We start from the raw sequence: 144179 nt of genomic DNA, 5'->3' as shown, positions 1-144179 counted from the left end.
CTTTACAGACAAGATGATTAAAAGAGAGCCTTCTCTGGTCACAGAGATTGACTGCAAAGATCCTGTCATGTTGTTTTTCTTTTGAAATACACTTGGTTTAAAGAAGAGATTAACATAAAAGGACATTTATCTGCATGAAAAATTATAATTGGTTGGAATTTGCCTCCATTATGATAGATTTTACCACACTACATATAATTTTTTCCTAATATTACCTTGAATTAAGATATGACTAGATGGAATTATATAAATCAGGAAATTTATTACCTTTTCAAAAGTCTGTTTCATTCTGCATATTTTAACAGATTTGAAATTTTGCATTTTTGTTCCACTTCTGACTAATATGCATAATTAGATTTCCTTCTTTAGTTTCATTTCATAGATAAATTTAGGGCTTAGTGGGATGCCTGAGTGGCTCAGTGATTGAGCATCTGTCTTGGGGTCAGGTCATAATCCAGGGATCCTGGGATCAAGTCCCATGTCGGGCTCCCTGCATGGAGCCTGCTTCTCCTTCTGCCTGTGTCTCTGCCTCTCTCTGTGTGTCTCTCATGAATGGATAAACAAAATCTTTAAAAAATAAATTTTAAAAAAATTAAAGTTTGCTTCTTTTATTTTCACTCTCTGGTAATAAAAAGTCTTCCAATGCTGAGAAATAAACATAAATAACTCAAAAATTAAGTATGTGAAGCATGTATAAATAAACCAAAAATATAAAATCTAACCAATGCCAAACCTTGAGTTCTACTTTAATATGAATTAAATCTCATTTGTGTGTGAGAGTATGTATGTGTGTATTAGGTATGAAGTTTTATTTGACTTGAAAAGTATATGATAAAAGTAAATATTAAATATTTGCCTTCATCATGCTGTACATAGAATATATGCTAATATATTAATTCTCAGGTATCTAGTCCAAAGAATATATTTGAGAAAAGGACTTCTTGAAAATGAGAAATCATTATGGTTAGTGAGTGAATTAGAATTATAACCCAGCAGCAGAGTGCAACAGCCTGATTCAAAACAAAGTTTGCCCAGGTAATCTTCAAGTAAGCCCATGAGGTAAGCTTAATTTATGAACAGAGTTCTAAGAATTGACAGAGTCTCCGAACTTCAGAGCTCAACATTAAGAGAAAGTCTGACTTTTATTAATAGCAACCAGAAAGAAAATGTTTAAATGTAGCAAATAAAATTAAAACTTAATAAATAAGATAAAATAAAATGCAGACAAATTTGGATAATATTGATAATAGTATATAATCAGACATGTGGCTATTGTTAAAATTCTTTGTTTAAAAGAGGAAAAGTGGGCAGCCCCCTTGACCCAGCGGTTTGGCACCGCCTTTGGCCCATGGTATGATCCTGGAGACCCGGGTTTAAATCCCACGTTGGGCCTCCTGCATGGAGCCTGTTTCTCCTTCTGCCTGTATCTCTGCCTCCCTCTCTCTCTGTGTCTCTCATGAATAAAATACTTAAACAAAATAAGTATAAATAAAAATTTTATCTAAAATATCTCATGAAAAAATGTTTTTCATTCCCAAAAAGCAAATCAATAACAGATTATATAAAAACATTATTTCATAAATTTTAAATTATCAGGACTTTGTAACTAAGATGTTTGTATATCCCTTTAGCTTTGCATATACACACATAGTTTCATACAAGTATATATATAGCATAATACTTTGTAATATATGTGAGAGAATATGTGAGGAATTAAAAGAATCTTGCAAGATATATTAGCATATACCTTGCAATACTCTTATATAACCTTCTACCATCATCTTAATACTAGCAAGAGAAAGTTTCCACATGGACCGAGGATTACCATTGGTTCTTTAGATTTTAATAGATAAGCCTTAAAAGATTTTTTTTAATAAATTATTTTTTATTGGTGTTCAATTTACCAACATCCTTAAAAGATTTAAAGACACTCAGAGTCCATGTAAAATTTGTGTATAATATTTTGCACCTTTCCGATGAGTAGATCAACAACTTTTGCATTTAGGACGACTAATCAAGATAGAAGAGAGTTACAACTGAGTTGTGATGGAATAGTGGGTACATGTACATGTACCATGGTGAAGCATCTGGTTTTAGGTCTCACATTTCCCACAAGGCTATGTAAATTCTCTTTAACTTTCTTAATATTTCTGAGTTTCAATTTTCTAGTCTATAAAATAAGGATAATAATAGGACACATTTCAGAAATGAATTTACCATGAAGTGAATAAAGCTTAAGTTCGGTGCCCTGGCAATGTGTTTATATGATTGGGTATAATTGAGTAAAATTTGCAAAATTGTGTATTTTTCTAATAGAGATATTCCTCAAATTGTGTAACTTCATGCCCTGCCAAAAATGGATCTTTCTGTTTTTCACCTTAGGGTTTATACTGAGTATTAAATTTGATTAATAAAAAAGATAAAGTTTTATGATTATGCCTAGAATAGGGAAAACACTTGATTAATGTTCATTATCATTATTATCAACTATCATAGACAATTTGCTTGTGTTTATTTTTCCCATTGCTACATATGATTGAATATTTCATATCTTAAATAGTATGGCTTAGGGGTGTTTAAGAAAGAGCTTACTACATTAATAGAGTTTTCCACTTGGCAAATTTAGAAAGAGAAATAGTATGAAATATATTAATTCAAATGTTAGACTTACTGATACATATCTAAGAAGGGGTAGTGTTTAGAATTTAATGAAGACCATGTTTACATTTTGGTAAAATATTTAAAATATTTATTCAGAAAAAACTGTGGTACTATGCAGAGAAAACTTGCCTAAATGAGATTTCATACACTTATCAGGTGGTTGTTGCAAGAGAGAATGAGTAAATGATTGAACTCCCCAGAATTACACTAATCATCATATCTATACAGATTCATCTAAAAGTTCAGAGACTCAGCAATGTATATGAAAATGGCTATGCCATTTTCTAAGTCACAGTTTCGAGGCATATGATACCTATTTTACATTCATAATGAAAATCGATCATATTCATATGGTATCTATTTTACTATTCATAATCGAATGTCATCATTCTTTTTGATCACACACCTAAAAGTTACAGACATAAAGCTGTCTCTATAAATTATGATTAATCATGCAAAGATTCACAATAAATATTATTGACTTGTGACTAAGCTCTACCTTTTGAATTCTCTATTTTACTTAAACAAAAGAGATAAATACATGCACTGCTTATGAATAAAATTCACCAGGAAAATATGACTTGTATTTCAAATAATGAGAGTTTGAATATTACCCTCACTGAATCATCAAGTCAATATAGGAATTCATTTCATGCTTCAAGATAAAACAAATTTAAGATAAACACATTAGAGTTGTCTCTAACAACAGCTTAAATCCTGAAACAATATTAATTTATACACAGATAAAATGGCATCTTGGATGACTTTTAATGTGAGACATATATTTTTCAATGTAATTTAAAATCCTGTTCAGAGAAGAATGCTAGCTGTTTGTCTTGCCTTTTCTGAGTCAATCATGAAATCACCTGATGAATTAGCTAGGCAATAGTAAGAATGAGGAAATTGCTTCTTTCTGCTCTGCTCAATAGATAGAAAGGTGAGTAAATTCTTTCCATGTAGTAAGTTGTGAGTAGAAGGGCTAAAATCACAATGCCATTTCCTGCTTCATGCTGTGCCCATTTAGTAAAACTGAATTGGTCATCATGTTCTTAGCACTGCTTTTCAGAGATGTCATAGGCACTGCAGAAGAGCTGTGAAGGTAGCTGGTTGATCTCTCTCCATAGGACTTCCTCCCACAGCAGAGCTGGCTATTGAAATGCCTCCTGAAGCTTTCACTGAGTAGATAAAGAGCAAATGGATTGACACAAGAATTGCAAAAGCTCAGAACCCTGGCAACTAAGGTGACAATCATGTGGCCTAGAGATGGGTCTATCTCATTATAATTGAAAGACCTATACATGTAGAGAATGTGATTTGGAAACCAACAGAAGACAAAGCAGCCCACAAAGACCAGCACAATTTTCGCCAGGCGTTTCCGTGTTTCCATCTGCAAGTACAAGGAAACAGTCCCATCAGTTAAAATGAAACTGGAACCATCCACATGTGAGACAACATGGTGCAAAAAGATTAAAACTTACCATGGCATACAAATGCAGCCAAAAATACAAAAATTATTTTCTTCAACAAAGTGATGATTTCAAGAGTTTGACAAATCCTATTTTGGTCACTTTACTCTTTCATCTAAAAATATTTGACAGCCTATACAAGACTAGATGATAAACTATTAATAAATGGCTATATCTTCATGTTAAAACTGTGACCTAAAAAATTCTCTTATTTTTAACTACTTTCTTGTTGCTTACAGTCTTACTGTGTTCACTTTAAATATAAATCTTTTCTGAAAAAAAAATAAATTAGAATAAATCTTTTCTGTTTGTATCAAATCCACTGACTTAATGAACCACATAATAAATTCAAGATTAGATTTTTTTTTTAAATCAGGGAAATTGAAATAGAGCATGACTTTTTAAATCCTTATTACACACACACAAACAAAAACACAAAACTTGAGATTTGAAGTTCTGGCTCACATAAATCAAAATCACTGATTAACTATCAAATCTGTAAGTATTTACTATGTTAGATTACCTTTAAAAATAAAAATACATTTTTTCTTTTCATAAACTTTATATATGGTATTTGCTGTTTTATAAGAAAGCCTTCAGAAATGTGATAAAGAAAATTCAAAATTTAGTCTAAGAATTATTTTTCTAACATCTAAAGTTCAAGGTTTAGCTCATATTTGTCTTATTTGCTTAAATGTTTAAATAAGGCAGCATGAGTGTGAAAACTTAGTTTATCAAAAGATACTGATAGTAAGCAGAATGATATTTTCAGAGCTAAAACTATTGATAATTAACTAGAACATGCCAAAGAAAACTGGAAACGTTTACAATTAAGACAGATCTGATGTTGGGTGGTAGTCGTGAACAGTGTTGGGGGAAGCAAATAAAAGTGCAGCAAAGAGGAGGAAAGCAAAATGTGGTACTCCAGATGTATTCTAGTGGCATGAGTTAAGTAAGATGGCAATATTTAGGAACTCAGTTGTGAAATTTATATTATGAAGCATTGTCTACCCTAGCAGGTGGAGCATGGGTGCAAGAATTTCATGGCAGTCTATACTTGGAGACTCAAATGCACAGACTGGCTGTTGGCATTGAGATTACTTCTTAGCAGATATCAAGCCCAGTTACCAAGTCAGAGTTTGTAAGTCCCAATAGAAAAATTCACAAAAACAAGCAGAACTAATGCCATTTAAAAAAACAAAAGTGGAGGTGGGAGGGTAAGAGGAACTCAGTTTTAGAAACCAAAGCAAAAAGTCAAATACCCAAACTGAGATACAGATTGGATTACAGGGCAAAGGAAAAAGTACAGTGAGCCTATGACTTGGATTTTTTTTTTTTTTTTGCTTCAATGATGCTACATATTTAGACAATTCTGGCATCCTACACAAACTGCACCCCCAGTTTCCAGACCATGTCCTACAGTCTTTCCTGATGGGCCTTGTCCCAGACTTTGTCGTCCTTATTGGGCTAATGGGAGAAAAGACAATAATTAAATAAACTTATTCTTAAAATGTGATGATTTTCTGGTTTATTATGTTGTTTTTGCACTAACATTGGCAGGTAAGGAAATGCTTTCAAAGATATTAAATTTTTACAGCCCAGGCCCAGATGGCAGGTAAGGGGAACCTCAGTAGACCTCTACAGAGATGCTCTCCCCTCCTCCTCCCAACACAATGTCCCTTCCAGTTCGGGCTAAATGCAAATCCCAGTGCCCTGTGGCTCTTTTCTAATCTTTCATGGTACTGAGAATCCAAGAAATGGAACAGAAAGTAGCAGTGACTGCATCTGACCCCCACACCCCGAACACACACACACACCTGCCAAGCCTACCTGTTTTTTAGTATGTTCATTGTATTCTCCGGGAAGATTATGTGCGCTTTTAATTAAGGTCTTTGCAATATGATAATAATAAACGCTAATAATAGCCAGTGGTATGAGGAAATAAACCAAGAAGATGAGCACTGAGTGAATCTTTGGGTGTAATTCATCCGTCTGAGGGTAGGGTATACACGCCGTGAAGTTGCCGTTTTCGGAACTATCGATGCGCTTCACTTGGGAAAACACGGCTTCGGGGACGGCCAGCAGCACGGAGAGCGCCCAGATGCCCAGCGCCTTGGCGCAGGTGCACAGCACCGCCCCGGACGTCTGCATGTCCATGGGGTTGACGATGGCTCTGTACCTGGCAAACAACACGCCCCACATTACTCTCGTAGACAAATGGAAAGGGAAAGAGAAAGAGCCAGGGAGGGAGGGAGGGAGGAAGATCCTACTTGCTGATGCTCTATTATTCCCTAGCTGGTTTGCAGTGGATGGAATACTTGGTGCCTCCGACGTCTGTGTGTCTACAAGTCACTCCACTGCTTGTTGGCACAGAAGATGGGAAGAGGCAGGGAAAGACTCTAAGCTGTCATTCTTCAAATTGCATTGATTTGCTTACCTCTTTCACAAGTTCTTTCTTTCCAAAATCCATACATGCCACAAAGCAGCATCAGTTACTGAATTTCTTGTTGGAATCATTATATTTTCAAAAAAACATAAAAAGATCACTGCTGAAATTGCAGGGAATAGACAATAACTCTAAAATATAAAATGTTTACAAAGTAATTTTACTAAGTTCTATCTTAATACTTGCCTTTAGCTTTTGAGCTTGAGTCTCCTACTTTTATTCCTAAGGACATTAGTAAAACTTACAGACTATCTAGACGGTGATTTTTGCCATGTTTCGATCATAAGAGCTGAAAGAACTGAAGATGAAATAACATTCTGTCTTCGCAGATCTAATTTATTTCATGTTGAGACTGCATGAAATCCTCTCTTCCTATATAATACCATCATACTGGTGAAAGGAAACACACTCCAGAACTTAAGGGCTTGACCAATCCAAACAGCTAAATCACTCGCACGCTTTTAGGCAATAATAATGCAAAAAAAAATTATTAGTGAACATTAAATTATTTATATTTTTCTGAAAGTATTTCTGTTATAGTATATCTAGGTTGTTAACAAGATAGAATAAAAATTGATTTTAGTCAAACAAATCTGAACCTTTGTCTCATCTCTAATACCTTTTGGAAAATCACTTAAGATCTTCATCTGAAGAAAAAAGATCTTCATCTGTAGGGTGAGGATTTATAACATTTCTCTCAAAATTCTTTGATTATACAAAAATAAAATGCCTGATTAACAGATGTGCCTGCCAATTAGCAGATACTAATTGTTATGATTCTGTACCTTTTCCTTATTTACGTTTGATTTAGTCTTGTGTTCTAAAAAAACTCAGACTATTTCAAGCACCATAACAACTGGGTAAGGTCTTCTGAGGTTCTGTAAAAATATTTCCCATCACCTATAGGAGAGGAACAGCTCCCAGCCTGAGGGAGCCTCTCCTTCTCCTTCCTGACTTGCATAAAGTGTCATTCCCAGGCCCTCAAGAAGAGAAGGTCCGTATTTTTATCTAGAGAGTCTTCCCATGTATAACAAGAAACATAAATTTTAAAGTGGAGTAGCAACAAAGGGCCTCGACACCAAATTAAATAAAGTAGCATGCATAATGCATTTATTTTACCCAGACTTTGCATATCGCAGAACACAGTAGACATGTGCTCCATCCTCATTCTGCTTAATTGCATGTTCTTAAGAAGCTAAAAGAAGAAATACAGTAACTAGAATGAGCTATTTTTTTTTGTTTCTTTAAAATTTTTATTAGATTAATACATTCAAAGAGGTGTTATTTTTGTTTTGTTTTGTTTTCTTCTTTTTCATCAGAGTGCACTAAGAGCCCATAAAGAAAAATAGAAACCCTCAATTTCATTTCAGGTCCTGCTCCTGGCTGGGACGAACCAATGTCGTGTCATTACCTCCGTATATCTAAGAAATGTATCTTTGCCACTATTTCTTGAAATAAATATTATAGACATTTGCTTTTGACATCCTGTTATGGAGGTTGAAGATTTTCTCTTATACTACCTCTATTCCTCCCATTACTAGCTTCCTGGTTTAGTATGCTATATTAAATGTTTATAAAATAGTCACTATATTGTTATTATAACTAAACAAGTATCTCACACTACAGAATTAAACAAAATATATTTTCTTTCTTACACATGTCTCTAATATACCTACATTTGCTACTTGATTATTTTCTTGTTTGTATAATTTTTCATGTTCCTGTATTTCCTTTTTTTTTCAATGTTCTTTTGCCACCTTGCCGAATAATTGGGGTCCCAGTATTTGAATCTCAATTCCTCTTTCTTAGTCTTTTACTTTATTAAGATCATCTCCACCTTTTTTTTTGTTTTATTCCTAAGATACTTTATAAGCTTTAGCTTCCACTCTTTCTTCTGATTTTTTAAACCTCTGCTATCATATTTTTGATTTCTAGAAGTTCTTTCTAGTTTTCAAGTCACTCTTTTCCATAACATCCTATTCTTATGTTATAAATATATAATGTCTTATTGTATATCTAGAACTAATTCAGGAAATTTTACTTCTCTTTCTGGTATAGTTTCAGTAATAGTTAACAATAGTAGCACAGCTTCTCTCAAGTTTCAAGGGAAAAAAATCCTTTTTCTCACAATAAAATCCAAGCGAATAACTACTTAGAAGAAGCCTATTCCCTTCACAGAGTCCAGTAACTGAAGTTTAGTACCAATATACATTATTTTCACTGTGGATCCATTTTTTCTTTTTACATGTTCAGGTGTCCCTCTCTGCTTTTTTTTTTTTTTTTTTTTTTTTACACATTAGTTGTGATGCTGTTCTTGGAATTCATGGAAATACAATTAAAGCAGATTTTAAACAAACAAAAAGAACAACTAATACCTTCAAAGAGGTTTATTTATTTGGTTTCTTTATGTTGGAATTTCTCCCCAAAAGTTAGATATCTACCACCAGCCAATTCATATTTAAGATTAAAGTTTACAAAGCTGATGGTAAATTCTTTTGTAAAGGGAGGAGATGGGAAAAGAGTAGAGAAGTTTTAGGGGGTGATGAATACTAAAAATTAAACAATTAAGTAGCCTTTCTTTGTTAGATTGTCAGAAATCTCAAAGAATATTCTGGTCTTTCCTTTGTGGATTTAAAAGGGAAGGAAACATCACTCCCCACGCCTTTATTCTACCCCATATCTAACCACATAAACATAAATTATGTTAAGGAAACTGCGAAGAGAAATGAAAGCTGTAACTTTTTCATTCTGATAAGATTGCCACAGTAAAGATAGCAACCAATCTAGAATTCTTAATTTAGGAGAAAAAACCTAGTAGGAGTGTAAGACATGGGTAGAGAAGCCTTTTCAACTGGAATGATTCTTGGTCATACCCTGCAAGAAATGGAAATAGACTTTGGATCTTCCCCTAAAGGATACAAACTTGACAGAAAGGGGAATATCAACAATTCAATAAAGCCAGAAATTGCAGTTTAAAACAAGAGATGGTGCAGCCCGGGTGGCTCAGGGGTTTAGGGCCACCTTCAGCTCAGGGCGTTGATCCTGGAGACCCGGGATCAAGTCCCATGTTGGGCTCCCGGCATGGAGCCTGCTTCTCCCTCTGCCTGTGTCTATGCCTCTCTCTCTGTGTCTCTCATAAATAAATAAAATCTTTTAAAAAAAATGAAAAAGAAAACAAGAGATCACTGAAGTGCCATTATTAGTACTTACATATCACTTATACTTGCCAAATAATAAACTTTACATTAATGTTTCCTGTACATCTTTGAAAGGATAAAAAGTCAAACAATATAGTGCAAATTAATATGGACATGCTTAATCATCCTTCTTTCAAATATTTATAAAAATGTAAGAATGATAGTCTCTCAACGTACAAACCATCTCATTAAATTTAGTAGCATAATACATATGTGTGAAAGTTATCTTTTTTTTTCTTTCAGATTGTCTCAGAAAGGTATTCCTCATTGAAAACTAGAAAATAATCAAAAGGAACTAAAAACATAATCATCATTCATGTACTAAATATCAATAAATAGATATGCTTCTTCATTAATTTCTGTTTTGAACCTTGCACTTACCATATCTGTGTATAGTCTAAATTTAAAATAGTTAATGAAATATAATCATATTACAAAATATATCATGAAAATTGGATCATTTTAGCTCACTTAAAGTCATCTCAGTATCTCAAAATCTCCATCTACACATTTCTGTAAACCTACTAGTTACATTATCCAGTTTCTTCTATCATCTCTCTCTCTCTCTCTCTCTCTCTCTCTCTCTCTCTTTTGGCTTATCATACTTTCATTTATCAGAGGCCAACAAAGAGTTTAAATGTGATCAATCTGACAAAGGAGAGAAAGGTATCATGGAAGCAAGAGAGAAAGAGAAAATTTCAAAAAAAACGTATAGACCTCTGTGTCAAATACTCCCTGAAGACAAAAATGAAAACGAAAACCTCCTTTTGCTTACTAATCTATCTAAAGTACATAACATAATGCTTGACCCATAACCATTTCTCAATGAATGTTTGTTGAACTGATAAGGAAATGTGATCTGAGCGGCCAGGAGATTACTTAGTAAAAGCAGTTTTGGTGGACTAGGATGGTCGCTGAATATTAGGTTAAGATTAGAATGAATGTCAGAGATGGATACTCAGTCTAGTCTAGTGATGCCCAAGCTGGATCCAATTTGGAATCATATAGAGCTGAAAACAGATAGAGGAGTAGGTTTTTCCTCAGATTCACTGGCACAGAGTCTCTAGGATGTAAAATGTGAGGTTCTGCATTTTACTAAGATTTTCAAATGATTCTGAATACAAACCAGGTTTAGAAACCACCTTTTAAGAAGATTGATTGTGGCGATAAGCATCTTTCTACAAGACCCCTGTGAGCTTGTCTGGTGCAAAGGACACACATTCAGCAGTGGAGAGTATCTGGAATCCAGCAAAAGTTCAGCATTAAAAATTACATGCCTGACCTATACAATATGTCACATGATTTTTCTTTAAGATCTGTTTATTTATTTTAGAGAAAGAGTGTGTGTGAGCCAGGGAAGGGGCAGAGGGTGGGGGAGAGAGAGAATCCTCAAGCCGACTCCCCACTGAGCATGGAGCCTGACACGGGGCTCTGTCCCAGGATCATGAGCTAAGCTGAATACAAGAGTCAGTCACTTAACTGTCCAAGACACCCAGGTGCTGAACATCATATTTTAAAAGTATTTATAGCTTATAGCGATAAAACTTATTGTGACTAAAATTACTAAATTTATTATTTAAAAGTATCTGTTCATGATTATAGAACAGAATGTCTATAACGATAATCTTTTAAAAATAATGTAGTAAGTGGGATGTCACTTTGGAAAGGATGAGAAATACCAAATTTGATTACAGAGGGCTCAGCAATTCCATTTGTTCTTTACTCCCCTCCACTAAATCACTTTGTTCTTAACCCATTAAAGTATATGACTTAAATGACACATGAAGGTGTCACAAGGAGAATGGCAATGACAAATCATGGTGTTGAAGGCAACAGGTTAGAACTAGCCAGTCTAAGATTAAAGGAATTAGAGAAGGCCTATAGAAGGTAGAGAGCTCATTTTCATTAATTTTTACAATAGGCTTATTTTGTTTTCCACTTCAATGCCTATTATCTAAAAAGTAACTGCAAATGTGAATAAAAATTGGCTTGAATGAAAGGGTCATTTGTTATCCTGATACATAGTTGACACAGTATAAGTAGTTACACAGCAACATACTGTTTAGAAATGTTTTCACATTGTCATTTGAGAAAATAATCCCGTGCAGTAAAATTGATTAAAGTACCCATTTTGCAGAAAAGTTCATTGAAATTAAGGAATTAAGTCATGTTGAAATGATCACAGAGCCAGCAGGCAGATGACTCAGGATTCACACAAGACTATCTTGTGACTTCAGAGTCTATATATTTTCAATTTATGGAACATTGCAGAGAATGCAGCTGAAAGTGTATTATCTATTCTACTCATTTATAGAAATTTGACTTCCTTGTCCTTTTAAAGCCAGTGGTATTTTTAAGTGAAAAGACGGGATTCCCAGGTAGCTCAGCGGTTTAGCGCCTGCCTTCACGCCCAGGGCATGATCCTGGGGACCTGGGATTGAGTCCCACGTCGGGCTCCCTACATGGAGCTTGCTTCTCCCTCTGCTGTGTCTCTGCTCTCTCTGTGCATCTCTCATGAATAAATAAATGAATTTTTTTTAAAAGACTTATGTCTGTAATCACATTTTCTCAATTATAACAATCATTTTTATGAGAGTAACTAAGCCTCAATAGTACTAGCAAGTAATATTTCATATTTTTAAAGTCATCTCTAAAAACTACATTTTCATCAAATCAATGTAAATACCTATAGTCACCTCCAGGTTATGCTCTCATAATCTAAAACTACTTCTTATGAGATGTTTAATGCTTGGCTGTCTCTTAAAATGTGATTCTCTTCCAAAAATTAATTTAAATTAAATAACAATTATTAAAATTTTCATTCTCAAAATATTCCACCCAAATTTCCACAAATAATAAAAGTAAAGGGGATTTATATTGAAAGTTTAAAAAATATTCTTAATGAAAATCTGCAGAAGAAAAAAATCAAAACCTAGTGGCAAACAGATGAATCAAGGGAAGGGTTAGGGATAAATAAATGGTTAACATTTATTCTTGTTCCCCTTGAAGATCTATGACTAACTGGAAATAGAAAATACTGCCAGAACCTCAGTAAATCAGTGACATTCGCAAAGGTAGGCTGTGAACCTAATAACAATGAATATTTTGTATCAAAATTAAAACAATAAGTTAAGAGACAGCTCATTGAGTTTGAACCTAGCAATATCAAGCTGGTTCATCACTTTGGATCCTGAATTAAAATTGAAAATAATTTTTATCATACAGAAACAAATGAGAATTCAGGAATAAAACAACAAACAATAAAAAAAGGAAATGTAATGAATATATATCTTATTGTGTAGAAAATAAACATATGAACTTTCCGAATATCAGTTGTCAGTATATTTGGGATGTGGTTGGAGTTTTCCATAGAGCTGAAAAAATTTACTGATTACATAAATATTATCTGAAACCTACATACTAATTCAAAAGTAGAAATAATAATGGAAAGTAAATGCACAAACATAGTATATAACTATTTTGTACTGAATATTGGATCAACTCCTTCCAGAAGAGAATCATCTACACCTCATATCAACATCAGTTTTTTCCAGAAATACAATAAATAAACAAGTAAGGATTAACTAAAAGATTTTAAGTTAGAACTTATTGAATGGACTATTATACAACCACAATAAAGGACGAGATCATGCCATTTGTGACAACGCAGATGGACGTAAAGGGTATCACGCTAAGTGAAATAAGTCAGATCGAGAAAAACAAATACCATGTGATTTTTTTCATGTATGAATCCTGAAACACAAAACAAACGAATAATAATAATAAAAGAGAATCAGATGTACAAATACAGAGAATGAGTTGGTGGTTACCAAAGGGAAGGGAGGTGAGGGGATAGCAAAATGGATGAAGGAGGGTGGGAGATTCAGGCTTCCAGTTATCCAATGAATATCACGAGAATAAGAGAAACAGCATAGAGATTTTAATCAATGTTATTATAATAGTGTTGCACAGTGACAGATGGTAGCTACACTTGTGGCGAGCATAGCATAATACATAGAGAAGTTGACTTACTATGTTATACACCTGAAACTAACATAACATTGTATGTCAACTATACTCAAATTTTATTTTTTTAAAAAGAACTTGTTGAGAACGAGAAAATAAAAACACAATTAAAAATTTTCAAGACCTTGGAGACTGGTCAACCCTTCTGAGGAATCAGCAACTAGAAGAACCGAAGAAATTGTTATTTTTGTTCTTGAGACACACAACAGGAACTGTACTGCTGGGACAACTAACAAGGAAAGTGTTGAATGTCAACTGTCTGACCTCCTGGCTCAGGCAGACCAGATGGACCCCTAGTTAATTGTAGTATCACAGGCAAAAGACTGACAGGTACATCTTAGAGAGTCTTTGTTTCCACCGAGAAGTGGGCCAAATAGAATCAGCATATATTATTAACTGAAAGCCTTGTCTGAGACATTGCAACATTGAGTAGAGCAATAGATAGAGCCTCAGAGACAGAACTCACCATCCAGCTGCCTTAACGATTCTAGTGTCCCTTCTCCTCTTTTGGTCTTTGCTCAATAGCCAGGTAGGAAAATAATAGGATCCTATCTATAATGCCTCAGCTCTGCAGTAGAAGACATTATTCTTTTGCAAATGAAGAAAATATTGCCTTCTGAGCATGTGTTTTGCACTATTTTATCATCTTCTCCAACTAGAACATTTGAACCAATAGATACAGGACTCACACTGACATGCGTAGTATATCCCCTCCTTATTTATAGTGTGTCCTAAAGGTTTCAAATCAAAGTGGATGAATAATCTTCAAAAACTATAAGATAATATATAAATGATGGCATTAGTGTGAATATTGTAAAAATTATACAGCACCCCCAATGTGCAAGAATCCTTCTAAAGAGAAGGAAAAAGGACATAAGCTGGAAGCATTTGAGACTAGTGAGCAAAAGATATCAGACTTATTGGAGTCAACTTTTGTTTAATCAAAAAAACATACGAATTCAAATTAAAAACAAATTAAGTGCAGGTTATAATTTATCTTGTTTTATGACTACATAAAAATAACACTGAGCCCTTCTTATGGAAAAATTGTTCACAAGCATGTGACTCACATTTGGTGATAGTATAAGCCACCTTATTGTCTTCAACTTTTATTTTTCCGCTACCTGAGTTTCCTTCCTTTCTTATTTTTGTTGTATTTTGTTTGGATCTTTATTTATAAGCTCTTTTAAATTCTTTTGGGGCAAGTTGAAAATAAAGAAGTCCTCACTCTGGTAAAATGGGTTATCTATAGGGGGAGTGGAAAGTATTCTCTTAGTGAGGTATAGCCAGCCTGAACTCTCCAGAAGAGTTTAGAAACACTCTCTTAAGTGCTAATGTCAGCACAGAGAAGCAAAGATTTCCAAACATACTATCCAGGGGTCCAGACCAAAGAAAGCATCTCCAGTTGGGGCCAGTTGGTTAATCAGTACCTGAGCTTTGATCAGGAGTTTTGGTGAAAACTCAGCAAACAGATTATGGCATTCCCTCCCATCACTGGACTGAGACTGACCAAAAAATGTTTCTGACAGCTAAGGAGTGTTAGATCCATGTCCTACATTTGATCTGTTTCAGTATTTTAGCAAATAATTGTACTGAAGAGAATATGTTTTCATTGGTATAATATCCAGATAAGGCTAATGATTCAAGGTTCATACCTAACAAAATTAGCTCAGTTATGGAATTAAATCTCATTATCCTAATTGGCAAACAAAAGCTTGAAATCATTACTATATTAGCACTTTATTCAGATTTGGTGCAAAGTTATTTTTGCATCCAATCCAGCATTGTCTATTTAATATCAGAAAAAAACATAATCCATACCTTAAATTAATATTAATTTCACTCTTATTATCTTATAGATTTTTAATATTGAGTTTATAAATGCATTTTAATTAACAGTTACATTAAAAAGAATATGAATTAACACCTAGTTTTACATTTGTAAATACATAAAATTATAAATTTTACAGTTCAGCACCAGGAATCTGAGAATTTTATTCCTGTAAAGGAAAAAAGAACCCATTCTTAAAGGTTATTTGCATTTTAATTAGGGGCTTTTAGAGGGTGAAAGGTCTTCATGAATCAAAGAAATGATATTCTAAGCCTGAAAATGAAACTACTGTAATAAATAGTGAAGGAGAGATCTATCATGCCAACCACAAAGTATGTTTATGGGACTCCACCTATTCAGTATCATAGCACACATGTGAGAGAGTGTGTGTGTGTGTGTGCGCGCGCGTAAAACTGTTAGAAACATAATACCTCAGAGAATACACAAGTGCCTGTAATTAGCTATTTAATGTGAACAAGCAAACAAGTACATTTTCAAAATCAAAAAAAAAAAAAAAAAAACAAGATAAAAATAGACAACAAATTGAGGTCAACACTCTCACCATCTCAAGCCCTGTATCTCCTCCTCCTACTCTGGTTATGACACGCCTCTGAGGCACATCTACAGTAAACACAAATGACCTTTTCTAAGAATGTATCAGTTGAAACTTCTCGAAAAAGTTTGGAAAGCCAAGGATTAATAATTTCAAGTGCCAAAAGTGTCATCCACACTACCTTTTGGTCATATTTGAACCTAACAGATACAGTACTGAACACATTGAAAAAGGTGATTTAGGTCTCAAGGCAGATTCATGAAAATCATATTTCTTATTTCAGTCTCTGCTTTCCAGTGATTCTGTCATCAATGTTCTAAAACACTGAAGTCCACATCACATTGGGATATGCTTTCTGAAAGAGAATTATCTTCTGTTTCTTTTCTACATTACTGTGATCTCTACTTCTAAATCTCTATTTTCTTAAGCAAAGAAATTTAAGCTATCTCATGAAAATAGGATATTTGGTTTAACAAATGAATTTGTTGTTTAAAAACTCTACTAACAGGGTTTTGGGGGTTTTTTGTGTGTGTATGTGTGTGTTGTTTTAGTTTTCCTATTTAGTTTTCCTATTCCTTTCCTAAAGTAGTTTTCCAACTACTACTTAATTTTGATTTCGAGATGTTTCTTTTATCTTGCAATCACATTTTATGGTTTTCTTTCCTTTTGTTGAATCTAATGAATCAACTTTTGCAACCATTTTTCCTTTTTTACTCTTGGGTTCTTTATTTCAAACTGAACTTTTAGTCTACCATTAAGTAGGAAAAATCATTAATACTTTCTTACACTTAGAAAAACAATAATGCTGCTTAATGGTGAAGAGTATGGTCTTTGAACTGAGCTCAAATGCTGACTCCATCATTGTGAGGTCATGAAAATGTTGCTTTATTTCAAGACTTAGTTTTCTTAACTTTAAAATGGTAACAATATTAATGCCTACTTACTAGTGTTGTGAGGGTAATAAATTTACACAGAAAAGGCACAATTCTAAGGGTGATTAGTCTTCTACTTGTTCCCAAATTCACAGGATATCAAAACATTGGTTAGACAGAATGTGAGGCGATCAAGTACTTATCAACACTTGATTACTGTGTTCTGGAAGAAAAATAGAAGTGTAGATAATATACAGCAAAACATTTCCAAACCATTTCAACTGAATATTGGAATGTAGTGGGTCATTTCACCACCAGTGATTCCAATTCTTCAATTTATATTTCTAAAACACACACTAATAGGCAGGAGTAGAATCTGGACCAAGTAGAAGAGGCCACCCACCTTTTTTTATCCTTATTATTACGTTGTCTGCGGTGCATTTACAAAGTACATGACACACATAACAAACTGAAAAAGTCAGTAAATACATAAGGTATAGCATGTTCTGTCAGCTTGGTCAGAGCGAACTTACCTGTGGGTCTCCCTGATAACAGAGTGAGAAAAATGGCATGAAATAAACTCAAGCCCCGGATCTTACTACTGATAAAAGCACAATGATAGTAATTTTAACTATTGTAGTGATAATTATTCATTAAATTCCATTCTAATCATTAAGTAGAATTTTTTAACTTTCTAATTAAAATGGATCCTATAAAGGAGGTCAGCTAAACTAAAAAGTCACATTTTAATCTAGGATTCAAAGAAAACTTCATAAAAGGTAATAGAAATGGTGTCATAGTAGCAAGATGAGGTGCATAATTTACCCAAAGGCACCCGTTTTTATAGGAAAGTGGTTTTAGAGAGACTATGACACAAACCAAAAAGTCAATATTAGGTTTAAAAAGGCAGAAGTTCTCAACTCGCTGGTGATTGTTGTCTTTCCGTCAATGAAGAATAACATTTCAATGTCAGAGTAATGGAAGGATATTATTGCAAATACCAGGAAATTTAGATGGACTCATTTTCCATTAATAACAACATGTAAATTGAAAAAGAGGAGAGTGAACACCTCCTTAATCACCCAAGTTCAATTGTTTATCTAAATAGCTTAAGTCCATACCCCATCCTCAAGGGAATTAGACCAGGTCTCTATGCACAGTTGCCTAATTGGACATTTTGTCCCCACTCCCACCCAGACATTCCTCCTGCTTAAATGCCTGAAAGCATGATTATAGAGAGACTGAGACCTTTGGACCAGGAGTCAGCAGACCTGGATTCTCTTCTCTGCTCTGCCAGAGGGACTTACATCCCCTGTGCCTCAATATCTTCGCCTGGAAAATGACATAGTTGAACTTAGCTGATCTGCTAAGGTAGAATAATGGACACTTCCCCACCTTTGAAATATGTGAAAAGCAGATTTGATATCAAAAATGTATTTTTACAGCATCTTAGGACACTAAAATTTGGTACCTACCTGTTGGGGGGGGGGTGTCACTTAACTTGAAGTATTAAAACAAGAATGTGCAGTCATCTATCTGAAGAGCACTTACTATTGTAGTTGTTTGACTTCAAATAAAACAGAATTTAGTTAATATGTGTAAATGGTATTTCCCTATATTTGAAAAAAAAAACTTCAAAATTAAACATTTCCCTAATATTAATTCAGACATTCTTACCTATCATGTTACTAAAATACTGAATAAGGAACTGCACTTCCAAACTTTTGGCACACAAGAAAAACCTCTACATGACAGTTGCACTGTTGTCCAATTATTCTGTAGCTTTTCTATGAAGTAAATAATAAAGATTCCCAAAGTGTGTGCAGGGGAGGAGGAAGACTAGGATATGCCATTTTATTTTTTTTTTTAAACTTTTTTTTTAAATTTTTTTTTATTTATTTATGATAGTCACAGAGAGAGAGAGAGAGAGGCAGAGACACAGGCAGAGGGAGAAGCAGGCTCCATGCACCGGGAGCCCGACGTGGGATTCGATCCCGGGTCTCCAGGATCGCGCCCTGGGCCAAAGGCAGGCGCCAAACCGCTGCGCCACCCAGGGATCCCTAGGATATGCCATTTTAAAACTCCTTTTTGTTTGTTTGTTTATTTTTTTTTTTTTAAGATTGTACTTATTTGTTCATGAGAGACACAGAGACACAGGCAGAAGGAGAAGCAGGCTCCTGGCAGGGGGCCCCATGCGGGACTCAGTCCCCAGACCTGGGATCGCCCTGAGCTGAAGGCAGACAGCTCAACTGCTGAGCCACCCTTAAAACTACTGTCAAGGGGATCCCTGGGTGGCGCAGTGGTTTGGCGCCTGCCTTTGGCCCAGGGCGCGATCCTGGAGACCCATGTCGGGCTCCCGGTGCATGGAGCCTGCTTCTCCCTCTGCCTGTGTCTCTGCCCCTCTCTCTCTCTGTGTGACTATCATAAATAAGAATTAAAAAAAAAAAAAAAACTACTATCAAACTAACGCAATGTTAATTATTTTAAAAGTAATGATTTTCTTCTTTTTTTTTTTTTTTTTTTTTCAGGCTTCACAGCTCGGTCCGTTTTAACTCCTTTCATTCCAAATCCCAGATGCACTCTCTCTCCTTCACTCCTTGCCCATCCCCAGACTTTCCAAACTCCCTTCTCCCCCCAGGAGCGCTCCTTACCCTCTTCCACCTCTTTCCCAGGCCTCATCGCCACTACCTGCGCCCTTACCTGTCGGCGCTGAGGGCAGTGAGAGTGAACACGGAAACCCCCACGGAGGTGAGCTGGATGACGGGGATCAGTTTGCAGCCCACCGCCCCGAACACCCACTCGTCAAAGAAGTAGCGCGACGCGTCCACCGGGACGCAGGTGAGCAGCAGCAGCAGGTCCCCGGCGGCCAGGTTAGAGATGAAGATGTTGGGGACGCTCCTCATGGCGCTGGTGGTGATGAAGATCTTCACCAGCATGATGTTGCCCAGCAAGCCCACGGCGATGATGAGCAGGTAGAGGGACGGGATCACGCAGCGGATCGCGAACTTGGCGCCGGTCCCGTCGGAGGCGGACAGCAAGTCGCGGCCGGACGCCCCCGGGACCCAGCCGCTCTGATTCTCGCCCGCGGCCTCCGAGAGGTTGCAAAGCGCCTTGGGGGGCATGGTCTCCTTCCCAGGACAGTCCGCTGGAGTTTCATGCGCCCAGGTGCCCTGAAGTGGAGCACACACCTGGGCTTAATCAATGTCCCTCTCACAGGGACAGGTTCCCCGCCTGGGAGGGGCTAGTGGTCACACCGCCCCGCATCCCAGAGAGGCCCGGGACTTGGTGAGGAGTCTGCCCACGCTCTGGGGCTTCATCTCTGGAAGGGGCACACTGGCGCCTGCTGGCTCCAAATAAAAAAGAAAGAAAGAAAGAAAGAAAGAAAGAAAGAAAGAAAGAAGAAGAAAGAAAGGAAAGAAAGAAAGAAAGAAAGAAAGAAAGAAAGAAAGAAAGAAAGAAAAAAGAAGAAAGAAAGGAAAGAAAGAAAGAAAGAAGAAAGAAAGAAAGAAAGAAAGAAAGAAAGAAAGAAAGAAAGAAAGAGAAAGAATTAAAGGAGGAAAGAAAGGAGAAAGGCAAAGCAGTTGCGTCTTTGTGCCAATCCTCAGTGGTTTATTTCCTTTACAGCTAGCGGAAAACAGTCCTTTAGCGAACAAAGATTTATCCCTCCGGAATTAATAAAAGTACCTGCTGGACAGTTCCCGGGGAGGCGAGGAAGTGATCCCGTAGCTGCCCAATGAAGCGCAACTGAAACCCGGGGGAACCAGCGGAGGGGCAACCAGCGGAGGGGCGGCTGGCACTTTCTGCAGTTCCTGCTGTCGCGTGTGGAATTGGAGGGGATCTGATTCCTCTCACTCTGCGCCCCTACATAGTTACAGTCTTACCCGCCTCCGAGCGGGAGGAGCCCCAGGCAGTTTGCGAACCTCAGAATTCAGGGGCTGGGCTAGTAAGGCCCTGGAACTCTGAATTTAGGAAAGAGAATGAGAGGCAAAAGGATGGAGTAAATGAATGGAATTCCCTCTTCATTCTTCCTTGACCCATTTTTTCACCCCAAATATGGAAACTCCAACAGCTGGCATATTAGTTTTAAACTTATTTTTATTGGAATATAGTACGCATAAGGTATGCAATTCTTGAATGTACAGCTTAATCTAACCAGCATTCAGAACCTACAATCTAACCACTGTCCCTTGAAATGACACTATTTATTCTGCCTTTTGTCATCTAAGATTAGTTTGCTGGTTTTGAGCATCCTATAAATGGAAACTTAAAGTATTTAATCTTGTGTCCGGTTTCTTTCATTCAGCATTATATATGTGGGACCCCTTTGTAATTTTTGTGTGTGGTATTTTTCATTGTCATATAGTATTTCAGTATAAACATACCACTGTATCTTTCCCTTCTAATGTTGATATTTTGAGTCTTGATAGTTTTAGCTAATCTGGCCAATGTCTCCATAAGTATTCTTTGCCTGTCTTCTGGTGTGCATTTGGATAAATTATATATCCAAATATATTATATATCCAGTATATTTTTTAGGTAAGAATGATTGAATATGTTCAATGTTAGCAGAAATGGACAATTTTCCAAAATAAATTCCAACTTTTTTTCTTTTGGAAACTTGCTGGACAATATCTACTAAGGCTGAACATACGAGTGCCTATGACTGAGCAATGCTAACCTTAAATATAGTCTCAATACATAAATAATGCACTATTTTTTAGTTTCAGGTGTACAATTGCTGATTCAGCAATTCTATGCATTACTCAGTGCTCATCATGGTAAGTGTACTCTTTAATCCCCATCACCTGATACACTATTTTAAATAGGGTAGTCCCAAAACCAAAATGACTTTCCAAATTAACACCATCTAAGTTTAATGTAAACTTCTCAGAAGGGCACAGTTCTGAAGTTAGTCAAATAACACCTTCATTAGGAAAAATATTAGGCTGGTTCTTGGTTCCTAAGGATAAAATTGTGTGATAAAAATAAAATTAGTCAAGAACTACCTATAATGATCAGCATAAGCTGATGAAACGTGCCAACTTATTTCTAGAATGTAAGCAATTTTTCAAGTATTTCTGACCAATAACAGCATTTAATTACCATAGGCTCATTAGACAAGATAGACATTTGCTCTATAGTCAATTTTATGTTTATTAACTTGATTATAAGTCTGTCCTTAACATATTCTTCTTGATTTCATTATTTAATTTGTTATTAGGTCACGGTTGGCTAAATAAAATAAGTTTGTATATATGTATATAATCACTTTTATATATCACATATATAGGCAATTAATAGCACATATAAGTTGAGAATGTCTCTAGGAATTTTATCTTCAAAGTTTTTTAAATTTTATCTTTTAACATCCAATCTTATTATGCAAAGTAAATTAACTATGAAATCAATCTTTTACATTATGAAATCTCCCATTTTCAAATTGCAACTATCCCATTCTAACCTATTTTATATGAAAACATATTTTAGTCTAAATGGTTGTACAAAGAGACACCTGCATGGCTTAGTTTGCCTTTGGTTTAGGTCATGATCTCAGGGTCCTGGTAAGGAGCCCATGTTGGACTCCCTGCCCAGCTGGGAGTCTGCTTCTCCCTCTCTCTGCTCATGCTCTTTCTCTCTCTTTGTATCTCTCAAATAAATAAATGAAGTCTTTAAAAAATAAAAATAAATAAATAAATTGCTGTATGAAAATCTGTATTCTCCTCTGTGTCTGATAATGCTAAGCATTTAGATGAGAAAAATGTTTAGTCTGAACACTGAATTACTAAATGTCCAATTGCCTGACATTGTAGAAATAAGACATCTAGATTACAGAATTTTTGCATTTTAAGTGGATCCATATGTATTTACTCAAAGTCTTAGGTTCATGAGATTGGAGAGCGTAATGAATCCTTTAATAATAATAGCCTTACTGATTTTTATTAAAATATTATAAACTTATTATAATTATGTATGTACTACTTAGATATACACCAAATTACGTATAAGTGTATAGCTATTGTCTCATTTGCATAAGATCAACCCATCAGAATAAACATCTGCTGAAGGGATAAATTTTTTTATTATACTCAATGCTCTATGCATTGCATTAGGTTCCTTAGAGTTATATGTTATTTAATATTTATATGTATTCTATGAGGTACATTTTTGAGTCTTAATTTTACATATGAGATGATCAAAACTCATAGAGGTAAGATAACTTGCTTAATTTCCTAAAGAGTTTAGTAAAACTGTATTTTGAAATTTATTCAACTTCAGTCTACTGTATCTCATTGTTCTAGGAGAATAAAATGTGATTTCTATATATTTGAAAGATACATTTTTAATATTGAAGTATTCAATGTTTATAAAATACATATTATACATTTTATTGCCCTAAGCTGAGCAAAATCTATTCAGAAGTATATTAAACATTCCTTGTTGTTTAAAATTCATGCAAATAAGATGCATTCACAACCAAAAAAAGAAAAAAAGAAAAAAATTGTCAATGGAAACTAAACCAATAATGATACAGATGATACAATAAATAGATAAGGATATTAAAATTGTAACTTAAAATGTAACTAAAACCTTATACCATGTGTTCAAGAAGGAAGAAGAAAATATTAGCATTAACATAGAGAAATGGTGAATATAAAAAGACATTGAATTTCTACAGAGGAAAAGCAATGTGATGGGAAACAAATACTATAGGGTTAACTGCAGAAGAGATCAGTGAGCTTGAAATATAGTAATAGCAAATTTTTAAAATATTTATTTATTTATTCATGAGAGAGGTAGAGACATAGGCAGAGAGAAAAGCAGCCTTCTTGCAGGGAGCCTGATGTGGGACTCAATCCCCAGATCCAGGATCATGCCCTGAGCCAAAGGCAGATGCTTAACTGCTGAGCCACCCAGGCATCCCTAGTAATAGAAATTATCCAAAATAGAATACTCAGAGAAAAAGCTGAAGAAAACAACAACAAAAAAAGAACAGGGTATCAATGCAATGTAGAAAACAGTCAATGGCCTAATCTTTCTGTAATTAGCTCCTTAAAGGACAGGAGAGAAAGAAAAAATTAAAGTAATGGCCCAGCATTTTTTTCAAGTTTGATGAAAGCAAATCCCAGGTAGAAGAAACATGAAGAAAATTCTACCAAGAAGGAATACTGGAAGCTTTCCCAGTAAGATCGGAAACAAGAAAGGATGTTTTTTCACTGCTTTTATTACACATTTTACTGGAAGTCCTAGCAATGCAATAGGACAAGAAAAGGACATGAAAGGTATACTGATTAAGAAGAAGGAAATAAAACTGTCATTGTTCCAAAACATGGCATGATTATTTATGTAAACTCCATAAAATTCAACAGAAAATCTCCTGCAACTAAAAAGTTATTATAAAAGGTTGCAGGACACGAGGTTAATTTACAAAAGTTAACTGGTTTTTTTTATATACCAGCAATGAATAAGTAGAATTTGAAATTAAAAACAATACCATTTACACTAACACTCCTATAATAAAATACTTGTACAAATCTGAAAAAAATATATACAAGATCTATATGAGGAAAACCATTAAACTCTGATGAAAGAAATCACATAAATAAAGGAATAAAATAAATGGAGAGATAATCCATAGTCGTGGATAGAAAGACAATATTTTTAAGATATCACTTTTTCCCAATTTGACCTACAATGCAATATTAATCAAAATCTTAAGTCTATTTGTGAATATTGACAAAGTTAATCTAAAGTTTATATGGTAAAGCAAAAGACCCAGACTACCCAACACAATATTGAAAAAGAATGAAGTCAGGGACACCTAGGTGGCTCAGCAGTTAAGCATCTGCCTTCAGCCCAGGGCATGATCCTGGAGACCCAGGATCAAGTCCCACGTCGGACTCCCTGCATGGAGCCTGCTTCTCTCTCTGCCTCTCTCTCTGTGTGTCTCTCATTAATAAATAGATAAAATCTTTTAAAAAAATGAAGTCAGAGAACTTACACTATCTGACTTCAAGATTTACTATAGAACTACAGTGATCAGGACAGTATGGTATTGGCAAAAGAATAAACAAATAAATCAATGGGACAGAACAAAGAGTGCAGAAATAGACTCACATAAATACAGTCAACTAATCTCTGAAAAGGAAGCGAAGAATACTATGGAGCAAAGATTGTCTTTCAGCAAATGGTGCTAGAAAAAGCATCCACATGCAAAATCATAATAATAATAATAATAATAATAATAATAGAGACACAGACCTTACACTCTACACAAAATTAGACATCAATATAAGTGTAAAACATAACACAATAAATCTCTTATAAAAAACATAGGAGAAAACCTAGATGACCTTGGATGGCAATGGTTTTTTAGATCCATTATTGAAAGCCCAACGCATAAAGGATTGATAAACTTGACTAAATTAAGAGATTGAAATTATATACTTCTGCTCTGCAAAAATACAGTCAAGAAAATGAGAAAACAAGCCACAAACTGGGAAAAAATATTTCTAAAACATATAGCTGATAAATGACTGTTACTCAAAAATGTAACCTTTTAATACTCAACAACAACAACAACAACAAAACCATTTAGAAAATAGGCCAAAAAATCTGGGCAGCTTACCAAAGAACATGCACAGCTGGCAAATAAGAATATGAAAAGATGCTCAACATCATTTGTCATTAGGGAATTACAAATTAAAACAATAGTGAGCTTTTCCACCTACTACCCCATCCCCCAGCATCCCCTTCTGATTGTATCCCACTTACTTCCAGCTCTGGGTTCCTGCTAGGTTAGAGTACCATTGACTCTTTCCAGCCATTGTCATGATCATCTACTGGGACCTCATCAGCCATGATGAGCTGGGTTGTGCCTGGAGATGGAGGGGAATATAGCCAGTAAGACACTGATGAGCCACTCATTGCTGAAAATGCTTTTGCTAAAGGCCCTGAGGGCAAAGGTACCCAACACACCGTCATCACTGGTGTTGATATTGTCATGAACTACCACTTGTAAGAGACCAAATTCACAAAAGAAGCCTACAAGTAGTACATCAAAGATTATATTAAATCAATCAAAGGGAAACTTAAAGAACAGTATCAAAAAGAGTAAAATTTTTTATGACAGGGGCTACAGAAAAAAATCAAGCACATGCTTGCTAATTTCAAAAACTACCAATTCTTTCTTGATAAAAACATGAATCCAGATGACATGGTTTTTATCCTGGACTACCATGAAGATGGTGTGAGCTCATATGTGGTTTATTTGAAGGCTGGTTTAGTGTGAAAGAGTATTAACGCATTTGGATGTTATTAATGTCCCACTTTGGATGTTATCACCTATTGCCATGACTGGCTGCTGCTTTTCATCCACACAGCACCAGAATTTAACAAAGGGACTGTTGTCATCTTGAACTCTTCGTTTATTTTGACCTTGATTTATTGGAGCAGAGTCATTGTTTTTAAGAAAAAAAAAAAACATGTCATGTAGTTGTCAAAAAATAAAAAGCACTTAAATTCAAAACAGCAATGAGATACCAATTCACATCTATTAGAATGGCCAAAATCCAAAATTCTGATAACATCAAATGCTAATGAGGAACAACAGTTTTAGAATGTATTAGAACAGCCTCTAATAAGGAACATCAGTAATTCTCATTTATTGCTGCTAGAAGTGCAAAATGATAAAGCCACTTTGGAATATAGTTTGAACTTTCTTACAAAACTAGATATGTTCTTTTCTTAAAATATTTTATTGGGATGCCTGGGTGGCTCAGCGGTTAAGCACCTGTGCTTTTCTAAAAAAAAAAAAAAAGAAAGAAAAGAAAAGAATATTTATTTATTCATGAGAGACACAAAGATTCCAGAATCATGCCCTGAGCCAAAGGCAGATGCTCAACCACTGAGCCACCCAGGCATCCCACTATGTTCTTATCATGAAATATATCAGTTATGTTTCTTAGTATTTATTCAAATGAATTGAAGTCTTAATGTCCACACAAAATCCTGTATATGGAAGTTTATAGCAACTTAATTCATAATTGCCAAAACTTGGAAGTAACCAAGATGTCTTTCAGTAAGTAGACATATACTTTGGTAAATACAGACAGTGGAATATTATTCAGCATTAAAAAACAAGCTACTAAGCCAGGAAAAGATGTAGAGGAAACTTAAATGCATGTTACAAAGTGAAAGAAACCAGTCTGAAAAGGCTACATATTATAGGATTCCAATGATATGATATTCTGGGAAACACAGAACTACGGAGACACTAAAAGGATTAGTAGTTGCCAGAGGTCACCTTAGGGAGGTTGCAAAGGAAAAGAGGCAGCGCACAGAGACTTTTTAGGACAGTGAAACTACTCTGTGTGATATTATAATGGCAGATGCATGCCATTATCCATTTGTCAAAAGCCATAGAAAATACAGGGCCAGGGGGGAACTCTAATGTAAATTATGGACTCTGGGTGATAATGATCTGCCAATGTAAGTTTGTTAATTATAACAAAAGTACCAGCCCATGCAGGAAGTTGATCGTGACACTGTTAAATATGAGGGGAGAGGATGTAAAGAAAAATATCTGTAGCTTTCAGTCAAATGTTTTTGTGAACCTAATGCCACTTTAAAAATTGCTCCAAAAGGGGCTCCTGGGTGGCTCAGTTGGTTGTGCATCCGGCTGTGGATGTCAGCTTAGGTTGTGATCTCACAGGCCATGATCTCGTGGATCATGAGATGGAGCCCACGTGGGGCTCCACACTCAGCTGGGAGCCTGCTTGAGACTCTGTCTCTCTTCCTCTTCCTCTATCCCTCCTCCCCTACACTCTCACTCTCTCTCCAAAATAAAGAAAATAAATATTTTAAAAAATTATTCTAAACCATAAAGTCTTTTTTTAAAAAGACAAATAGGATAAAATCATAGTTAGTTATAAGGTGCTACATTTTACCTAGATATTTATGTCTATTAGAACTCTTTGATAGAATTATCTGTTCTATATTTTAATATCAAAAGAAGTCTTATTTGGGATTGTTTTTGTTTTTTAAATAAAATCTACCTATGGCTTAAAAAAAGAATTGTTCCAAGGTATATCATAATCAAATCAGCATTCAATAAGAGATTTTGCACAAGGAAAAGGTAAGCTATGAAAACAGAGAGTTCTAAAGTTCTCTGCAAGGGAACTAAGTGAATCAGGGAGAGAGTATAAGGAAGTTCAGGCTGAAAGGCACTCTTGAAAACAATGAAACAAATGAAAGTAACCCTGACAGTAGTTCAAATCGACTTTGAAAAATCAAAGAAAGTCAGTACATTTAATTAGAAAAGACAGTATTTGCATATTTCTTCCTTTTTCTTCTTTTAGCTTATTTTAAAAAGCAATTGTATAAACCAATACATATAAAATTTACTGTTGGCCCTATAATATAATACAAATATAATAATATTTGACAATTAATGCATAAAGTAGGCAGGTGGGAACAGAACTACATAGGAGTAAGAAAGAGACACTAGACAAATCCTTAAGAACAAATAAAGAGAATCCAGAAGAACAAATGGAAAGAACCAAGAATAGTAAATAGGAAAGTTATTTTTAACAAACAATAAATATATACTTCCTCTTTCTTTCTTTTTCTCCCAGCATCTTTTAAAAGGATTAATTATATATAAAGTAAAAATTATAACAATGTATTGTTGGGCTTGTATCACACATAAATTCGTATTAATTTAGTATAAATCTGAAGTAGATTCTGATAAGATATATATGATAAGCCCTAGAAGAACCACCAAGAAAATAACACAAAACATATAGTAAAAATAAATCTAAAGAATTAAAATGTTAAACTAGGAAATATTTACTTTATACAAAAGAAGGCAATAAAAGAGGAACAGAAGAACAAAAAAGATTTGAGACATGCAAAAAACAGAGAAAATTATCACACAAAATCCAACTTTATCAATAATAACATAAAAGGTGAGTGGATTAAACAATTCAAGCAAAAAGCAGAGATCAGCAGATTGTATTAAAAAACAAGATCAAGGCCATCTGGCTAGCTCAGTTGTTAAGCACCTGTTTTGGGCTCAGGTCATGATCTCGGGGTCCTAGGATGGAGCCCCACTTTGGGCTCCCTGTCGAGTGGGGAGTCTGCTTCTCCCTCACCCTTGGCCCCTCTCCCTTCACCCCTTTCTCTTGCTTGTGCTCTCTCTCTCAAATAAATAAATAAAATCTTTAATAAAGAAAAAAAGATCTAACTCTGTAAGAGATACACACTTTAGATTCAAAGGTAAATGTAGGTTGAAAGGAAAAGAATGGAAAAACAAATACAAACAGCAGCCATGAGAGAGCTGTAGTGCTATGATAGTATCAGACAAAATAGCCTTTAAAACAAAGAGGTTAGTAGAGATAAAAGACATTTTGTAATGATAAAAGGGTCAATTCATCAAGAATATTTAACAATTCTAAACACATCTGTACATAATAACCAAATCTCAAGTTACATGAAGCCAATATTGACAGAATTTAAGGGAAAAACTGACAATTCAAGAGTAATAATCAGAGACATTAATATTTCAGTTTCAATAATGACTAGAACAACTAGACAAAGGGGCAACAAGTAACGAGACTTAACACCATAAACCAACTAGACCTAACAGACATCATTAGAACAATCTACTCAGCAACTGAAAAAGACATATTCTTCTCAAGTACATGTGAAACATTCTCCATGGAACACTTGGGTGGCTCAATGGTTGAGTGTCTGCCTTTGGCTCAGGTCATGATCCCAGGGTCCTGGGATCCAGCCCTGCATCGGGCTTCCCACAGAGAGCCTCCTTCTCCCTCTGCCTATGTCTCTTCCTCTCTGTGTCTCTCATGAATAAATAAATAAAATATTTTTAAAAAGAAAAAGAAACATCCTCCAGGATAGATCATAAGCTAGGCCATAAAACAATCTTCGATGAATGTAAAATTATTAAAATCATTAAAAACATTAAAATGTTTTTTGACCACAATGGAATAAAGTTATAAATCAATAATGAGAAATTTAGGATATTCACAAATATATGGAAATTAAACAACATATTCCTTAGTATCTAATGTGTCAAATAAGAATCCACAATGGAAATTAGAAAATATTTTAGGATTAAAATATTGATATAACAAACCAAAGTTATAAGAATGCAATCAAATCAGGTTTTTTTTTTTAATTTTTATTTATTTATGATAGTCACAGAGAGAGAGAGAGAGAGGCAGAGACACAGGCGGAGGGGGAAGCAGGCTCCATGCACCGGGAGCCTGATGTGGGATTCGATCCCGGGTCTCCAGGATCGCGCCCTGGGCCAAAGGCAGGCGCCAAACCGCTGCGCCACCCAGGGATCCCCTCAAATCAGTTTTTAGAAAGAAATTTATAGGGATCCCTGGGTGGCGCAGCGGTTTGGCGCCTGCCTTTGGCCCAGGGCGCGATCCTGGAGATCCGGGATCGAATCCCACGTTGGGCTCCAGGTGCATGGAGCCTGCTTCTCCCTCTGCCTGTGTCTCTGCCTCTCTCTCTCACTGTGTTCCTATCATAAATAAATAAAAATTAAAAAAAAAAGAAAAAAAAGAAAGAAATTTATAGCTCTAAACACCTATATTAAAAAGGAAGAAAAATCTCAATTTAATATCCTAATCTTTCATCTTAAAGCAATAAAAAAAAAAACAACTGAGTCAAGCAGATGGAAAGAAATCATAAAAATTAAATCAGACATCAATGCAATAGAAAATAGAAAAATGAGAACAAAAATCAAAAACAGTAAAACTTCATTCTTTGAAGAGATCAAAAAAACATGATAACACTTTAGCTAGACTGACCAAGAATAAGAGAGAAGACTCAAATTGCTAAAATCAAGTACGAAAGAAGGGCTTCATTATTGTGCTTTTCAGACACCATCAAGGAAGTGTCAAGATGATACACAGAACAGAATTTATAAATCATGTATCTAATAAGGTACATTTATCTAGAAGTAAAGACAACTCAATATAGAAATGTACAAAAGATCTAAATAAATCCAAATCCAATATATAAATCCAAAGAGATCTCCAAAGAAGATATAAATGGCCAATCAGCACATGAAAAGAAGCTCAATGTTAATAGCCACTGGGGAAATCCAAATCACAACACAGTAAGATACCACTTTGTATCTACCACATAGCTATAATCAAAAAGACAGACAAAAACAAATGTTGGCAAGGCTGTGGAGAAATCCAAATGCTTATACGTTGCTAGTAGAAATGAAAAATGAGACAGCCTTAGTGGAAAACAATCAGGCTGTTCCTCAAAAGGGTACAAAAAGAAGTACCATATTACCAAGCAATCTACTCCTAAGTGTTCAACAAAATCATATATTACACAAAAACTTTATGATCACAGTATTATTCATAATAATAAAAATGTGGAAACAAATGTCCCTCAACTGATAAATGGGTAAATAAAATATAATATATCCATATAATGGAGTATTGTTTGGTATTAAAAAGGAATCAAGCACTGATAAATGCCACAGGGTAGATGAGCCTTGATAATATTACCCTAAGTGCAGAAGCCAATCACAAAAGACCATATACTATATAAGTCCACTTACATGAAATGAAGTGTACAAAAGTTATGTGAAATGTCCAGAATGGGCAAATCTATAAGGACAGAAAATACTTTAGTGGTTGCCTAGGACTGAGGAGTAGAGGGAGGGGGCTGGAAGAAGATGTGGGGAAATGTTAGCAGGTATCAGTTTGTTTTGAGGGTGACAAGATATTTTCAAATTGTGGTGATGGTTACACAACTGTGAATGTATTAATACTTTAATTGTACACTGTAAATGAATGAATTATATGGTGCGAATATATATCAATAAAGGTACTAAGAGGAAGAAGACTAAAGAAGAGGAAAAAGTAGAAGAGTTGACCCTATCTTATCATGTTTAATGCTTAACCATGAATAGAAAATCTATGGACCCTGTAAATTATGGAAGTTTCTAAATTGAGTACGTAGTTCACATCAATCTTCATGACAACTTTGCTCCTATGGATGGATCAAAATAAGTCACATTCAATTAGGGAACTTGTGGGGACAGGAAATATATTAATTTTTCCTCAGATAATCCTGCTAAGAAGTTGATTGGCTGTCCCAGCAGCCTCCTCCCATTGGAAAACCATTTAAAATGATCAAAGATCTGTACCTATGCACAAAATGCTTGAATTCACTGATGCATGGCCTTTGGTTTACATCACTGGGTACAACAAAAACTGGTACCTGGGAAGAGGTCATCTCTGTGGAGAAAAGGCAATGAATACAAGAGTCATAATCTCTGATTTGCTGATAAAAATCAAAGTTAAATACTTTTCTTAAGGAGAAGAAAACAATGCTCTAGCTATATAATAATGTGATTTCTATGAGTTTCCAATAATTAACGTTACTTATAAAAAAATTAACTCAATTGTCCCTTATGTAGTAGTCTCTTAAACCTTAGTTATATAGAGGGAAGTTTTTTGAAGTAGTTTTATGCATTGCTAGTTTCAAGTAGGATTCACAAAAATGTGAAATTGATCACTTTATTCAAATTAAAACATAAAATTGGGATGATATTGGTTTTTATTGGAAGAAAATTGAACTTTGAAAAACTGAGGATACCAGGAACGTCAATGCCCATATAAGTCCACTAGAAATGTGACTTCAGAGAACACACATTAAGTACATTCTTAGTAAACTCCGCTGAATTCCCCATTTAAAATGCAACTCTTTCTTTCTTGGTGAGATACCTCTCAAATCACTTGCTCAGAAGCCACCAAGGCACTTCTTAATACATGAGCAGATGTTATTTGTGTAGCTTAATTGTTAAATTGACAAAATAAGCAAATGCTTCCATTCTTTCTAATTAAGTAACATTCCCTTATCCCAAAAAAATCATTTTTCATTTAATGCCACAGTCTATCTGGTTTTCATTCTGAATGTTTAGTAGAGCCACAAAACAAAAGAAAATTTTCACTTTGGAACACTTGGCCTAAATGTTGATCTGGTAAATAATCTGCTAGGTATCCCTCAAAGATAAATAGGATTATAATTTCCAAGGGAGTTAGTAGTTCCTAAGAATCTCTTTTGAATTCCATATTTTGTCCTTAAAGGAATAACCACTATGTGATTCACTCCCCTCCTTCTTCCAGCATATGAATGGAAGTTCATACAGGTAAATGGCCAGGCTTAGTTTTCAAGTGAAAGAAGGTCCTCTGTTTTTTTTTTTAAATATTATGAAGTAGGCAAAAAAGAATAAACATTAACTTCAGATTCAATATAAAGTAGGAACTGAATAAATCTCTAAAATCATTCTATGTGGCATTAGCACTCGGAGAAACAATGCGAGCAGATTGTCCTTACCCCCAGCAAACTTATTAATACACTACTAAATCTCTGGCTGTAGGAGTTGGCGATTCAATATTTTGTGTCTCATTAGCGCCACCTGCTGAGTACTGCTCACATTTCGTAAAATATAGTCACAAATCAACTGCTTGTAAACGCGAAAAGAACAAAATCAAAATAACAAAAGAATGACAATAGAATTATTATATCTCCAGCATTTTCTTTTCATCTGTGCTATTTGAGAATAGGTGCAATAACCAGAGCAGTGAGTCTCAGATCAGAAAAAATAATTGGCTGTGCATTTTATTTATATAAATATGATACTTAATTTTATTAATACGGGCTTTACCTTGGCAAAAGCAAATATTATTAAGCCATAGCTGCCTTACCCATGTCATGAACTTATAATACAAATTATATAAAATAATTCGTGCAAAAAATCTTTGCAAACCACAGAACATTAAACATGTGAAACATTCTATACAATTTAATCCATAATGGAATGGCATTTTCAGTTTTATTTTAATTTTTTCAAAAATTTTTAAAATGCCATAGCTGAATTTATGATCCAAGCTTGGCTACTACTTTAGATTCCATTTATTTAAGCATTTGAAAAGCTAAAATATTTCAATTCCCGGGAAAGAGATTTCCTACATTTGATGGTTTGGAACCCCTTTCTTATATCTTGTCATTTATAAAAAAAAAAAAAAGTAAAGGGATTAGTCTTATAGCTCAGTCGTATTTATTTTTCAGTTCTGAAAATGCATTGAGTCTCACACAGTAAACATGCATAAGAAGATTTTATTAACCAAAATGGAGTTGTGATTTTGCTTAGTTGTGAAGTGCATGAAGTTATCTGATACCTAAGACTGTAGTTATCAACTACATTGACTTTTGACGGCTGTTGAGTTTTATGAAACAGAATGATTTCATTTAAGAAAATTTCCTCTCACAAACTTTAGGTCTTTCACCATCTACCTATGGATCATGTCTGAAGTAATAAAATAATAATAGTAAACAAAACAATATAAAGTCGCAATTAATAAAATAAAAATGAAATAATTCCATGTATCTGATTAAATGTATTCATTACACTCATTTTTTTTTCAACTGTATACATAGTACAGGTAGGACACCAGGATTGAGGAATCAACCAATATTTATTTCGCTTATTTTCTTATCCACAGTATCCATTTATATAACAAGCAGCTTACTGAATTTGGAAGCATCTAATATGTGTAAACATTCAGGTATTTGTCATTTTTACCTGAATGTTTCCTTTTCACATGGAGGCTTCCATATTTTATAAATATAAACATAGCTGAAATACTGAAGTCACTTACACTCTCCAAATGCAAATATATGAATGTTTAACAGATACCTTCCTTTGGCACAATTCCCTCCTCCATTCACATCTTCCTGGCTATCCCTCCAGATCCCCCAGAGGTTTCTCAGCATGAAGAGCCCAATTATGAAGTAGGAAAAGTTCCACTCAAAGCCGATACACGCAGTTACAAAGTGCTCTGGAGAGGTTAAAAGACTGATATGAATTTGGTCCATGGAATATAACCTGCAGCAATATTGCCAGAGAAGACAAGAATTTGAATGAGCCTCCATTGGAAAAATAAATTACTTTGTCGCCTTGAAGGCAATCTCCATGGGTCAAGGCTAAGGCCTTTTTCTTCAGTGTTGTATGGAGAATCATCTCTATTGCTGTTTTTTTCCAGATAACTAGGTGGTTTTGACATTTTTGTGGTCAGTAATCTGATATTTTTTCACAAATTGTCTTTTTGAAAATGGAAAGTGTTCTCATTAGTTGAGTGGGAATGTTTGATCATACTAACAAATATCTTTCTCAAAATGTATCACAACTTTAAACAAGGTCAGTGTATTAATAAGACTACTACCTTCCTCATATTTATTTTGTGTCTCTGTTCTTATATTTCCATATGTATCCAGATAATGTCAACAGCAGGAGAAAATAACATCTTAGTTCAAGAAATATAATCTTGTTAATATTTATTTAAGAGATACTGATCTGATAATGATCATCAGTAAACATTTCAGGCAAAAAACCAAAAATGCATTTGTGTCTACAAATGTATTTAATTTCCATACCTGAAACTTTAATTCAAGGAGAAAAACAGACCATCTCTGAAACTAAGGATGATGGTAGCATAAAACATAATAATTATAAAGGTCATTACAATTTACTGATTAAGGTTTATATGCCAAATATCCAGCTAGACAATCTACATTCATTATCTTATATATTATTATTAGCAATAATATGAATTTCATACTATTATCACCACTTTCCAGGCAAGAAAACTAAATCTAGAGAGGTAAAATAATATATCCAAGGTCAAACAGCTAGGTAATGACAAAAAAAATTGAACTGAAATCTGGCAAGTAGCTACGTCTGCAAGGATTAAAAGGCAGTTTTTCCTAATTCACTTAGAGTCATAGTCTGCTCACCATTTTGTGTGCCTATGGCACCCTCTGTCCAAATGGAATGGGTTGGGATCCTTGGGTGGCTCAGCGGTTTGGCACCTTCCTTTGGCCCAGAGCATGATCCTGGAGTCCGGGGATCGAGTCCCACTTGGGGCTCCCTGCATGGAGCCTGTTTCTCACTAGAAATGCATCATTGTTCTTTGTTCCTATGAACACTTTATTTTTTAAATTCTTAGTTCTAATATTTTTCATGTAGGCATTAAGTTAAAACACTGAGCTCTTTCGGAATTTGACATGGGGTAATGGTTGTGAAAAATTATCCAAAGACCTTGAATTGTGATTTCACAGAAATGTTAAATCAGAGAAATAACTTTAATACCCATTCCTCTCTGTAATCTCTTAATCTTACAAAAAACACACTTACCCAAACACATATCTATATCTACACAAAAATATAACTTCAGCCTACATTTACTGTAAGAAGCTGTATATAGAATATTTGGCTCCAAGAGGGTGTGAAAAGTTATTAAAATCTTGTTTAGGGCAGCCCGGGTGGCTCAGCAGTTAGGCGCTGCCTTCAGCCTAGGGCGTGATCCTGGAGACCCCCACGTCAGGCTCCCTGCATGGAGCCTGCTTCTCCCTCTGCCTGTGTCTCTGCCTCTCTCTCTCTCTCTCTCTCTTTGTGTGTCTCATGAATAAATAAAAAAATAAAATCTTTAAAAAATGAAATCTTGTTTGGATACAGAGAACAAGGGTTTCTTTATTTAGAAGATTTTATAAAGGACTCAAGGATAAATTACTGGAACCTTATATCCACTAACAGTCTTGAAACCCTAATAGGTTGTTGATGCTCTTGAGTTCTGACAAATCAGCAATCAATGGAAGGTCTCTATAGCACATCTGTGATATCATTCAATTCCAAATTGCTCTGTCTATGAACTCCAGGGAATTTACCCCAGCAGGGTCTTGATTTTTCACAATATCTTTTTGTGTTATTTGATAACTGATGAGCAATTTTTCACTGGGTATTACGGAGACATTCTTTTATTTTCTTATCCATTTAAGTTTCTATTCATCATTCAGTATTACATATTTTTAACAGACCTCTTGGCACAAAATCATCTTTCAGCTTATTGTTACTGGAAATTTTAACTGCTGCTACCCAAATAACTCCATAATTATCTTTGTTCTTTTTTTAATCTTTGTTCTTAACATAATTACTTTTAATAAAATAATTTCTAAGATTATCATGATTAATATTACTAGAAACCTGCCACCTCACCAAAATAGGTTAAATAGTCCCATAATAGTTTTACAGATAAAAAGTGCTATTAGAAAGTTGCAGCACAAAACTCATCTTAAACTATTTGTGTCTCAATAACAAACAATAAAAAATGGGATTGGTTTCCATTCACTGGAGTGTCCAAAAACGCTTATGATGACAAGTTCACTAGATATTCATAGGATCTTTTGACACAGGTTGAAAAGTTTATACCCCTTACATATAAAGCTGGAAAAAATCCCTCCATCTTAAACTATCAGAAAATCTGTAATGGTTTTAGTTCATATGACACATAAAACTCAAATATAGTCAGTAGCATATTAATAAAGTCATCTCACATATGTTTTCATATTTTACTAGCTCCAGTACATTTCCATCCCAAGATCTATATTAACATTTTAAAGATAAATTACCACATTCCAATACTTGATAAGTAGGAATTCATAGAAAAGTGGCCATTAATTTTTTTATAAAAAGGAGCAAAGGTGGTTTATATATGAGGTGTTCAAAACAGAGAAAGGTTTTAATCAGCATTCAAAAGCTAAATTTGTCTCAAACTCATTATTATTCAAAGCAATGAATTTTCCCTGGTAACATGTCACAGAGGGAATAAGGAATGGAAAGTCTAATGAAAGCCCAGCAATTTAGCACAGGGTTTAAATTCAGTAATCTGGAGTTTGTGCACATAAGACTAAATATATGCACTAAAGTTTGATTCTATAAGCATTTCAGAAATTAAAGGAATCTATGTATTTCAAAAATACAAAATATGATTCAACATATATTAAAATTAAGCAGCAGTTAGAGTACACTACCTTATCAAACATAGAATAATTATTTATTTTTCCCAAACTAAAGCTATGACAGAAGTATTTACAATCTCTCAATATGTCCAACACTGAAAAATTATAACAAATTGATGACTTATGGATCTTATGTTGGTGAAAATTAGAGTGAAATCAGGGATAAACACCAACACAGAGTACTACTAAGCCTGAGCTTTCTGAGTTTGATTCTATAGCAAACAATTTTACAAAAACCATTTGCTGTCAGATATGTACCTCCCTACAGACACCTGGTTCACAAAAAAATTTTTTAAAAACTTGGAATGCACAAATTTAAAAATTGAGTATTTTTCAGAAAGATGAAAATAACCCTTCAACCAATAAATCTAAAAACATCTAGTTACAGTGCTGTAATGCTCACTAACTCTTTTAGCATTTAAATAATTTGAAATAGGGGAGCCAGGTGGCTCAGTGGTTTAGCGCTACTTTCAGCCCAGGGCATGATCCTGGAGACCTGGGATCGAGTCCCATATCGGGCTCCCTGCATTGAGCCTGCCTCTGCCTGTGTCTCTGCCTCTCTCTTTCTCTGTGTCTCTCATGAATAAATAAATGAAATCTTAAAAAAAAAATGATTTTAAATAACATGAAAACTTGAACACGTTGAAAGGTTATGCTAAAACACTCATATTTGTAGACCTCACCAAGTTATTACTAAGAATATTAATCATCTGTACATAACCAATCTTGATGCCAAAGTTTTTCATCTTATAATGGCAATTTGTCGTAAGTTCAGATAAAAGTCCTCCAAAATCATGTTTGTAAGATGCAGGTTGTTTCAAATGAAGAATCTATTCATTGATAAATTACCATAATATCTCTTCAGGTTTATCTAGGAATCGCTCTTGGGAGAAATTCCTATATCTAAAGATCTTTGGGGATATAATGACTATTTAAAAAGTGTCAGGGGGCCTAGAAGCTTTTGGGAAGTTGATGTGAATTTGATGACCAAGAAATAGTCCATCTTCTGGCACATCTGAAGGACAAACACCAAGGCTGCTTAAAGGTAATTTTTTTTTTTTTTTGTAAACATCAGACCAGTTGGTCTAACTACTGTCTTCCTTTCTACATTTTCTCAGTATACTTCCTTCCTCTTTAAGATCAGATGCATCAGGTGTACTCAGGAGTGCACATTCAGTTTAAAAGGATAAAACAAAAAAAAAAAATAAAAGGATAAAACACTTCCACATTCATGTGGGTGGCAGATTATTATAGTGAAGAACCCCAGGGAAGAAAGGCATAGGAAACCATCAGAGCAGTCATACAATAATCCTTGCCCTCAGTGCTCTCAATTCAGAAGCCTATGTCAGGTCTCAGAGAGCACCAGAGCAATGAGTTTTCTGCATTGAGAACACAACATCCACTCATTTGTGTGTGTTTCACACTCGTGTTCCCCAAGTGTCTTAGACTGGGTTCCATAGAGACAAATTCTGAGATGACAACATGTATGCAGGAGGTTTATTGAAGAGTGCTTTCAGGAACTGACCCCATAAGGAAATGAGGAAAGTAGGATTGAGCAGATGAAGAAGCTCCTGCAAAGTGGTTACTCCTGAAGGCTCCATCATTCCAGTAGCTGGAATGCCCTTCAGAGCTGTTCTGAAATGGAATGGGAACAGGCCTTTTAGTTCTGCATTGGCCAGTTTCTGGCCATGTGTCACTCTCTGGGAAGGAACACATGCTCAGGTGAGAAATTTCCCTGCAGCAGAGGACTCAGCTCAGTGAAGGATGTAGTTGTGCACTGCCAGCAGCCAATATTCCTAGCAGTGGGGTGATGGTATATACAAAAGGCATCATAGCCTATATGACACCAGAAAGGGAGATGTGATTCAGTCAGGCTAACCACATCTAAATAAGAAGACCTCATCAAGCTTTCTGAATCAAGCCAATTCATGAATGGCTCTGGCTGGTGCCCTAAGAACTGGTCCAGGCAGTTGCAGCCAAGTAAACCAGTCTGCTTTCATCCAAATGATAAAGAGCAAAGAATCTCCAAGAACTGTAGCATGGTGGGTACTTGAAGGCTTACAGACTCATCTTCAGTGTAACAAATGAACAACTTCTCAAAAATACCATATCAACACCACCACAATAATATTTATGTTAATTTGGTACTTACAGTGTTAGATATTATATTAAGTACGTAATCTATCTCATTTGATCCTAACAGCACCCCTGTGAGGTGAGTATTATTATTATTTTTTGTTATAGATGGGAAATTGAAACAGGAATAAAAGCAGAAATGCATCCAAAATGACACAAGTGATCATAGAACTTAAAGCATTTCACACTCTTTCATTCAAAGTAACTGTACTAAACTACCAACACAGCCTGACTTACTGCTGACCTTATACTACTTGGTACTTGGATCAAATTCTGTTGACTTTTTAGCTTTAAGTGTAAAGTAAGATCTACGCATTACAAATACTGCAAAATTGAATTATATTTATTCAGCGATCCCATGATCTTTACTCTTCAGAATATTGTTGAGAACCGTGAAACTAGTTTTAAAGACTTTTATGTTACAGTAGAAAGAGTTTGATACAAATTGGATGGGTTTTTTCCTGTTTTCTGCTGTAAACAACTAGAAAACAATCATTGTAAAATATGAGGCAGCCATTGAAAAACAAGCAGCACAGAACTGAAGGCACTGCAAAGAGAGAAATAAACCAGGCAAGCCCAGGCTGCATAAACTTATTCCCTAGAGGCAGCTCAGGTCCCTAGCTCAGAAAGTGGAAACCCTAACATCATTCAGTGGCCTCATTGAATTGAGGAATCAGAAATCAGTGCTTGAAGAGACAAAGAGGCTTAGAATTTGGACGTCAGAGTACTACACATCCAGCTAAATAAAGAGAAACCTAGAGAACAGGAGGGTCCATTTGAGGCTCTGACTGAGTACTGATCTCCTCAAGCATAGAAGAAGCTTCCCAAAGTCAGAGAAAAAACCACTCACAAGTAGTTACAAGGCAAACTGAGTTAAGAATATTTTGTGTCTCCACAGCCAGAGTAGAAAGACTTTGTAATGCAACGTGTATCCTGTAGAATACAGAAGATACATACATACTACTTTAGTTGTGAGCCTAGATTTGCCCCATTACAAGTTAATCTAAACCCATCTTAACATGCTGAAATCAAGCCTGAAAGATATCTAACTGATTCAAGTAAGCTACTTGTATGCCAGGACAAATTCTGACCCCACTGAAAGGGAATCAATAAAATAGAGCAACCAACAAAATGTCAGTAATCCAGTTTAAAATTACAAGGCATACAACAGAAACAAACAGAAACAAAAACAGAAACAAAAAACCCATAATGAAAAAATTGATCATTAAAATAGACAAACAAGGACACTAAACAGCTATTAAAATATATCCTATCTACTTTTAAAATGGCAGAGAAAAATACTAACATGATGATTTAAAAAATGGAAGATTAAAAAAAAAACGACCCGCATTCAAATTCTAGAGCCGGATTAGCTCTAGAAATATTGACAAACTTTTTTCTTAAATAGCCAGATGGTAAATATTTTAGGTTTATGGGCCATATATCTCTGTTGCAACTACGCTGACCTTGTAGAGCAAAAGCAACCACAGACAATACATAAATGAATGAGCATTGCTAAGTTGCAATAAAACCTTGTTTTATAAAAGGAGTGGCTGATCCATGGGCTATGGTTCACTAACCCTTGTCCTATAGATAAATATACAATATCACAGATGAAAAATGTCCTGTGTAGGATTAACTTCAAATGACACACTGTAGAAGAAAGTATCAGTGATATTAACATAATAACTACTCACAATGAGAAGAGAGAGGGATCAGGGACCATATCAAGCACTCTAGCATGTTATGTATTTGGAGTCCCAGAATAAGAGGGAAAAGGACAGAAAAATATTTGAAGAAATAATGGCTGATTCCCGCCCCCCCAAATTTGTTGAAAACAAATCCACAGATCCAGAGAGCTCAACAAATCCCAGCAGTTGAGGAAAATGAGGCTTAGTGTTATTAGCTAAATTTCCTGAGGCATTTTCATTACAAGCTGTGATTGAAATCTATGTTCGCTGATTTAAGAGGCCAAGTGTTTACCTATTTGGTGTACTTCCTCTCAAGTTTGATACAATGAGTCTAGTCTCCATAATAAGAGCAAAAATAGTATTTATTGAGAAATTACCTATGTGTTAGGCAGTGTGCTAGATATTACCTCACATATTCTCTCATTTAATCACAGCATCTATTGGGTAAGAATTATATTCCTCACTTTACCACTAGAAAAACTAAAACTTGTAGAGTTAACAGAGAATCTTTAAATAATAACCAGTAATGGTTTAAAAGAGAGAGAGAGAGAGACACACACACACACACAGACACACACACAAATTCAGGTTTTCTGGATTTATAGACTGTAATCTCCTATGGGGCTTGACTATATGGATGAGGCATCTGGAAAAGAAATAAGACCTATGTGTTTTACAACTAGAAACCATGCAATATAGGCATATTGGAAATATCTGAAATGTACAAATCCATTGATAAAAAAGAAAAATGAGGACTTAATTTAACTATTAGATCAAGCAATTGCTGGCAGCACACAAATTACTCACAACAAATCTCATAGCAAGTACAATAGCTCCAAGTATGGTTATAAAACTTAGAATCATAAAACCAGAGAATTGTGAAATTATTTACAGTTGTGGAATCCAGCCTATTCCTTTTGGAGAAATGGAAATGCAAGTCAGCAAGTTAAATCATTTGCCTAAAATAACATGATTGGTTATTGACCCTTTCTGCTAAGGCATCCATAGTTCCTTTCCAGAGAATATAAATTATTCATGCAGAAAGACAAACCCAATTTTGGCAGGTCAGAGATTTCAGTGAGATGCGAATTGGTTAAGGATTGTGATTTATGAACTGAAGCAGCTGTCCAGATTGCCTTATCTTAGCTGTCCTTCTGTGAAATCTACTACTGGGAGTACCTAAATTGATCTCTATTTCATCCCATTCAACAATCATTGGATATCGCATGAGGAGGAGGGTAAATTACTGTAATGAAATGCAAAATTCTGAGAATCAAAGAATGCCAGAGAGGAAACTTTTTAAAGAGATTATATCTCTGTTTGCCAGATGTAAAATAAGCCAAGATAGTTTGTGACCATACTCTGAAAGATTAAATATAAATCATGCTTTATTTTAAGTAAATTGTCAGCACAATAAATGTCAATTACATACATTTATACATATATATGTAACACATATATACATATATATACATAACTGTATATGTATATACAAACACACATGTTCTACCTTAAGCCCAATGAAGGCAGGAGCTATATTATTCTCACATATTCCCAACAATGTACATAGCAGTTGATATAGTAGGTATTTAATTGGTGGAGTGAAAAAAATGAAAGTGAATGAGCACAAACACATAGAAAATCGTAGCTCTAAAACAATACATGTGATTAGATTTGAAGCATTAATTTAGAGCAGATTGTAAATAATAATAAGGAAGAGTATTTGTGGATGTTAACCATCCTGACTAGTGCTTTTCTACACTGTTATTTCATCAATCCTGTCCTGAGTTCTGTGCAAAATTAGAGGTTTATGCCCTTTCTGGGCTAGACTACACAGGTCTTAAACGTTTTCAATCTCAGAAATTTTAGGACTCCAAGAATATCTGTTAAAAACTGTACATTAGTTCTGTAGTTTAGAACAGTATCAGAAAATGGTAATCAATAAATGTCAGCAATTTGTATATGCATTTGTATATGTGTGTGTGTGAAAACAGTAGTAGAAGTTGCAGTAGTAGTAGTAGTAGCAGCAGCAGCAGCAGCAGAAAAAGATCTAAGCCTGTCTTAACTCCTCTGCTAAAGTTAAAAGCTTCGAGCAAGTTTGAGCAAGCAAGCGGGTACTATTGCGTCAAGTTTTAAGCCATTTACTCAGGAAATTGATGGAGGCAACCTGGTCACTTCAAAAATCTTTAGAGCTGGGAGAGCAAAGATATGTTTTAGGGATTAAATTTACTCAAAAGTTCCCTGGGGTTCAATCCCATTGGTCTTGCTGAGCAGAAGTCCATGTCTTGGCATCTTAGTAGATCCTGAAAAAGAGACACTCTATCCCAAAAGGATTAAACAGAAATAGAGGATAAACATTGAAAATAGACACGCATATTTCAAAGTTACTGAAAGAGTTAATCTTAAAAGTACTTATCACAAGAAAAAAAATTTGTAACTATGTATGGTAACAAACATTATTTAGACTTATTATGGTGATCATTTTGCAATATATACAAACATCAAATCAGTATATTGTATACCTGAAACCAATATAATATGTCAATTATGCATCAACAAAAACTTTTTTAAAAATCTGTGGGATTTTCATGTTGTTAATTCTTCCCAAAAATGTTCTTAGTGGCCAACACAGATGTTCTTTATGTTGAATAAAGTAATGACTCTTCCTTGCTTAATAAGGATTATTAATTTAACATTCTGTTGTCTGTATAACAAAGAAAAATTAATAGAAAACAACAGGTGATTAGGGATTTCATTAAACGCAAGAGGAACATGCTTCCAAATACTTTAATAATCTTCGTACAACAACCCTGTGAGATAAATACTATCATCATCTTCAGTTGGAGAAACTGAGATTCAGAGATGGTAAATAATTTTCTTGAGATCTCAGATCTAACCAAGTGGTAAAACCAGAGTTCAAAGATAGGTTTTCTAATTCCAGAGCCCATGATCATAGATACCAATGTGGTCCTTCCTCCTCACATGGCTACCAAATGAGAAAGAAATTAAGCTGACTTCATTTCTATGGAGTCCTTCATATTTCTCAAGTACTCCCTTGGCATGTATTTTATTGGCTTAGTTCTCTGCTTGTCTTTTCCTCTTCACATTGAGATCCAGGAGTGTGGGGAAATAGCCAGCCTCCACAGCACCAGTAACTCCTGAGCTCTTTTCAGGAGAAAATAAGAAAATCTTGACTTATTTCCTCTTAATTCCTCATGTTTCAGGGTCCTAGCAATTGGCTTAACAATATTTTCATGTGCCTATAGCTTACCAGCTAACAACAAGCAATTCATTCACTATCTTTCACCACCTGGTTTTGCCACCTATTAATTGTAATATTGGATAACTTACTTAAACTCTCTAAGCTTCATCTGTAAAATAGACCTATACAAGAACATAGCCTAAAACAGAATTCAGGGAGATAATTTGTTTAAAATTCTTAATAGCAAATAGAAACCATTTCACAGGCTAATATATTATTATTGTGTTTTTATTTTGGAGAGTTTTTTCCCATTTGCTCTAGCTCTTCTCACATCTTTTCGCATCAGGAAAGAAAGGCAGAGTGGACAGTATACAAGCATGGCCCCAAACTTTAGTTTTCATTAATGGACTCTAGGCTTCTCTAGGAAGAATACACATATTCTTGATTCCCAAATTGCATTTTAAAACAAAGACTCTTGAATATTAGATTTCTTCATTTGATGCCCTTAGTCATGGGGGTGACTGTAAAACCATTACACGTTCTTCACCTCTTTACATCCCTGCCATTGGAATGCAGCTTCAGATCTTCCTACTCAGAGCTGGAATCCACCCAGAGTTGCCACGAGTCTTGCTTTGGCCAGTGGGACATTAGCGATTCTGAAGCAAGCAGAGGCTTGAAAAACTCTTGCACTATTGGCCTTTTCAACTATTTTCTGTTTTGGAAACTCTGCAATCCCCACCATAAGCGGAAGTCTGGGCCAGTTTCCAGAATGACAACAGATATGTGCTTTAGTCACTCTGGCCCAAGTCTGTCCACCTCCAGACATGTGAGTTAAGTCATCCTAGATAATCCATCTGATCTGTTGGATTAACAGATCAATCAATCCAATCTGATCTGTTGACTGACCACATATGCATGCAAGAACCCAGCAGAGACCATTACTCAACCCAGATTAGGAGAAATAACCACCTAAGCCATGTGGTAAATAAATGCTTGCTTTGGCCATTAAATTTGAGGGTGGCTTGCTATGAAAAAATTCTTAACTGATACAGCTATTGGTACCAAGGGTCAGGTGCTTCTCTAATAAAAACCTAAAAATATGGCATCATCTTTGGAATCAAGCAGTAGGCAGAAGGTGGAAAAGTAACAAAGAAACTAGTACCAAAGGCAGGAAAAGCAATGTGAAACTATTGGTGGAAGCTGGAAAAGCATTGAGAAAACAATTGTAGCAGGCTGGAAATATGGTAACTCATGACATAATACCAAGACAATTGGCATAAAAGTCATCTGAAATAACTTGGAAGATAAAACACGTACTAATGAAAATTTGGACTTGGCTAAGAAGCAATTCAGAAGGAATTCTAAAAGTAACAGTTTGGTACTCCTAGTCACATTTGATAAGGTATAAGAGGAGACCAATGACCTACTAAGGGGCCTAGAAATGAGTTTTCAGGGAAAATATAGAGAGATCAGGATTTGCTACATGAGAATTGTTTTGTTTTGTTTTGTTTTGTTTTCATTTCTAGTGTCCCTGGCAGGTAAAAATTCCTAGTGCAAGACATGTTAAAAAGCAAATCAACAGTATGACTATAACATCCTTTGATAAAACTCAGAATACTTAATACATGACAAATTGACCATCTCAATTAGACAAAAATTTTCTAAAAATCATTAAAAGCATTGTCTCAAATAAGCCTAATCCTAAAATAGCAGTAAATGTATATGTAGAAAGAGGTATTTCTTTAAAATAATTGTAGGTATAACTTTTATTCAAACTAAGTGCATTAAAACCAAAATATTGAAAACTAAAAATGCAATTAAGAGAGTTGTACCAGCAAACAAAACAAAACAAAACAAAACTACTAGTTTGAATCAAATGGATATTAGTCAGACTGTAAAAAAGACTTATGGTCCTCCAAATTTCTAGTAGGGAGCAGTCTGAGGAAGCTATCCTGCTTCAAATGCAATCATGTTTTAATGAAAAAGGTCAGATTTTTTCCAGCTAAGAACATAAAGGATGGAGTCACAGACTATTGACAATAATGCAGCAGGAAACCATTTCAATTAAGAAGTACAGTATAGGAGACTGGGGAGCATCTTTCAAGAAGTACTACTATGTCTTAATCAGGGGATATTCTCTGCCTTCAGAATAGGGAGAACTGGCAATATGTTCCATGCAGAATTTCAGAATTACTATGGACCAGTGACAACAGTATGCCTCCTACTCTTCCATTTTGGAAGTGGAGGTATCTGTTAGAGTCATCCTACCCCTGTATCTCTATCGTGCATTAACATTGTACGGAAGATAATGTTTCCTTTTGTTTCATTAGATTCTGGATCACAAGGAGCCATATATCAGCCACACCCAGATTTGTACATGATGCAAATCACAGAACGTTGCATTTCAACCCTAATTAGATGAGACTTTCACCATTTTGGAATGAGTGTGACGACATGTGGGAGAAATATGAATATATGTGATCAGAGGGCATATTGTGGTAGCATACAAAATTAGTCACAAATTCTTCCTATTTCTGCACCCATGTGACTGCAGAACCATCAAGCAGTTGTAGCTCTTTCTCATACCTGTGTTGGCCGTGTAACTTGCTTTGCCTAATGTAACATTAGCAGACATGAATCAAGCAGAGGACTAAATAATGCTTGCACGTTGGGGACTGCCGTCTTTTGCTGCTTCTGTTATCCTCAACTGTTAGCATGAAAAGAAGTTCGGGTTGTCATCCCAATTAATAGCCCCATCAATTGCCAAACACATGAGGCCAGAGTAACTATAGTCACTATCTTATCTGATGAGTTTACCTTATATTTGGAAGGCAAAACTGAGAATTCATCATTTACTTCTTAGCATTTTCCCCCTTGGAAGCCAGTTGTCCACAGAGATTAGCAGTTCTACTCTGCTCTTCTCATGTATAAATCTTAAAGAGGCAGGGAGGGAAAGACAAGCATGATACAGTATTAACCAGGCCTGCACTTGTGTCTACCTAAGAATCACACTTTCCCAAAGAGAAAAACCACATCCCTCATCCAACATAATCTTTATGGTAATAAGAGTATAATAAGGGTGATATTTTAGCAGCCATATGCTTTACTCCTTTGTCTTATGACTCAATTGGATCATAACCTATAAAGGGAAGAGCAGTATTATTTATTTGGTCCTTCATAGCTCCCAACAATAAAAATGATACTGTGTTTCTCCCATCTACACATGCAATTAAGGTTCAAGCCAATTTTGTTCCTCTCTGAAAAAACAAAGAAGACTTTGATGATTTTTACATGTCTGACCTTAGCATATAATGGGCTAAATAAACACATTCATAATTGTACATGATAGGAGTCAAAGCAGAATTCCTCCCATGCAAAAGATAGTTTTGGTTTTTGGATGCCCTTTCATCGGAATCCATACATAGCAAACCTGGAATTCTGTTTCTCTTTTTTTTAAGATTTTTAAAAAAAAATGATTTATTAATGAGAGATACAGAGAGAGAGAGAGAGAGAGGCAGAGACACAGGCAGAGGGAGAAGCAGGCCCCATGCAGGGAGCCCGACGTGGGACTCGATCCCGGGTCTCCAGGGTCAGGCCCTGGGCTGAAGGCCGCGCTAAACCGTTGAGCCACCCAGCACTGCCTTGGAATTCTGTTTCTGAGAAGAGGAGAATATATGCCAATTTCTTTCATCCAACAGCTCTGAGGGATCATTACATTGTCCATGTTTATTTTCCGTATTCAGTACAACACTGATTCAACATGGCCACTGCCCCTTACCCATTGGCTGCAACTGCATGTGTTATGCAATCACTTCTCTACTTGCTAAGGAGAGCAGTGAAGTTGTCTAGAGTCACAACTTTCACAGATCACAAACAAAACAAACATGAGAAAGGCAGGTGAAGAAAAAACAGATGTGATCTGCCATTAGCTATGGCAGTATGGGTAGGTGGAAGATACTCTACAGATGTATTAGTTGGAAGGCATCTCCTTGTCTGTTTTGTCCCCTGCTGATCCCAACACCCATATCAATGTCTATCTAGCACTTGATGTATTTATTGAAGGACAAAAGAAAGAAAAGGCAGGATTATTCACATGATTTTTGCCAGATCCTGAGCTCATCTTGGTTGGCAGTACACTATGTTTTTACTCAGAATGGAGATCTAACTACAGATTTTTCCATGTCCATAGTAAGCATTCAGCAAAAAGACAAATATAGCAAGATATCAGTAATATTTGATGTTGTAATAGCTATCATAATCTGTGTTACAGTTTTTTTTAAAGATCTTATTTATTCATGAGAGACACAGAGAGAGGGAGAGGCAGAGACATAGGGAGAGAGAGAAGCGGGCTCCCTGCGGGGAGCGCGATGTGGGACTCTATCCTGGGACTCCAGGTTCACGCCCTGGGTGGAAGGTGGCACTAAACCGCTGACCCACCCAGGCGTCCTTGTGTTGCAAGTTTCTTAAATGTCCCAGAAATTAGAGCTATTTTACAAAAGTAAACAAGAAATAATCAGAACTATTTCCTACGTACTTATCTTTTCAGACATACCTAAATGAATGCGGGGAAAAGATCACTGGACATTTTGGCGAAAATTCTAAGCTTAAGAATCCACTGATTTACATATAGGCAATTCTCAGGTAATTGAGAGGCATTGAGTACTCAGAGCCCTTGTTGGATTGGCTTCTTGCTTTGCTGGCACTCCTGTCTGTCTGGCTGGCTCTGCTGACAGTGTAAGTCAAGGGATTATTAGATTGACCACATGCCCTCTGCTTTTCTTTGTTTTTGTTTTGTTTTGTTTTGTTTTGGGAGAGAGATAGGAAAGTTGACTGGGGCCCCAGAGATCTATGAAAAAAAAAAAAAAGACATAAAAGGAGGATGGGAGAGAAATTTGCAGTGATAAGTGTTTTCTGCTGTAAGAGTCATGAGAGAATATGAGTTTGAGTCTGACAGAGGCGAAGTGGCAATGTGGGTCAAAAATTAACCCACAGGGATGCCAGGATAACTACTCCTGAGACATGTCTCTAAATTACATCAGAAACTTCTATGAAGGATGTGTAAGTATTATACAAACAAGCAAACAACCAACAATTGTTTGAGTCTTGTCTTGTATTTTAACCTGATTTGCATAAATGTTGATGAATAAGAACCTCTACATATATGGAGAATAATATAAATATCAACCATATACTTCAAAATATTCTGAATTTAAAACTTATAAGTAAAATAATTCAGGAAGTACTTTTAGCTGTTAGTGTCTTAAAGTAGCTCACTCTCAATTCGATATGTAAGAAGTGGAAAATAAGCTGTAATGACAATTAAATAAACATAATTTGGTTGTTAAGACAGTGTGCATACCAATGAGTTTAATATTAGATCTGTTATCTAATTTTCTAAAAGAGCTCTTAGATATTCTAAGATTCTCTTGATTTTATTGCAAAAGGATTACAGGGGTAGGGAAAGTCATTGAATGCAGAGCTTTTTAAATATTTCCAAAATTATACATGTGATTAGCAACATGTCCCTATTTGTTGCATTTCATATTTTTGGAATGGAAAGGAGTGAGCAATCTATGATGAAGAATTTGCATTGGACTTGATGAGGTCTAAAGTTATATCTTGCCTCAAAAATTCATGAATCTTAAATATTTTTAAATGTGATAATGAAAACATCCTTTAAAATGTACATATTTAATGTTTGTTTTCAAAACATCTTTTTCTCCTAAAACCATTAACAGGTGAAGCCTCCAACCGTGATCGGTCAATTCCACACCCTTTTCTTTGGATCAGTAAGAATGTTCTTCCTTGGGGTATTAGGCTTTGCAGTCTATGGGAATGAGGCTTTGCACTTCAGTTGTGATCCAGACAAAAGAGAAATAAATCTCTTTTGTTACAATCAGTTCAGGCCAATCACTCCACAAGTAAGTTTTTCTGTGTGCACGTAAACCTTCCTCTACACCAGATAAAAAATTGATTTTTTTAAATGTAAATAATGTCCTAAGACAATGAAGAATGCTTTAACAGGTATTATTTCTAGAAATATTACTTTTTCTCTAACTGACTGTATATTTCAGGTAAATTAATTTGAGTTGGTCAAGAGTTTCTTCCATCTCCAGAATTCTGTTATTTATTGATGTTAGAATTGTACTCTAGGCCTATAGTTAGAAAATGGAACCTGGGTAGCTACTAAATAAAATATTTCATTATTATTAGTAATTGGTACCTGATGACAGCAAAATAGGATTATCTTTTCACGATTACTGAGATGTTGAAAATTTTAAATTATCTTAGTAATTGAATATGTTCAACATGACTATCTTCATTATATTAGTTTTAGAATTGAGACTTATGAAACTTAGAATTGTTAAGTTTGCCTCTGTTGAGAGTCATTCTCTTTGGTGTGTTTTTGGTAACATGTTGATTGATTTGACTAAGATATTTCTGACATACTTTAGGTGTTCTGGGCGTTACAACTAGTGATTGTCCTGGTTCCTGGAGCTATTTTCCATCTTTATGCTGCATGTAAAAGCATCAATCAAGAATGCATTCTTCAAAAGCCTATCTACACTGTAATTTATATCCTCTCTGTTTTATTAAGAATTAGTCTAGAGGTGATAGCATTTTGGCTTCAGATTCACCTCTTTGGTTTCCAAGTTAAAGCCCTCTACCTGTGTGATGCTGGATCTCTTGGGAAAAAATTTACTATTATAAAATGCATGGTGCCAGAACACTTTGAGAAGACGATTTTTCTCATTGCAATGTATACATTTACTGTGATTACAGTGGTATTATGTGTTGCTGAAGTTTTTGAGATCATATTTAGAAGATTATGCTTTCTAATCAGGCAATGACCAAAAGGTTAATTACCTACTGTCAGGCCACAATTCTTCATCAATCATTTTTATTAGTTTCATCTTATTCAGTGAATATCTCAATTTCAAGCATAAATATCTGTTCCTAAAGCTTACCTCAGTGTGTCTGAGCTTCATGTCTAATATAAAATATTATACTAAGTTCTAAGGCAGGTATTCTTGAACAAACATTTAATTCTATTTTAATTTTGTCACATGTTAGAATATACATGCAGAACTAATGTTAACTCTTTTTTAAATAGTACTCTTATAGAGTTTTCTCACATGAAACATCTTAAATAATTACAGTGTTTTGTGGCCAGAGAAACTTTGATTATCTCTTTTACACAGAGTGGAAAATTGAATCTCAGGGAGATTAATATTTATGCTCAAAGTCATCCAACCACATTAGAACTAGATAGAAAGGCCTAACCCTTTTGGCTAAACTTTGAGGGTCTAATTCTATTTGCATTCATGTAAAATGTAACTTATTTAAGCACCAAAGTTGTAAATTAATCATTAAAAGTCATTCAATAGTTTGATCACTAACTTAAAGAAATGGAATAATTACATTTTTAATATTACACTGTTTTCTTGAAATTTTTAACATTAAATGATATGGTAATATAGCCAGCAAATAAATTAAAAATGCTATGGCAAATATTGTGAATGGTTTCCTTGTTTCTTGTTGAAAAAAAAAATCCTCTCACAGATACCCTAATAACTATAGCTTTTACGTTCAAGATTTTTGAACTGGAAAATTATATTTATATTGAATTAGACTTCCTAAAGAGCTATAAAATTATCTCAGAGAAATTTGTATCAGTTCAGCGTATTCTTTATATCTGCCTGCCTTACCAATAATCACCTTTATTTGATATCATTTAAAATTTTTATGTATGACTGCCTTGTATTGATGCCTTATTAGCAAAGAAAGTATAGTTAGTCAAATCTTGAGGATTTCAATTTTTTTCTTAGGCATTATTTAGCCCATGTTTATTATTTTTTTTTAAAGCAATTTGATTTTTTTTTAATTTTTATTTATTTATGATAGTCACAGAGAGAGAAAGAGAGGGAGGCAGAGACATAGGCAGAGGGAGAAGCAGGCTCCATGCACCGGGAGCCTGATGTGGGATTCGATCCTGGGTCTCCAGGATCACGCCCTGGGCCAAAGGCAGGTGCCAAACCGCTGCGCCACCCAGGGATCCCAAGCCCATGTTTAATACCATGTATTTCTAGATTTAGGATTTTAAGGCATTGAGATTTTTCTCCACAAAGAAAGCACAGGAGAAGAGCCAAGTTATTTGCACTTAGCAAAGAGCTGCTAAGAATTTGCTGTTATTTAACATGTACTGCATTAAGACTTCATATACAAAGATAGCCCAGATTTAGTGCCTTTATGAGATATTTAGTGAGTGGTCTAGTGGCACCCTAAAGAGCAGGGACTGTGGAAATAGCCTACCCTGAAAGAAGAAGTATTGATTCACCTTCTTTGTTTAGAATCTCTGGCCCTATGTGCTAAGAAACAGCAGCAATATTTATTCCACTTTGTTTTTATTTTTAAATTCTCTATAGATAACACACCTTTTATTGCCTACACTCAGGGTGGATTGCTTTCACCAATCCTCCCACAAACACATTTATCTTCGATCTATTTTCCTGTACCTTTGGAAGGCTGGTAATTTTTTTACTCGATGCCTGATATTGTATGTTTTACTTTGTTGGATACAAGATATTTTTGTCTCCCCATGAATATTCTTCTTTTAAATTTAATTTATTTATTTATGAGAGACATAGAAAGAGAGGCAGAGACATAGGCAGAGGGAGAAGTAGGCTCCATGCAGGGAGCCTGATGTGGGACTAGATCCCAGGACTCAGGATCACGCCCTGAGCCAAAGGCAGATGCTCAACCTCTGAGCCACCCAGGCGTCCCTTCTCATGAAGATTCTTAAACTTTATTCTGGAGCACAGCTACGTTACTTGCAAATGGTTGATCCTCTGTGCTTCCTTTTAAGTTCTCTAGATAGAACCAGTGTAGCTCTCTCTGAAGGGCTAATTTTGCCACCTTACTAAGGCAAATCTTTGCTGAGTACTCTATAAGATAACCTTTTGGTATTTTGGAAATGTTATCTTTCCACCACACTCAAAATTCTATCCTCAAGCGGGTTGACTCCTGTTAGTCCATTTAGACTGTTATTGACAAGATATCATAGATTGGATGGCTTATAAACACAGAAATTTATTTCTCACAGTTCTAGAGCTTGGAACTCTGAGACCAGGAGGCTAGCACAGTCAAGTTCTGGTGAGATCCCTCTTCCAGAGTTACAGTCTTGCCCTGGGTCCTCACATGGTGGAAAGAAGGTGAGGGAACTCTCTGGGGTTCCTTTTATCAGGCACTAATCCCATTCATGAGGGCTTTACCCTCATGACCTAATCACCTCCCAAAGATCCAATCTTCTAATATCTCATTAGATGTTAGGATTCTAAAATATGAATTTGAGGAGGGGCACAAACATTCTGTTTATTGAATTCTGATTGCTACATAAATTGCTGTGGTTACAGGAAACAGGTCTTTTGAGGTATCAAAAGAAAGAAGGGAGAGGGTAGCACAGGACATTCACCCTCTTAGGATTTTTCTCAGAAAGACTTCCTCAACCCCCTCCCTCCCCCCGCAAAGAAAAAAAAAAAAAAAACAACAGGCTCCCCCTTCATGTTACTGCCCACTCATAGGCAAACACCTATTTATTCTTATTCTGATTCATCCTCTAGTAAATTGTTAAAGTATGATTCTTTGTAAAGAGATTTTCTATCTTGCCTGTTGTGAAAAGCAACTGGTCTCAATCTTGTGAGTATCTTGGTTACTGTTTCTTTCAATGTTTTCAGTCGTTCTTTTCCTTGAAACATATTTAAAGACGTTTCACTGAGCAGGACTCAGTTGGAGACCCTTTACAGATCTCTGGAGCGCTATCGCTTTGCAATTCTCTCCTCTAGGGTAGTCTGTCCTGCAAAATCTAACCTCTTTGGCAGCTGCCCTCCCCCCGCCCCCATCTCCTCACTAGACAGGTGATGGCATTTCTAAGCCACCATAGAAACCCTACTTGCCTCTGCTTCTTTTCAGCAAATAGTACAAATTGTTATGTTTCAAGATACAGATCCAGTGAGAGAGTTGGTTTGGATAATCTTTTTAATTACTTAATGATCTACTATTTTATGATTTTGTTTGGTTGGTAACTATATCAGGATTGTTAGCACACAGTTATACACTCCTGAATAACAAATGATAAACATACATATGGCATTTATACAGTGTAAATATAAAGTATTCATAAAAAAGATTTTTCTACCAAAATGCAAATGTAGTAAAATTAATAAGACTGTCAGTATTTTATAAACAGCTCATAGATCAAACAAGGTAATTTAAACTGAAATTTTTCTGTATTTAAAAATGAATAACAGGGCAGCCCGGGTGGCTCAGTGGTTTCGCACGGCCTTCAGCCCAGAGCACCTGGGATAGAAAGCCACATCAGGCTCCCTGCATGGAACCTGCTTCTCCCTCTGCCTGTGTCTCTGCCTCTCTCTCTCTCTCTCTGTCGCTCATGAATAAATAAATAAATAAAAATTTTAAAAATAAATAAATAAATAAAAATGAATAACAGTCAGAGTACTACATACTGAAACCCATGAGATAGGACCAAGTCTGTAGTACACAGATAATTGACAGCTGAAAATATATTTATTATTAAAAAGAAATATTAAATATAATTCAAAAAGTAAAAATAAGAACTTCAAAGTAAAGCTAAAAAATACAAAAATAGTTTAATAAGGAAAAAGGCAGAAAGTACAGTAATAAATTAGAAAATATAAGAAAACAACATATAAAATATATACAAAATGGTAATGGAAAATAATAATAAAATAGATAAACATGGTGAATCAAATTAAGTATGGAGGTATACTATTAAAAGATTCTCATATGTAAAGCTGTATATTATCTCTTGAAGTAGACTGTGATAATTTAAAGATGTATACTATAACATATAAGATAACCGGTAAAACAAAACAACAAAATTTGGGCTAAAAGCCAACAAAGGAAATTAAATAAAATCATAAAATTAATTAACATTCAATTCATCCAAAAGATGGCAGAAAAGAGGAAAAGGAAACCAAAAAATGATAGGGAAAATTGAAAGGAATGACAAGGCAGTAGGCCTAAATCTAAAAATATCAATAGTAACAATAAATATAAAAAGTATTAGCACCCTAAGCAAAAGCAAAGATTGTTCAGATGCATTTTTTAAAAAACTACTAAACAACAAGAAAACCACTTTAAATATTTTTGAATATTTAAAGATTTAGTATTTAAACCTTTCAAATATTTTTACAAATAGATAATAAGATAAAATGGGAAAAGATATATCATGCAAAAGCATAAGAGAGCTGACGTGGCTATAATATGAGAAAACTCAAGTAGATTTCAGGACAAGGGAGAATGGCATGTATAAAAAAGACATTTAATAGTGATTAAAGTATAATTTCATCAGGAAGCAGAACACTTCTAAATGTTTGTCACCAGTTACAGAGCAGCAAAATACATGAAACAAAATCTGACAAGATTTGGAAGAGAAATACATTCAGTTACAATTAGAGATTTCAACACCCCTCTCTCACTAATCAGTTCACAAATCAGAAAGAACATTAGAGAGGATATGGAAGATTACCCATTACTGATAACTGACTTGCACTGATTGATATTTTCAGAACCTTTCACCTCACCCCAGCAGATCATATATATATTTTTTTCATGTACATGTGCAACATTCACCAAGAGAGACTCTTTGCTGGGTCATAAGAAAGTCTGAAGGAATGAAATCATACAGAGTATGTTAGTTGATCACAATGGAATTAAATGAGAAGTTAATAAAAATAAGATATCAGGAATATATCCAAATATTTGAGAAACTACCAATGCAATTCTATTGGCCCATAGATCAAGGAAGAAATTAGGTGGAAATTGAAAACCACTATAAACAAATGCTAATGCAAACACAGTTTCTCAAAATTTGTGGAAAGCACATATGTGGAAAGCATAAATATTCTGTTAGAAAAAAATAAGTTATAAAGTGATTTAAACCTCTCACCTTAAGAAATTATGAAAAGAATAGCTTAAATACAAATTAAACAGAAGCGAAATAGAAATAAAAGCACAAAAACCTTGAAATAGAAAACTGAATGACAATAGGGAAAACATCAATGAAACAAGAAGTGGTTCTTTGAAAAGATTTGTAAAATTGATACATTTCTCGCTTAGACAGATTGGGATAATAGAAGAAAAAATGAAAATGACCACCATCATAAATGAAAAAAAGAGACATCACAATCAAATACTTAAATGATCATAAGGAAACATCAGGAACAACATTGTGTCAATAAGTTTGATACTTACATAAAATGGACACATTCCTTGAAAGGCACATATTACTAAAAACTTAACAATTAAACAGAAATATGAATATCTTTATACTTATTAAAGAAATCACCTTTAAAATAAAAACCCTTCCCACAAAGAAAATGACAGCCCCAGATAGCTTCACTGGTGAATTCTATCCATGCCTTCCCCTAAATTGCCAAGATCAAGCCCCAACCTTGAGAATGACGTGTTATCCCTCAGTAATTGTTCAGAGCTGAAGAGAGGAGAATTTACGTCTTTCTTCATAGTAATTTCTTTATTATAAAACATTAACAAGAAGGAACAACCTCTTGTTATTAATATCTATTTTCTTTTACACTATAATTTTAATGTGCCGTTTTGCTAACGGTCTCTATTAGTTTTTTTCCTCACATCAATACTCCTCTTTTGATAGGAATACAGGGCTCGAAAAGAAGAGAGCATGTGTTGGCAGATGGACTAAAATCCAATTTTAACTATTTCACTTTACTTATTTTGCCCCTTTCTTCCTAGAATATCTGCAAATGAGAAAGAGACCTGAGAAACCCCAAGTCCTAAAAGGAAAGATCAGAAGAATAACAGGAAGATACAGCTTTCTCTAGGACTAGGAACACATGATTTTCAGACATAGGGTCATTCAACTGGAAAAATACAAAATACAAGGCTATACTGGTCTAGAGAGACATTAAAGTCAAGCATTAGTGGTTAGATTCATAGGCTCTGAAACCAAAGCACATGGATTCTAATACCAAACACTCGTATTTACTGACTGTGATCTGAAGTTACATAACTTCTAAGTGCCTCATTTTTCTTATGCGTAAAATAATGAAAATGATAATACCTTCTTCATAGGATTGTGGTAAAGATTAAATCAGTTGATGTAAAGTTCCTAGAAACATACATGTAATAGATACTCAGCAAAAGCTAGCTAGTTATTAGTGCTTTGTTGTGGCAGAGGTGAGGTAAAACGATTCCTAGCCTGTGATCAATTGCAGTTTCTGGTCAAGGCAATCTAACTTAGAGTGAAGAAGGCTTGAAACATCAGCTACAAATTGATGATTTATTAGGGCACTGGTCCTCAACCCTGGATATACCATCATATTTCCCGAAGATTTTTTAAAAGAACTAATATTTAGACTCCAACCCCGAACAATTGCATCTGGGCGCCCGGGGGTGAGACCTGTATATGAGACTAAAAACAACAACTTCTTAGGTGAACTTCAAGGACAACCACAGTTGACAGTCAAGAACAGGAAAAGAATAAACGATCAGTCATAAGGACAGAGAGATGACATTTATGGTTATCCCACTCTAGTTCCTCTACCAATCCCAACTATTCTGACTGGAAGTTTGGATAGTGAAAATAAGAGGAAAGAGAAATCATATTGTCTTTGTCCCTTCAGGCTGCTAAACAAAATACCACAGACTGGGTAGTTTATAAGCAATAGAAATTTATTTCTTACAGTTTGGAGGGCTGGGAGTTCAAAATCCGGGTTCCAGTTCAAAATCAGGTTCTAGTGAGACCCCTCTCCTAAGGTGGAGACTGCTAAGAAAGTGGCTTTCTTCTTGTATCCTCACCTGGTGAAAGGGCCCTCTGAGTCTCTGGGGTCTCTTTCATAAAGGCATTAATCCCATGTATAAAGGCCCTGCCAGGATCACTGCTCAAGGACCCCACCTCCTAATACCATCACATCGGGCATTAGGCTTCAACATATGAATTTTAAGGAGACACAAATATTCAGTCTGTAGCACATACATTCTCAAGTGGTCGTGAATGTGTTCCTGAGATTGGGGAGAATAGAGGACTCTGTTTCTTGTCAGGTGGAAAAAAAAAAAAAAAAAGCAGACCCAGAGTAAAGTAATGTACTCTGCAAGCAGAAACAGACAAAAGATGTGCAGCTGAGGTAATAATAAAAATAGAGCAGTTTCTGCAGGGGGGGGGGGGAGGACGATCTGATAATTAGAGAATAGCAGGCAGGGCAAATTTCAGAGCTTGAGATATTGTTTCCTTGGAGATGGTGTGATTTCAATGAAAACTAGTTTTAGGTTGAACCTTCAAAATTGGTCAGTGAGAAAAAAAAAGCAATAAAGATGGTTATTAGGGGCGGCTAGTAAGTGTAAACAAAGTCCTGGAAAATGGCATAATGGGACGTAAGAGGAAAAGAACTGAAGTCACTGACGGTGGAAGGAAAAGTTGATGCTTACAGTGGTATGAGTCAAATACTGGGCAAATTATTGATCATTCTCCTGAAATAAATGATCTTCAGGTTACTCATTCACTAGTGTATGCCTATCCAGTTCGAACAAAAATTCATTTTGCTTTAAGCCTAATGTGCTTAGTATTTGAAAAAATTCTGGTTATTTTATCCAGTATGTCAAGATAGAAGAATCCAATATAAAAATCTCAACACACCATCTTTCATCTTCCACAACTACCGAATTTAAAGCTTCCAAAATCAGTAAGGCTTCTAAGGATGCTATTAAGATAATCTGAGAAACTGGAAGTGATGATTTCGGAAAGATGTCAAAGGCAAAAAAAAAAAAAAAAGATGTCAAAGGCAATTCACACCTTTACTCTTCCTCCCAATCAACAAACATTTCGCTGAAAGGGAGGAAGGAAGGAGGAAAGAAGGAAGGAAGAAGAAACGGAAAAAAAAAGGCAAGAAGGGCGCTACCAAGTAAAACAAAAACTCTTTTCCCTGCCCCCCGCAGCCAGCAGAGAGCGCTGATGCCACCAGCGGCACAGCCGCAGAGCCGCTCAGCCTTCTCTGGGTTCTAACCGCCGAGAGCCAGGTACACTGACTGAGCTTGTCCCTGCCGGCAGCCCGTCGTTGACTTGCTGTCGCTTAGCAACGGGAAAGTGGGCGGGACTTGCCTTCGCGTTCTTGCGCGCGACCTACCAGACGGAAGCGGAAGTACCGGTGGCGCGCGAGTAGGAAGTGGTGATTCCTGGAATAGAGATGGCCGCGCTTGCTCCGCTGCCCCCACTCCCCCCCCAGTTTAAGAGCATACAGCATCATCTGCGGACGGCTCAGGAGCATGACAAGCGGGACCCTGTGGTGGCTTATTACTGTGAGTCTTTCCGAGTCGCCGTGCCCCTCCTTACCCTCCAGGGCCCACGCACCACCCCCTGTTTTTAAGCCAGGCCCCGCCCCTCCAGCTTTAGACCTGAGCTTTGACCTCTCGCCTGCCCCGGGAACGCTGTGGGGCCCGCCCTTTTCAGGAATCGCCCCACCTCAGCTGCTCTCCGCCCCCTCGCAAACCCCAGAGTAGCGAAACGTAGAAAGAACAGTTGGTGTTCGCCGCCTCCTAGTCTTGTGCTTAACTTCCTAAACTGGCACATGGGCTCCTGAGCTCACACAGTCTTAATTAAGGTTTTCCGTGTGTTCTCGAGAGAGGCTCCTGTCTCGACAATAACCTGGGTAATTCAGTCATTGTGTTGGGGCTGAAACGAAGGTGAGTGTCCCCAAGACAGTAAAGATGTGGACGAAAGGAAGGGAGACTAAATTGAAAACGTAGTAATAAGTGCAGATTAATTGTAGCAACATGCACGCCCATCAAAAAACTCATAAATAGTAGTTGCTACGAAACTTAGCACTTGAATTTGACCATTTTCCCACCAATGAAATTTTTTTTGTCTTCGTTGAGTGATACTCGGAGTGGAGACATTTGGTAGAAATACTGTCACTTTGGTTGATGATGAGACATAGAGTCCACAGATGATGGAGAACAGATTAGGTTGTTCAAACTTTTTCCTTTGCAAAAAGTCCAGCGATTTTATGTAAACTTTAAACTTGACTGCAAATAAACAAGTGACCAAGCATCTGTAATGTTCTGTAAAGGGTTGTTAGCATCGAGAAGTTCAATATAATGTGTCCTCCGTTGCGAATATTGTAAGGGTCACTAAAATCTGGTCTACTGTCTTCCCTACCATACTCCAGTACCCCATTCTCATTTCTCAAGTGTACAAGGCCCTTTCAAACCTCCCTGTTCTTCAGTTTCTTGGAATGTCTACTATTTTTTTCCCCACTTGTCAAACGCCTCATGATTCAAGATCGAAGTCAGATGTAACCCCTTCTTACAGGCGTAAGTTGATTATCTTTAGGCTGAACCTCGTTTTGTTCAAATCATACGGTATTATTTCCATATTTGTTTTTCCAGTTCCTCAAGTAGGGGCTATTAATCATGTATTCACCTTGTCTTTATTGAGCTTCTTCCTGTATCAAGTATTACCAGGCACGGTGGCGGCGGTTCCTGCCATCCATGGAGCTTATACACAAGTGGGGAGGAGGGGGGTGGTGGAGATTAAACAGTAAAATGAGTATATTATATGGAATATTAGAAAGTTTTGAAGAAAAAGCAGGGGAAAAGAATAGGGAGTGCTAGGAATGAGGTGTCAGGGAGTAAGGAGGGGATTACACTTTCAAGGTACTCAGGGAATGCTTCGCTGAGTTCACTGCTGAGCAAGGACTTGAAAGGCATGAAAGGCAGGCTTTGCATCATTGGAAAAGAGTATTCTCTGTAGAGGGAATAACATATGCAAAAGTCACAAGGCTGGGGCTTGAAGGAGGATCAAGGAGCCCATTGTAACTACAGTGGATAGAGCAGTAGGTCAAAGAGGTAATTTCTTACAATGAAGGAGGAACCCTTGTTCTTGTCTGAAACTAATTCCTATTCATGAGCTCAGTATTATATACCTTTGTGAATAGCGAGGGACTTTTATTTTGTGTCATCATCCTCTCCCTTTTGCTGTTTCTTTCTAAACTTGCCCCAGTTTACCTTATTTAAAAAACAGAATAAAATAAAAAGCTCTCACTGTGACATTCTCCTAAAGTTATAATCCTGTCTGCCTAACTTCAAGGTTAGCTTGAAATAGTTGTCGGTGTTGTCTTTACCTCCTTATCTCATAGAGCCTTTTCAGCTCATTGCAGCATGCTTTTCATGCCCTTTATTTCACTGAAACTGCTCTCAGCAGGGCCGTGGACAAACGTTTTCATTGCTAAATCCAAGTGGTACTTACAAAATATTTTTGCTATGAAATGTGTGCATATTAAAGAACAGTACAATATGTATATACAGTTTAAGGAATAATAAAATGAACACCAAGATACTCACCATATTTGAAGTTATTAGACTTTATAATTTTTGCCAATCTGATGAGCATGAAATTCAAGCTAAATTTGCAATTCACTGAGTCTTAATGAGGTTGAGCATCTTTTCATATGTTAATTACTATTTGTGATTTCTCCTTTGAAATACCTATTTATTGCTTTTGTCCATTTTTAAAATTTCAGTGTTTGTTTTTTCTCCAAGTTCATAGTTTTGCAAATGCCTTCTCCAAGTTCATAGTTTGACTTTTCACTCTATTTATGAAGTCCTTTGATGTTCAAAAGTTCTTAATTTAAAATATAGCCAATTTATCACTTTCATGACTTATGTTCTGATTTTCTAGGACTTGATTTGTTTTCTTGTTCAGATTTATAGATGGTGTCTTTGATAAATTCTGGAAAATTCTCTACTATTATCTCTAGAGGAATTTTCTTCTGAAGTTTTCATTAGACGGGCTGCACTTTTCTCCTTTTTTGTCTCTTAATGTTTTCATGATTTGCATCCCTTTGTCTCTCTGTGCTGCATTCTATTGTATAATTTCTTTAGGTCTGTGTTTACTTCATATATCCATTTATTGAGTTTCTAGCTTCATTTTTTATTTCTGGATGTTCTCTTTTTTTGTTGTTGTTTTTAAATCAACCTAGCCATTTCTGATAGCCTTTTGTTACTATCTTTTAAACACTCTTATTTCTTTAAACACTTTAAAAATATTTAATATTTGTTATCTCATAATTCCTGTAGCTGCTATATATGTGGGTCTGATTCTGTTATGTAGCAGAAGACTGCTCATTGTGTGACTTCTTGTGTTTTGTGCTTTACACATACCAGCCAGTGTTCTTCAAACTTTGGTATGCAAGAAATTCTACAGGAATCATCTCCCCAATTCTCAACCTCTGTATTTCTTCTCTGACAAAGCTCCTTTGATCAGGGTAGCAAAGTAGTATACTGCTTCTTTTTTCCCACATCCTGTTCACAATTGCCCTTCTACTTTAAAGAAGAAAGACATACTCTCATGTATCATGAATATTTTTATGGTGTGTTGCCCTGGAAAAGAAGGTGAAAAACCTTCCAGGGTGTCCAGAAAAAAGGGACAATTTAAATTACTGGTGAAGTGAAGTCTCTTAATTACGGTGTTAAGGAGAGCTTCCTGTCCTTCCCTGTCTTGTGTGGAAGAACATCAGAGCAAAGAATAAGCTTTTATTTGAAAATGCTGGGCATGAGAAAGGATGTCAAAAGCAACATTCTAATTTGGGGAATGAGGATAGAACATTTTATAAGGGGGAAGAGGAAGAATCGTCCTTAGATATTAGTTGCCATTATTTGATCTTTTGGGACTTTATCCAGAGGGGTGGACAGGGGAACAGTTTGGTACAGGTCATGTAGGAGAGGGTGTGAAAAGCTTTAGTTGTGGAGGCGAGGACATGGAAGGACCATAATGAAAAAGTCTCTTTCAGAGGTCTCACACTTAGAAATATATCTGTTAAGGGTAAAGCTTCATGTTAAAACCTGGCCAGTATTGCAGCGTTCTGAATTCACAAAATGTAAAACAGTTTTCATGAAATGACTTAACGTTTTCATTCTTTATTCACTATTATAAGGAATATAATTCCTGTTATAAGAGCAAAACCAAAAGAGAAATGCTGAAGTGAGTAGTGCCTTGTTTCAATCCAAGTGACATAAGGATCTGTGGTTGAGTGAAATTTTGGAATTAGAAATCAGATGAGATGAGACAAATGGGGACATGGGTTAACATATTTGTTTGAATTGGAAAATTAAGTCATAATTTTCTGAGAAAGTAAGCCTCCACTGGCTGACTGGCTTAGCATTAACAGCAGGTTTTGCCATTTATGTTATATGGTAGATGTTCTCAAACTAAATGAGCGTAATCCTCTGAGGTGGTTTTTTTCTTTTTTGTTTTTTTTCCCCCCAGAAATACATGTTTTACAACAAGTGATAAGGGAAAAACATCTTAATTGGTTTTGAGTTTTGTTTTATTTTTTTGTTTTGTTTTCTTTGCCAGAGGATGTTGAAATGAACAGTATTTCAGTTTTCCCAATCCTATCATAGTGTCTTAAAATAATCCTGTCTTAGTGTCATAAAAGAAAATGATGAATCTTTGTAAGATTTTTTTTTGTATGCTTCACAGAATTAAAAAAAATTAATGATTTTAATGATGGGGTGACAAATTCTTTTTTAGCTTTAAAACAAATTTTGAGGCTGACCTATATGAAATGTCAGCTAAGGAATTATTAAAAATAATTATTTGATAATAAGTGATTATATGCTTTTAAGCCAATAACCCAGAAAGAATTAAAAGAATTCAGTGATTTTGCTGTGATGAAACTTCCATTCTCATCTGCTGCTTTATGTGAATCAAGTTTCTCCTGTGTTAAATTTATAAAAATTAAAGTGGGAATAAAACCAATGATTAAAAAAAAAAAAACAGTGATTCTGTATGATAGTAAATCATATTGATTCCTAGGTACACAGTTTAGCTCATAATAAGGTACATTTCCAATAAATTTTACCTTTTCTTTTTATTTTTTATTTCTTCTTATTTTTTTTAAGATTTTATTTATTTATTCATGAGCAACAGAGAGAGAGAGAGAGAGAGAGAGAGAGAGAGAGAGAGGCAGACCCACAGGCAGAGGAAGAAGCAGGCTTCATGCAGGGACCCCGACGTGGGACTTGATCCCTGGTTCTCCAGGATCAGGCCCTGGGCTGAAGGTGGTGCTAAACCGCTGAGCCACCCGGGCTGCCCTACCTTTTCTTTTTAATGAGTATTGTAATATGTAATGTTGCCATTGTTTTGATCAATTACACATTACAGTAATCACATAATTTTAAAACTTAGAGGAAATCCAGAGGAAAAAATTTAATACTTAGCATCTTATCTCACAGGAAATTTTGATAAATTTAGACTTCAATTTTAATGCCTTTTTTGTTGCAGAGAAATATGATAATCAAGTTAGAACTTTTCGAGCATACAAATACATTCTTTTGTAATATAATTCTATAGGATAAGTAAATGGAAAAGGTTAAAAAAAAGTAATAAAATGAATTATCTCTGACTCTTAAAGAGCTTTATGTGATCTAAAATAGATTATGATAATCAAATTGTTATGATACGGTTGAAAGTGATACAATTTTTAGATGTCTATTTCATATACAGAAATTGCATCTTCTATACTTGCTTAACCATCTGATGAAAAGTGGTAGATACCAACTTAAAAATGGGTGAAGGGAAACATTTCTATAATCTTAGTGCAAACAGTTTTCTAAATTCCTAGAGCAAAGAATTTTTGATGAGAAAAAAAAAATCAAGATTATTATGCTGAAGTACTTGCTGACTGGTGTAAAGCTCCATTATTCATTTTTACTTCTGGAGCTATATGCTGTTCATTGCCTGGAATCTCTGACTTCCTCTGAACCTGGCTAACTTACTGATTCAGTACAAATTACACTTTTTGCAAGCTGCTTTCCATTACCTGCTAAGGGTTGTCTAGAAGCTGTTCCTGTGTGCCCCTCATCTGAGTTACATTGTGTTAGAAACACCTGTTTACCTTTTGATCTTTTGGATTCTCCCAGAGGACAGGAATTAACTGTCTTATTTTCTCTCACCACTGGATACAGAACTGACATTTATAAATATTTAATAAATGCCATCTCTATAAATGTTATTAATATTTCCCTAGAGTGTAAGCTCTGTGAGAGCAAGAAGTATGTCTTACGTTGATCTTTGAATCTCTAACTCTTAAGATAGTGCCTAAGACGTGATGGATGTGTGCAAATTTTGTCTGGTGATTGAATAAATGAACTTTATAGTAGCTATGGTAATTTATGGCTTTTAACAGGTTCTAATTACAGTAATGGAATGTAATGGAAAGAATTCCAATGTTCTGGATTTTATAACTTACTATGTTTTAGATTGCCATAGGTATGTTCTCATAGGACATACCCACTGTGTGTGCCTCCTCCATTTCAGTATTATTTCTAAAAATGATTTCTCTCTAGTCTTAGGGTGAATACTCTAGTGTTTTATCATTTTTTAAATTATTACCTTAATATTTCTGTATTCTTTTCTGTTTGGTCTTTTGTTTTCTTTTTAAATCAGAAATGTATTTGGAGTGCTATAGATAAATTACTTTTTTTTTTTTTTTTTACTATTTGTACAAGTGCTAATATGCTTATGCTTGCTTCTTTGAATTTATTAATGTAGTGCATAATAAAATAGTAAATGTTCTCTTATTTGAAACACTCCTCCATTTCCTGGTAAGAATCCTGTTTGTTTGGTTTTTTTTTTAATTAAACTTTTTATTTTGAGGTAATTCTAAATCCACATGCATTTGTCAGAAATAATGATCCTCTGCCTTTTAACCCATGTCTTAGAGTTGTAATAACTTGCAAAACTATACTATTATGTCAGTATACTGACACTGACAAAAATCCACCAATCTTACTCAGGCTTCCTCAGTCTTATGTGTATTCCTGTGTGTGTGTGTGTGTGTGTGTGTGTGTGTGTGTGTTAATTTAGTTCTAAACAGTTGGTCAGGTATAGGTTCCTATATCACCAGTCAAAATAGACAACAGTTGCCTAAGAAACCCTCCTTACTTTCTTGTAGCCACACCTCTATCTCCTCAACGCTACTGCACCCCTGTCCCCTGGTAGCCACTAACCTAGTCTCCATTTCTAAAATTATATCACTTAAAAAAATACCATGTTAATGAAATCATACATTTCATACCCTTTTGGAATTGACTTTTTTTCCACTCAGCAAGTAATAATTGCCTGGAAAGTCATCTAAGTTGATACATTGATAATGTATCAATAGTTTGTTTCTTTTTTAATGCTCAGTAGTATCCCTTGGTATGTATGTATCAGAGTGACAATTCAGCCATTGAAGGACATTTGGCTTGTGCTTTGGTCTGAATATTTGCCTTCTCCCTCCCCATTAATGTTGAAATCCTAATCCTCAAAAGTGATGAGTAGTAAAGTAGTAGGTGAGCCTTTGGGAGATGATTAAGCCATAAGGGTGGAGCCCTCATGAATGGGATTAGTACTGTTAGGAGAGTCTACACAGAGCTCCCTACCTTCATAGTGTTTATTTTATAAGAAATTGGCAAACTGATTTTAAAAGGATTGGCTGTACCATTAAACATTTCAGTCAGCAACATGAGTGATGAGTGACTCAGTTTCTCCATATTATCATTTAATATTTGGTGTTTCACTCTTTTTTATTTTATTTTATTTTTTAAAATATTTTTTTTTACTTTTGATAGTCACACAGAGAGAGAGAGAGAGGCAGAGACACAGGCAGAGGGAGAAGCAGGCTCCATGCACCGGGAGCCTGATGTGGGATTTGATCCCGGGTCTCCAGGATCGCGCCCTGGGCCAAAGGCAGGCGCTAAACCGCTGCGCCACCCAGGGATCCCACACTCTTTTTTATTTTAAAAAGTTCTAATACTTATGTTAATATCGTGGCTTTAATTTTTATTTACCTGATGGCTACTGAAATTAATATTTTTTCTTGTGCTTATTAACTGTGTATCACCTTCAGCAAAATGTCTGGTTTTGCCCCTCCCCCCTTTTGCCTTTATTTGGTTTTGAGAGTTCTTAATGTAGTTACTAGTCCTTGTTGAGATACATGTTTTCAAGTATTTTCTCCCAGTCTGTAGTTTCTCTTTTGTCTTCATAACAGGGTCTCACAAAGTTTTAATTTTGATTGTGCCCAGTTTATGGTTTTCTTTTCTTTTTTTAAAAGATTTTATTTATTTATTCATGAGAGACACAGAGAGGTAGAGGTATAGGTAGAGGGAGAAAGCAGGCTTCCTGTAGGGAGCCCAGGACCCCAGGATCACAACCTAAGTCAAAGGCAGATGCTCAACCACTGAGCCACCCAGGTGCCCCCCAGCTTTTCTTTTCTTAATATCATGCTGTTGGTGTCAGGTCTTTGTATTTTATTGTGTATTTTTCTTAACATCCTAGTCTGTTTGTTCTGTTTTTCTCTCCCAAGAAGAGTTCCTAAGTAATACTGATTCAGCCTTTTAATTTTTTTTAAGTATTATCATTGTTAGATTTTTAGTAACAAAACGATGTCATGCTACTTTACTAAATATCATTAAGATGGTCCTTGTATCTGATGTGGATTAAAACACAGTAGGTTTATCTCTTTCTTTACCTTAAGGAAAAGTAATTGAGAGGCTTCTGGGTGGCGCAGTCAGTGGGTGTCTGCCTTTAGCTTGGGTCCTGTGTCTGGGATAGAGCCCATCATTGGGCTCTCTGCTCAGAGGAGAGCCTGCTTCTCCTTCTCCCTGTGCCTGCTGCTTCCTCCCACTCCGATTGTGCTCTCTGTCAAATAGATAAAATCTTTAAAAAATAATAAAAAAGTGGGATCCCTGGGTGGTTCAGCGGTTTAGTGCCTGCCTTTGGCCCAGGGCGTGATCCTGGGGTCCCGGGATCGAGTCCTGCACCAGGCTCCCTGCATAGAGCCTGCTTCTCCCTCCACCTGTGTCTCTGCCTCTCTCTCTACGTCTGAAATAAATAAATAAATAAATAAATAAATAAATAAATAAATAAGCAGAACTTTGTGCTGTTGGTGGGAGGGGATTATTTACTTAATTTATTCAATTTGAAATATTTTTTGTTTCAACCAGTATTGATATGTTAAAGTTTTCTGGGATATTTCCCATTTCTGTCAGATTTACAAATGTGTTAGCTGGAAATTACAAATTTTTAAAGAGATTTATTGGTTTATTAGAGAGTGTGAGGGGAGGGTGTGGCAGGGGGTGGGAGAGAGAGGGAAGCAGACTCCCCACAACCCTGAGATCAGGACCTGAGCCCAAATCAATAGTTGGATACCTGAGCCACCCAGATGCCCCAAATTACAAAGTTAACCTTTTCTCGCTTCCCTCGTATCTCTCACAATCAGTCAGTCAGTAAGTTTTTAAAATTTTACTTATCTCCCCAAGTTTCTTTGGTATATCATATCCTCATCCTCTACCCAAACTACTGACAGAGCTTCCTAGTTTCTACTTCAAACAGGTAAGCTAGAAAGATCTGCTTTAAATGCTTAGTTTAAAAAGGAAAAGAAGTAAAAGAATGATAACGTTGAGTATCAACATTTAGAAGTTCTGCATGACACCAACAGTATAATTAATTTAAAAAACATTGCAAGGGAAAAAAAATTTTTCCAGTAGATGAGACAGAGGGCTGGTATAAAACACTCATACAAAACTTTCATAAAAACTAAGCTCCCCATAGATAAATGGATAAAGAACATGTATGTATGACTACTAAAGGAAGGAATGCTAATTATTAACATTGAGCTTAATTAGTAATATAAATTAAAATCACTTGTTTTGGCTGTAAAATTGTAACTCAGTGCAGATGATTATATGGTGAAATTCCCATTGACAAGGCCTTGTGAGTTGGTACAAAGTTTTGGAAAGCATTTTGGCAGAATGAATGGAATTGTAAAATATTTGTAATTCAGTAATTTTGGTTTTAGAAAGCTTGTGCTTAGGAAATAATCACAAATATATTGAGAGCTTTATGTGGAGTCCTCTGGATGATTATACATTTGTGAAAAATGCAAAACAACCAAAATACATGTCATTGTGGAAATGGTTCGTTATGGCACTTTTACTGGGTGGAAGGTAATATAATCAGTTAAGATTACAGAGCATCTCGTAACATGGGAAGAAGTTTATATGAAAAAGCAGGATATAAAATTATATATATATGTGTGTGTATATATATATATACACACACACAATATGAATTGAGGTTTTATTGTGTGTATATCTGGAGAAAGAGATTGTAACATTTAGGTTCAAGGTGAGTTTTTCTTCTGTATTTTTTGTTTATTTTCTGTTCTATAAGTGAACATGTTCCATACCATAGGTTTGTTTTTTTTCCATCCCATAAGTTTAAAAACAAAGCATTTATTAAAGACAAATTCATTTTTGAAAGCCACCTATATAGTAGCTCCATATATGAGTGCTCTTAGTGATTTGAACTTGAATCATCTTTAGCAGGTTTTTTGTTTTGTTTTGTTTTTTTATCCCTAAAGATTGATTCATTTACTTGAAGGAGAGACAGAAAGCAGAGGGAGAGGGAGACAAGCAGAGTCCCCACTGAGCAGGGAGCCCAGTGTGGGGCTCTCAATCCCTTGACCCTGAGATCATGACCTGAGCAGAAGTCAAGAGTCAGCCACTTGACTGAGCCACCCAAGATGCCCCTTTAGCAGTTCTAATCAAGGTGAATTTTAATCTGTTTCCTGAACCTTTCTCATTTTCTGTTGTCTTCAAAGCCTTCCAACATTGTATTCCCCTCTGGCTTCACAACTCTTTCGTTCTCCCAACACATTGGATTTTATCCTTAGGCACTAGCTTGAATGTCACTTTTTCAGGGAGACCTCCTAAACTTCCTAAGGTGCTTTTTTTCTGTGTTCTCTTTGTGTCTTGTGTGCCTTACATTAATTGCTTTTCATTTATCTAATTGTCCTTTCAGGGTTTAAACTTCAGGCTTGCACCCTTGTGGGTGCTTTTTAATTTATTTACTGTGCCTCCCAGTGCTAGGCCACTAAAGATATTTACATAAAAAAAGAAAACGTGCTCAAAAAATGTTTGTTAAATTGACCAGGATTTTAAGGCATCAGTGTTCTGTTCCCTAAAGGGAACTAGGGACACAGGGTTGTCACTGAATAAAGAAGACAATTAACATTCTTGTAGCTCTTCCCATTTGCTTTCTTTCAGGATATCTGATTTGAACCCCACAATAATTCCAGTTCTTCTATTAGTAAGTGATAGAACCAGGAACTGAATGGCATGCTAGATGAGAAATAGTTCTATGTAAAATTGTTGATAGCAGGTAGTAATTAGAAAACTAGTTATGGAGTGAATGAGTGAGAGTAAAGGGCCTAGTCATACTGGTGAAAAATGGAAGGAGGGCAGAAAGGCAATGCAGTAATCTGGGAGATTTCTAATAAGTGGAGAGTAGAAATGGAGGACAGGCTTGATGTTATTAACATAACTGAGCAACATGTGTTTCTTTTTTTGCTCCCCCTTTAATGAAGCCAGAAAATTTTTGAGTCTCTACTAAATGTGAACACCATATGGTAAATATTTTGATTCTTTCAGATTTGGTGTTATGGATAAAGTTAAACCCATAAATATTCCTTCCCCTGAATTTTAGTTAAGTAGTTAAGCATAGTTTCAAGTGTGATTTTTTAAAGTTTCCTCTAGGGGGTGACGGTGTATAATTAACAGACTTTCAGTGAAAGTGTGTAAGTGTGCTTTCAGAGTAATTTGTTTACAGGAAAATTAAATACACTCGTTCAGGAAGTTGTAAATACGTATGGATGTTTCAATTCTGAGATGTTACAGGAGTAAAAATTTAATTTAGTGTACTGAATAATATTGGATTTTTTAAACTGATGTGTTAAGTATGATGGATTTTAGGATTAATAATCAGTTGCCTATTTTTTCTGTTGTTAATCATGCAGGGATTGGATCTTTTAGTGCCAGTGAGACATACTACCCAAACCAGTAAAAATGAGACATTTTTTCTCCTTTTTTACTGATTTCTGAATCTGTGTGATTAATTGAAGCCCATAGTCCTGTTGTTTAAATACTTATTTTTTATTATAGGCTGACTCAGTATACTTTACTGTAGCAATGACAGGTTAATAATGAAAACACACAAAGTTGGATACCTGGTTTATCCATTAACATTCAATTTATTTACCATATGTTTGTTTTTGTAGACATGCTGCTAACATGAATTTTATTTTGTAAAAAGTGGTCATTTTAATAGTTACTCCTTTTTTTGAGTGAAGTAAATCAGTTTTTAGACTCTCAGCCTGTCCCTGAAGTTAAAGGGAGGGGTCAGTGGTGTCAAGTAATTCGGCCTTAACTGTCATTGTCTTTGTTTGGCACCCAGGCAAGTTTTAAGCATCTTTGTAAGTTTCATTTTTATGACAGTTATGTTTGATGTTCAGAGTGAAAACTAACTCTTGAGCAGTGCATTATAATTCAAAAGAGGTTTCATTGCTTAAATTCCTGTTTTCATTCAGTTTATCATTTATTTTTCTGTGGGTTCTCAAGGTTTTTTGGTTAGATTTTTTTTTTTAAATCTTAGTTACTGCTTCTCTTTGGAAGCACTTTGGATTCTATTGTGTCTCCACTAGGGGTTTATTATATTCCTCTTTGTTTTATTTTTTTAGCGATTGCTCTAGTGTTTACTAACCTTATCATAGCCTACTATCATATGATATACCGCCTCACATTCAAGGTAAGAACTTTACTTTTTTCTTTTTTCCTTCTCCAGTCCTTTGGCTAAAGTGGTTGCATGTTTTACTTATAAATATGTCATTAACCCTACACTATATTTTAATTTCTTTAGTTGTCATTTTTTAAAAGAAATTTATAAAATGAGGAAATAAAATTTTGAAATATTGTCCCACATAATTACCATTCTCAACACTTGCTACTCCTCTCCTTAGATCCAACTTTTAAATCTGGTATCATTTTCTTTCCTGTTGAAAAGTTTTATCATTTCTTATGCAGGCTTGCTGCAGGTGTATTCTTTTTGTTTCTATTGTGTGAAACAAGCTTTTATTTCATATTTATTTTTGAAGGATAGTTTTGCTGGATAAGGAATTTTAACTTTTCAGTTTGTTTTCATCAGAACTTTCTTTCTTTCTTTCTTTCCTTCCTTCCTTCTTCTTTCCTTCTTTCCTTCTTTCCTTCTTTCTTTCTTTTTTTTTTTTTTTTGTGCCACACCTCCCCACCTATCCTCTTTGCAGAATCCAGTTACGCATATGTTAGAACACTTGGTATTTTTTCCTAATTCACTGAGACTCTGGTTTTCTGTTTCTTTTTCTTTTCAATCCTTTTTACCTCTCAAGTAGTTTCTATTGCTGTGTTCTGAGTTCATTTAATCTTCTGTGATGTCTCAACTATTAATTCTGTCCAGCAGATTTTTCATTTCAGATATTTTTCATCCAGACATTCCATTTGTGTTCATTTGTGCATGTCTTGTTTCTCTCCTCATTTTATTCATAGTTTCCATTAAATACTTCATCATGATTTCCCAGTAATTTAATATCAATGTCTGCTTTTTCTGTTGTTTTGTCATTGCTCAATCTTAATTGGGCTGTTCATATTTCCTGCTTATTGCCACCTGTAGTAACTTTGGATTAGTTGCAGGACATATGAAGTTTAAGTTCTTGAATGTCTGGTTATTATGGCCTTTGAACAGATTTGATCTGGCCAACAATTAAGTTAGATGCAGTTAAGTATGATATGTTTGTGTCTTTGTTTTTAGTTTGGGGGCAAGTCTAAAGTAGTTCTAAGGACCGGATGATCCTACTACCAAAGGGTATCCCATGTGAGGTCTCTACTAAATATCTTGGGTAAGCATTTAGGATTCTCCATCCTTTTTGGAACTTGAATGCATCCCAGCTTTGAAAATGTGCTTTAGGGATGATCCAGCTCACAGTTTCTGCAGATCTTGTTTTTTTTTTTTTTTTCTTGACTTTGTGGTTTTCATCTACATATGCACATCCTAGTATTCAGTTTAGCCTCAAGTTTATCCCAGTACAGATTTCTAGGATTCTTTTCTGCGTGGCTTCACATCTTCGGAACTCTGCCCCTCCACTTAGAGCTATTTCAGTCATCTGAGCTTTAGTCTGTTTTCTCAACTCTACTAGACTGTATTCTGCTTAGGGCTCCCTCTCCCCACTCCTTAGTTTAGAATGTGTTTCCTGGAAGAATGCTGGACTGATCATTGGTGGAGTCATCTCATTTGTTTTTTCTCCAGGTGTCATGGTCTTTCCATCTGTTTCCATTTGTGAAAAAATGGTTCATATATTTTGTCTAGTTTTTTGTTGTTTATGGTGGAATGTCAAGTCTAGTTACTCCATCATGGCCAGGATTAGAATCTGGTCTCATTTTAGTAATCAAGTAGTCACTTAGTTTTTGCTCTTTGCCAGCGCAATCTTTTCGTAAGAATTCAGGAGTAGCTCACTTTTTCTTAAAGCTACTATATTATGACAGGAGCTCCAAAAATATTTTTTTAGTGAAGGAATAAGCAAAGTAAATACCTTTTATTAGTAGGTACTCGTTCGTACTTTCCTTTTTATCTTTGGCTCAGAAATGCCTTCATAAAAGCTAATACTAACCATGTATCAAGTATTGACAATATACTTATGAATAGAGTAGTATATTCTATTTATTGGCATAAAATCTTTTAAACAGTATGTAGCATAATGACTCCTAATTGAGTGCCATGTTAATTTAACCTATCAAAGCGTCACTCTTCATAATTGCTTTATGTATCATTTTTTTTTGTTTTTATCATGCATTTCGTAGTTTTATAGTTCGCATGTATAAGCAAGGATGTGTTAGAATGTTAGTGTTTAGATTTTATGGAACTTTGAATTACACATACCTTCAGGATTACTAAATGTTTATCTCCTAAATGCCTCACATTAAATTACAGTTAGGTTGGAAAGTATTTAATCCTTTTGCAAATGTACCTCATTACTCATCTTCAATAATATTTATTCATAAAAATAAACATATTTCCTTGAAATAAATCAAATATATTTTCTTATAGATGATTTTAGCTACATATTCTGTTTTAGTAGTTAATTTTCCATGTTAGACATTAATTTTTCATCATCCTGCTGCTGCTACAATGAATTAGTTGTCTTAAGCTCTATGTGAAAGTAATTCCTTTTTTCATCCTTTATGGCAAAAAGATCTTCTGGTGCACTTGCTAATTTTCACAAGTAGATTTAAGGTCTTTTTGCTTTTATTAATGTTAAAAAATGTACCACAAGATAATTTTCTGTATTTAAGAAGTAAACTGTTATTTAAGAAGTAAACTGTATGAAATATTCAAAAATGTAAAAGCCAGACCTGTTTTATCCAAATATTTCCAATTCTGAGGTGATTCTTCCCAGTTCTTCAATTAAAGGTGTTATTATGTAATAATGCCCTGGTAATTGCAAAGACTTAAGTACGTGTGCTAACCAAGAAAGAAAATGCAGGTGAAACCAATAAACTATATTATCATTACATTGTATTTCAAGTAACAACCAACCATCTGAGTTAAGGTTAACTTTTAAAGGATAGAAGCTGATATTTTAATTTTTGTTGTGAAGTAGGATAATGTCTGTGGTAATATGAATTGGGAATAATTTGATTTTTGTCTCAAAGGAGATACATATATTCTCCATTTTTATTGTAAACAACAGTAGAAATAGTTACAAGTAATAAAAACTGAGTTGTACTTTTTACAAATGAATAAATCACTTTCTCATGATGACAAGAAAACTGCTCAATTTAACTTCTGCATGTTTGCTTAATGGTTAAGTCCTGGATGGCTGCCACTAAAGCCAACGTGAACATAGGAATCAACCTCATTTTTTCTGTCTATGCCGAATAGCCAATTATTCCTAAACTTGGTTCACCAACCACATTCTACAACCTACACTTCATGGATTGTAGGATTCATATAGTATTCACTACTCTGTTAGGAAGATAGGAGAAAGACATCGTAGGAAAGTAAAACTGTTCTGTATTTCCTCACATTATCATGACATCATGTTGGCCAATAGTATGTATAAGTAGTGAATAATTAATTAACATCCATTAAATTTTCTGTGCATATTTTAGGGTGAGGTGTTATCTTAAAGAGATTGGCATGTGTTTGAAATAGTCATTTGGGAGGTTAGAAAGGCAAGAGTGAAGCTCATTTCAGGTTGATAATTATATTTATAATGGCAGTAATCTGCCATGATCTCTATATAGGCATAGAGAAAGGCATATGGGTTTGTAAATGAGTGCCTTTTGCCAAAGAAATACAGTAAAACGATTAAGGAGTAGAAGGAGATAGAACAGTAAAGTTCTAGAAGAATATCTTATAAATTCAAAGTTGGTTGCAGAGAGAAGTTAAAGGAGAAAAGACTAATTGTAATGAAATAGATGCCAGTGAACTGGACACCTGTTGTAATAAGCATAATTTCAAGTTGAAAGAAAAAGAAATTGTGTTTAGAGTTGGTGCCTTACTCCCTCATTTAAAACAAACTCTGATGTTGGCAGTACCCCAGCATGTGCCAGTTCCATGAAGTTATCAGGACCCAAGCACTTTCCAATTTCACATCTAGAAACCAGTGCATGATTACCATTTCCAAGGTTGCCTTCTGATCTAAGATGTCTTACTAGTGTTTCAGTCATACCATTTCTGTTTTAGGCAGCAGGAAGGAGAAGAGGGAAAGCGACAGTAAGATCTTTCCTCTGCTGTCATTTCCCCTTTAAGGTGACTTCCAGTATTCTCTCCCAAGAACTTCTGATAACACGGTACCAGTCTTAGTTACACGGCCACATCTGGCTTTGAGGAATATTGGGAAAATGTACTATTTTGGATAGGCACATTACAACCCCCTTAATCATTAGGACTCTCATTAGCAAAAAAGATAGGAAGAAAGAATGTGGGTAGGCAGTTAGTAGTCTCTGCCACAAGTGTTTATTATCCATGTGAACAGCCAAATTTTCAAGATGATGGAAAGACAAGGAAGGACCTTGAGGTTCTTGGTCAATTACAAGCATTAGCAAGCAAGATCAAGTAGAAGACAGGGACTTGAACTCTAGACCAGTGTGTTTAGAAGACACTGAGAAAATACTATAAGTAGCAGTAGGATGAAAACAAACAAATCATACTTGCCAGTCCTGACATAGGAAGAATGTAAGAGAATTTCTTAAAGTGACATCTAAGATTTAGTTAAGACAAAGAGGGAGAAGGAATCTGAGGAGACACAGGGTATTTTGCTGATTATAAAGCCGTAGTTCCGGGAATTATGGTAAAAGAATTGGGGTTCTGTGGAAGAGGTATGGGCTAGGGTAGGGTGAGAAAATATAGTTTATAATTGAGAGGAGCAAGGATGTAGCTAGTAGTGATTTCTAAACCTTTTGATCACCTATCTATGAGTTTTAAAAAATTAATCTCAAATATTATACAAATTACATACTGATGTGCAAATGCTATATTATAAAATAACATGTATTATTAAAGTTGTAGAAACATAGAATTTTTTAAAGATGTTATTTATTCATAAGAGACACAGAGAGAAAGGCAAAGACATAGGCAGAGGGAGAAGCAGGCTCCCTGCGGGGAGCCAAATGCAGGTCTCAGTCCCAGGACCCTGGGATCACACCTTGAGCCGAGGACAGACATTCAACCACTGAGCCATCCAGGTGCCCGAAATAGAAATTTTTAAAGAATTATTAAAAAATCATCAGTAGAAATGCTAAAGATTTTCTTTTCCACACTCTAGGCAGTTATCTTGCCAATCCCTGGGATTGGTCCTAGGTCCCAAAGGCCACAGTTTCAGTATAGCATAGGGTAGGGACTCTGTTAGGGGACATATGAGCAGCCTGGCATGGAATTGGTCCCTATTCTCAAGCAGAAGCCTTCCTCTTGAAAATAAGAACAAGAACACTTAAAACTCTTGGTAAAATTTTGGTAATACAGTAAGACATAGCAAGATTAAATTTGGAGGAAGAAAAAGCAGTTATCAGAGATACTGTCATGTGTAGAAATGGCATTTGATCTGTGATCTCAAAAAATCAAATAGCCAGTTAATATAAAAAGTAAAAATATGCAGGGGCACCTTGATGGCTCAGGCATTTAAGTGTCAGACTCTTGATTTCAGCTCAACCTCCGGGTTGTGAGACCCATGAGCCCTGTGCTAAATTCTGAGCTCAGCACAGTCTGCTTGTCTTCCCTCCCTCTGCGCCTCCATCCATTTGTGTGTGTGTGCTCTTTCTCTCCCTAAAATAAATAAATAAAATCTTTTTAAAAATGATTTTTAAGAAAGTGAAAATAGAGAACCACAAAATCATTAGCGAAAGGAAGGATCATTTATTAAGTGTATTTGAGATAGATGGCAGTCACTTGGGGAGAAGAGGAAATGCAAGTTAGAGCGTTAAGTTTGAAAGGAAAAACTAGAAAAATCATGTAAGTGAATATCAAGTCCCTTAAGAGATAAAAGAACTTTCCCAAGCTTGGAATTGACAGGAAAAAAAATAAAGGTAAATAATAGGTTTGAGTACATAAATATTTTAAGCCTCTGTGTTTTATTTTAAAACAGCATTCAGAAATTGAAAGGTGGCATGATATTTGCAGCCAATATGTTTGTTTTCCAAAGAGCTCATGTGATGTACTGTAGAAGAAGAAATGCAACAAAAACACTGGAAGAAGAAACCTGAACAGCTCTCAAAGAGGAAGTGTTTGGGAGTTCTGGACACAGTTTTAAGAAGACAAGGAGCTAAGATAGGCAGAGTTCTAGAATAGCTCAAAAGAGATGTGACTGGTTTAAAAGGAGGTGTTTAACCATGCTTTAAGAGGTGTGGGGGAGGGGAGAGATGATGAAAACCTTAGAAACGAATGGGTAGAGGGAAAACCTAGCCATGTTGCTAAAAAAAATATGACTAGTTAAGAAAGAAAAAGAAAATTTGATCGCATTTGTTATCAAAGCAATAGACCTTGAAAATAAGTGGGGTTTTTTGTTTTTCAAATTAGAATTTGGTTTGGGGTCATAGTGATACCCAGTGCTAGCTGGTATGCAGTGAAAACAAAAGTCCTGTGCTTTTTATACTGTCTGGCTCTGTGAATCTGTACAGTACTTTTGGAACTCCATTATTTACTCTTGTTAATAACTAGATGGACCAAACCCTGAAATCTGATATATGAAAATAAATACATTAATAAATAAAACATCAAACTCTATAACATGAGATAGCCCTAAAAGCCTAATCTTAAAAAAGCAGTTTCTTTAGAGAAAGCTTTTAAAATTAAAAACACAGAATAAATGAGTATTATGTGTATCTTAATACCTTTTTAAAGAAGATATAATCAAGTAGACATAATTGAATTGGAAATCCTGAGAGTAACTAACAGATACCAAGCCATTTACAAAGGTTTAGTGATTAAAACAGCAATAGGCCAGTAGACTAATGAAGCAGGATAGACAGTATACAGAATTGGGCCCTTTTATCCCATGGAAGCTTAATATATGATAATGAATGATGAAAGTGGCATTTAAATCAGTGGTGTAGAATGAGCTATTCTTTCATCCATGTATTTTTCTATTCAGAAAATGTTTATTGAAGGCCAAGCACTATCCTATATGCCAAGAGTACATCAGCAAACCAAATACAATAAAATCACCATCATGACAGAGTTTAAACTTGAATTGAGTGGAGGCAGTGGATAAATAAGTAGAAGATAATTATGTGCTAAGGAAGAGAAGTAAAGCAAGGAAGGGGGATAGTGTTCACAAGATGCCATTTGGGGGGAAAAACGTATCCCTTGTGTACACTGTGTAAAGAACTGCCACAAGGCAATTTGTTAAAAAGCAAACAACCCAATAGAAAATTTGGCAGATCTTTTTCTTTTATTTTGATAACTACTCCTGATTCGTAAAGGAGGATATAGAGATATCCAGTAAAATATGCAGTACTTTTTTAGTAGTGAAAATGAAAATCACTTAAAATCTTGAAACTGATAGGAAGTTTAATAATACTGGTTATTTTTTACTTTTTGTGGGCTTGAGGAAATGATGCTTGCATCTGTTAGAGATAGAACTGCATATTCATAATCTGTTTTGGAGGACAGTTTAAGAGTAGCTCTCAAAAATGAAAAAGATACACATACTATGACCTGAGTGTTCTGTTTCTTGGTATTTGCCTCAGGGAACTCTTGAATGTATGTACAAGAAGATCTAGTACTACAACATGATTTGTAGTAATGAACATCTGAGAACTACCTAAGTGTGCTTTCTTTAGAGTGGTGTGTCTACAGCACTGTCACAGATTTCCAGAACATATTTGGAGAATGTAAGAGAAAATAGTCAGGTAGTATATATACACACCAAAGGTAACAAGATCCACCAAACCTTTTACAACTCCTGTCAGTGGGAAAGCTATTAGGGTCATGGTGTCACAGAAGTTTTTTAGCATTAGCCTTATCTCTAATGTCTTTATTAAGTTTTTAAAAATGGTGTGTATTGTTTTGTATATATAAAAATGGCTATATTTAAAAAATGACTATATATAAAAATGTTAGCCACAGCTCAACTTATGTTTACCAGTCTTGTAGCTCCTCTCTAACTCCTATTATATATTTTATCAATATCATTTATCAAGCATTTGTTGAGTGCTTTTGTACATGTGGTGGTTTTTCTGATTGCCTTAACTTGAAATTAAATTACAGGTCTTTTTGACAGCTTAGGACCTAATCTCTTTTGTTTGTTTGTCTGTCCTTCCTTCCTTCCTTCCTTCCTTCCTTTTTTTTTTTTTTTAACATAATGCCAAAAGAGAGGGCCTTACTTGGTTTAAAAGAAAGAAAAGAAAAAAAGAAGAAAAGAAAGAAAAGAAAAGAAAAGAAAAGAAAAGAAAAGAAAAAGAAAGGAAGGAAGAAAGAAAAGAAAAGAAAGAAAGAAAGAAAGAAAGAAAGAAAGAAAGAGAAAGAAAAAGAAAGAAAGAAAGAAAGAAAGAAAGAAAGAAAGAAAGAAGAAAAATTGGCATTACCATGAATCTGTTACATTCTTTGGTTAATATTTGTGTGTTCTTTATTTTGTAAATAAAATCCATAGTAAATCAGAGTTTTATTTCTAAATTCACTTAAATTTTAAATCATTTATTAGGCAGAACATGTATTTTAAACATTTAGTAATGGAAATTGTTGAAGTCATCTCACTTTTCTTTGTAGGTCGTTTATATGCAATGCAAACTGGAATGAAGATTGATAGTAAAACTCCTGAATGTCGTAAATTTTTATCAAAGCTGATGGATCAGTTAGAAGCTGTAAGTTAAACACTGATCATTTATTTTCTGATTAATGTTTTAAGTCGCATTTTATTGCATTTTTGTATGTATGTTTTGCCATTTTAGTTCTTCCCCTTAGCAGCAATCAGTATCATTACAGCAGAGGAAAAATTAGACACAACTTTTTAAATTTACATCTTACTGCGAAAGGAGTTGTAAGCATAAGTTAAAGCTTAATAGCTGTAGCTCTTTATTTACTTAGTTATGTGACCTGAAGATATGAAGAGAATTAGAAACCTAAATATTTGACTAGTTGTGTTATTTTGTGTAGAAAGACAAAATTTTAGATATATTAAAAATCAAAACGTATGATAGTTCAGAGCTTTTATAAATGTTGAGAGTTATTCAGATCAAAACCTGATTACATTAAACAGCCATAGGCAGTAGGGTTCTAACTTATTATGGGTGTCTGGCCTTTGGACCCAGAGTCTCTGTCATTGCTACCATTAACTACCTATGGTGGATCTGGTGGGACCACTGATAGGAATCCAGCTGCCCTTGAAGCCTGTCTGTTGTTTCTATTTCTAACATGGTTTCTGTAGGTACCAGAAAAATTTGAGTACTCTTTTCTTTCTTTCTTTTTTTTTTCTTAAAGATTTTATTTATTTGTTCATGAGAAACAGAGAGAGGCAGAGGCAGAGGCAGAGACACAGGCAGAGGGAGAGGGCTCTCCATGCAGAGAGCCCGATGCAGGACTTGATCCCGGATCTTCAGGATCACCCTCTGAGCCGAAGGCAGATGCTTAACTGCTGAGCCACCGTGGAGTCCTTTAGTACCCTTTTTTGCAAGGTGGGGTAGGGGGTGAGAGGAGGAATGTGTCTCACACATATTCATATATTTATAAAATCGTATTGCTAGCAGAGATTTTATATAGAATATATCTCTTTATTAATTTCACTATATAGCAATGATAACTACATTAGCTATGGATAAGACAGAACTCAAAATAGTTATTTATAATAAGCAAAGTATAAAATCACATTTGTAAAGGGACTCAGCAGGAGTTTATTATTATTTAAATAAAATAACAGTAGAATAAGTCTATTCCATGGTGAGTCTATTACACCTTATAATGTTTAGATTACTCTGTTGGAAAACTGAGTATATTATGTTTTTGCTGCCAGATATTTCATGTTGAAGATGAGATGAAGTGACATACTCCTACTTTTTTCTAGAATTAAATGCACTCCTAGAATTGAATCTAGAATCAAAGCACTTCATAGTGTGGTCCTAGAATTGAATCTAGAATCAAAGCACTTCATAGTGTGGATATAGTAAACTAGTGTTATATGTCAATTTTTTTTTTCTGTTTAGGATAAATGTAGCCAACACATCCTTAAATTCCAACATTAAATCTCTTCAGGAACTTACATTATTCTGTTGTAATTATGAGAATATTTATTTTGCTGATTTTGTGAAAAATCCTGAAGCCTTTCTTAAATGTTTTACTTTATAACATTTTTGAGAAAAGCCATTTCTAAATGGTAGTGTGGTACTCAGATCTAATATTCCAGAGTCCTTTCATTCCAATGCAACAGTCTGTAAGCTATAGGAACTTAATTTGTTGTGTTTTAAATATTTTAAATTATCATATGTGTGGGAAAAGGATATACTAAAAATTTACAGTTGTGAATTGTGTTAACTTGAGGTGTATTTTTGTCTAAATTTTAAAAACTTCTATAATCCTAGTGAGTTTGTGATCTCATTCTGTAGAATTAATTTTTTTTATATATTATCCTCTGGGAGATACTATTTTAGGATATAATGATTTTATATTTTAAATTATGATTAGGAATTCCTAATCATAAGTTTTCCTAATTCCATTTTTAGGATATCTGCTGATATATTGGCTGTTATTTTAGAATATTTGTCTAATGCTTTATATAGGTAGTTGGATGTGTTATCATTTTATACTTGGTTACTTTGAGTTTTAAAGCTAACTTATCCTTTCAGGTTATCATGAGTGTGTTTCTTCAAAGTTTGTATACATTGGGTTTTATTCAAAAAAACCTTGGGTTGAAGCAGAGCAATTTTTGCAAGATTTCATTGATATATCTTTTCCTGAAATGATAAAATAATGTAAAATAATTAATGTAAAATAATTTTTAAAATTTAAAATGATTCTTAGGATTATTTGTACTTAAGCATACGTTTCTGAGAGTCCAAAATCTTAAGCTTTGTATATGATTTAATTTTAGCTTAAGAAACAGTTGGGTGATAATGAAGCTATTACTCAAGAAATAGTTGGTTCTGCTCATTTGGAGAATTATGCATTGAAAATGTTTTTGTATGCAGATAATGAAGATCGTGCTGGACGATTTCACAAGTAAGTAAAGTAAAAGAAAAATTAAAATTGTAAGTTTAGTTACTGTGTAACTGGAATTATCCAGTTTTCCATTGAACACTTTTAGACTTGATAAATGATTTAGATTTTTTGGTAATTCCTTGTAGAATGTCAGAATGATTTTAGGTTACAAAAGCAATACTGTCTTTTTAGAGAAAATGGCTGACAGAAGACTAGCCAGGGCAGATTTATTTTTTCAGTAATTGTACCCTAAGTAGTCATTCTTTAACATTTGGTGAAATCTGAGAGTTGATTTTAGCCAGCAACAACCTAGTGCAATACTGATATTTTAAATTATCACAACCTGCTAATTCAAATGATTTGTGATCATTATAATAATGCAGAAATGCAAAGAAATCACATAGCTTGATATAGATTGAGATAACACTGTAGTTGCTTTGTTATGTGTACACTGGTGGGGGTTAGGGCAGACAGTAGGGGCAGATGGAGAGATAGAATCTTAAGAAGACTCCATGTGCAGCACAGGGCTCCATCTCACGACCCTGAGATCATGACCTGAGCAAAAGTCAAGAGACACTTAACCGAATGAGCCCCCAAGGCACCCCTATAATTGCATTTTTTAATAAAAAGTATACTATAAAACCTTGTTATAGTATATTTATCTGTAATATGAATGTTGTTGCTTTCTCCTAATACAAATTAAAGAAGTAGCTTTATTGTGTTCTTGAAATCTGATTTTATGGAGCACCTGGGTGGCTCAGTTGGTTGAGCATCTACCTTTGCTCAGGTTGTGATTCTGCGGTCCAAGGATTGAGTCCCTCATCGACTTCCCCCATGGGGAGCCTGCTTTTCCCTCTGCCTCTCTTTCTGTGTCTCAGATGAATAAATAAATAAAATTTTTTTAATCTGATTTTGTTTAAAACATTAATTTCACTTTTGTGAACACTGGAATTTTTTTTTTCCTCATAGTTCCATGATTAATTCTGCAACTTAATGTTTTTTTATTTAACTAAATCAGCTTTCTCTTTTTTAGAAACATGATCAAGTCCTTCTATACTGCAAGTCTTTTAATAGATGTCATAACAGTGTTTGGAGAACTCACTGATGAAGTAAGTATACAGTTCTTAACATTTTGTTAACTGAGGCTCAGTATTGTTGCTATTTATGAGTTTTGTAATTGCATTGCTTACTTAGAACAGCATGCCTATCAGAAACCTAATATAAGTAAAAAGTGTATTGGCCACATTTATAAAAGTAAGATGAAGTAATTCTTAATAAGAAATTGTATTTTTTGTAGTATGTTCTTTAAATCTAGAATGAATTTCAGTTTAGCAAATACACAAGTACTGTGTTGGGCAGCCCAAGTTTAGGGTTTGATTTTATTAAGGGCTTCAATATTCCTAATCCTGTATGCTGTTAAATTTCTGCACTGTTATTTGATAAATATACTGGAGGCAGAGCCATTTTAGGACTTTTTTTCTGTTTAATTTCTAATCAGAAATATGATGATTGGTTTCATTGTAAAATACACATAGAACTTGATATTTTCTGAGGTACTTTCTATTTTATCATTTTGTTTTTCATATCCTCCAAGATAGAGTATATATTCATTTTATACATGAGCAAATGGAGGCTAAGTGACAAACTGTGAGTTTATGTGAGTTCTGTGTTGTTTTCACTGTAGCACACCTTACCATTGGCATGGAAAATGTGATTTTTGGGAGGGGAGATAGTAATCTAGAAACGGAAAAGTAAAAGAGCCACAAATGAGACTGATATAGGTGTGTTATAATAGTGATTTGAAATTTATGAAGAGTATTGCTTTCTGTGACATGTTTTTCTAAATGATGAGCAGTTCATAGTAAAGCTCCAAACAAAACAAAGTATAATCTATCTATGAGAGGTGTACATTTTCATAAAACAGTATAGCAAAACTGCAAAAAAGGCTTTATATTTAAAACAAAGTTAAGCTCTGGGCTTGATGATTATGAGCTAGATTTTTGCATTACTGCAAAGGAGATGTGCAGGACATTTGAAGATTGTGCTCAATTAAGAACAATTTTTATTGTGTGAGACTGTCCCTTTTGTTTCAAAACATCAAGCTTCCCCGGCCTTGCCCACACGGCATTTCCCAATCATTCCGCTAACCGGAAACCACCCCAGATATTTCAAAAACAGCCTCTAGGGTATGGGGCAATGCCCATCAAAAGTCAGTGTTTGTGAGTTGCCTTGAGACAGAGTAGTTAGTATAAGAGAAGACAGACCTAGATCATGAAACCTAAAGTGCTTCCAGTGGGTATGCCTCTTTTGTATTCTGAAGGCTCTATGAATCCACTCTGTTTGGCTCCCTCTCTACTCCCATTTTCTGTTATTGCTGACCTGGAGTTATTTTTCCAGTGTGCAGCACTATACTCGCTACTCGGGGATACAGAAGTGGTTTAAACATGATGATAGAGAAGTGCAGTTTAACGTTTTAGATCAGTATAGTTTTAGAAAGTACCAGGTGGGGTAAAGGAGAATAATGAGATTTCAGATTTAAAAATAAGACAGATCAGACAGATGATAGAAGACCTGGAATCTTCAGTTAGTGGGTTTTTTGAATAAAGAACTATACTGTGGTATGCTTTGTATGATAGGAATCTGTAGAATGTAGGGTTAGGAAGAACTACAAGTCATTTGACAAAAGAACTAGTTAATGATTATTGAACTTTGTACAATATCAATTTTTTTATTTGGGGAAGAATATGTTCAGACAGATTATAAAATTTGCGGTATAGGTATGGCATCCAAAAATAAGCACAGGACTCTAGGAAATAATAAATCCGCAAAACATGACAGTTCAAGTTGGATTAGACACCGTCTGGTGAGAGGATAGTTTTGAAAGAAGATGATCAAGTAAACATCCTTGTAAAAACTCATATTGAAAATGCAAGAGGAAGACATGAATACAGAAATAAGGAAGTGGAGAAACTCATGATATCAGAAGAACATTGTATGGCAGAGTGGCAGATCCATTTGCCCAGTGCTTCCAAGAGGACTCTCTTTGTCCCTCCCACTTGCCCGTATTTAGAGAAGCTGCTCCCCTGTCTCAGAAGGAAGACCAGTCCTTTGAACTTACAGATGCCAACCGGGAGGACCCCAGTTAATAGGTGTAGTAGATGTAGGAAAAAACAAATTATCCCAGAAGTCTTGGGTGAGTAATGCAGGGTTTGCTTTTTTTTTTTTTTTTTTAACCTAAAAGATACATGAATACCTGCACATGTAGCATGAGGTTCATCTGCATTTTAGGAAAAAAATTAGGTTTATATTTAGGTATCCTTAACAAAGATCAGCTTCCTTAATTATTTGAACATAGCAACAAGGGCAGGGACTCTGAATAGGGCAAATTGAGAGCTTCAGAAGGAGTGGGAGAGATTGTTTAGAGACTGAGGATGCTAAAGGATATATATATAGCAACAGAGTAAAGGGACATTTTCCCAGAATGTTGGCACTGTTTTCTTTTCCTGTCTCACCACCCAACCTGCTACCCGAGCTCTTCTGCCTTTCACTGGTACTAGACTTAAGTAGGAAATAGCATCTGTGTTGGTGGTTAAAGGATTCAGCTAGCAGAAGGGGTCTGAAATGGTACAGAGAAAAGAAGTTAGGCATTTTAAGGCCAGCCTGGAAAGGAATTCCTAGTTACTTGATGGGGTTGAGGTTATTCCATGGACCTTCATCATATAAGTCGTGCAGATTTAAATCAATAAATGTGTATCTGCGCAATTAGTGTGTAATTATATGTAGGTGCTTTTCTCTAACTTAATATGTTAGTTATAACATGCAAAGTTTGTACATCCAGCAAAGTTGTGCATATCAAAATTTAAAAACTGCATGATATGCAGGGCTGATGTTTCTTATTCAATCATTCAGTGATCTTATCCTTCTGTGACTTGAAACTGATTTCTGCCCATGAACTGAGGTTGACTAAATAACACAAAGCCAGCCAACAAGAAAAGTAAAATATGGGTGAGACTCTTCATCTGCTACTGACATAATCCCTAGGCCAACCAGCTTATCAGCTTAGTTATGAATTCTTTTAAGTTTAATGTTGTTGTTTTGTTCCATCATTTCTGTATCTAGGAATGGCATCTTCATTGTCATTACTGAGATTTAGATTTTTCAGAATGATGGTTTGAACATCAGATAATTGTAAATAAAGAAGCTCCACTGAGTGGAATAAGGAGGAATCCACCCTAGCCGTGACTTTACCAGCTTGTCACCGGTTCAGAGGAGCAGAATGGTGATCGGCCTCAATGCTCTCCTCTAAGTCTTTCTTGTTATCTTAAGAAAATCTAGGACTTGTACTTACTGTGATTGAAGTCTGATATGCCTAAAATAAGGCACAGACTCTTACAACATTTCTTATTTCAAAATAACTGTTAAAAAAATGAGCTGTTTCAGGGGCACCTAGGTGGCTCAGTCGGTTGAGTGTCTGCCTTCCGCCCAGGTCATGATCCCTGGAATTGAGCCTTGAGTCAGACTCCCTGCTCAGTGCAGAGCCTGCTTCTCCATCTGCCACTCCCCACTGCTCATGCCCATGCTTGCTCGCTCTCTCTCAAATAAATGAAATCTTAAAAAAAAAAAAAGTTGAGCTGTTTTCCCAAATATGGGTATAAATTAGTTACTCCAAGCATTTACTGGGGCACCTGAATGGCTCAGTGGTTGAGTGGCTGCCTTTGCCTCAGGTTGTGATCCCAGGATCCTGGGATTGAGTCCTGCATCAGGCTCCTCACAGGGAGCCTGCTTCTCCCTTTGCCTATGTCTCTCTGTGTCTGTGTCCTTCAGGAATAAATAAATAAAATCTTAAAAAAAAAAAAAAAAAACATTTAGCAGTTTTAACTCATTCACTCCTTTCCACTTCCACCATAGTTACATCCTGTACTGGTAAAACACTAGCAGAGACACAGATAGGAAACAAAGGTGGGAAAAGAATGAGTTAAGGATTTCAGGTAGGCAGATTTTTTTTTTTTTAATATATATTCCTGTAGGTATAGTTCAGGACTCTATAACTTATATGTTCATTTGTAAGTTAAATGCAGTGCTGACTACATAATATGCCAGAGCTTTTTAACAAATCTAAAATTTTCCTCAAAAGCAGTTGTTTTCCTTGCTTCTCAGTGCTGTTTTGAGAAACACTACAATCTGTGACAACAGAAAATGGGGAGGGGAGATGGCATTATAAATGTCTCATAATTTTTATTTTTGTGTTTTTATCTTTTTATCATCTTAGTAAAACAAGAGAATTGTGGCTTTTATATTAATGTTTTCTAAAGTTTTTAAAATACTACATTTTTTCACTATCAGCTCTGAAAATGTATTTCAGAAGAAAAGAGATCAAGGTTGTCAGAGACAAGCCCCATTCAACTCCAAACCAAGAAGTCATTTTATTTCTTTGGATGTGGCTTTTCCTCTAAAATGGGAAGCCTGGATGAGCAGGTCTCTGAGGTCCTTTGCAGCTCCACCAGTCTCGATGAGTATATGTTCCACATGTGGGAGAAGTGATGGGAAAAGGAGAACAAAAAAACAAAGATGAAAAAGCAAACAGAAAAAGAAGAGGAGAGAATCAAAAATAGTTGTTGGTTAGAAGCTGCAAAAGGAGGGGTGAAGAACTCTAGAGGAGGTTATATAAACGAAAGTAAAAAGTAGACCTACTGAAAATGTGATAGCAGAGAACAAATTCTTAGTAGGAGGAAGAGAGAAGAAAGCTAGTGTTGCAACACAGAGAGTAGGCAAGCTGAACACCTGGGGCCTTCTGTATGACATTTGTATGTGAAGATTTTGAATCTTCTAATTAAATTCTTTTAATTTAACATGCCAGTCTTTTTTTAAAAAGCCTGCTGGTTCACAAGCTACATTACTGCAATTTACCTAATTAATTTTCCTACTTGGGGCCCCTTTTCTCTACAACATATTTTCCTCTGTTACTGTTTATTGGCGGAAATAACAGGGGCTTTTCAGTTCCTGGGCATTGCGTGTCCAGGCTCCTACTTCTGGTCCTTCATACCAATCCTGTGTTCCGTTTGTCAGACCAGTCTCCTTACTGCCTGCTCACTTTCTACCATGGATAACTGTGTGTTTAGCCTGCTTGCCTAAGCCTTACATTCTCTTGGGGCCAGCTGAAGTACTCTTGCCCTTAGATGAATTCCTCCATCTCTCAACTGTTCCAACCTTAGAGTCTTAACTGTATGAATATTACACTATGATGTATTACCTTAAGTTTTATAGATTATATGTTGGAATAAATTATACTGCAAGTCCTCGCAAGAGGGGACTTTGTTTATATGTTGGAATAAATTGCAAGTCCTCGCAAGAGGGGACTTTGTCTCTCTCTACTCTTATATCTTCTTCGGCATTAGGTATAAATTTTCACCCTGAGTAAAATCTCAGAGTCAAAAACAGTGGCTGATCGGTGATATTTCAGATGTTGCTACAGTTCAGCTTTTCATTTTTCTGTCTGTAGATGGAGATAATGTTCAGACTTTTTTACAGAGAACTTCTTTCCTAAGTCTTCTAAAATGTAATTAGATCTTATTCAGTCACAGCATTTTTCTTGGTTATTTCCTGATATTTTTTCTTTTACATTCACATCACTATTTATAGTTGCACAAAAATAAAGTCTATATTTTCTTTAGTCAACAACTTTTAAAAAAAATATTTTTATCTGCCATTGTCTATTTTGTTTTGTTTTCTTAAGATTTTATTTTTTATTCATGAGAGAGAGAGAGAGAAAGAGGCAGAGGGAGAAGCAGGCTCCATGCAGGGAGCCCGACGTGGGACTCAATATCGGGTCTCCAGGATCAGGCCCTGGGCTGAAGGTGGCGCTAAACCGCTGAGCCACCCTGGCTGCCCCATTGTTCTTTTTTTTTAATTCTACTATCTTTGTTTTAACACAGTTAACTCTTTTAACTGTGCCTTGTATAGTTCCATCTCAGTTTTTTAAACTTGTTGATGTATAAACTTCTAGCTTTCTGTAGCTATATAGAAATCAATGTCCCTGTTCAGGGATAGAATCACCAGAGTATATATTAAAATTTTTTAATTTTGTATTTTAAAGCAGGGGGTGTTCAAAACATAAATACTTTGTTTTCCTACTGTGGCATCTTGTACACTCTGTTCATGGCTAATATTAATGACAGACTTTTATTGTATTTTAGATTTGTTTCACTTCTGGCATGTTGAGGAGCAGACATCATTTTGCCTTTTTGCCTTTGTAGTCTTTTGTTTAGGTTTAATACCACTAATTTAAGAAGAACATAAAAATCATAGATAAAAGATGATAATACTGTTAATCTGTTGAGTTTCTGCTAATTTGGGGGGAATCAAGTGAATATGGTATGTTTTCCTGCCCTCACAGAGCTTGTGTTCTCGTGTGGGAAGAGAAGCAAAATAACTAATTAGAAGGAAATATGGTATAGTAATGATAGAATACAGGGAAGACATTTTACTCCTGCAATTTGCCTGGCACTATGTTTGGACAATTTAGATACACCTTATTTCATCTTTTATAACTCTGAATCACAGTAAGAAAACCAAGAGTCAAAAAACAAAACAAAACAAAAACAAAAAAACACCAAGAGTCAGGAAAATATAAGTACCTTGTCCCCAGATGCTGTGCCCCAGAACTGTATTCTCAAACTCTTGTGTGATGAACGTCCAGCTTTTTTTTTCTTTGTCATTTCCATTCTGTGGCAGACTGATAGTTTTGTAGAATAAAAATAATTATTGAATTATTAGAAAAATGAAACAAAAAAGATCTGTAAAATAAAAGTGTAATTCTGGTACAAGTTTCCTAAATAACTCTCAGTTTCTGTACTGTCTTGTCACAAACTCGTAAACAGTTTGCACACTGGGATTGGGACCACATTTTTTTTTAAGATTTTATTTATTTAGTCATGAGAGAGAGAGAGGCAGAGACACAGGCAGAGGGAGAAGCAGGCTCCATGCAGGGAGCCCGATGTGGGACTCGATCCCAGGTCTCCAAGATCATGCCCTAGGCCAAAGGTAGGCACTAAACCGCTGAGCCACCCAGGGATCCCCGGGACCACATTTTGATTGGCGCTGATCTAGAGGGCTCTCTGGAAGCCTCCAGGGAGTCTTGTTTATATCCCAATCTGATTCTCCCTGTTAGAAAATAGGAGCTTAGGAACATCTCTGCAGTGATTATTTATATGAATAGCAGGTTGGGAAGGAAGTAGTCTGTTACAAGTATCCATTTGCACTGGAAGGTTCTGAATTAAGCAGTATCTTATTGCTAACCTAGAGAAACCATGGCAGAGCAGGATAAATTCATCTGATTACAAAAGCATGTGTTCAGGACATACACCATACCTCAGGTTTTCATGCTTTTACTATATATACACTGAAGATCTCTTTCTTAGTTACAATAACAGAAAAATATGAAGGTAGTATCTCTCTTACTAAAGTAAGAATTCCACGTACTTTGAATTCCTTTCTGTGTAATAATTGCCAAGAACAGTGTCTTGCCCTAACAATTAATTGTGAACGAGTGAGGTATGTTTGCATGCGGTGTTAGGATAATGTGACTAAGAATACTACAGGCATTGACCTCAAAATTCCATATGCCACTTCATAACTGTGATTTAGTAAGTTATTTGACTTATGTAAGCCTATTCACATGACTGTAAAGAAAATTATAATTACCTATTTCTTCAGGCCCTCCTAGATTTCAAATGAGAAATGTATATAAAACCTTTAGTAAATAGTAAATTCTTAAAAAACACTAGTTGTTGTTTTTACTAGTAGGTGGATAATGTTCTGATGATGTACTGTATTTACAAAAGGCATCAGCAAATACATGAAAATTTTAATGGAAACTATCTAAACTACTCAGTTATGTATTTACTTAAGATGAATCTATTCAAAAATAGGCATTATTTATATTATTACTATTAGATTTAGAGGTCCTACATATGCAGTTGGAGTCCCAAGAAAGAGAATAGAAAGAAAATATAGAAGAAAAGATTTGAGGAAATAATGACTGTAGATTTTCTAAATTGGATCCAGCAAGTTCAGAGAACCCCAAGTAAAATAAATACAAAGAAACCACACCTGAGAACATGATAAACCAGTGAAGTTCAATGATGGAAGAGAATGTGGACATAAAAAGAGCCTCTTGGCAAGCAATACATTATATACAAGATAACAGTGCATGGAAGGGTGATTGACTTCTCATTTTTTAAAAAAGATGATGACAAAAAGATAATGGAATTGATGTATTTAAAGTACTGAAAGAAAAAAAAAAAACAAAAAACTCCTTGTCAATTCAGAATTCTATATAGATCAAAGCTATCCTTCAAAAAATGAAGGTAAAATAAAAGACGTTTTTCAGGCAAATGAATTCATTGCTAGCAAATCTGTTCTAAAGAACAGCAGAAACAAAGTTTTTTAGAATGAAGGAAATGATACCATATGGCAACTTGGATTTATAGGAAGGAGTGAAGTACACCGGACATAGTATGTAGGTAGATATACTTTTTTAAAAACTATATATTTGCTTTTTTCCTTCATTTCTTTAAAAGATATATGCCTACTTCAGTAAAAATTATTGTAACTAAATATATGTGTTTGTAGACCGAAAAGAAGGCAGAAAAGGGAAGAGAAGGTAACAAAAACAGATGTGATTAATATGAAACAATTAGCAAATTTTAGGCCTAATACAATTATATCAATAGGTATTATAAATGTAAATAGACTAATGCTCTAAAAATAGAGATTTTCAGGCTAGATTAAAATAGCAAGCTATAACTTTATCCTGTTTACAAGAGATACCTTTTATGTACAGAAACACAGATGTTTTGAAGAGAGAAAAAAACTCAATGCAAATACTAAGTAAACAAAATTTCAAGTGAACGTACTAATATTAGACAAAGTAAAACCTTAAGAAAATGTGTTAGTGGAGGTAAAATGAGACATTAGCAATAAAGAATTCAATTCATCAACAACATATTATAGTTGTAGATGTGCACATAATAACAGTTTTGAGTTATATGAAACAAAAATTGATAGAAATAAAAATACAGAAAAATTCATAATCATAGTCTGAGATGTTAACACTCCTCCAGTCATAGTTAGAATAAATAGTTTAAAAACAGTAAAGTTAATAAAGACTAACCAAACATTGGCAAGAATGTGGAAAAACAAGAGCTTTCATACATTGCTTGGTGAAAATGATAAATGTTATAACCACTTTGGGAAAAGATTTGGCAGATTTTTATGAAGTTAAATATACACCTACCTTTTTACCCAGCAATTCCTCCTTGGTGTTTATCCAAGAGAAATGAATACCTATGTCCAGAAAAAAGAGTTGTTCAAGAGAGCTCATAGGACCTTTATTCATAATAGCCCAAAGCTAGAAACATCCCAGATGTCTACCGACAGAGGACTTGATAAATGAATTGTGCTGTACTGAGATCTAAAAAGCTAGTACTGATACATTCTACAACATGGTTGAATCTTTTTTTAAAATTTAAATTCTGTTTGCCAACATATAGTATAACACCCAGTGCTCATCGCATCAAGTGCCCTCCTTAGTGCCCTTCACCCCGTTACCCCATCCCCCCACCCACCTCCCCTAACATGGATGAATCTTAAAGGACTTTTTTAGAAAAGGCTGAATTTAGGACTGGATCAGGGAAGGTACTAGATGAAGCTGGGCTTTCAGCTTGTGCCAGAAAGTAAAATGTTCATATGATCATGAGGACATGTCAAAAGGATCCAGAAGCTAGTTGGAAAGGATTTTCACTTGTCCATGCCAGGGACAATTTGAACATCAAAATAAGAAAGATATTAATAGATGCAACCTCATTGAATAAAATAAAGATCAGTGGGTCTGTACTGAAACATACAGTGAAATATTTGAATGAATGAGTGAACATAATGAAAAAATAGAGAAGGCCCTTTATAATAGAATTCTGATAGATATAGAAATAATGATGAAGGTAGAAATCAGTATTGGAGTTTATAACTAATGCGTGGGAAAGTGGTTGAAGAGTTTAGTCTCTAATATCTTCCCTCAAATTGCTTATTAATTTTAAAGGGGAAATACTAAGTCTGATGGAGAAACCTGTCTGACACCACTTTAACCAAGTCATCAAACATAACCATTATTGGGATCAACCAATACCATATATGCCTTCTAATAAGATGAAATGAGAAAGATAAACATTACTTCAGTGTTAATCCTGCTAAAAAGGCATAACCTGAACCTTATCGTGAGGAAACATCAGGCGCATCCTAAAAAATAGATGTTTTACAGCTAGGCTCGTTTTTTCTTTTTTTAATGTCAAGGTCAAGAAACTAACAAAGGCTGTTCCAGATTAAAGATTAAAAGGACATGACACTAAATAATGCAAGCTTCTTAAATTCTATAAAGCCAGGCGAGAGACAGTTGCTGGGGACATTATTGGTACAATTGACAGAATTTGTTTGGACTGTGGATCAGAGAGTATTCTTGAATAAGTGTTAAGTTTCCTGATTTTAATAACCATTGTGTTTGGTATTGTCCTTGATCTTAGAAATTGCATAAAGAAAAGGTAGGGGGTACCTAACATCCAACTTACTCCTAAATGGTACAGAAAAGGAATGCCTATCTATAGACAGTTTGCATATTAATATATGCATACATATGTGTATATTAATGGGTTGATAAAAATGTAAACAGCTGGGGAATATAAGTGAAAGGAATATGGGAGAATCTTGTATTTGTAAAACTTTGTTCTAAGCTTGATAAAACTATATAAAATAAAAAGTTATTTCACAGAACTATATATGTATGTATGTGTGTGTGTATATATATATTTTATATACATATAAATGTGTGTGTATATATATGTAAATATGTGTGTATATATATTTTATACATATATATATAAATATATAACATTTTATATATTTTTAAAATGTTGAGTAAATCTCCATTAGGAAATACATGGAATTTGTTACTATACTTTAGTATTTGAGTCATGGTGGTAGTAAATTTGTTGAATATGTATTTTTTCAAGTATTTCTCACTATATTCTCTGTAGTGTTCTGGGAGTTTAATAGAGCCCTTGTTTATATACAATATTTGGGAGAATTGAGAGCCTAGGCATATAAAAGTATTATCTGTGATGTTATCACCAAGTTAGAGAGAATTCCTTTCATCTGTATTGTTAAGTGCTTTTGAAATGTTATGAAAACTATGGATTCTCTCCCATGCAATTTATGTTTTACATTTTTGCATATAATTCAGGTTTCACAGATACCCTCAAGCCTAGCCACTGATCCTTCTTTGCAAGTCTAAGTCAAACTGTGTACTCAAATGTAATATTCACATTTATTCATTAGCAAAAATGTTTTACTCCAGCTTAGTGTTTTTCATAGTATGCTTCCAAGACAACCACCTCCAGAATCATTTGGGGTATTTGATTTTATAAAACATGGATTCCAGAATCTGCTATCCTTTCCTTCATCATCAAGTATTTGTTAAGCTCTGCTATATATCAAGCCTGGTTCTAAGCATAAGTCATGCAGCAGTGAATAAAATCCCTGCCCTCGTGGGAATCATATTTCTCTGGTAGAGACAGACAGTGGACAAATTAATAAATAAAATATGTAGTATGTCAGATGACAAGTACCATGACAAAACTGAAGGTAGGGATAGGTAGGTTCATTTCCATAAAGTGGTTGGGGATGGCTTCGCTGGGAAGTAACATTTTAGCAATGCCTTGAAGAAGGTAAGGGAATGAAATGTAAAGATATTCAGAAAGAGGCAAGAGAAAATGCAAACCTTTTGAGATAGTAAAGAGGGTCTGTTCAAGTTTAAGAAGTATCAGTGAAGATAATGTAGCTGAATCTGGAGTGAGAGAAGAGATTGATAGCAGGTAAGGGTAAGGAAGGAGTTCAACCAGAATTGATGGGATTAAATGCTGTTTTTAAAATGTTTCATAAATAAGTATTTCTTCCATTCTAATGATCAAGGATGGAAGTAGAGAGACCCATTAGTTCATTTTTAAATAATCAAAGTGAGAAGTAATTCTGGCTCAGAAAAAGAATTTGCAGTAGAAGAGGTGGTGAGAAGTGGTTGGACTCTGAATATATTTTGAATGGAGAGCTCACAGACTTTAAAAGATTCGTTGGTAGATTGTAAGAGAAATAGAGGACTCAAAATGACTCCAGTGGTTTGGGCTTGAACAACTAAACAATGAAGCTGCCGTTTACTGACATACGGAGGAACAAATTTAATGGGAGAACATCAGAAGTTGGTGTTGAACTTTGATTGCTTTGAATTATGAGACGTACAAATGAAATATTGAGGTGAGTTGGAAGTTCACAAGAGAGAACTGAGCAGAAGATACGAATTGGGAGTTGGCAGCAGAAGGTGATATTTAAAGCCATTAGACTGGATGGTATCACCCAGTGAAGTGTCAGAAGAGAGGACTGGAAGTCGGAGAACTGAAGCCTGTGGCATTCCCCACCCTGTCAATAGGAAGAATCAGGAACACCCACGCAAGGCAAAATCACAAGACCTTGTTACTGGGAAAGCAAGTAAAAGGACCTTGCAAGGAGGAGCAAGTGCTCAACTTTTCATGCTGATAAAGTCAAGTCAAATGACCTCTAAGCTTTGGATTTTGCAAGAAAGAAATAATCTGCAACCTGACAGAAGCAATTATGTTTATTGGGGATAAAAACTTGACTAGGTAGGTTCAAGACAAAATCCAAGGTCAGCCCAAGTGGCTCAATGGTTTAGCGCCGCCTTGAGCCCGGGGCCTGATCATGGAGTCCCGGGATCAAGTCCCATGTCAGGCTCCCTGCATGGAGCCTGCTTCTCCCTCTGCCTGTGTCTCTGCCTCTCTCTCTCTCTCTCTCTCTCTTTCTCTCTCTCTCTGTCTCTGTCTCTCTCTGTTCCTCATGAATAAATAAATAAAATATTTTTTAAAAAAAGACAAAATCTAAGAGGAAGTATTGGAGCATTCTGTTTCAAAGTGGCTTTTTGGCATGACAATAGAAAATGGTTTGATTTTCTATAGTTTGATTTTTCTATAGATTTTTTTATAGTTTAGATTTCCTATAGTTTGTGCTAAGAATTTTTTTTATTATTATTTCCTCCCTTGATTTTTATATGCACCAAGGTTTGAGAACCCCTGGTGTAGCCTGTGGTTGGTGTTTGCTAACCAATCCTTCTTCAGTGTAACAAGTACAAACAATTTAAGGCGAATGAAAATTCTTAGCACTGCTGACTCTAGTGGCCAAAATGTGCAGTTGTCAGTGATTCTCATAAATCCAGTTACAAAACAGGAACTTAGAGGCCAGAGACAAAAGTAAAAGTTCCTTTTGTAATTCCTGTTTCCCAGAAAGGATGTCTAATCAGCCAAAAGGAGTTAAAAGATCTTAAAAATATTGACATCTTGAAAATTTCCTATTAAAATATTGTTGGATATCAAGCATCCTTTATTTTAAAGATTCAAGGCCAAAATTAAAAAGCGAATTAATTTTGATTTACAACTGCCAAAATTTTCTGTGAAGTTTTATAAGCTCCAGTTTGCAGGGGTGTCTTGAAAATAGCACGGAATAAAAAATAAACTGTTGAATTGATTTATCTGCTCAGAGGAAATTTTGTAAAATGTATTTACTAAAATGAAGCCATCTCAGGTTAGAGTCATGTTTTTAAGCTTCACATACTAATGAAGGAACCCAATGTGGTTTAAACATCTTTACACTACTTTTTATTATGAAATTAGGAATGAAGGAACCTCTTAAAGTGACCACAATACAACTTAACCCAACTTAGTCTTTAGACAGTGTTAAATTATTTCAGGCCAGGAATAATCTGTTATTCATTTTCTTTCAAAAGGGTCCTCTTTATGTATACCACATTATAACCCATATTAATATGTATTAAATATTTAAACCAGTTTTAAACCAGTTTTCCCTTAATTCATATATTCCCATCTAAGTTGCAAAGTGTAATATGCTAATTGTAGCTTATTGAGGCAGCCCTGAATTGAGTGGATAGCTTCACTGCAAAATAGTGTGACTTTGGATAAGTCATTTACTTTTGTACTGCCATTTCCTCATATTTCTAATAATGGGATTGTAGAATCATAAAGAGAGAAAGGTGAAGAAAATATTATAGACTTCAGGTAGTACAGATGCCACATTTAGTGATGGAAATTATTACCTAGCTTTCACTTTGGACTCCAAAGTTCAGACCTACCTTGTTCATCCCCAGCACTTAGCATCTGTAACTGACTTGAATAAATGATTAATTGACTTGATGGTGGTTAAGGAGGTTGATAAGGGAGTAAACATTTGAACGGAGCTTAAGACTTTTGTCAGAAGAGGAAGACTAGCATGAGAAAAGACTGCAATTGAGGACAGAATCTCATCTGCGTAGTAGGAAGTAGAGTAGATTAAAGCAGAATCCACAATGTGGGAGGCCTTGAATTCCAGGCTAAACTGTATTTAACATTGACCCAGTCTTTTAATGTCTCAGAGCCTTGGAGTAAAATGTGACCTGCCTCAATGTCAAGGTTATTGTCAGGAACAAATAAGAGAAAAATGTCTAAGTGCTTCATAACTTATAGGGTGATATAAAGATGTTGGTCAACAAGTATTAAAACAAGTTCAATACTTTCTACCTACTATATTTTTATAGCAATATTCTTTTGTATTTTAGATGTATATCCATAACAAGATGATCAGCTCTCTAAGGGCAGAAGTCAGTGTATTGACTGACTTCTCCCCTATTGACTGTCTGAAGGTCCTGATAGCCATTATTTCAGAAGCCTAAAAAATGTTGAGGTTTTATGTGTCTTAGGTTTTTCCCCAAAACAGGGAAACTTTAAATCACTGGAAATTTGAAGTAAATTGCCTTCATTAGTAAGTGGCTTTCCTAGTATTTAATGATACTGAAACATAATTCATATTTAAAATTGTATATGAATCAGCATTGATTGAACCTCTCCCCTCCTCCCAAGTTTACAGTATCTGCTAGAACAGGATGCATAAATTTATTTGGAGATGATATAGATGATTAGTAGCCAAACATAGGAAAGAAAGCAGAAGAACAGAGTGTCACAAAAACCAGAAATATATGGGATGCCTGGGTGGCTCAGCGGTTGAGCATCTGCCTTTGGCTCAGGGAGTGATCCCAGAATCCCAGGATCAAGTTCCGCATTGGGCTCCCTGCATGGAGCCTGCTTCTCTCTCTGCCTGTGTCTCTGCCTCTCTGTCTCTGTTTCTCAGGAATAAATAAATTAAATCTTTAAAAAAAATAAGAATAGAGAATATTTCACAAAGTTTGAAATGGTTCAGTGTTTTGTATGCTGCTGAGACGTTTGGGTAAGATGATGCCTCCAAGTGTCTGTTGGATTTACCAGCGTGGAGAGAGCTGTTGGTGACAGTGAGTGCATTCCTTCCTGAGTGAACTGTGGGCTGGCACATTTGGGCTCACTGCCACTAAAAGGCATGGCATATTCATATTCTCTGACCTTTTATGTGATGAAAATAACCAAACAGAAAAGAAAGAAACTTTTTTCTCTCTAGAGTGAATTAACTGGTGAAGAAGTGAAAACATTAAATGTGGATGCTTTTTTTGAAAAGCATTTTTGTGTAGTAGAATAAATTAAAATCATACCTGGAAGAAAATGGAAATCAATGTAGAAAAGTTGTTTTTAGTGGAATACAGAAGAGCTTGTTTGATATGAAAAGGGAAATTAAATATGATACAAAGTAGGTACTTTGGGGGTTACTTCTTTTAGGTTCCTATATACTTATTTGTAGTAGTATATAGATAATTTTGTGTAAAATACTCCACTAAGTATCTGCTGTATACTGTATTTGTCAGTTGGTCTTTGCAAAGGTACATTACAGTTGTTTTCAACATAGTGAAAAGTGTGTTATTTCAAACTCTAATGTGCATGCAGATCACCTGGGGATCTTGTTACAGTGCAGATTCTCTGATACATGAGGTCTGGGATGTGTTTAAAGATTATGCATTTCTACAAGCTGCCAGTAGATACCAGTACCACTGGTCTGTGAGTGTCATAAAGGTCAATTGAAATATACACTAAAAATTACTAATCTATCCAAAATTCTAACCTATTTTACTTTTATATTTAAAGAAAATCGTTGTCTTAATTTTATAGTGTACAGCATAAAGTTTAAGGCAGGAAAGAAGAGGCAACTCTAGCAGATTCTTTACTGGTATTTTCATTTCCTAAAACAACCCCATGAGGTATTATTTTCCCCTTTTTGGAATTGGGGTAACTGACATTCAGAGCTGATAAATAGCATGCTATGGGCTTGCCTAGTTAGCTGTCTAGTGTTTGTTTGTTTGTTTTAACCACTACATTACCTTAGTTTTCCTTTTGTTTTCACAAACGTGTTTTCATAAATGTGTACAGATCAGTTTTTTTCTTCTTTGTTGGAAATAGCTCAATCTACTCTTACTATCTTTTATATTTAATTTTAGAATTCCATTTAGTCTAGTTCTCCCCTATGCATAAGAATTACAAGTTTTGCTGGAAGGACACTCCCATATTTCCATTCAGACCTTTTCTGAGATAGAAAATTCTAAGAGAAAACTAGGCATATGTTTTGAGGACAGTTAGTAGAACCCAGTGGTAGTGTGGGGGGTTGCCAGATTTCTTTCAGAGATATAACATGCAGAAATGGGTTTTATCTCAGAAATATCATGTAGGTTATCATAAGTGTATATTTTATTTGATTTCTATACCACAGTGTAATATTGATAAGAAAATATTCTTTCTAGAATGTGAAACACAGAAAATATGCAAGGTGGAAGGCAACATATATCCATAATTGCTTAAAGAATGGAGAGACTCCTCAAGCAGGGCCTGTTGGAATTGAAGAAGATAATGGTATGTATTTAAGTAAAATGATTTAGTAGAAACATAATTGTTTAGAATATCATCTGAAGTTTTTGGAAGAAACTATATATTTTCATTTGTCCCATCAGGTACAAAATCCATGAAAATTAAGTGTAAAATAAATTCAGGGACAGTAAGAGATTAAGGCCAAATTGCTCTTTGTCAACAAGATGGCATGGCCATCTTCTACCTGTAATCAGATTTCATTCTTATATGGAACAGGTAATCCATTTATAATTTATAAAATATTTCAAAATAATAGAATACTATTATTTTTACATACCTATTTGAGGTGGATTTCTTTTTTGTCAGAGGGGTAGGTAGTCCATTCACATGGTTCAAAATTTATAGAGAATATAAAAAATATGAAATGAATTTCTCATTTCCACCACATCCCTGATTTGCCCAGATTCTACCAAAACCCAAATAAGTAAATACTATTTCTATAGCATTTCCTGTCCCTTTACAGATTTTTTTTTGAATTTACAAATAAATAGGAATACACATCCTACCTTTTTTTATACAATTGGTAATATGCATACTTCTGCACCTCAGTTTTGTTTTGACTTAATAAATGCATGAAAGTTTCACCATTAATTAGTTTATAAAATTATATCATGAAAAAAAGTGTCTCATCATTTCACTTCACTTTTCAGTTAATATGTAATTGAAAAGAAAATGAAAAATATTTTTCACTTGTTTTATTGATTAGACAAATAGGAAACTGACTGTTAGGAGAATAACCACTGTATTTTAAGTTAAAATTCTAGGTGATCCTTGCATTTTGTTATACAACTTTTAGGCATCTGTGAAAATGATCACTAAATGCATGAGTTTTTGTTCAGATGGTCAGATAGTATTTTAGGTTTCTAGACCAAAAGGTCTTTGTTGCAACTTCTCAGCTGCTTTTGTAGTGCAAAAGTAGCCATGGGCAATATGTAATCAAATGAGATGTCTCTGTTCCAATAAAACTTTACTTACAAAAACAGGCAGCCAACCTATTGGCTGGACTCCAGTCTAATCCATCTCTTTAGATCTGTTATTATAGTGAATTCTATTAAAAGATTGCCTAAAATTGAACCAGCTTTACGTTGTGTAATCCTCACTTGGCTCTGTTTTGTTTTTTTTTTTTTTATTGTTATATTGCTGGATTCAGTTCACTACTACTATATCATTTAGTATTTTGACATTCATAAGTAAGACTGGTCTACAGTTTTATTTTTTGATGTCAGTGTTCTCCTTCATAAGTATAATCTGAAGTGGGGTTTTTTTTATGCTTTGGGACATTTTGATTTGCCCTATAATTTTCTTTTCTTTTAAATGCTTTCTAGATTTTTTTTCGTGAAAGCCCACCAGCCCTGGTACTGGAGATGACTTGTTGGCACTACTCTTCTATGGGAATTAATCTTCTTAGATTTTTTTTTTTTAATTTTCTCAATGCCCAGTGAATGAATGTGCTGATGAAATAAATATTTTAGTTGTTTTAGGCCATTTTGGTGATTTCTGCATATATCTGCTGTCCTATTTTCCAAATGCCAACTATATTGCATAGTGGTATATTTATATGTACGCGTTGTTCAAGTGTCCACAACAAAATGTAACAGTTGAGTGTTGCCATATATCAGTTAAGAATGAATGGGTAGCAAAGAAGCACATGAAAAGATGCTGAAATTGTTAGTCATTAGGGAAAAATAAATTAAGATTATAGCAAGATGCATCATACCACTAGAATCTAGGGCTAAAATTGAATAAGCTAATACTCTCAAGTGCTGATGAGAATGCCAGGTAGCCAGAACTCTCATACATTACTCATGGGAAAAGAAAAGGAAAACAGTTTGGCAGTTTTAAGTAAAATTAAAAATACACTTGACATAATATCTAGCAGCCCCACTTCTAGGTATTTTTTTACCCCCAGAGAAATGCAAGCATATGTCCTCACAAAGGCCTGTACATAGCTGTTATATCAGCTTTTCTTGTAATTGGCAAAAACTAGAAATAATTCACATGCCCTCAGCTGTTGATATTTGCAGCAATATGGTAGGGACCGATTTCAAAAGCATTATGCTAACTGAAAAAGCCAGGCACAGAAGGCTACATATACTATATTATTGTATTTATATAATTTTCTAGAGAAGGCATAGCTCTAGGGACAGAAACCTGGGGGGTAAGGAAGGGATTTCCTATAAAGGAACATGGGAAAGGTTTGGGGATGGCCAGAAGTAGTGGTTATACATTATATAAGTTTTATGTCAAAACTGTATACCCAAGAAGTATGAAATTTACTGTATGTAAATTATACCTCAGTAAACCTGCCTTTAAAAGACCAAAGGGGATGGGAGGAGAGAACAAGTGGGGAAGACAAGAGAACCTTTTTGTTCTATTTATTTATTATTCAGAAAACTATTTAGAATGTTACAGTGCCATTTGGTGAAAAAGGTACAATGCAGTTTTATATATGAATACTCTGTGTAAATTATTTTGCAGTTTAGCCTCTAAAGTTGCAAGCTTTTATACAGCATTTTAGGTTAACCTTTTGCTATCTATTGCTGAAACATACTTCATGATATGTCCTTATCTAATGTTTTAAGTCTTTTTCACATGGAATTCTTCTTACAGTCATTTTCTGTAATAAATACCTTGCATTCATAAAGCACCTTAAAGTAACAAATCATTTTCACATATCTCAGATCCTTGAAATCCCTTGGGAATAGGTTATGTCATTACAGTTGAACAAAGGAGGAAGTTGAGGTTCCATGTGGCTTAGTGATTGCCTAAGGATATAGAACCACAAAGGAGAACTAGAACTTGAGTCCTGGCTCTCCTACTCTTGAGTCCTGTGTGTGTTTGGGGTGTTTGTTTAATAACCAATGCATGTATTTTCTACATACTCCTTTCCTACTTTAATACTGACCATAATCAGGAATGTTTTATGTCTGTACTGTTAACAAGTGTCCACAAAAAAATATCCAGGGTCGTCAGGCTACCAAGCAAGTGTCACCACAGTGTGCCATCAACCTACTCACCAGTTTTATTTTGTTTCTGTCTCATACTGTGTTATGTGGGTAAGGCTGCCACAACAACACACCATAGACTGGGGTAGCATTTATTTTCTCAGGGATCTAGAGGGCAAAAAGTCCAAGATCTGTTCAGTGCTGGTGAGTGCCCACTTTTGGCTTTCAGACATCAGCTTTCTCTTTGTTCTCATATAATGGAGAGAGAGACAGATCTTTCCTCCTCCTTATAAGGCTACATTTTTTATTAGAATAGGACTCCACTCTTATGACTCATTTAACCTTAGTTACCTTCTGAAGATCCTATCTCCAGATACAGTCACATTGGTGATTAGGTCTTGACCATATGAATTTTAGAGGGACACAGTTCATTTCATAGTACCTATATATATATTCCCTTTATTTTAGTCATAGATGTTAAGAGCCAGAAAGTGCCTTTGTCTCTTTCTTTAATTATAAAACCATCTCCCCTTCCTAAATTGTTCATTTTTTCTACCTATCTGAATGCTGCCTATCTGTGATGTTTTCTCTTTCATCTGAATTTCTGCAGAGCTATTTTATGTATGAATATAAAATCTTATAATAAAACATATAGCACTTAATAAATAATTCATGTTAATATTTATAATTTATGGAGCACTTGGTATTATGCATTGTACTTGGTATTATGCATTATACTAAATATTTTACATATATATTACCTAATTTAGTTCTCATAACTTCTGAAGATAGCTGGGCATCCCTATTCAAGCTCTGATAACTAGTTAATGAAACTCAAGATTTGAACCCATATATTTCTAGTTCTAAAGTCTGTGCTCTTGTTCTGCATTTAAACAGATTCATTTTTTTCCTTTAACAAGTTCATCATTTGATTATAAGACTTAATACAGATTTTCTACCCCATTGAATCTTATAAGAAAATTTCTCGGCTAGTCAACATAACTATTATAATTTCACATTCTCTTGAGAACAGAGAATCAATGTTATGAGGAACAGTTCTGTGCTGTACACATGATGGTAGAGCCCTAAATTTGGAATGAACTCCCACTTCCCAGGACATACCTTTTTTCTTGGATTTTTAAAATGTAATTCTCTTTTATTCATTTTTAAAGAAACTTTTTTTTAATATCATTTGTCAGCATTAGCTGGGTACCGGGAATGAATAAAAGACACAATCCTTTACTTACAAGAACTTATATTCTCCTGGGGAGCAATAGGTTTAATAAGCAGTTATAATACATGGTAGTAAGAGATTGTTCCTGAGCTGAGCCTCAAAAGATAAGTTGAGTTCAGTCAGGTAAACGAAAAGAAAGGATGCTACAATTTCAAAGCAAAACACATCTTCAAAAGCATCAAGGAGGCAGATTTAGGACTGGTTAAGACTGGAAGGTCAGTGTATGGGGAGAGTGAATCTTTGAGAATGAATTGGAGAAAGATAATTCTGTAGATTGTGAGATGAATTCAGGGGCTACTAGTGACCTCAATTTTTTTTTAAAGATTTTATTTATTTATTCATGACAAAGAGAGATTGAGAGAGTGAGAGAGAGAGGCAGAGACACATGCAGAGGGAGAAGCAGGCTCCATACGAAGAGCCTGATGTGGGACTCAATCCCCGGACTCCGGGCAGGCAGACACTCAACTGCTGAGCTACTCAGGCGTCCTTATGACCCAAATTATAAATAACAAAAGCCTGGGTGAGACACTGGCCATGGGATAAAGAAAAGGAAGTGTAATCAGTAGAACACAGGACACTTTAATAAGGGAGGAAATGGAAGATGGTCCCTAAATTTCCAGCCTTTCAAAGAAATGACTAATATAAGATGAGCAAGTTTGGTGGGAAAAATTAGGAGAAGATACTGAGATGCTCCTGTGATTACTACTTGTAGAACTCCCAACTGGCAAGGTCTCCTTCCAAAGATGACAGGAGAAAATTCTGGGCTAAAAGTAGAACTTGGGAGTTGTCAGCCTAAAAGCAAGAGATGAAGCCAAAGTAAAATGTTTCTTCAACCAGGGAAGATGGATAGCTTAAGGACTACAGCCAGGATCGCCTGGGTGGCTCAGCGATTAAGTGCCTGCCTTCAGCTCAAGGCGTGATCCTGGAGTCCCCGGATTGTGTCCCACATTGGGCTCCCAGCATGGAGCCTGCTTCTCTCTCTGCCTGTGCCTGTGTCTCTGCCTCTCTCTCTGTGTCTCTCATAAATAAATAAATAAAATCTTAAAAAAAAAAAAAAAGGACAAAAAACAAAACTACAGCCAAAGATGAAACCTTTTTTCACATTTAGGAATTACATTACATTGGAAACTGAAGCTGAACCACTTCTATTATCTGATTATATTTAAGGTGGCTTTTACATCTTTGTAATAAATATAATAATGTTAGGTCTGTCATTACCTTTAAACATCTGACTTGGAAGATACTTCTTATATATGGTTATGTATATTTTTAAATATGCGATGGAAATACCTTTTTTGTTTTAAACATATTTTACATTTCAGTAGCATTTCAGATGTGTCATTTTAGGGACATTGAAGTACCTAATTAATCAGTGGGTTTTTTTTTTTTTAGACATTCAGTATCAGTGACTTCTTTAATATCAACATTTTTAACTTTTGCCTTTGAAAGTACTACATTTTTATTATTATGATTTGTTGTAACATGGTTATTTCAGGCTCTTTATAATACTAAATAGATGATTATATATATATATATATATGTATATATAAAGATATATAATTTTTGTTTTGTTTTCCAAATACTTGCTTAAGTGGAGCTTATAATTTCTGTTCCTTATTCAGTTTTTATAGAGCTTCTAGGTAGTAAAAAATTGGAGTTACAGAATACCAATAATCCCTTTAAAAATAAAAGAGAATGTTTTCACTGTATGCTTTTTCAAAATAACTTAAAATATTTTTTTTAATTTTTTTATTTATTTATGATAGTCACAGAGAGAGAGAGAGAGATGCAGAGACATAGGCAGAGGGAGAAGCAGGCTCCATGCACCAGGAGCCTGACGTGAGATTCGATCCTGGGTCTCCAGGATCGCGCCCTGGGCCAAAGGCAGGCGCTAAACCGCTGCGCCACCCAGGGATCCCAAAATAACTTAAAATATTACCTGGTAACTTAATCAAGTGGTTATGGTCTAAGAGGATGTCCTTAAATCTGAATATATAAGAGGAAAGTCGTCTTTCAAACCTTAATTTTTTTTCTCAGAATACCATTATATTCTTTTGTGTTCTTAAATTAACTCAAGGTATAAAAGGTATTATGTTTAACAAAACTCTAATTTTCTGTTACTCTGGAATTGAATTTCCATTAAAAAATAATAGTTATCACACCTTAGTTAATTTACAGTAAGAAAAAAGAGAAATGCACTTATTCCTGAAAATACTGCTCTGTGAAATTAAGTCATATTGTCAAAAAATACATAAGGAAGCCATTATGAGTAGTACAAAAGAAGTGTTCTAAGAAAAAAATAAGGCTCAAATGAAGGGAATTCTAACATTCAAACTCTGGGTTCACATGTCAGTCTCAATTCAGTATCTGAAAATGGCATTATTTTTAAGTAGTTGTTATTAACCTATATTCAATAAAAACTAAAGAAGTAATTTCTTATCTCATATTTTACTGATTAAAATTTCGCTCTTTTGGGAAACTGTAAGATACAGTTAACTTCAACATTTTTTATTCTCATTAAATATTTGCTGCTAATTAAGACCTGCAGTTGGAGAACATAGGATATGTAAAATAAGTCCATACATTATTCATCTAAAATGTAATCTTAAAGTGCCCCAATCTAGTGTTAATGTCATAACTTTTAACAGTATTTCCTCAGAATTGGTTTATGGTTCTATGAAAGGATATAATTTTGCATAGATACATTTTTTGAAGTATTTGAAAATGAATTGGAAATATGCTCTTTTATTTCTAAGTACTTCATTCAAATATAAATTGATTCAATAATCTCCTTTGTTGATTTTTGTCCCTTGTCCAAGATCAACCCCTACATCTAACTTTCATGTCTCCTTAGTTCCTTTAACCTGGAATGGTTCTTCAACCTTTCTAGGTGTTTCTTGGCCCAATGTTTTTTGAAGAGTATAGGCTAGTTAGTTATAGACTGTGCCTCAACTTGGGTTTGTCTAATGTTGCCTTATAATTAGATTACAGTTATACATGTTTAACAGAAGTACCCCAGAATGAGATTGTGTCCCCTATCTCACGCGATGGGAGTATATAATATGGATGAAATATTGGTGATATTAGTTAATATCACTCAGATAATGTGGTATCCTCTGGCTTATTACCGTTTAAAACAATATTCCTTTGTTATTAATAAGCTGTTTGTGTTATTAATAAGTTATTGTGGAATAGGTCCCTTTGAGACCATGTAAATATCCTATTTTGAATGAAACATTACTCCACTGTCTTTAGCATCTACTGATACCAGTTTAAGCTTACTGTTTGCTGGGACGCCTGGGTGGCTCAATGGTTGAGTGCCTGCCCCTGGCCCAGGGCATGATCCTGGAATCCCAGCATCAAGTCCCACATTGGACTCCCTGCATGGAGCCTGCTTCTCTCTCTGCCTATGTCTCTGTATAACCACTGTCAACTTATGAGGTCAGTGTAACTCTTATGGCAAAACCTCATAAACCTGAACAGAGACACAAAGATCCTTAGTATCCAAATAAAATCTAGCCATATATAAGGACACTTAATACATCATGACCAAATAAGGTTTACCAAGGAGTGCAGAGTTGATTTAACATATGAAAATCAATGTGACTCATATTGATAGAATAAAGGAGAAAAACTATATGATAACTTCAATATATATATATAAATCACCTGATAAGATTTAATATTCATTTATGACAAACGAATCCAGCTCCCTAGGAAAAAAAAAAAACCCAAACAAACAATTCCTTAGTATGAGACAGGGCCAAAACCAAAACAAAATGATGGACATAAATATCAGTGCTGATGCAACAGACAAGAAAAAAAAAAGATATAAAGATTGGAAAGGGAGCAGAACTGTCTCTCTTTGCAGATAACATGATTATACTCCCAAGGAATCTATAAAGCAACCACCAGAAGAGGTAAATTTAACAAGGTTGTGCAATACAACATCATTATACAAAAATCAACTGTATTTCATATATTAGAAGTAAACAAGGGAATGAAAATAAGCCAAATACTTGAAAATAAATTTAATGAAAGAGGCACAATATCTCTACTCTGAAAAATACAAAATACTGGTAATCAAGATTAATGGAAGCTTAATAAATGGAAAAATATATTCATGTAATGAAAGACTCAATTTTGTTAAGGTATAAATTCTCCCTAAATTGATCTATAAATTCAATGCAGTATCAGTCCTAATTCCAGCTGGCTATTTTTTTAAATACATACAGTGGTTATTTCTGTTTTCTCTACATGTTTGCATAAGGTTGATATTATCTCTTAAATATTTGATAGAACTTGCCACTCAATTTATCTATGTCAGGCATTTTCTTTGTAGGGAGTTTTTTTGCTATGAATTAAATTTCTTGAATAGACATAGAACTACTCAGGTTCTTTCTTTTTGGGGTAATTTTTGGTAGCTTATATCTGTTTTGTAATGATACTAATCCCACAGACATTGAAAAATAGTTATATTTCCCTTAGGTTTTTCAATTTATCGGCTCAATATTTCCTTATTATCTTCATTATCCCTTTAATATCTGTAGAATGTGTATTGATAGCACCTCTTACTAATATTTGTAATATCCATTTCTCTCTTTTTCTAATCTGTCTGGTTATTTTTCAGGTTTTTTGTTGTTTTAACAAGATTTTTCTTCTTTATTTTCTGTTTCCATTATGTTTGGTCTTATCCTTATTAGTTCTTTCTTTGTACTTGAAGTTTAATTTTCTCTTAGTTTTTTTTAAGCTTGTTAAGGGGAAATAGACTTTTTATTTTAGGTTTTTATTAATGTAAGCACTTAAAGCCATCAGTTTCCTCCCCTGTAGGCACTGATTTGATGGCATTCACAAGTGTTTATATCATTCAATTCAAAATATTTATTTCCTTTGTGATTTCTTTATTGAGGGATTATTTAGAAATGTATTGTTTAATTTAAAAATACTTGGGACTTCTCTAGCTATCTTACTACTATTGGTTTCTAATTCAATTCTCTTTTGGTCAGAGAACACACTTTGCAAGATTTCAGTATTTCAGAGTTTACTAAGATTTGTTTCATGGTTCAGAGTATGATCTGTCTTGGTGATTGTTCCATGTACATTTGAAAAGAATGTATTCTGCATTTATTACTTGTGGTGTTGCATAATGTGAATTATAGAAGCATATTAAAATCTCCAACTGTGGGGATTTTACTGGGTCTCTCAGTTTTTGTTTCATTAGAAACTTTGTTATTTATGTTTATTTATGTACATTAGGCACATACACCTTTATAATTGTTTAATTTTTTAATAACTTGACCTTTTTTTATCATTTTGAAACATCTCTCCTTATATCTCTGCTAATATTCCTTGAAAGAAAGTCTGTTGTGTCCGTTATTGGATTTAGCCCTTCAGCTTTCATCTGCTTGGTATTTACACAGTATATCTCTGTTTATCCTTTTAGTATAAACATGCCTGAGTCTTAAAGCATATAGGTGTTTTTTGGTTTTGGTTTTATTTGTTTGTTTTTTAAGTCTGTCAACATCAGTCTTCAAAATAGTCTTCGGTCCACTTAATGTAATCATTGTTTTAGCTAAATTTAAGCCTATTATTGTTTCTTTTCCATTAGTCCCATCTGTTTTTGTCCCCCCCCCCTTTTTTTTTTTTTTTTAGAGAGACAGGCAGAGGGAGAAGCAGGCTCCCTTTAGGGAGCCTGACATGGGACTCCATCCCGGGTCTCCAGGATCACTCCCTGGGCTGAAGGTGGTGCTAAACCGCTAAGCCACTGGGGCTGTCTTGTTTTTGTCCCCTTTTACAGTTTTTTTTCTCTAGTGGGTTTTTCCTCATTCATACATTATGGCTACATTTTTCTCTATGGCTTTGAATATATTTATAGCACCAACTTAAATTTTTTTTTTTTGGTGCTAATTTTGATATCTGGGTCTCGGGGGTCTTCTATAGACTCTCTTGTTCGCCTAAATCTGGTCAATTTTCTCCCCTCCCCTATTTCTAATAATTTTTAGTGTTAATAACGTTATGTAGCTCTTCTGCATTTTGTTATCTTCTTCTGCAAGTTCTTGTTTCTTGTTCTAGCAGGCAGTTAATAACCATACCTGAACTCAAACACTGCCTTTCTTTCAGCTTTAAGGTTGTTGCTTTCACTAGGACCCTTTAGAATCTTCCAGAGTGTGCATGCATAGTTCAGGATCATAGTGTTTAGTTGCAGTTTAGACACAGGTTTCAAGGCTCACTTCTCTGCAACTCTTTCTTTTGCACAGACTGTTGAGTGCACTGCAGGTGAAAAGCCTCATGAAAGCAAACCTTACTTGGTGAGGTATCTTCTCGAAAGGGCCATCTTCACTCTAGTTTCTACCAGCTTTTAGTCACCATCTAGTGCTTTTAAACAGTGGAGGGAAGGGCTCCTTCCCCAGATGTGTAAGTGTTATAATTCCCTAATATAAGGGAAAATTACTTTAGTGTATGTAAAATATAAATAAATCTACAAGGTTACTTACTAAAATGTGTGTTTCAGACTAGGTAGGTTTTTTTTTTTTTTTTTTGGTTGTTTAAAATTATCTTTGTTGAAAAAAAAATAAACCCTGTCATTTCCACTTATAAATATGACTTTTTCTCATAAGGAAGGATTTGAGGGATCCCTGAGTGGCTCAGCAGTTTAACATCTGCTTTTGGCCCAGGGCATGATCCTGGAGTCCCGGGATTGAGTTCCGCATCAGGCTCCCTGCGAGGAGCCTACTTCTCCCTCCTGTGTTTCTGCCTCTCTCTCTCTCTCTGTGTCTCTCATGAATAAATAAATAAAATCTTTTTTTAAAAAAAGGAAGGATTTGATGTTTAAGGGTTGTGGTGTGTAAATTGCTTGTTGCTATACTCTGGGCAGAGGGGGATCTGGAATTGGATCAGCTAATGAATTAATGGTTATTACTGTTTTAAATCCCTACTTGTCAATACTGAGATATTAAAATGGTGATGCAGGGAATGAATGAATGAATAAATGAATGAATAAATAAAATTGGCTTCATTGAATGTGTCATATGGTTATGATCAGACAAAAATATTATCTAAAAATTTGATAATTTCAGAAATCTGTTGCATTTGCTTACATTTTAAATTATGCAGATTCCCAAAAGTGGCTAATTGTCATTTTAAATAGACTATCAACATTTAGTTTTCTCAGAGTAGCTTTCAAATTTAGCTAATATACTGTATTTTAAGTCTGTATTTCAAAATTTATCAAAACAAACTCATTACTCCTTTCTGTGCAGGTAGCTCAATGTGAAATTTCATTCCTTTGTTTTTGTTGATTAAGCTAATACTTTGAACAACAAACACACAGGTAATCATTTAATAGCTGGTGTGAACAATAAATGCTGATTAAAAGGCAGCTGTCAGAAAAATTAAGTTCTTAGGGATAGCATAGATGTGACATGTTTTACCAAAAATACTGTTTTTCATAAGTTTAAAAGTTTAAAGAAAATTTGTTTTTAAGAAAAATGTACTATATGCAAAGACTTTATAGAATTGTAGTAACTTGGGATCCCTGGGTGGCGCAGCGGTTTGGCGCCTGCCTTTGACCCAGGGTGCGATCCTGGAGACCCGGGATCGAATCCCACGTCGGGCTCCCGGTGCATGGAGCCTGCTTCTCCCTCTGCCTATGTCTCTGCCTCTCTCTCTCTCTGTGTGACTATAATAAATAAATAAAAATGTAAAAAAAATTAAAAAAAAAAAAAGAATTGTAGTAACTTAAAAGAAGACAATCATATTGTCAGGTGCAATTAAGTGATTTAAGAAAAGAAAACAAAACTATTATTTTAAGAGCTAGGGCCTGCTTATCAAAGGTGCTTTAAATAGAATTGCATTGTAAGGTCTGTTCCTCATATCAGTATAGCAAAATAAGAATGTTTGGCATTTTTATTTCAAATAACTTCGTTTAACTTTACATATATATTATATAATAGATGTTGAAGAAAATGAAGATGCTGGAGCAACATCCCTGCCTACCCAGCCACCTCAGCCATCATCTTCAACTTATGACCCAAGCAGCATGCCATCGAGCAGCTTCACTGGAATACAGATTCCTCCCGGTGCACATGCTCCAGCAAATACGCCAGCAGAAGTGCCTCATAGCACAGGTAAGAAATTAAGTTTAACAAGTTTTGATCCCCTTTCATAAATATGAACTGGACTTTTTATTGTGTTTATGCCTCATAGTGATGGTCATAAAGCATAAAGTGATGGTCATAAGGCATGAACATAAGATCTTTAAATTCTATTTGAACCCACACAAAAAAAATGTTAAATCTTTTTTGTTGAAATTTTAGGGTTGTTAGTTGTTTTGAGAAAGGACAAAATATGTTACATATGTTACTATTAACTTTGTATTACTAAGAATAGCTTCTGTGCTTTTCATGTGTGATGCTATTCTCTCTCCTTCCTCCCCTTTTATTTGCTCTTCATTGTTGTTCAAGACTAGCACTGAGGTGTGCGGGTCTATTATAGGATGTGTTGGGCAGTGTCCCACTGTGTTAGCAAGATTTAACTTTTCTTGCCCTATTTCCTTAGGACCTGACCTCTGCCTTGAACATAGATATTATTGATGAAGGGAGCGGGCATTGAGGCATAAAATCTCAGTAGCAATGGAATCATAGACAACTAAAATAACTGCGGGTTATTTCTTTTCATATTATAAACAGTTGCCTAAAGAAGGGGAAATGATAGCTACTGTATTTGAATAAATCAGAACTGTTATGTCTGTGTTTACATGGAAAAGATCTAATAACACTAATCTTCCAGTAATGAGTCAGTGTCAGTAAATGAAAGATAATTTTTAAAATTGCAGGCAGATACTCTTCCATTTACTTGTATTGTTGACAAAGTGTCACTCTTACCTTCAAATGGAAGGGGATTTAAAGCCATAACTTACATCTTGAAGTTTTTCCAAAAATTGTTCTTACAATATTTCCCTTGCATAAATGTAATATGTGGTAGTAAACTGAGAGGTGTGCGTGCCTCCCACCTGCCCATGTCAGTGATCATCGTGGGTGTGGGTGGTGCTGACTTCGAGGCCATGGAGCAACTAGATGCTGACAGTGGACCCCTGTGGACACGCTCTGGGGAGGCAGCTGCCCGTGACATAGTGCAGTTTGTGCCCTACCGCCGCTTCCAAAATGCCCCTCAGGAGACACTGGCACAGACTGTGCTTGCAGAAGTACCCACACAGCTGATCTCCAGGCCCAAGGTTGGGCCCCATTCAAGCCACTTCCACCCCCAGCAAAGAGCCCTGCACAGGCCCCTCAGGTCTAGGTTCCATTAGAGGATAGGCTATGGCTAGTCCTCAGCCTTGTGTCCCCAAGGTTCCCGTGAGCATGAGCTCCGTAAGCACACATTCCCCAGTGCTGCACTTTACATTTTATACTTTTATATTTGCTCCTGCTGTTGTTGCTCTTGATTCCCTCCTGCTTGCCCTGGAGTCCTTCATTTAATAAAGATCAATGAAGACCAAAAAAAAAAATATTTTTCAAAATAATAAATTCATAGGATGAAAGTCATCCTTGGAACCCTAATTTCTACTGTTTCTATTAAGTAACACACCATTACTTCACTGACTTTTTTTCAGCCTCAGTTTACCCAAACCATTTTAGGTTATTTTGCACGAATTGCATTAACATTTAAAAGTTTTCTATTTGACCATTATAGCGCCAATTATTATTAGTTTCCTCCTATTTTAAAACTTTTAACTTTATATTATCTACCAATACTGCTATTATTTTTGTCTTGAAGAATATTGATGAATGTGATCTTTTTAACACTGATCTCTGTGGTCATTATTCTGTATATTTTACTCTGACTTTGCTTTATAGTCTGTATGATTATTTTAATAGACAAACCAATTTGAATTTGTTTTGTAAGTAAAATTTCACAGAACACTGTTGGAGATATTTTCTTTTAGAAATACTCCGTATTTCCAGTGTAGAATATTAGAAGCAACACCAGGTACTTAGATGTATTTGCCTTAGATAAATACTGTAACTATTCTAAGTGAATTTAAACACCAACCAGCAGCCTCTGATGTACCATTTTTATAAAGGATGAAGTGAGAATAAAATGCATTTTGAAGTCCTATGGTATTGGTTATTAGTTCCTACTACTTACTAAACCACAAACTCAGATGTTATTCACCTTCTCTCAGCCTAGGTTTTGCCTCTTTCTAAAATGAAATCAATCATACTTCTCATAGTGATTTTAATTATCAAAGGAGAAAAAGTTTGAAAATTCACTATCACTATGCCTAATCACAAAATCAGTGTTCAGCAAATTAGCTTCCTTTTCCTTTTTTTTATACTCTTCCTTCCTATCTCTGTGCCAAAGACAGGGTATTTAAGAGCAAGCTAATGAACACTTAAAATCATTTTGTGAATCAAGGGAAGTGTCACCTTTGAGGGTAGAATATTGACCTTAAAAAAAGTTGCCTAAAGGGTACCATGTTAGACAACATATCTTAGGGCAGAGTTCTGGTACGGACATATATACATATATTTTATATAGTCATACAGTGTGTATATAGAAGAGAGAAAGCTTACTTCTACTAGGAAGGCTATATTAGGTTGAACCATATGAAATTGCTATTTTTGTATAACATAAATGATAAAATCTGAGTAGTTTCATATGTTCAAACAACAGTATCTTCTGCTTAGAATATCCTTGACAGACATAAACACAGATATTAAGGAGGTAGTCTTCTATTAGAAAGTTTTCTGGCATGAGCAGTTCATCTTGATCCACCTAACTCTGGCATGAGCCTTATTTTTTTTTCCCCTTTCGTTCTTCCAAATGAGCACATTGGAACTTTGTTGAGATCCTATTGTGTTACTTTATATACACTCTTATAGACTTAGCATTTACATAATTATCATAGATGTTTTATAAATTAATTCTTACAGCAACTATATTAACTATATTAGATATTGCTGTCACTACTTTACACACTATAAAAAAATTAAGCAATTTTCCCATGCAAATGTATAAACAGATCTATTAGTGACAGAACTAGAATTTGAACTCAAGTCTTTCTGATTTCATGTTTTTGGCATCTCCTTTCTATGTCTCTTCCTCCAAGGAAATAAAACCCCATTAAAACAAAATTTACTTTTCTCACAGTATTTTGCCCCTTAAAATTGGTTTGAGATATTGGAATCTCCTCCTAGCTGGCAGATTTTTTTTCTATTATATTTAAAATGGTAAAAAAAAAAAAAAAAAAATCAGTTCATAGCGAATAGCAAATGAAATAACATTTTTAGTTTATAAATATAGCAGATGTTTCCCCCTCTTACTCACTTTAAGATTGATTTACTTTCCCTCATATAAAGATCCAGGATGCACTTTTATCAAAGGGAAATCCTCAAGATAGCTGAAAAGAATAGTATGTACTAATATACGGTTTTTAGTTCTTCCACAAAAAAGCACAGGGGGTGCAAGGAGGCCAGCTAGAACAATTGTTTAACAAGGCAGAGTGTTTGCCTCTTGTGCTGCAACCACTGTGGACTATCAGATGGATGTGATAGAGTGGACAGCTTTTTCGTTCTCTTGAAATATATGCTTATATAGCCTATAAATACTGATGAAGAAGATCTCAGTAATTTAAATACATTAAATATTAGAGTTATGTTATAATTAATGCTTGCCTTTTGATTATAAATGCAGCTCATCTCACAAACTTAGCTCTTTTATTGTTATTTTACGTATGAGAAGTCCTGCATTTGAGTTATCCTGTATACTTTCCAAGTTGTTAACATTTTGTCCTAAGCATTTCTATCAATGCTATTTTCCATGATTATACTGAGATTTTACTCACCCAGTCCTATTTTTTTTAACTTTGCTTCTAGTGTTCCTTTTAGATAACATGTCTTTCTCTCTTTTTCTCTGCCTCACCAAAGGCTACTCCCTTAAGGGTTCTGTTTATTTATAATTTTGGGTAATCTTCTCTGGTTTTCTGACTAACACCCATTTCCCCCTTTTCGGAATCCTCAGACTGGGTAGACAATAGAACAATTCAGTACTTAATTAGAAATCTTGTAATGTCTAATTCTTGAATGTGTATTAATCCCATTTAATAGGCTATATGTAACCATCTACTTACTTAAAAACCACAAGTTACTTGTTGACACTTCTTTTTTGATAAATAATAGAAAGGAAGAAATTTCCAACACAGTTCTACTTTCCCCCATGAATGTTTTTATGGTCACATCACTCCTAAGACATTGTAGTCTTGAGGATTGCAGTCTATTGGTGAATTGACAAATGAGACCTTTCCAAATCCAGAAAGAAAGGAAAATAGATTTGAGCATCTCAAAAAATAAGTAACATAAATTAAAAGCTATTTTTACTAATTTAACAAGTATTTATAAACTTGTGTTGGGCATGTACACTAGGCCCCCATGGGAACATGTCATGATGGCTGTCCAAAGGACAGGCCTTGGCTCATGTGCGTCAAGACAAATGGTAGCAGCATCTTCTTACTGCTGCCTGAGGCATGTTGAACAGCCTGTGTTGTCAGTCCAAGTCTTAGTTGAATGACTATGACCAGAAGTTCTTAATACAATACAGACTACCTTATTTTTTTAATATTGCTCAAATAAAATTTTACTACATGACTAAATTTCTTCCCTGTAAATTAAATTGTTTTGTTTTATTAATTAATATTGCCTACTTAATCATATGAGGATGTACAAATTGTATGAAGATGTACATCTTGCATTTAAAAGTTAATACAAAATGCTGATCAGTAAAAGTATTCCTTCTCCATAGAGAAAGGAATTTGGAGAATTTCAATTTAGGCAAAAACACAAATTACTTAGTAGGAATGGCATTGATACCTAGATTGATCCGTGAGCAGGTATACATAGACTTACCTTTTTTCTTGATATTATGTGAAAACTACATAATCACCTACCTGTGCTTTAGGTACAGCTGCTTCAAAGCACTAGACTTGACTAGGTAGTCTCTGAAAGTCCCTCTCAAATTTGCATTCCTTTTTTTTTTTTTAATCAAATTATGTGTCTTTAAAAGTTAGCAATTTTTGTGGGGACAGTTATGTTGGATGTTGATACTTCAATATATTTGGTTAACACTTATCAAAATCAAGCAAAATGGGGATCCCTGGGTGGCGCAGCGGTTTGGCGCCTGCCTTTGGCCCAGGGCGCAATCCTGGAGACCCGGGATTGAATCCCACATCGGGCTCCTGGTGCATGGAGCCTGCTTCTCCCTCTGCCTGTGTCTCTGCCTCTCTCTCTCTCTCTCTGTGACTATCATAAGTAAATAAAAATTAAAAAAAAAAAATCAAGCAAAATATACTTATTGAAGTGTTCAATTTAAAATTGGTATGTCACCTGACTTTTAGTTACACTTCTTTAAATTTTTCCTATAAATAAATTCATACATGTGTGTGTTTATGTACAAAATATGTAAGATTATTCACTGTAGTATTATCTATAGTAGCAAAAGATTGGAAACAACCTAAATGCCCATCAGTAGGGACTGCTCTATAAATTGTGATTAATACACAGAATGGAACACTATGTAGCAATGTAAAATAACAGTGTAGGTTTATATATATATATATAAATCAACCTAGAACTATTGCTAAAACATATTAAGTGAGGGGTACCTCGGTGGCTCAGTTGGTTAAGCGTCTGCCTTTGGCTCCTGCATTGGGCTCTCTGCTTGGAAGGGTGTCTGGCTTCTCCCTCTCTGCCCCTCTCCACTCCTTCTTTCCCCACCCCCACCTCTCCACCCCCCCGCTCATGCTATCACATAAATAAAATCTTAAAAAAAATTAAGTGAAAAATGCACGAAATAGTATAGGATGCAGGTGTACTACCATCTCCATTAGACATGTGTGTGTAACACTCAAAATATATTTTCCTTCATATTTTCCATACCAGCCTCTGACATCAAATAACTATGTCAAATTACAATTCTTTAAAATTTCAAAAAAGCAATTAAGAAATGAAATTCTTTCATGATTCTTTTTAAATGTATTCCTAGAAATATCAGAAAGGGAGACAGAACATGAAGACTCCTAACTCTGGGAAATGAACTAGGGGTGGTGGAACGGGAGGAGGGCGGGGGGTGGGGGTGAATGGGTGACGGGCACTGAAGGGGAACTTGATGGGATGAGCACTGGATGTTATTCTGTATGATGGCAAATTGACACCAATAAAAAATAAATTTATTATTAAAAAAATTAAGAAATAAATATTTGCTTTTTAGAAAAAATAAATAAATGTATTCCTAGTATATAATTAAGAATTTTAATTTTTATACCCATTTGTGGTTTTCTGATGCAGGTGTAGCAAGTAATACTATCCAGCCTACTCCACAAACTATTCCGGCGATTGATCCCACACTTTTCAGTACAGTTTCTCAGGGTAAGTCAGCTGGCTTTTTTTTTTTTTTTTTTTTTTGAGATATAGTGTATTTCCTGTCCTCGGGTGTTGTTTTGTAATTTTACCTTAAGAAAGTGTTATATATTAGAATGTTTACACATTTCTTTGAATGTCTGTGTTCACTAGATTCTCCAGTGAACCAAGATTGTCTCATATTATCAAAAATATCTAAATTTGAAGGCATTCCCTTTTTGGTTTTTTACAGTTCCTTTTTTTGTATACTGCTGGATATAGTGGCACAAACATAAAGCTAAAACTATCAGGAAAGCTGATATTAGATTTAATTTAGTTCAAAATTATCATGTGTTATGATTATAATCTTCCTTATTTACACTAAATTATTAGATTATCCAAAAAAAACGGAACTGACCATAATTGAAAACAAAAATAAAAAGGAACCTATAATAAACTGGAAAATTACCCCACAGTACAGTGGAAAATATTTATATGCTAGTAGACAGATAACCTGCCCAATGAATACTATATTCCTCTTAAACTTGGTTTCCAGACTTCCTTCTATAGTCCTACCCAATTTTAAAAGCTCCTCCTAAAATCTGATGTGAAAATATCTGAAATAAATCATTGAAATAAAGTAGAGAATCTGGAAATCAAGCTACATGTTACAGGAATTAAATTAATGATGAAAGCAGCATTGGATTAGTGTGCAAGAATATACATTCAAAAGTGATGTTAGGGGGATCCCTGGGTGGCGCAGCAGTTTAGCGCCTGCCTTTGGCCCAGGGCGCGATCCTGGAGACCTGGGATCGAATCCCACGTCTGGCTCCCGGTGCATGGAGCCTGCTTCTCCCTCTGCCTATGTCTCTGCCTCTCTCTCTCACTGTGTGCCTATCATAAATTAAAAAAAATAAAGTTGTTTAAAAAAAAAAAAAAACAAAAGTGATGTTAGAACAATTGGTTATCAGGGGGCTCCTGGGTGGCTCAGTTAGTTAAGTGTTTGACTTTGTTTAGGGTCATGATCTTGGAGTCCTAGGATAGAGCCCCATGTCAGGCTTCCATTCAGCAGGAGTCTGCTTTTCCCTCTTCCTCTGACCTTCCCCTCACTTTCTCTCTCTGTCTCTTTCTCAAGTAAATAAGGTCTTAAAAAGAAAAGAACAATTGGCTATGAGGAAAAAATATATATTAGATATTATCTCTCAATACTCACCATAACAGGTTTGAATAATGAAAAATAATAAATTCATACCACAAAAGACTCCCTCTTCCCCACTACATTTTTAGAATGCTACTAATACACCAGGAAGAAATTGAAATTTAAAAATAAAGAGTAGGGATCCCTGGGTGGCGCAGCGGTTTGGCGCCTGCCTTTGGCCCAGGGCGCAATCCTGGAGACCCGGGATCGAATCCCACATCAGGCTCCCGGTGCATGGAGCCTGCTTCTCCCTCTGCCTGTGTCTCTGCCTCTCTTTCTCTCTCTCTCTCTCTCTCTCTCTCTCTCTCTCTCTCTGTCATAAATAAATAAAAATTTTAAAATAAATAAATAAATAAATAAAAATAAAGAGTAATGTCCACAGCTTATATAAAGAACTCTTCTGAATGACTAACTGAAACTGAATTCAGTAGAAAATACAGGCAGAGAATATGATACGTTAATGCAGATATGCAATGAACACATAAAAGCTTTCCCAACCATATTAATAATCAGGGAAATTGAGAATTAGAATTAGTTCGGTTTATGTAGTTAAAAAAATACTTTAAAGGACTGGTAATCTACAGTATCATTGAAGACCTAGAGAATGACTCTTGCATGCTCCTGATAGGAAATGTACATCAACAAAGTTTTTTTCAGCAGCATTATGTCACTATCAGAATTGCAGATGTAATTTTTTTGAACTTGTTATAATTCACTTTTAGGAATACTTAAAGAAATACTCAGACATGGGCACAAAATTTGCAAGGATATTTTATTTCAACATCATAGTAATAGTAGAAAATAATCTTTTAAGTACTTATTAATGGGAAATTATGGTCCATTCGTCATTGGAATACTGAGCAGATATTAAAAACAAAATACGGTAACTGTGGCGTGTAAAGGTTTCCTAAACATACTGAGTTTAAAAAACATACAAAGTTTAAAAAGCAGGTTGCAGAACACTGTGTATAGTATGACCCTGCTTAGGAAAATAAAAATTGAAATAAAACTATATCTTCCTGCATGTACCTATGTGCTTAAGTACATAGAAAAATTCTACGGAATACCCAGACTAAAACTAGTAGTATCATAGCCATCACTGTCTTTACTACCACCTCTAATAGTCCCTTGCCTGCTATATTTTTCTCTTTAGTGCTTAGTACTTATCAACTCTTATACACATAGTATATGTGTGTGAGTATTAATATATTAAACATTCCTGTAGTGAATTTGTGGCTGGCTGTAGAGAGAATGGAATTGGAAAGATAGTAAGTATTTGAAGTAGAACACTTCCTTTTTGAACTTGTGTATCTGTGTTAGAATGTGAATAACCACTTACCTCATGAATTTTTTTGAGAATTAAATGGAATGTCTGAAAAGTATGTAGCACAATGCCTAACCTAATCAAAATCTACCTCTAATTCTAATTACCATTTCTAAGGAACATATCTTAGCAATGCCTGGATATAAGGGTTTAGTACTGAGCTTTACCCCCAATATTTACTACATATCAGATTGTCCAAGGCCTCTGGCATGAATTTTTTAAATTACCTGGGTAAATAGGGAAGAGCGTCTAAAGATCTATTTTGGAAATGTTTACAATGAAGTATTCTATTGTCTATCATGACATTAGATAAATCAACCTTAGAAATGTTATCTTTGGTCCGGTGCTGAGCCAGGCTCTTTCTGCTGTAATAGGGAACTTGCCTAATAGCTTCGGCTGTCTTCTGCTTTCTTGTACTGCCCTGTGAAGAAGAGCAGCCTTGTGATGAGGATGGTCTCTGAAGCTGTTGGCAACATATTTAGCATAGAATTCAGAAAAGAGATATTCTATTAGATAGCCTCTTTAATCCTTTAAACACCTTTTAGTTCGACTATGTGCTCTCTCTGTGGTCTGATTGTGACCTCTAATAAGTTTTAGTAATAGAAAAAACAGCGTTTATTTGTGTGCATTAAGTAGTATTTACTATTTCGTATATAACATCAGATACGAAATTGAACAATTGTTCTCATATATTTTCCACTTATCTGGTTTAATTAAAACAAATGCTAAGCTGAAAGAATCATAATTGGATGCAGATTTTCTTTTTATTTAATTTAAAATTTTAATCACATTTTATTATTTATGACTTTTAGGTGATATTTGTTAAGGAAAGCCTGAAATGTTACAAAATATCAAAAGTACTATTTGACATGGGTTTTTAAATTCTTCTTATTTTTAATTAATAAACCTAGCATCTCTATTTAAATCTATAAGTTACATTTTGTATCTGAATCTGTAAGTTGGTTATTATTTAGTAATATTTTATATGATAGTTATATTATTTCATACATGTTTATAAGCTATATATATTACATATTTGTAATATTTTTCTGTTAAAATATTTTCATTCACATTTTCTGAATATTTAAATTGTTATTTCATGAAAAAAAGTCAATATTTTTGTTTAAAACAGTTTTATCATTGATGGATAAGTTTAGTTTACAAAAACTAAAATAGTAACAGAGTTCTTCCACTATATACATCTCATTAATAAATAAGTGATAAATCAGCAAAACAGTGCTAAGGCTAATGCTGTAAAAATAAGATTAGTTGTGAGCATTGGGGCTTTCTTCCGGCAAGCCCGATAAATTCTGGATGGTTACCCTACATATTTAAAGATTGCCCTGAGAGAAGAAGACAGGCTATTAAAGCACAAAATGAGTAGTGGGGTAAACTCAATTTTCAAAGGTGTCTCCCTCCCCTAGATAGGATGTAGAGCTCTAGATGACTAGAGCCTTTTAATATATTTGGAAAAACCACTCAAGAATCTAGTAGGTATTTTCAAGAAAAAAAAATACAACCTAAAATGTCCTGACTAAATTGTCAGCAGAACTGCAGGATAATTGTATTTGAAGTTTAATGGGTAACAAATGCCAAGTCACTAAAATACTAAAAGATTTGTAGGAAAAAAATTTTATATATATAGTTGCATTTTACTAGTTTATTGACTTGTATTTCTTGCTTTTTAAGCAAGGCTGAAATTCAAGAAAATTGAAACAAGTTCTGTTTAAATTAGAATGTATAATCACAACAGTAAAGACTAACCATTGTGATCTTTAATATTCAACAAATATTTGAAGACTTATACATAACACACTGGGCTAATTAAGGTGTACATCTATGTGTATTATCTTAAAATCTGGAATTTCATTAATGTTTAATTCTATGTGAACTTTATTGTAAAATGTAGGAAATAATGTACAGACAGCATTTTTACATTCATTCTTTAAAGTTAATAAGTACTTATGGGTGCCTGGCATTGGCCTAGAAACTAGAATACATTGTTTGAGAACTCTCAAAAATTTTAGAAAATAATAATTTGGATCACAACTTAGTATCTGGATATCTGGAATCACTGCCTACTTTGAAGTCCTTACCTAGGTAATGTCAGTTTCTATTATGCCATATATATAACATATATATAACATATGCCATATATATAACACAAACACCTACATTCATATATATAGCAAAATTAAAAGCAACTAAACAAAAGATAGTCTACTTATATAAGTACATGCTTATAAACAGAATTGAAATATGTTATCTGTTCATTTATAAACAATTTGAATGTATTATTTGTTATATTCTGTGCTCCAGCCTTCTCATCAGTTCTTAATATCCCCATAAAGAATTCTAAATAAAATGGTATTTCAAAAGTCAAGACAAAGGTCAGTTTTTCATTTCATCTTTAGAAATATATATTCAAGTATATTCAAGTTTTAGATTAAATAAAATGTTTTTGGTGTTTTTTATTTTACCCAGATTATTTAGTTGACCTCTACCCATATTAATCATATGTGAACTGGAAAACTTGCTAAGAATAAATTATGAACATAATTTATGAAGGTTGTTCACAGGTTTAATTTTGTAATGATAATCTTATTTGAAGTGTAGAGATCTTTATATGGATGGCACAAAAAGGCAGAATATTTGCATGCTTAAATAAAAGTTAAATGACATGTAATTTTTAAAAAATAATATTATTTATTTTTTCATTGAGAATTATATTTATATTCTAGCTCAAATGAAGTTTGAATGGTTTAGTCTGTGTGTATTGTTCCATGAAAGAGAGGCTCAGCAATTCTAGTGTAAACACAAAAGCTTCTGTCCTTTTTTACACAGAATATAATTTTTTTGCAATTTACCAAAATACAAAGGCTTCTAATTTATTACGTCTGGAAGAAAAATCTTTTCATAAATGTTGTTAGTATTGGCATATGTATGGCTTACATGAGTAAGAAAAAAAGTAAAAAGCATGAAAAAACTTATTTAAATACACCTAGGGTTGAAAAAAAAAAACCTTTTATGTTTTTATGTAACATTAAATATTTTCTGTAATCTTCAATGTAAGTATTAACTTCTTCTTTCAGATATCCTAATTACTCAATTTTTCTTCTAGGGGATATCCGTCTAACACCAGAGGACTTTGCTAGAGCCCAGAAATACTGCAAATATGCTGGCAGTGCTTTGCAATATGAAGATGTCAGCACTGCTGTGCAGAATCTACAGAAGGCCCTCAAGTTACTAACTACAGGCAGAGAATGAAGCCTTTGTACAGCAGATCCATGCATTTTTGGCTTAAAGAACTAACAGTCCATTACTCAATCTTCAGCCTATCAGGAGCACAGTTTTAAGGAAGACTTCAGTTGCATTGACTATAACAATGAAATCTGTGTCTGTGTATCAGATTCCTGTTGAAGCATTCAGCAGCAGCAGCCTCAACCAGTTTTCATTGTCCATTTAGTGGATCCAGTAATCTCTGGGTATATAGGGCTGATGTGAGCAAAATCCTAAAAATGCCCATTGATTCCTGATTCAGAAAATGAACACACGCTTCTATAAAATGTTACTGGAGTTCATGTTGTATCTTAATATACATAATAAATTAAGGATTTTTTTAAATCATAATTAGGACACACAGACTATATTACTTTGCTATACAAATTCTAAATTCAACTTTTAATAAAAATTGCCAGAATATGTTAGATTAATGATCATGTTTTTGTTTTCCTCTGGGTTTATAAAACAAATATGAACATCCTAAACTGTTAGATGAATCTAAAAGGGATTATCTTCAGAATTAAATTTATGTTCACATTTACTGTAACTACATTAAAAGTTAAAATTTTTATGGAAGAAGATACAAGGTAAAGAGGTAGAATCACTTTTTTAGACTTAAGAATAATGTTGGTTTCCCAGCTGCTTTCCCTTTCCATTGAAGCTTAAAGTTAATTGGTATTTATTCATAGGCAGTTTGACTGCATGTACTAGGGAATGAAAAAAAGACATTTGTAGTAATGCCTGCAAACTTGGTGCTTGAAGTGAAGGTTCTCCTCTGCTGCTATGGAGTGGATTCCATACGGTGTATAGATAGGAGCGATGCAGAAGATTATAAAAATTTAGACTCTCAGTTGTTAAGTTTGTACATTTTGTGGGAAATTATAGACTTACTGTGTGTCACCTGCATTTGTGCTGTGTAAAGAATAAATACAAGGATTCTTTTAACTTGTTCAGCTTATTACAGAAGCAAATGTGTTTTAATTTGCATGCTAGAGTTTGTCATTTTTTTTAAGTCATTATGTATAGTTACAGGAATATGGATATTTCTATAGTAAAAAAAAAAAACAGTTTTTAAAAGGAAAGAGGAAAATTGGCCAAATTTCCCTGAAATTTATCTGTTTCCATTTTGTTCATCCCACTTGAGATTGGAGTCATTTAACATCTTAGTCCACAAACTATGTTGAGTCAATGGGCAGATCACCTGTTGTGTAAATAAAGTTTTATTGAAACAAAACCATACCCTTCATTTATGTTTAGCCTGTGGTTGCTTTCCCTGACTGCAGAATTAGATGGCCTGCAAGTCTAAAATAATTACTATTTGACCCTTTAAGAAAAAGTTTGCTGACCCCTGTTCTAATAGTCTATTTGAAAGAAAATGAATCATTAACTCATAATCATTTGTCTTTCGATTTTTTCTTTGCCTAAGTGTAATGCTGTTGCATAGGGCTTGATAGAAGGAATATTCAGACAGAATAAACTACTCTAAAGTATTGCAAATAAAAACAAGCCCCACAAACCATGCCTCCTGAAAAATATTTTCATGTCTTTCACAACTAAATTCCTATAGCAAATTATAGAGTTCAGCATTTGCATCTAGAACTCCAGTGCTGTGCTGCATTTCTCTAGACTCTTATTGTAGTAGTAAAGAATCTAGGATGATCTTTAATGTTACAAGAGGTAAATATAGCAAATTTTAATTCAGATCTTAACATGTCTGGACACTAGAAAGAAAATTGTCACCTCCCATTTTACACCCTACTTTGTTGCTCCCAATTGGGAGAGCACACTGAAGGAAAAAGATAATGTGGAAACTCTGGAGTTCACTGATAAGTGGGCTGTGGTGTAACAACAGCATTTATCTATAAAATGGAAGCAACTTCACTAGCTCCCTCAGAATTTGTTAGGAGATACTTTACATGATACGCTCAGCAGCCAGTAGCAGACCACAAAATGTTTATTGTTGTTAATAAAGATGATAATGTTAATTTTTAATAATTTATTTCCCAAATATCAGGAAATTTCAGTTGTCTCTGTGGCCTAGTGCTTTAAAATGCATTCTTGCCTAAGAGGATTTAACTGTAAAGATTTTTAGCTTTGTATTTCTTCATATAAAATTCGGCAAGATAGAGTTAGACATTTTTTGATGTAACGATAGGATAAGTGATTTTCATTTAGTCACTCAACATGTATTTATTGAGCAGTTACTATTTACCTGGTATTGTCCTGAGAAAACAGCAGAAAATAGGAAAATAAATCCTGCCTCGTTGAGTTTATACTCTTATGGAAAGGAAACAGTTAAACTAAATGAAAAGTGTATCATATATTCAACTGTTAGAAATGCATATCTCAGGTTCTTGCCCCAGTCTTACCCAATCAGAAAAAGCTCTTAAGGAACGGGCCCAGCATTCTGAGTTAAGAGACACTTTAGGTCTTCTGGGGGTCTCTGAAGTTGAAGTAATTTAGCCCTACCCAAATCATGAAGAGTGAGAATCTGGGAGGAGAGATTGTCGTGAAGCAATGGTTCACAGTGTGGTTCCCGGACACCCAGCATTAGCATCACTTGGGAACTTGCCCGGAAGTTCTGGGAATTATGCTTTAGGAGTTTCTGTATTAGTGATAAATTCAATGGAGAAAACTATAGAGTACGGGATAAATGCGTAGGTGTGGTAGACATGTATATTTTAAGTAGTAGAGTCATTATGGGCCTCACTGACAGGTGGCTGCTTGAAGAAGGAAGAGGGAGGAAGAGAGTCCCTAGCAGGGAAGATCAGAGGTAGAAGTGAGGAAGGCTGTGAAAGGAGCCACAGGCTTAGGACCACATACAGGCTTTTTGCAAGAGACCTGACTTTTACTCCGAACAAGATGGGGATCTGTTGAGAGGTTTTGAACAGAAGAGTGGCCTGATTGTGACTTAACTTTTAAAAGGATCATCATACTTGCTACTGTGCGGAGGAGACTAAACCAGCAGGTGGGGTAAGAGTGGAAGCTGGGAGACCAGTCAACAGTATTGCAATAATGAAGCTGAGATACGAAGGCTTAGACCAGGAGTAGCAGGGGAGGTACTAGGATGTCATTGGTTTCTGGCTACTTTTTAAGTAGAGGCACAGTATTTCTGATAAAGTGGATACAAGGTATGTGCATAGGAGGAGGAAAGATTGATTCACAAGTTTCTAACCTGAATGCCTGGAAAGAAAGTAGTTGTTAATTGCCACCAGGATATATCGTTGCCGAGTTCTGCTAACGTTTAGGCTGAACTATAATGTTTCCAGGTTCTTGAGACTATCCCAAGTAAAACTATCTGATAACATTGTTTTGCCAGTCCAGACAGAGGAGGAAGAAAAATAAGATAAAGTCCTGTCTACATGATTGTCACAGACGTCTCACCAAATTGCTGCTGAGCTGGTGCTGGAAGCCAAGGACAGTCCCCATGGTTAGCATGGCCCAGGAAGTATGCAGGCTTCAAGATTACACTAAGATTACACTAAAAAAAAAAAAGACCCCAGCTGCAGGTCTTGTAAGTTAGCAGCCTAGTGTTCATATAAATTGATCTCTCTCCCTATATCTATCTATCTATCTATCTATCTATCTATCTATCTATATGACCTATACTTCTAGAAATTTGAGGTTTCTGTGTATGCGTTAAAATTAGGTTATATGCTATTTTTCCTAAAGAAACTTACACCCTAATAGTGTTGTTAAAAATATATTCAGCTCTGCAAGAACAATAACTGACTGGGAGTTGAAGAGTTTTGGTTATCTGCAGAGCTTCCCCTACCCATCCCCCCCTTTTTTTTTTTTTAATTTTACTCATTTTAAGTATCAGAGCAATTGGATCAGATCATCTACTTTGGACCATAAGTAAACCTCCACCAGTAGAAAAGTTGTGTTAGAAGAGTTCACACAATTTTACGACATCCCTCATATGGAGGCATGCTTACCTGGCTGGTTATAATCTCTGATGTCTGTATAGGATTCTGAGACCAAAAGCTCATTCACTGGAAGGTATTGAACAGGAGGACTATTTCCAAGTAAGGAAGTAAGTAAAGTAAGTACTTTAATAATAGAAAAAATAATAGCTAACAGGTGCTTATTAAGTACCAGGCACCATTCGAAGTATTTAATGTGTATTCATTTAATCCTGCCAGAGATCCTAAGAGGTGGGTCCTATGTTGTCCCTGTTTTACAGGTGAGGAAATAGCCACCAGATAATAAATGTGCAGGAGGCTGTACAGCTAATACTGAAAGTTTATCATCTCAGGCTACCTATATAAGACAATATGTATCATCCACTTAGATGAATCATCCGTTAAATTATTCTGAGTATGGTGAGATGTTCTTTTTTTTTTTTTTTATAGTAAGATGTTCTAAGTGAACTCCACATTATCAACATCATGGGTCATAATTAAGGTCACGATCCGTATTATTAGTGGGAGGTGTATCAGCTAGATTTTTCTGTTATCTAGGCAGTGTGTCCCAATTAACTGTAGGTGCTAGGCAGTGAATAAAGGAGGTGAACACACACTCTGGAGCTGATGGCCCAGCAGTGAATGGACTGTGTCAGTTAGAAGAGAAGCAGGATTTGAATGGTGCAGTAGATTAATATATCATTTTAGGATGTCCCACATCTCTAGGGAGACCTGAGTTTCCCATTCTTTATATTTTAAGTAACATTACAGTTTTCATTTCAAATGTGCAATGTTTATCTTAAGTATTTTTATTAAAAATACCTTAGGCTGTACCTTCAGGAAATCAGATTGAGATATGAACATCAATATAAAATTAACAATAATCTTTATAGTTATTTCCTCAAACTTCTGTCTGAATACCTGAAGCAAGAACTCCTGTCCTTTCAGAGATCTCTTGAGGTCTGAGGGGAAAGAGATGATTGTATAACAATCACTTACGATATAACTTCCTGGAGAGCTAGTTTTTTAGTTCAGAAATATTAGGAGATCTTGTAAAAGTATTAACATCATTCATATGTTCAAAAATATTAATATGTATTGAGCATCCATGGTCAATTAAAATTTTACAGAATAATGCTATATTATTGGAGGATATATACAAGACATAGTAATTCTTCCTGGGAAAAATCAGGGAAGGCTTTGAAGAAGAGTTGGAACTGGAGGTTTGCCAGGCAGAGAAATAGAGAAATGAGCAAAAATAAAGCAAGCAGAGCACGAGGGAAAAAAATGTAGGAAACTAGGGGAATTTGAATAATTTAGTGTTGCTATGGCAGAAAGCCTATCAAGAACAGGAGTTGTAACTGTGAGATTACATGGTGGAGAGGTGCTTAGGACTGAATCATGTCCCGCCAAACTTCATGGAAAACCCCTACCCGCACTATGGCTGTGGAGATAGGGCCTTTCGGGAGGTAAGTAAGAAGAAGGGAATGTGGGGCCCAAGTCCCATAGCACTGGTCTCATGAGAAGAGGATGAGACACAAAAATACCCCATTCTCTTTCTTCGCTCTCCTTACCCTCTCTCCCTCCCTCCTCTCTCTCCAAGCACACAAAGAGGTCAAGTGAGGATGCAGCAAGAAGGCAGCCATCTACAAGCCAGAAAAGAGAGGCCTCACCAGAAACCAGCCCTGATGGCACCTTGATCTCAGTCTTCTAGCCTGTGGAACCATGAGAAAATAAATTTCCATCACTTACGCCATCTGTGGTATCTCGTAATGGCAGCCCAAGCTGACTAAGACAGGAGGCAAGAGGATAAAGGCACTGTTAGTCCTGCCAAAGAATTGAGATTAACGTTTTGAAAGTATGATTTCAATTATCAATTTCCTTTAAAATCTCTGGCTCCATTTGCATGTTTAAAAATTAACTTTATCCATGTAGCTCTATGAAGGTTTTGATGCCCTCAAACACGCCCTTGACCAAATTGATTGCTTGCTTTGTTGGTAACCCAGAGAATTGTTTTTTTGTCTTTTAGACTCCTCAGTTATGAGACTTGTGTTGTGATATGAGGGCCATTCAGAGTCCCTTACGAAGAAGGAAGGACATTTAGTTCTGTCTGTGGTGCCATGCTTCTATGCTTTCTTTCTAAAACTAATTATACCCCTCTAACTTAACTTGGCAAAATTACAATTTACCTCTTCACTTTACATATCATGTAAGTTAAGCTTTATTTATACAAATCTCCCTTCATGAAGATGCTAAGCTCCTTAATAGTGAGAGCTATTTAAATCTGCAAATCCAAAAAAATAAAAAAATAAAAAATAATAAAATAAAATAAATCTGCAAATCCCTAGTACTTTGTGTGATGCCTGATGAAGACTAAGTATCTCTAACCAGCAAAATTAATAAATGGGTGAGGACTGAAGAAATACTGAAATCATCAAATAAAGATTAATTATGTTCAGAAAACTCTGTTTTCTAATATTGTAGTGTGAGATAAAACCATAATGATAATTGCATCGAAAAATTCTGAAATAATTTGCTAATCATTCTTGTCTGAAAAAAAAGTTATTCCACAACATTCAGAATACTGGGATGTTGAGTAGAGTCCAACCACACTACCTAGAGAGTCTTGATTCCTAATTCAAATACATGGTTCTTTATCTGCTGAAATCATGAAGGGTAACAGAGGATCAAGTGTGCTCAGAACATTCTATTTTTTAAGATTATTTATTCATATTCATATTCATGAGAGACACAGAGAGAGAGAGGCAGAGATACAGGCAGAGGGAGAAGCAGGCTCCATGCAGGGAGCCCGATGCGGGACTTGATCCCAGGACTCCAGCTCACAAAGGCAGGCTCTAAACCACTGAGCCACCCAGGCGTCCCTGCTCAGAACATTCTTATAGTATCCACAAATCACATCCTAGTGACAACATACATGTTTTCTGCAGGTAGCTTATGTGTTCCTGGTCTATCCATACTCTTAGAGTAATATGTTCAACCCACAGCAATGATTTAAGAAAAAAAACCTGTATATGTTAAAAACAGGAACAAAATATCCAGACTACATTGAAATTGAAAATAATTATTGTCTAAGGAAATTGTAACTGAAAGATAATTTTTATAGGTGAATTGACAAAATAGATGGAAGTTTAAAATTACACAAGCTCCCACTGAGACCTGAACACTTTTGGGGAAAGTCAGAACTGATTTGATTTTTTTCTCCATGCATATACTCTTTTCTTCTGTCCATTGCTCCAGTGACAAGCAACTGAAGAAAAGGTGTGAAGATTATTAAGCCATGGGCATAGGGTGACATAATGTAGAGTGTACTTTTCTGAGTCAGGAAACTGGGTTTCTGGTCCTCTTGTTGTCGTAGTCTATCAACTAAGAACATGTGCCCTTCCTGACCCTCGTCTGAGCATTGGTTTTCCCACAGATAGCACAAGCAGGCAGGGCTGGATAGCTAACATCTTCTGAAGGTCTAAGATTCTTCAAGTCTCTGAATAATCCTTGGATTTCTACAAACACCATTTGAGGTCTGTGGTCCTTGAATCACTTCTTATTTGAACTAGATGCATGCTTGCATTATGGTTTCAAAACTCAAAGCCTAACATCCATCCTATTTAATAAATAAACATTGCCTAAATATCTTATGTTAATATTTCAATAATTAAGTAAATACATCCCTTTGAATAAAGCTGAAACCAACGACCAGGACAGCAAAATAATTACTGTTCCTTTAGGTAGGAAATTTATTTCTGCTGATGTGAAGATCGCCAGTGAGCAAAAATCTGACAAAGATTTCAGAGCAAAGAATATTCCCAGGGATAAAGAGAGTCATTTTGAAATGATAAAGTCATTTAAAGTCAGTTAATCAACAGAGCATCACAACTCTTAGGGTTTAGGTGCCTAGCAAGAGAACTTCGAAATACATGAAGCAAAAACTAACAATCACAAGGAGAAATAACACATCCACAATTATAATCAGAGATTTTAATACCCATTGCAATAACTGATAGAACAGTAAGAAAAGATGACTGGTATACTGAACCCTTAAAATTTGTCTTTATGACCAGAATAAAACCATTTTTTTTTTCTTTTTGCAGTGGGTTCCTTTTTCTTTTCTTCTTTTGGAGTGACTTCCATTTAGGATGATATGAGAATGATCTTCTAACCCTGTTTTCCTCATGATTGAAGACTTTATTTCAACATGTGTGAAGACTGCAAACATGTCTGTCTTTTTGAGTGATGAATTAAAATAGGTGCATTTATAAATGAGTATGTAAATCTATTGAGTAAATACATTGATTTTTTTGATGGTGACTCATTTATTTATTTTTTATGTTTTTTTAATTTAAATTCAATTTGCCAACATATAGTATAATACCCAGTGCTCATCCCATCAAGTGCCCTCCCCATTGCCCATCACCCTACCTCCCCTTCTGCAACCCTTCATTTCCCAGAGTTAGGAGTCTCTCATGGTTTGTCTCTGTCTCTAATTTTCCCCCTCAGTTCCCCTCCTTTCTCTTATAAACCATTTCAGTATTTCTTATATTCCACATATGAGTGAAACCATATAATGATTGTCCTTCTCCGATTGACTCATTTCACTCAGCATAGTACCCTCCAGTTCCATCCACGTTGAAGCAAATGGTAGGTATTCATCCTTTCTGTTGGCTGAGTAATATTCTATTATATATTTAGACCACATCTTCTTTATCCATTCATCTGTGGAAGGACATCGAGGCTCCTTCCAGTTTGGCCATTGTGGACATTACTGCTATGAAAATTGAGGTGCAGGTGTCCCAGCATTTCACTACATCAGTATGTAGTGAAATACCCAGTAGTGCAATTGCTGGGTCGTAGGGCAGGTCTATTTTTAACTCTTTGAGGAACCTCCACACAGTTTTCTAGAGTGGCTGCACCAGTTCACATTCCCACTAACAGTGCAAGAGGCGTCCCCTTTCTCCACAGCCTCTCCAACATTTGTTGTTTCCTGTCTTGTTAATTTTCACCATTCTCACAGGTGGGAGTTGATACCTCATTTTGGTTTTGATTTCTATTTCCCTGATGGCAAGTCATGCAGAGCAATTTTTCATGTGCTTATTGGCCATGTGTATGTCAGAGAAATTTCTGTTCATGTCTTCTGCCCATTTCATGATTGGATGAGTGTTGACTTTGATAAGTTCTTTATAGATCTTGGATACTAGCCCTTTATCTGATACGTCATTTGCAAATATCTTCTCCCATTCTGTAGGTTGTCTTCGAGTTTTGTTGACTGTTTCTTTTGCTGTGCAGAAGCTTTCTATCTTGATTAAGTCCCAATAGTTCATTTTTGCTTTTGTTTCCCTTGCCTTAATTCATGTATCTTGCAAGAAGTTGCTATGGCCAAGTTCAAAAAGGGTGTTGTCTATGTTCTCCTCTAGGATTTTGTTGGATTCTTTTCTCACATTTAGATCTTTCATCCATTTTGAGTTTATTTTTGTGTATTTTGTGTATGGTGTAAGAGAATTTTGTGTATGTGTAGTTTCATTCTTCTGCACATGGCTGTCCAATTTTCCCAAAACCATTTATTGAAGAGGCTGTCCTTTTTCCAGGATATTCTTTCCTGTTTTGTCAAATATTAGTTGACCATAGAGTTGAGTGCCCATTTCTGGGTTCTCTCTTCTGTTCCATTGATCTATGTGCCTGTTTTTGTGCGAGTACCACACTGTCTTGATGATCACAGCTTTGTAATACAGCTTCGAAATTCAGCATTGTGATCCCCCCAGCATTGGTTTTCTTTTTCAACATTCCTCTGGCTATTCGGGGTCTTTTCTGATTCCATTACAAATCTTAAGATTATTTTTTCCAACTCTGTGAAGAAAGTCCATGGTATTTTGATAGGGATTGCATTGAACATGTAATTGCCCTGGGTAGCATAGACAATTCACAATATTTATTCTTCCAATCCCTGAGCATGGAATGTTTTTCCATCTCTTTACAACTTCTTCAATGCCTTTCATATGTGTTATGTAATTTTTAGAGTATAGATCCTTTACATCTTCGGTTAGGTTTATTTCTAGATATTATATGGTTTGGGGTACAATTGTAAATGGGATTGATTCCTTAATTTCTCTTTCTTCAGTTTCATTGTTAGTGTATAGAAATCATATGGTTCTTGTTTTTTCTCTTGTTGATGTAATCTATCACATTGTTTTATGAGTGTTGAACCACCCTTGTATCCCGGGGATAGATCCCACTTGGCCATGGTGAATAATCCTCCTGATGTACTGTTGGATCCTATTGGCTACTATCTTGGTGAGAATTTTTGCATCCATGTTCGTTAGGGATATTGATCCATAATTCTCATTTTTGGTGGGGTCTTTGTTTTTGGAATCAAGGTAATGCTGGCCTCATAAAACAAGTTTGGAAGTGTTCCCACCCTTTCTATCCTTTGAAACAGCTTTAGTAAAATAGTTATTATTTCTTCTTTAAACATTTGGTAGAATTCCCCTGGGAAGGCATCTGGCCCTGGACTTTTGTGTCTTGTCTGCTTCAGTTTCTTCACTGGTTATTGGCCTGTTCAGTTTTCTATTTCTTCCTGTTCCAGTTTTGGTAATTTGTGGTTTTCCAGAAATACATCCATTTCTTCTAGATTTCCTAATTTGTTGACATATAGTGGCTCATAAAACATTTTTAAAGTTGTTTGTATTTCCTGGGTATTGGTTGTGATCTTTCCTCTTTTGTTGGTGATTTTATTAATTTGAGTCTTTTCTCTTTTCTTTTTAATAAGGCTGTCTAGGGGTTTATCTATCTCATTCTTTCAAATAACCAGCTCTTTGTTTTGTTGATCTGTTCTACAGTTATTCTGGTATCTATTTCATTGAGTTCTGCAGTAATCTTTATTATCTCTCTTCTTCTGCTTGGTTTATGCTTTATTTGCTGTTCTTTCTCCAATTCCTTTAGGTGTGAGGTTAACTTGTGTATTTGAGTTTTCTCCAATTTCTTAAGGGAGGCTTGTATTGCAATGTATTTCCCTCTTAGGACTGCTTTTGCTGTATTCCAAAGATTTTGAATGGTTATTTTTTCATTTTCATTAGTTTCCATGAATTTTTAAAATTCTTCTCTAATTTTGTGGTTGACCCATTCATCTTTCAGTAGGATGTTCTTTAACCTCTATATGTTTGCATTTCTTCCACATTTCTTCTTGTGATTGAGTTCTAGTTTCAAAGCATTGTGGTCTAAAAACATACAGGGGACAATTTCAATCCTTTGGTATCAGTTGAGATCTGATTTGTGACCCAGTATGTAGTCTATTCTGGAGAAAGTTCCATGTGCACTTGAGAAGAATGTGTATTCAGTTGCATTTGGATGGAATGTTCTGCATATATCTGTGAAATCTATTGGGTTCAGTGTATCATTCAAGGCCCTTGTTTCTTTGGTGATGTTCTGCTTAGAATATCTGTCATTTGCTGAGAGTGCTGTGTTGAAGTCTCCCAGTATTAGTGTATTATTATCTAAGTATCTCCTTACTTTGGTTATTAATTGATTCATTTACTTGGCAGCTCCCACATTAGGGGCATAAATATTCATGACTGTTAGGCCTTCTTGTTGGATAGACCCTTTAAGTATGATATACTGTCCCTCTTCATCTCTTACTACAGACTTTGGTATAAACTCTAATTTATCTGATATGAGGATTGCTACCCCAGCTTTCTTTTGAGGGCCATTTGAATGGTAAATGGTTCTCCATCCCTTTGTTTTAAGGCTGGAGGTGTCCTTAGGTCTAAAATGAGTCTCTTGTACACAGCAAATAGATGGGTCTTGCCTTTTTATCCAGTCCAATACCCTGCGTCTTTTGCTGGGCCCATGCACGTTCAACTGTTAAAGAATATGAATTTAGTGTCATCGTATTACCTATTCAGTCCCTGTTTTTGTGGATTGTTTCTTTGGGCTCCCTCTTTCTTTTACAGGGTCCCCCTTAACATTTCTTGCAGAGCCAGTTTAGTGGTCACATATTCTTTGTTTCTGCCTCTCCTGGAAGCTCTTTACTCTCCTTTTATTCTGAATAAAAGCCTTCCTGGATAATGTATTCTTGGGTGCATATTCTTCTCATTTAGTACCCTGTATATATCATGCCAGCCCTTTCTGGCCTGCCAGGTCTCTGTGGAGAGGTCATCTGTTAATCTGATATTTCTCCCCATATAAGTTAAGAATCTCTTGTCTCAAGCTGCTTTAAGAATTTTCTTTGAAATTTGCAAGTTTCACTATTAAATGTCGAGGTGTTGAACGGTTTTTATTGACTGGGGGGGGGGGGGGGTCTTCTCTATGTCTTGGATCTGAATGCCTGTTTCCTTCCCCAGATTTGGGAAGTTCTCAGCTATGATTTGTTCAAATATACTTTGTGGTCCTCTCTCTCAGCCTCTTCTGGAATGCCAATTAAATGTATATTCTTCCTTCTCAAGCTATCATTTATTTCCCTAAGCCTTTCCTCGTGGCACTTACTTGTTTTTCTCTTTTTTTTCCTCAGCTTCCTTTCTTTCAACTTGTCTTCTATGTCACTCACTCTCTCTTCCACCTCATTAACCCTAGCAGTCAGAGCATCCAGTTTGGATTACATCTCAGTTAACTTATTTTTAATTTCGGCCTGATTAGATCTAAATTCTGCCTAACAGTGTCCTTTATGTTTTTTTTCAGAGCCACCAGTAATTTATAGTTGTGCTTCTGAATTGAATTTCTGATATCATATCAAAATCCATATTCTGTAATTCTGTGGCAGAGAGTATTGCTTCCGGTTCTTTCTTTTGTGGTGAATTCTTCCTTCTAGTCATTTTGTCCAGTGCAGAGTGGCTCTATGAGCAAGCTGAGTCAAAAATATCAAGCACGACCTAAGTAGAATACACCCTTGTTAGAAGCGAAAACTTTTCTTTCTGTAGCATTCCATCTGTTCTCTCTTTACATTTCAGGTCAAATTCATAGGTGTTCAGGATGTTTTGAAAGTTATCTTGGTAAGTTCGTGGGCCCAGATGAATTGAGGACCCCTCCTCTTCTGCCATTTTGCCAATCTCCTGCTATTGATTCCTTTTTAATATTGTCTTGAGATACTGCTTATAAACATCCCCTGATATTCTATGTATTTTTTAAATGAATTAGTCTGAGAGCTTTGCAGTCAGCTTGGGAAAAAATTTATTCCAAGTCACCGTAGCAAAAACTGTCAGATTAATTTATTATTTATTGCTATCATTTTTGAGAAATATCCTAGTACTGCAGCACTGCAGGTAGAATAATACAAAGCATCCTGTTATATATGTGTTTGTGTATAAAATATTATATACATTATATATCATTCATACATATATTTATGTATCAGATAGTAGTAATCCTTTTGAAAATACTCTTTAGAATTATGTGGAACAAAAAGCAAAGAAAATTATAAGGTAATTTATTTTCTATTATTGTAACCTGAGGGCACAAAGTTTCATTAGACGCCTCTGCTGTTCAGGAGCTTAAAATCTATGTAGGACACAGATGTGCACAGATAAACATAACTAGAGGCATGGTTTTTTTTTAAATTTATTTTATTTATTTATGATAGTCACAGAGAGAGAGAGAGAGAGAGAGAGACAGAGAGAGACAGAGAGACAGAGACACAGGCAGAGGGAGAAGCAGGCTCCATGCACCAGGAGCCCGACGTGGGATTCGATTCCGGGTCTCCAGGATCACGCCATGGGCCATAGGCAGGCGCCAAACCGCTGCGCCACCCAGGGATCCCTAGAGGCATGGTTTTAAGTGCCATAATGAAAACATTCATGAATTACTATTGAAATTTTAATATTTTTTCCCCCAAACTGGGGAAGCTAGAATAGGACATTACCCTGGGATGGTGACATTTGAATTGCAGCTTATTGCAATAAAATGAAGTGGGTAACTAAGGCAAAGGGGAAGCATAAAAGGAAAGACATAGTAGTGGGAAAGTGCATGATAAGTTGTTTTCAATTATAGTAAAATAGTCATAAGGAGAAACTGGCTAAACAATATCATCACACTGAGTGAGTATAGGTCACATTGTCCCAATGAGATTGATAGTGATCTCTTAAATATGGAATAGATTCGAGTCTAAATCCTTTCCTTCTATATAAATCCTAAGCAAATTCTATTTTTTTAATATTTTATTTATTTATTCATGAGACACACACACAGAGAGAGAGAGAGAGAGAGAGAGGCAGAGGGAGAAGCAGGCTCCATGCAGGGAGCCCGACATGGGGCTTGATCCTAGGTCTCCAGGGTCAGGCCTTGGGCTGAAGGCAACACTAAACCGCTAAGCCACCTGGGCTGCCCAAGCAAATTCTAAATCCTTCTAAATAAGCTATTGTTATTCTTTCTGAAGTTGAATGTGCATTTACTTGTAGGTCCCAACTCTGTATAAGCCTCAGCCCTCTTAATGATCATCATCCATCCTGCTCTATGCCTTACATCTCAGAGACCTAGGATGGAAGTGAGGTAGAGTTCATCGTAAGGAGGACAGTGCTGTGGAGCAGATGGGACAGAACAGGGCTGTGGGGAGGGAAATCGAAAGCAGGTTAAGGGGTAGGTATTTTAAGATCTTCAGAAGAAATGTAAGGCATTAACTCAGACTCAATAATTTACAGGAAATGTCACTGAATTCCAGCTTGGAGTATTGCTGGTGGTTATTACTGTCATAACTGTCTATCCAGTAAGTGCTTATGGTAAGTTATCAGGATGCTTAAGTTTTTGTAAGAAAGTTTTGGAAAAATTCACAGCATGCTCTCATAAAAAGGTTTCTGAGGACCTTACCAACTAATCCCTCTTTCATCTGGGTATGAAAAAATCTGTGTAGGATCGGAGATAGCATGTCACTTCAAATGAGTCTTTTGACCAGAAGGAATAAATCTTATTAGGAGTGTGTTTGATAAAGTCACAACTTATCTTCTCAGGAAAGCCTCAGTCTTTAGACATTTAAATTCTTAAACTGCTTGGGGAAACGGAATAATCTGGAAACTTGAATTCAGTCCTAATGAAGTGTTAAAAAGTGACAGTAACTCTTGATTCACAAACTCTGAAAGATGGGAGGCCCTTAGAAATGATCTAATCCGATCCCTCCATTTTACAAACGTTGGGCTTGAGGCCCAGGAGAAATGCAGCTACATGCTCAGGATCACAAAGCTGGTTAATCAGTGGAAAGGAAAAGAAAAAGAAAACAAACAAACAAACAAAAACAAACCTCCAATTCTCAGACCACGGATCTTTTTCTATCATGTATCTTGTTCTGAAGGCTAGTGGAAAAAGACTCTGCAAATTCTTGATATTTGCACATTTTCACCACAATATACCTGTAAGTTCAGTGGGGAATATTAATTAGAGAGTTGGTCAATCTCGTCGTAAATATTCACTCACTATTACCGTGAAAAGTCCTTATTGCTACACCAAAGAATGAAGATGTGTATCACTTTTACTTATGGAGGTTCAGGGTGATAGAAAATATGGCCAGCATCCCAAGGCCATGCATAACAAAATGCCAAGTTAATGAGAGAGGAAAGAACAAGGTGCTAGCTACCTTGTGTGGAAAAAATGGAAATGTGCTATGGAGAACGAGAATTGAGAAAGCAGCCAAGAGAAGCTAGAAAAGTCCAAGAAGGCTTTGTTGAGAAAGCAGAGCTTGAAGGTGATAGGATTTTTCTGGCATTATTGAAACTCTCACTTACCTGCTATCTTCACTCAGGCTCACTACTCAGGATGATTATGTGGCCGCAGGAGGCTGCCACTGTCAGGCCAACATCAGGGTTATCGTTTCTTAACATCTCCTTACAACAGAGCTTTTCAACCCCAAAAAGAATCTGTGGTTTAGGGTGAGAGAAAAAGAATATATGTCTTTACTATTTTAATGTCTAGCTGACATGTCACATTTCCTACAATTATGAATGTAAACAACAAACCACAGTAGTAGTAGTGCTTCTTGTGACTCTGTTACCAATAAAAATGATCAATGTTTTCCTACCTCATTACAGCTTTTGCAGTTGTTACTGATATACTGAAAAGTCATTTGTGGTTACCATTATTTTGAATTTATGGACATAATGTGATCTGCTCTAAATATTATTGTCTTACTAAATACAACCATATATTATTGTATTGCAAATTTGTATTTTAATACTATTTCATCCATAACCCTAATTAGGTAAAATAATGGCCTTCAAGAATGCTCACACCCTAACCCCCAGAATTTGTGAATATGTTACTATATGTGGCAAAAGAGACTTTCCAGATTAAGGTTCAGGATTTTGAGATGGGGAGATTTTCCTGGATTATCCAGGTAAACTCAATCTAACCAGAAGCATTCTTAAATGCAGAGAACCCTTACCAAGGTGGTCAGAGAGGAAAATGTACAAAGCACTATATTAGCTTATACAGATTTTGAAGATGGAAAAAAGAAGCCAGCAGCCAAGGCATATGGATGGCTTTGCAAACTGGATAAGACAAGGAACACAGATTCTCCCTTAGATTCTCCAAAAAGAAGTGCAGCCCTGTCAACACCTTAATATTAACCCACTGAGACCTCTATCAGACTTCTGACCTTCAGAAGTTTAAGATAATATATTTGTGCTGTTTAAGCCAACTAAGTTTGTGGATATTTGTTTTGGCAGCAATAGGAAAAAAATACACTATTCTACACATTTAAAAATAACATTCTGAGAAACTTCTCCAAAGACATACATGCACAAAAATAGGTTGAAAACTCCTCCCTATCACTGTCTGTTGCTACTTGAAAAGGAAAAACTTAGGTACTCTAACAATGACACCAGTCAGTATGTGGTGGGGCCCCAAGGTAAATCATATTTTTTGGACTAGTGTCCAAATGTTCCAGTAAAAACTTTTGCAGCAAAATCACTACTATATTTCTTAATCAAGCTTTACTTTTCCTCTCACCTTCTTTCTTAGGGGTTCTTATTTTTTCTGGCTTCCGCCATTTCCAAATCTGGATTACATTCATCTATGCAACTCTTTCATGCAGGAATGAGAGCCAAGGGAGGAGTGATATTAATCCATTTAATAGGCATTATTACTTTATGAGCTTCCAAGTGAACCCAGCAGCTACTAAAATATCATGCTAGGGAATTGTTGAAGGAAAATGAAAATCAATAAAGAAGTCCTATGCCAAAGGAGATGTGTTTTCCATTCCCAGTGATGATAGAGCCTCTGATAATCCTTTACTGAAATTCTTGGGATCAATTCCTAATTTGCTATAACATGTTAATTAATGCAAAAATGATTTACAAAAGAGTTTCCATTATCCTACTTGTTCAATGTAAATGGCACCTTTTGAAGTATCTGGTTAATTAAAATTGGTAATGATATTTGGGTTCCGTAAAGTTCTAGGGAAGTACCTGATATAATTCTACCAATGCATTCTTATCAATGTTTTTAGTCTATCAGAAAAAATCTTTCCTCGTAATTCCAAAAGAAGTGTTTGTTCCCTCATAGAAAACCACATGAGGTAACTAACATGAGTTTGCTTTTGTTGACAGCAGCATGATCTGTCTGCTGTTGGGCATAACTTGCAACATACTTGTCAGCATGTCCACCTTCTCTTATTACAAACAGTATTGCTAAATGTCTGCATTTGGATCCTAAGAAAATAAAAAAGAGTTAAAACTGATAATGCAAACATTATAAAATTCTAAATTATTGATCAATTTGCTTTTGAAAATACACATAAAACAATCTAATCCTCCTTTCCCAGAACTGGCTCCTTCGAGTAATTAAAGACAGACATGCTAGTTTTGCTGAGGTCAAGTACATACAGTATATAATAAAGTATGATATCTGGACCTTGGACAAAATGTAATGCCAAAACTAGAATGTTGCCAACTTTCCACTGTGCAAGGTCTAATTTAGTTGATACATCTGCTTTCCATACTTCATGAGTCCTAATACATTCTCAGGAATTCAAAGCTAATATTTCTCAGGACTAAAGGTGCATAGTCATTCTGGCCTCAGGGACATAAAGTTGTGTTAAATACTCTATACTTTTACATGGAAGATTTTGAGACTGCTTTGCAGAGAGTTTTCTAAAAAGTAAAAAAGAAAAGTGATGCTAAAATCCCACTTAAAATCCATAAATATTTAACTTGTGCTTCATAACAAGTTTTTTCATTAAAGCATTTACATACTTTCACACCTCAAAAACATCTCATATCTCTAATAGCAATCCTCAACTAGGACTAGCATTTTATTGGTATTTTCATATAACTACACACTTCCTAAATGCTTGTGTATCATATGGTAAATAGTGACAAAAGGCAGAAACTACATATTGGTTTGCAGTTTGCACTTAACAGCTCTGATTTTTTTTAAATTAA

The 144179-nt window shown here is 35.2% G+C and overlaps 3 protein-coding genes across 4 annotated transcripts; 2 read left to right on the top strand and 1 right to left on the bottom strand.

The window, feature by feature from the left end:
• Positions 1–2732: 2732 nt before the first annotated feature.
• Positions 2733–20889, bottom strand: NMBR (neuromedin B receptor). The gene is made up of 4 exons (XM_025997922.2): positions 20737–20889; positions 19753–20222; positions 5958–6306; positions 2733–4048 (listed from the first exon to the last, which is right to left on the bottom strand). The coding sequence occupies exons 2-4, from the start codon at positions 20172–20174 to the stop codon at positions 3647–3649; spliced, it is 1173 nt and encodes a 390-aa protein (XP_025853707.1). The 5' UTR covers positions 20175–20222; positions 20737–20889; the 3' UTR covers positions 2733–3646.
• Positions 20890–50016: 29127 nt separating this feature from the next.
• GJE1 (gap junction protein epsilon 1) lies at positions 50017–51848 on the top strand. The gene is made up of 3 exons (XM_025997833.1): positions 50017–50055; positions 50736–50918; positions 51453–51848. Exons 1-3 carry the CDS (start codon positions 50017–50019, stop codon positions 51846–51848), a joined length of 618 nt encoding a protein of 205 aa, XP_025853618.1.
• Positions 51849–60167: 8319 nt separating this feature from the next.
• VTA1 (vesicle trafficking 1) lies at positions 60168–127148 on the top strand. 2 transcript variants are annotated; one of them, XM_025997923.2, is made up of 8 exons: positions 60168–60366; positions 81185–81279; positions 83499–83626; positions 84639–84714; positions 101418–101526; positions 113673–113846; positions 120060–120140; positions 125754–127148. In XM_025997923.2, exons 1-8 carry the CDS (start codon positions 60255–60257, stop codon positions 125897–125899), a joined length of 921 nt encoding a protein of 306 aa, XP_025853708.1. In that variant the 5' UTR covers positions 60168–60254; the 3' UTR covers positions 125900–127148. The 2 variants fall into 2 exon arrangements, with proteins under 2 accessions (XP_025853708.1, XP_025853709.1); XM_025997924.2 differs by having other exon boundaries at positions 60203–60750.
• The last annotated feature ends 17031 nt before the right edge of the window (positions 127149–144179 follow it).

This window comes from Vulpes vulpes, chromosome 1, assembly GCF_048418805.1.
Source record: "Vulpes vulpes isolate BD-2025 chromosome 1, VulVul3, whole genome shotgun sequence".
In the NCBI taxonomy this organism is placed as follows: Eukaryota; Metazoa; Chordata; class Mammalia; order Carnivora; family Canidae; genus Vulpes; species Vulpes vulpes.
Note: the sequence above shows the minus strand (reverse complement) of the source record. Positions and strands in the feature narration are given on the sequence as shown.

Coding starts and splice junctions, on each gene's coding strand:
- NMBR (XM_025997922.2), bottom strand. CDS start 20,174: ATGCCCCCCAAGGCGCTTTGCAACCTCTCGGAGGCCGCGGGCGAGAAT. Junction 6,307..19,752: donor ACTGCCCTCAGCGCCGACAG/GTAAGGGCGCAG, acceptor GTTGTTTGCCAG/GTACAGAGCCATCGTCAACC. Junction 4,049..5,957: donor ATGAACATACTAAAAAACAG/GTAGGCTTGGCA, acceptor TTGTACTTGCAG/ATGGAAACACGGAAACGCCT.
- GJE1 (XM_025997833.1), top strand. CDS start 50,017: ATGTCTCTAAATTACATCAGAAACTTCTATGAAGGATGT. Junction 50,056..50,735: donor GAAACTTCTATGAAGGATGT/GTAAGTATTATA, acceptor AACCATTAACAG/GTGAAGCCTCCAACCGTGAT. Junction 50,919..51,452: donor TCAGGCCAATCACTCCACAA/GTAAGTTTTTCT, acceptor GACATACTTTAG/GTGTTCTGGGCGTTACAACT.
- VTA1 (XM_025997923.2), top strand. CDS start 60,255: ATGGCCGCGCTTGCTCCGCTGCCCCCACTCCCCCCCCAGTTTAAGAGC. Junction 84,715..101,417: donor TTGGAGAACTCACTGATGAA/GTAAGTATACAG, acceptor TATTCTTTCTAG/AATGTGAAACACAGAAAATA. Junction 101,527..113,672: donor TGGAATTGAAGAAGATAATG/GTATGTATTTAA, acceptor ATTATATAATAG/ATGTTGAAGAAAATGAAGAT.